A 144,179-nucleotide genomic window follows, 5' to 3' on the forward strand; every position below is an offset into this window, starting at 1 on the left:
CTAATAGAGTGCTGCTATGGTATCAAGCTAATTGACATGTTTTTCTTCAAGGGAGTTCAGCCTGCAGGAAAGACTGTTAATAGGTAGTATTTAAGATGCTCTGATATTGAATTTTAGCTGCTGTAAACAAGTTAAAATACTTTGGCAGAAATTAGCCCTTTTTATGCATAAAATGTCTGATGTAGAGTCTGACTGATATGGGATTTTGAAGGCAGATATCAATATTGGGGGGCTTTAAGAAAACCATATCCGATATACAGTGGGGTCAAAAAGTATTTAGTTAGTCACTGATTGTGCAAGTTCTACTTTGAAGAATGAGAGAGGTTTTGGCCAATTTTCATCATAGGTACACTTCAACTATTGGAGACAAAATGGATACAGATCACATTGTAGGATTTTTAAAGAATTTATTTAGAAATTATGGTGGAAAATAAGAATTTGGTCACCCACAACCCAGCAAGGTTTCTGGCTCTCACAGACCTGTTCCTTCTTTAAGAAGCTCTTCTGTCCTCCACTCATTACCAGTATTATTGGCACCTGTTTGAACCTGTTATCTATATATTAAAGACGCCTATCAATAGCGTCAACAGTCACACTCCAAACTTAACCATGGCCAAGACCAAAGAGGTGTCAAAGGAAACCATGAAGAAAATTGTAGACCTTTACCAGGCTGGGAAGAGTGAATCTACAACAGGCAAGTAGCTTGGTGTAAAAGCTTGGTGATGATCCCAGCAAAAATCTCAGAACTACACGGAGGGACCTGATGAATACCTGCAGAGAGCTGGGAACAAAGTAACAAAAGCTCCCATAAGTAACACACTATCCCGAGAGGGACTTAAATCCTGCAGTGCCAGAAGTGTCACCCTGCTCAAGCCAGTACATGTCCACGCCCACTTTAAGTTTTCCGGAGAGCATATGGATGATCCAGAAGAGGATTGGGAGAATATCATGTGGTCAGAGGAAACAAAGATAGATTTTTGTTCAATTTTTTTGGTAAAAACCCAAGTCATCGTGTTTGGAGGTAGAAGAATGCAGAGTTGCTCCCAAGAACACCATACCCACTGTGAAGAATTGGGGAAGAAAAACATGCTTTGGGGCTGTTTTTCTGCAAATGGGACAGGAAAACTGATCCGTGCTGAGGGAAGAATAAACGGGGCCATGTATCGTGACATTTTAAGCCAAAACATCCTTCCATCAGTAAGAGCCTTGAAGATGAAACATGGCTGGATCTTCCAGCATGACAATGATCCCAAACACACCGCCCCGGGCAACGAAGGCGTGTCTCCGTGGTTCTCCGTTATGTTACAAAGTATTGCGTTGAACTTTTGTTATTGGCCAAATACTTATTTTCCACCATAATTTACAAATAAATTCTTTAAAAATCTTACAATGTGATTCCCTGTATTTATTTTTTTATTTTTTCCCTCTCTCATAGTTGAAGTGTACCTATGATGAAAATTACAGACCTTTCTACGTGAACTAGTTCAAAGTACAGTTCACACATTTTAAAATGAACTAGTTCAGTTCATAGTTCATAATTCCAAAAAATGAACTAGTTCATAGTTCTTTTTTTTTCATATATTGCTCAATTACACCATAGCCTACTGTAGAACCACAGACAGCAATCATTTTATCAGTTATAACTCTGAAACTGTGCGTCAGATTTCATCTTCATATCCAGTTTTGAATCCTTATCCAACCAGGGTTTACATTAGCATTGAGGGGACAGCATTTCCCCATTGTTGCTTTAACGCTTTGTTTCTGTCCATTCACTTCACACTAGTAGCAGTGAAGTATTGGGGAAGAAAAACATGCTTTGGGGCTGTTTTTCTGCAAATGGGACAGGAAAACTGATCCGTGCTGAGGGAAGAATAAACGGGGCCATGTATCGTGACATTTTAAGCCAAAACATCCTTCCATCAGTAAGAGCCTTGAAGATGAAACATGGCTGGATCTTCCAGCATGACAATGATCCCAAACACACCGCCCCGGGCAACGAAGGCGTGTCTCCGTGGTTCTCCGTTATGTTACAAAGTATTGCGTTGAACTTTTGTTATTGGCCAAATACTTATTTTCCACCATAATTTACAAATAAATTCTTTAAAAATCTTACAATGTGATTCCCTGTATTTATTTTTTTATTTTTTCCCTCTCTCATAGTTGAAGTGTACCTATGATGAAAATTACAGACCTTTCTACGTGAACTAGTTCAAAGTACAGTTCACACATTTTAAAATGAACTAGTTCAGTTCATAGTTCATAATTCCAAAAAATGAACTAGTTCATAGTTCTTTTTTTTTCATATATTGCTCAATTACACCATAGCCTACTGTAGAACCACAGACAGCAATCATTTTATCAGTTATAACTCTGAAACTGTGCGTCAGATTTCATCTTCATATCCAGTTTTGAATCCTTATCCAACCAGGGTTTACATTAGCATTGAGGGGACAGCATTTCCCCATTGTTGCTTTAACGCTTTGTTTCTGTCCATTCACTTCACACTAGTAGCAGCTGCAGCTTTCACCCCTACAGTATATTCTCAAAAACATCAGGAAAAATGTGCTGCTTGAATGGTCTTTTTTATGAGTAATTATTAAAAGAAAAATAGGAAAGTAGTCTTTAAGGTGCAAATTTTTTTTTTATTTATTTTTTTTTTATAATTTTTTCCATTTGAAATTCCATTTCAATACATACTAAAAAGGAATACTGGAATCCTGGAAAATTATACCAGGCAGGTTTAACAAACAAGTTACATGGATAGTAAAACCCTCAAGAACAGGGGTCTTCTATGTTTTCCAGACCAAGGACCCCCAAACTGATGGCGAGATGGAGCGGGGACCCCTAACTATATATATTGTATGAAATTGTGTCCTATAGTCACTCTATTACAGATGGAGTAATGTAAAGAAATTAATTTCTCCCTGGGATTATTTTTCTGATTCTGATTCCTGGTTGTTGTGAAGGAAACGGTGCCCAGCTTGAAAGAGCTCCTGTGTGTCGCTGAATGTGTGCATTGATGACTGAAAGACATCTTTTGTCTCCATTTATCTGTTTACTACAGTGTGTTGATTTCATGTTAATGTGGATTTAAAGACATTTCAATTAGTGGGGGGAAAAATTGCAGGGGGGGGAATATAAAAATATCAACTAACCATGCAGACCCTCATGCAGTACCTCTGTAGACCCCCTAGGGGTCACGGATCCCCTGTTGAAGACCTCCGCTCAAGAAGATTTTACTAACACAAACTGAGGGACCAGGCTGAGGTAGGAATTTAAGGTTACTGAAGTGCGGATTTTTTTACTGAAAGCCAGCGGGCAAACTTGTTGCCATCATCCTCACCGACCACCTGGTCATAAAACTGTTTTAAGTGATCATACTGCTGCTTTGTCGCCTCCACGGTAGCCTCCATGCTGCTATGGCTTCCACGCCGCATTTTGTTTTGATGACGCACGCGGCTGTAGGCTACGACGCTGGTAGCTGGTGTTGCCAGATTGGGTGTTTTTCCCGCTACATATTAAGGCCTGTTTACGGTGTGATTTAGCCGGGGTTTCGCCTGGAGGACTCTATAGAAATCTGGCAACCTATTGAACGGAGCTGAACTGAGAGAGCGTGCCGTTCACAGACACCAGAATGAACGAGTTCACAATAACGTTCACCAGGCAGTAATGCAGTACGTTCAGTTCACGTTCGCCCAAAATATGAACGAGTTCATGAACTTTCGTTCAATGAACGCGTTCAGGCACAACACTGTGTATATATATATATATATATAGTATGTGCGCCAGAATATAAAAATTAAACATATATATACACGGGATATGCACTGTCAAACTCAAAATTATGTTTAGACTTACTGTGACAAACCTTGTCATTTTGCATACACAGTGTAGGCAAAACGGTATTTCGTTTTGTAAAGCTCTCAAGACATTTCCATTTCTTAAAGTGCAGCAGTGATCAAATGTAAAGAGCTAAAATGCTAATATGTTCGCCAAAACTAGTGCATCTAAAACTCGTCTGCTCTCTTTAATGTGCCCTAACAGTGTGTTTCCATGAGGGTGTTAGTTGTCATTTTGTAGAACTACACAAATATGTATTTTTACAAAATCACAGCTTACCACAGAGTAAGCTGTATACATTCTCCCTCTTCATCCACCTCCATTCTTACGCTAGCAACGTGTGAGTGTTTGCGAGGAGCGGCAGTGCAGAGAGAGCTCACTAAAGCCCCATTTACACTACCCTTGAAAAACCGATCCATGCCGAGACCGATCCGAGCTCGGATCAGTTAACCAGGCCGAGCTCGGTTCTGACGACCGTTTACACATCACGCCATCTCGGTTCCTCGCCTCCTAGTGACGATCTGCGGTATTACTGCCAGTATTGAAGGAGGAAATCAAGCAGTTGGTGGCGGTAATGCACCAAAAGTTGTTTGCCAACCGCCATAAAACACAAGAAGAAGAAGACGAAGGAGGAGGGAATCAAGCAAATCAAAATGGCGGCACCCGTCACATTCAGAAAGTTATGCTTGATTATTATTGCTCTACTTCGGTGTTATTATTTAAAATGCCATTATTTAAAATGTTGCGTGAAAAAGATTTCGATTGTTGTTTATACTTGAAGAAGAAGTCGTTCTTCTTGTTCTGTTTCCGGAGGGGCATTACCGCCAACTACTGGAATGGAGTGTGAATCGGGATGTGCAGCCAGGCGGAGATGACGCGTTCTGCTCATACGCTCTTTTTATCAGAGAACCGAGCCAGGGAAAAACCGAGCCGAGCCCACCTCTGGAACTGGTCTGCAGTTATCTCGGTTCGGTTGTGTCTTGCTCGGTTCAGTTCAGTTTGCTTTTCATTTACACACGATAAGTTATCTAAATTACTGAGCTCGGACCGGTCTCGGCACGGTTTTTCAAGGGTAGTGTAAATGGGGTATATGGGGAGGAAGGGCTCAGGAAGAGAGGAACAGATGACCAGAATCAACGCCTGGCTAAAGTTTCTTTCAGCTGTTTGCAGCCAAACTAATATTGTCTATTGGCCACATTTGGCCCATGTCAATTACTGAGCCAGACGCTAAAATCATCCCCCCAATTTATCGGTCGGGCTCTAGTCTGATGCATTTATCTGGTTTTCACTATGAATGTGCAACTAAATGTTTGCAATGCCAACTTTAACTCTCCAGTCCTTTAGGTGGCAGTAATGCTAATGACGCTTGTTGTGCTGCAGCACAGTATCACACCACTTCTGGTGGTTCTGCTGTTCTTTGAGAAGACCCATTAAAGCCCATGACCATTTGCACATTTTCAGGACTAATAACAGGGTTGAAGGTCAAATAAAACATTTTTTTGCATGATAACGTCCCTTTAAAGTGGGTTTGTCTCCACTCGGATGGCAAGTGATTGCAGCTGCTGCTCCACTGTAAGGTTTACAGACGAGACACTGGACAAGAGAGTATTTAAGGCCACGTGAAGAAGGAAACCCTGAAGCCAAACATAAGCACATTTTTGTGTGGTGCAGAAAATGAAAATAAAATCATTATTCTGCTTGAGGGAAAAATTCCAACTTAGATGTTTGGTAAAATCACAAAGGCACTGTGTATAGATTCAGTTTGATAAGGAATTTTCTTTTTAAAGTGAAATTTCCTTGCTTTTTATTCCGGTCATGAAGAAATGCATATTTTTTAGTAATAAAAATACTTTATTTTTTAATAGGTACCAGAATCTTGTGTCTGGCGTCGGTAAGAAAGATTGATGTAAAGAATAACATCGAGTATAAATGAAAAAGACTAACCTTATTCTATATTGTAGTGTTAGTATTTGTGTTGCTTCAACTAATAATAATAATAATCTTTAACCAATACTGCTGCTTCAGGGAAACTCAGTCAGGTTTATTCCTCCTCCTGTCTTTCAGGTTCCCTATATTTACCAGCATCTCCCAGTAAGACATTGCGATGAGAATGTCCGATATCGTGGACACTGAAACGATGAAGGTTTCCGAGACCGCCGACTCAGTGTCACCCGCAAAAGACAACGCCACCAAGTCTGAGGTCTGCGACCGGAGCCAGAGCAGCAAGGAGGAACAAGGCAGCAACAACAAGAAGGATATTCAGGTAATGAGCTACACAGCAGCAGAATGAGATCAGCGCTGGTTGTCTGTTTCATACGTGACACGATGGAGCGCTGGTGTGAAAGCAGATGTCACTTTGAGAAAGTCTCCCAGCAGCCTGTCCGGGCGGGAGTAAGCCGAGGACACCTGACAGCCTCGGCAAACATTCTCCACTCATTTCCATGAAAACTTATCAGAATCGTCAACTCCACCCCACCGCCTGGGGGGATCTCCTGTCACCTGCGGCATTCAAGCTTCTCCCCAGTAGCTCCAGTGAGGGGGAGGAGGAAATAAAGGATTTCTGAAAATTGTAATCTGCACAACCTGAAATAATGAGTTGCCTTCACTCTTCCTCCCCTAACCGCTAAGGTCAGTTGGTGACATTCAGCGAAATGTGCCTGCCATGAATCAATCGCAAAAGATCAGAATGTAAAGGAACGATCTATTGGGGATTCAGGACAGCTGAGATCACTTTCACTTAAACTGCTAATTAATTAGGTGTATGTCACTGGAACACTGTGCATTGGGACTTCATGAAATTTGCACTTGTTAATTTGATTTCCCAAATTAAAACAGCTACTGGCTGCATTATACATTTGGAGATAAAAAAAAAAAAAATGGTGCAAAATCCCCTTTAAGTGTTTTCAAAGAATCAATATTCAGGAAAGGCAAAACAATCGTCTCTCTGGCTACAGCCTAAAAATAGGATTCAGGCCAATCTGGCCTTGTGGTTGGAGGCAGGGAGAGCGAGGGAGTCAGGCAGGCAGATAATCGGGAGCTCAAATCCTGGCTTATCTCCCAACTTCCTGCTTCTTTGTAACCCCGAGGAACAGAATGACACCAGCATGTGGGGGAGCAGCAGGAGAGAGCGCAGAAGGGGAGAAGGAAAAAAGGTGTTTGTAGTGTTATGAGAAAACCTAAACTAGGATGCTAAAAGTGGGAAACTCAATTAAATTTTATTCAGTACAGAGATATGTCTCTACTGGTTCAGGCAAAAGGGAATGCTAGAGTTTGGCTTAAGGTACAAAAAGGGTTTAAGCACAAAATCACACATTACAGAGAATTACATTTTTTCTTACAATGAAGCTACAGATATGAATGCATTTTTTATTTTTTTTATACGTGCACAAACACAAATAGGGACTCTATTAGATACTTTTTAAGGAATTGCAGTCTGGTCCAACCAATTCAGTGTTTAGGCTCTTTGTTTATCCTCCTTGGTGGTGGAGGTGTCATGCTGTGGGGAGGCTTTTCTTCAGCAGGAACTAGGAAGCAGGGAAGAGTTTATTTTTTCTTACAAAACCGTAAGAAAAACCTGTTAAACTGTGGAGGATCAGCTCTCAACATCAAACCACAGTTGGAATGAAATGGTTTGGATCCACCATGTTAATGTGTCCTAATCTAATTGTAGAATCCAATTAAAGATCTTTACCAATATGCTCTCAGTTAAATTTGTCTAACGAGATTTCGGATTCTAAGTATGCAAAGCAGGCAGAGACGTACCCTCTGAGCTGCAGCTGTAAGTGTGGCAAAAGGTGATTCAACAATGTGATTTCCTCATGTTGAGTCATATCCCAACATACAGCACACTTTCTAGATTTTTGTCCATTTCCCTTCAGCTTTACAGTTAGTTTGTGGATTTAACTTTGCCGAAACGTAAAAAAATTAATGTAAAAGCCTGTATGTGAACAGCGCAGACTTATCCGACCTCTCGCCTCACATTTCTCAGCAGCTCATGAGGTGAACCAGTTTCTGTTTCCTTGTACAGCTGCATCGGTTAAACGCCTCAGGCTTTCATAGTTGGAGAGATGCAGGAGACAGGGGAACAGGGGGGAATTTAAACAAGGAGACTGTGGTAGGAAGGCAGAGGGGTATTGGCGGTATGTGGAATGACTTTGTTGCCATCTGCCTCCAGCTCTCTTGCTCCGTCCTTTGCGGCAGGACACACGGGCCTGGGTGCGCACCCCACTTTTGCTGACTTCAGCCGTTTGCCCCCACCCTCCTCTTTTGCCATTCCTTTATCTCCTGCCGGCATTGTTCATTCCCCTCCGGCCCCACACTGCTCAATTAGCCGGTGTAGCGGTGCGCTCACAGTCCCAGCCCCCTCCCCCTGCATCCATATCACCTGATACAGAACGGGGCGCGGCAGGTCACAGGCATTGGAGATGGACGAACAGCAGCCTGTTTCAATTTTTTATAGGTGTTATTTGCCCCTCGAGCCCAGTGATGGAGAGGAGGAGGAGGGGTTGTCCTTTTGATTTTTAGAGGACAAGTGGGAGGATGGAGGCGTGTGGGTGTGTGTGTGTAAAGATGCATGTTGGGATTAGGAAGCAGAGGCCTCTCTCTACCATCCTCTCTTCTACGTGCCGCTGAGAGACCTTCTGTTTTCTCATAGACGCACACTGAGAGGCACTAGTGCATAAAGATGTGTCGCACACCAAAAGGTGGCCTGTATCACATTTCAGTGATCCTCATGTTGGGTGTTTGCTACGCATCAAAGCTAAATACAGCTGGGAACAAAACCCAAAGCCGATTCTAATGTCTCTCCCCCTAACATCTGCGTTTTTAAGTGACAGAAAGGAGCTTTTCAGTGCCACAAATCTAGCAGCAAATATGAACGCATTCTATCTCTCCTGATTTGCATTCAGCCTAGGAAAACATTAGGGAATACAATAGACACTTAGTTAAAGGTTCTCTTCAAATTAGACTAATTGAACTTTAAGATCTGCAAATAAAATGCTGTGTTTTTGAAACCAAAACGCTGCATATCGACCCAAACCCATCCTCATGGAGGCTGGTTGCATTACAGTGAAGGGGGCATATTTTCTGTACAATTTGGGGGAATTTGTTATTATTGCAATATTTCAAAGAGAATTTTAATGTTTATCTCAAATCAGTCACGTTATTTTGCACTTAATCTCTTTGTTTTAGTAGGAGGCATAAAAAGCATTAGTTCTTTCACCTGTCTAAATGTTTTAAATCACTCGACGCCTTTTTGTGGAAATCTGGGACAGTCTTGTATAATTTAGATGTTTTCCACTTCTTAAAGCAACAGCCCTCCTCTTGCATCCGAACTTTGTGTGGTTTGTGATTTTTAATGTGTGTTTTCTGTGCACTTGTCCCCCCCCTCTCTCGCGTACGGACAGCCTGTGAAGCACTCCAAGGTATGATTTTTCTTGAAGCTGCATGTTTGTAGGATGCTTCAGCCCGTCTCGTGTGCATTTGGATTGCGCTCATTCCTCCAACCCAGTTTGAAGTCGTACACCTGTTTCCTGCCGAGACGTCTCTGTGCGCTGCTGCTGATGATGTCTTTAAAAAAAAAAAAAAAGCCTTTGCACAGCTGTATCTTGAGATGCAAACAGACTAGTCTGGACGTTTCTTTGAGCTTGCCACCTTGATTTCTCTTTGACAAAAAAAAAAAACGACAGCACAAAGGTTAAATTCGGCAGTCATTCAAAAGATTTGCTAACTGAAAAGTGTGTTTTGCTTGCCGTTGTGGATCATCACTTGTCAATGAGGCACAATTTTCTGTGTGCATGGTTTCTAACTGTGCCCACCTACCTGCATCCCCCTTCCCCATTAGTCCAGTACCAGGCAAAAGCTGGTGCGAAGCCTGGCAGTGTGCGAAGAATCCTTTCCTCTCCCTTTTCCTGAGCCTTCAGCTGCACGTCAGGTAAAAATTTCCCTGAATAACTTCAGTTTCTATGTTGGAGATATGCTACTAGTAACTTTGAGGCTTTGCTAAGCATTTTTTCACCATTACAAACAGAATGCAAGTGTGAAACAGGAGCATAAATTATGATAAATAAAAGTAAAAGAGAACAAATAATTACATTGATGGATAAATAATGCAACATTTCCTTCTTTATTAATCAGTCTATTAATTAGTCTCTGCTTAGTCTTTGCCTGATTGGCTACTCATCATACCTAAAATTTCAGACTTTTCAAAGCAAGGTTTTATGGTTAATTTGTATCAATGTTTATGTTATAATTTTAAAATTTAAGAATCAGCTGGAATTTCCCAATAGGTTCAATTTTGACTTTGAAACAAAATACATTAATCCAGTAATTCATTATGGCTGCCATTTAGCTGGAATATGATAGAAATACTTCCAACTTATTAGCTAATAGCTAATTGGCTTAAATTTATAATGAGGAATCTAAATTCTTGAGTCTAATGTTGATGAAACTATTGGAATGACGGTATATCTTGAGGAACTATGGGGTTTCTTACCAACCAAACTGAAAATTAATACAAAATTGTTCCATTCATAAAACATAGGTGAGGTTGCAGTCATAAACTGCTTAAATCTGTTGCACAGATTTCATGGCACATCCTCAGTCTGAACATTCAAATCCAAATTGTAGAAATGCGTTGATTTGTATTGCTTATAGTGGTTAACTTAGTCAACCAATCTACCAGTGACTAAATCCAGTTGTTTACTTGTATCTAAGACTTAAACTGAGTGTAGCATGAGTTTGCAGCTGGCTTCTCCCACAATTAAATTGGAAGAAGAAGCCTTTTATTATATTTTAAAACGTATTAACTTGAATTATAATAACTGTGAGAACCAAAGTCTTTAATGCATCATGGTTTTTGCGATCGAAGTGCCATATTTCCTCAGTGTTTTGCATCAGCAAAACAAATTCCCCAGTGCTGCTAGAACCATTGTCAGCAGAAGATTGTTGCATTTTACAGTTTTTTTTCCTTGCCTGGTTGAGTTTGAGGGAAACTTAAAGCATATCAGTCATAACCTTTAAAAAAAGAAGAAACTAACATGGTATTTTGGACGGTAGCCTTGGAGTTGTGTGGGTTATCGCTAACTTTGAATGTGTTTTTGCCTCCGATGTGGACAGCGAAGATCAAAGTGTTCCTAGATCTTGTAATGACTGCTTTCATGAATGTTATGTAACTTATGGAAATTTCAGAGTGGGATAGCGTTAAAGTTCACACCTCCGTTACATACAGAGCCGAAACGGCAAATAGGTGCGAAGTGGGGGCGGAGCAGGCATTGGCGCATATGATATTCTATCGGCGGGACTTTCACTATCTGAAAAAGTCGATGCTGTTCGAAAACCATTACAAAGTCAAACTGCTTTTATCTATTTTTGCCTAAAATGGCATGTATATTTAGAAGTTCTTTTTTATCAAGTGGGAATGCTTATGCATTCCCACTTATTGTTTTTCTGTTTCTCTTTATTATTATTATTATTATACTTTCCGTACGTTTTTCCGTCTCTAACTAGTTCCCCATACTTCAGCCGATTTCAACAAATTTGGTATCAAAACGTTCAGCTTCTTCTGGTCCATCCTGCTGTATCTTGTGATAACTTCAGCTATTATACTTTTTTAAATATTTAGCTTTTTATGACTTTTTCTGTCCCATTGAAATACATGTAAAACTTCCAAAATTCCACTGAATCTTCAGCTACTTTGCCCTTTAACTACTTCAGCATACTTTCAGCTAGAAACACCATTCAACTTTTAAAATGTTTCCGTATCTTTCTGCTATTACTATCTATCTCAGCTTTTTGCTAACTTTTACAGTTTTGCTTCAGTGAAGATTCAAACTTTAAAAGAAATTTTAAAGATTTTCAGATTTATAATGGAAGTCTATGGACGGAATTCTTCAACTGCTAGAGTGCGTGCTCTAGCTTTTGAGCTGTTCTGGTTTTTTCCGAACAAATTGTTCTCAGTCCCTCATTTTTCACTCAGTTGAAATAAATTATACATCAAAACGTAGGGATTTTTGTCAGGATTCAGGAAATATAACCCTCATTTGTGTGGCGTTTACGGTTTTCCGACAGTTTGGCCCAGACCACGAAGAAGTCCACACTTCCTCAATAGAAATCCAATGAGAGCTCTCTGAAAATCCGAACTGAAAATTCAAAACAACAGACTTTTTCGTATCGCTCCCATTTGGGAACCGTTCGACGTAGCAACATGAGCCTTGCTAAAGTTGTTCCTCAGACCTTCCTAGCACTCACATTGAAGGAATTGTGTCGATATCTTTTATCGTTTAGCTAGGAAAAAGGGTTGTTGGGGGGGTAACAAATCTGTCCGAACACCAAAATTCGAGATTTTGACAATTATAACTTTTTTAAAATTTTTTCCCCAAACGCCTAGACGAAATATTGTGGGAAATTTATGAACATTACACCAGTTGTAGCCCCAAAGATGGCTGGGGCTCACGGGGGAAAGAATTTTTTGAATCCCTAATCGGGTTTTGGCTCACCGCTCGTTTGTTCGGAGGGAAATTTTTGGGTTTTTGGGAGAGTTTTGCTCTACCATTTTGGCTGCATTTAAATTCAATGAAAACCAAAAGGATTTCTAAAACATTTTATTTCTCCTTCCCCCCATTAAGGTTTGTAAAATGGGGCTACATCCATGAAAGCCCCCCAAAAAGGGGAGACAAAGGTACCCTCTCTTTTTTTTTTTTTTTGATTTTTTTTTTTTTAATTTTTTTTTTTGGCCCCCAATTTTTTAAAATCCCATTTACGGTTTGTTTCCCGCACTCGTTTGTTGGAGCTGATAATCCCATTCAAAAAACCCCCTGAAAATTAAGGAACGAAAGTAAGCGCCATTTTCTCTCTGTCACTGACAGCTCTTTTTAACTTTCCCCCAAAAGGGTAACCGTGCCCAGAGAGATTTTTACCTCTCCCAATTTTAAACAGCCCCTTTTTAAATCTAATGGAGGGGGGAAAACATGTTTTAACATTAGGAATGGATAAAATATGACAAATGGCCATGACCCTTCCCTTCAAAACGCAACCCGATGGACTTTCAAAATTAAAATCCGGGGGGGCCCTTTAAAAAAAAAAGCCCCCCATTAAACTAAAATTTTTTTCCAGCATATGGCCCCAAAAAAATTTTGTTTTGAACTCAAACCCCTTTTTTAAAATTAGACTCTTTTGGGGGGGTTTTTTAAAAAAAACCCCACCCGCAAATTTTAAAAAAAAAAAGCCCCCCATTGCCACTTCATTATGCCCTAAAAAAAGGGGAAAAAAGTGAATTTTTAATGATTTGGGGGAAAATTTATCAAAATATCATGCTGGGGGCCCGACCCCTTTTCTCAACACACTACTGCTAACTTTAAAAAAAAGATCCGGTGACCCTACAAATAAAACCTCTTAAAATTTAAAACTCCCCCGTAATAATTGATGCAAATGGCTCAGCCCTTAAAGCCCAAACTCTACCCGTTTGTTTTTTTTAGGCCTTCCCAGGGCCCCTTTTAAAACATACCCCCCCGGAATTTTACAATAAAAGCTCCCATTTACGCTCCCAATACAGCAAACTATTACCCCAAAAACATGGGAAAAAAAATGTTTTCATATTTAGAAAAGGGTTCTATATCAAATGAGGGGAAGGGCCCTTTCCCCTTTCAACCCCATCCCAAAAACTTTTCCAAAAAAACTAAAATTCAAAATAAAACCCCCCCCACCCCCCCCACCAACCCCCCCATTTTTTGTCCCCCCCCCTTAAAATTTCCCCCCCCCAAACCCTTCCCCCAAAACCCCTTTCCCCCCCAAAATTTTTCCCCTACCAAAGGGCCTGTTTACACCACCTTTGTGGCCCCCCCCAAATTTTTTTAATCAGGGTTTTAAACATTTTTAAATGTAATAAAGCATCTGCTAACCTTGTAACATCAGGCCCAAAAACCCGCCCCCCGGTTTTTTCCATTAACCACAGCGGGGTCGTAACAATGCAGGTTCATTTTTTTATAAATTCAATTTCCCTTTAAATGTTTAAAAGCTTTTCTTTTTACAACTTCTCTATCTTCCTTCCCCTGCTTCTCAAAAGGTCCCGTCTTGCACAAGGGGTTTTTAAAATTTTTTAATCCTTTTAAGATGACACTGGTTTTTTTTAAAGCGGGGCAACCCGACACATTTTAAAAAATTTTTTCCCAAATTTTTTTTGCCCAAGTCTTGACCCTTTCCCCCAAAAAGATTTCAAAAAATTTTTAAACTTATTTCAATTTCCACTTCCCCAACATTTTTAAATTTTCCCTCCTTAAGCACCCAAATTTTTTTTTTAACCCGATAAGATTAAATTTTTCTTTGTAATTTTCTTTTCTACTTCAGCTAATTTCATTTTCTTTTTAGCCTAGTTGTTGGGAAAATTTGGGGTTCATTTGCTCTGTTTCAGGACAAAGGAAATTTAAAATTTTCTGTTTGCTGCAAAATTTATAAGCGCCCGAAAATGTTTCCGGAAAAATAGGTTTAAACCCCCCTTCAAAAAATTTTTTTTAAAACATTTTTTTTTAAAAAAACCCTTGGGGGGAAATTATATTAAAAACCCTTTAGTGCCCCCCATTCCCCCCCCCCATTTTTAAAAAATCATGTAAAGGTTTTGGGGGGCTTTTTTTAAAAATGATTTTTTTTTTCTGGGCCCTTTTATGCCAAAGGATTTTACCCCACAAAAACTTCAGAAAGATTCAATTGTTTTCTGCAGTTTGGAAATTTTTCTGGACTTTCCCATCACATTTTTATATTTTCTTCAGGGAAATTTTTAGCTTTTTTTTTCCCCCAGCCCAAAAGCATTCCCACTTTGATGTTTCTCCGAAACAGCTTTTTCTAGTTATTATTATTATTATACTTTCCGTACGTTTTTCCGTCTCTAACTAGTTCCCCATACTTCAGCCGATTTCAACAAATTTGGTATCAAAACGTTCAGCTTTTTCTGGTCCATCCTGCTGTATCTTGTGGTAACTTCAGCTATTATACTTTTTTAAATATTTAGCTTTTCATGACTTTTTCTGTCCCATTGAAATACATTTAAAACTTCAAAAATTCCACTAAATCTTCAGCTACTTTGCCCTTTAACTACTTCAGCATACTTTCAGCTAGAAACACTATTCAACTTTTAAAATGTTTCCGTATCTTTCTGCTATTACTATTTATCTCAGCTTTTTGCTAACTTTTACAGTTTTGCTTCAGTGAAGCTTCAAACTTTTAAACAATTTTTACAAATTTTCAAATTTATAATGGAAGTCTATGGACGGAATGTTCAGCTGCTAGAGTGTGCCACTCTAGCGTTTTCAAACATTTCACTCATGCCGAACAGCTTCAACTCACTCGCTCATTTTTTACCTTATCTAGATAAATTTTACATCAAAACGTAGGGATTTTTGTCAGGATTCAGGAAATGTAACCCTCATTTGTGTGGCATTTACGATTTTCCGACAGTTTGGCCCAGACCATGAAGAAGTCCACACTTCTCCAATAGAAAGCCAATGAGAGCTCTCTGAAAATCCGAACTGAAAATTCAAAACAACAGACTTTTTCGTATCGCTCCCATTTGGGAACCATTCGACGTAGCAACATGAGCCTTGTGGAAGTTGTTCCTCAGACCTTCCTAGCACTCACATTGAAGGAAGTGTGTCGATATCTTTTATCGTTTAGCTAGGAAAAAGGTTTGTTCAGGGGTAACAAATCTGTCCGAACCCCAAAATCAAGATTTTGACAATTATACACTTTTTTACATCGTCACCACGCCTAGACCAAATATTGTAGAAATATGAAAGTTACACCAGTTGTAGTCCAAAGATGGCTGACGCTCACGGTGAAATAATTTTTTGAATACCTATTACGGTTTTGGCTCACCGCTCGTTTGTTCGGAGGGAAAGTTTTGCTTTTGAGAGCTCTGCTCTACCATGGGACTCCATGTTATTTAATGAGACCAGCAGGATTTATAAACCTTTATATTTCTCCTTCCCATTAAGGCTGTGAATGAGCTACAGCCATGAACGTTATCCCAATTGGAGACAAAGGGTAGCTCTCGCTTAGACTGAAAGAATTTTTTAGATACCATTTACGGTTTGTCTTCAGCACTCGTTTGTTCGAAGCTGCTATTCCCATTCAAAAAAGCCTGAGAGGAAAGGAACGAAAGTGATGAGCATGTCTCTCTGTCACTGACAGGCTCGTTAAGCGTTGTCAAGGTAACCGTGCTTCAAAGAGATTTTACCTCCACCACTTTAAACAGCACATTTTAATCTAATGGAGGGAGACAACACTGATTTAACATTAGGAAGTGGATACAATATGACTACTGGCCATGACCCTTCCCTTCACACGCAACCCTGATAGACTTTCAAAATAAGACTCCGGGGACCCTTCAAAATAAAAGCCCCTACATTAAACTCATATTTTTTTTCCCAGCATATGGCTCAACATTATGACCCAAACTCAATGACTTTTTTAAAATTATACTCTAGGGGGGGTTTCAAAGCACACCCCACAGCAAATTTCAAAATAAAAGCCTCCCATTTCCACTTCATCTACTGCCCTAATAACAGGGGGAAAGAGTGATTTAAGGATTGGAAAGTCATCAAGTATCACTGCTGGGTCTGACCCTTTTCTCAACACACAACCCTGCTAGACTTTCAAAATAAGACTCCATTGACCCTACAAAATAAAAGCCTCTATATTATACTCGCCTATTAATTGATGCAAATGGCTCAGCATTATGACCCAAACTCTACCAGCTTGTTTCTATTAGACTCTAGGGACCTTTTCAAAACATACCCCAGAGCAAATTTCACAATAAAAGTCTCCCATTTACGCTCTAATACAGCATCTATTCACCCAATAACATGGAAAACCAGTGATTTCATATTTGGAAATGGATTCTATATCACTGCTGGGCATGACCCTTCCCTTGAGACACATCCATGATAGACTTTCAAAATAAGACTAAAGGGAACCTACAAAATAAAAGCCTCTTTCTTACATACACTCATTCATTGTGCCGTATGGCTCGTAGCTATGACCCAAAGTCAACCAATTTCTTCAAATTACACTACCAAGGCCTGTGGACCACACACCTCAGTGCATATTTCTTAATCAGGTTCTAAGATTTATACTGTAATAAAGCATCTGCTAACCTTGTAACATGCAGCCTAAGCCTGCCAACGGTGCTTTCATTACCACAGCGGCTCGTAACATGCAGGTTCAATTTTTTTTATAAATTCAGCTCCTTAAGTGGTATTAGCCCTCTTTCTATAAGCTTCTCTCTCTGTCCTCCCTCTGCTTCTCATGGTCAGTCCTGCACATACACTATATTGCCAAAAGTATTTGCTCACCGGCCTTGACTCACATATGAGCTTAAGTGACATCCCGTTCCTAATCCATAGGGTTCAATATGACGTCGGTCCACCCTTTGCAGCTAGAACAGCTTCAACTCTTCTGGGAAGGCTGTCCACAAGGTTTAGGAGTGTGTTTATGGGAATTTTTGACCATTCTTCCAGAAGCGCATTTGTGAGGTCGCACACTGATGTTGGACGAGAAGGCCTGGCTCTCAGTCTCCGCTCTAATTCATCCCAAAGGTGTTCTATCGGGTTGAGGTCAGGACTCTGTGCAGGCCAGTCAAGTTCATCCACACCAGACTCTGTCATCCATGTCTTTATGGACCTTGCTTTGTGCACTGGTGCACAGTCATGTTGGAAGAGGAAGGGGCCAGCTCCAAACTGTTCCCACAAAGTTGGGAGCATGGAATTGTCCAAAATGTCTTGGTATGCTGAAGCATTCAGAGTTCCTTTCACTGGAACTAAGGGGCCAAGCCCAGCTCCTGAAAAACAACCTCGCACCATAATCCCCCCTCCACCAAACTTTACACTTGGCACAATGCAGTCAGACAAGTACCGTTCTCCTGGCAACCGCCAAACCCAGACCCGTCCATCAGATTGCCAGATGGAGAAGCGCGATTCGTCACTCCAGAGAACGCGTCTCCACTGCTCTAGAGTCCAGTGGCGGCGTGCTTTACACCACCGCATCCGACGCTTTGCATTGCACTTGGTGATGTATGGCTTGGATGCAGCTGCTCGACCATGGAAACCCATTCCATGAAGCTCTCTGCGCACTGTTCTTGAGCTAATCTGAAGGCCACATGAAGTTTGGAGGTCTGTAGTGATTGACTCTGCAGAAAGTTGGCGACCTCTTCGCACTATGCGCGTCAGCATCCGCTGACCCCGCTCCGTCAGTTTACGTGGCCTACCACTTCGTGGCTGAGTTGCTGTCGTTCCCAAACACTTCCATTTTCTTATAATACAGCTGACAGTTGACTGTGGAATATTTAGGAGCGAGGAAATTTCATGACTGGATTTGTTGCACAGGTGGCATCCTATCACAGTTCCACGCTGGAATTCACTGAGCTCCTGAGAGCGACCCATTCTTTCACAAATGTTTGTAAAAACAGTCTGCATGCCTAGGTGCTTGAATTTATACACCTGTGGCCATGGAAGTGATTGGAACACCTGATTCCAATAATTTGGATGAGTGAGCAAATACTTTTGGCAATATAGTGTAGGTTTGTAGATTTTTAATCCTCTAAGGATGACACTGTTTTCTTTATGCTGATCAACCGACACATTTTAAATAATTTTCCAATTGTTTTGCCAAGTCTTGACATTTCCACATATGATTTCAAAATGATAATACTTATTCAATACCATCGTCCTCAACATTTTACTTCCCATCCTTAAGCTACTGTTTTTTTCTTCAACCAGATAAGATTAGTTTTTCTTTGTAATTTTTTTTCTACTTCAGCTAATTTCATACTTTTCAGCCTATGTTGTGAACTTTGGCTTCATTCTGCTCTGTTTCTGGACAGGAATTAAGCTTTTCTGTTTGCTGCTAATTCATAACACGCCTGACATGTTTCTGGAAAGTAGGTAAACCCCCCTTCAAAATTTCTTTATAAATTTTTCTAGAAACTTGGGAGACATTATATTAAGACCCTTCTAGTGCCCACATTCAAGACATTTTTTGATATCATGTATGGTTTGGCTGTGCAGCTTTTAAGATGAGTTTGTTTCTGCCATTTTACTGCCAAATGATTCTACCCTACAAAATCTTCAGATGATTCAATTGTTTTCTGCAGTTTGAAGTTTCTGATGACTTCCCATCACATTTTCATATGTTCTTCAGGTAATTTCAGCTTTTTTCATTCAGCAAAAGCATTCCCACTTTGATGTTTCTCCGAAACAGCTTTTTCTAGTTTTTTTTAATACAAGGAATCATAAATCTCAAGGAAACACCAGAATTTCCTTGTATATTTTTTAAGCTCCAGTTACTGAACCACGAAAGGGAAAAGCTGAAAGGGGAAGTTTATAGTACCTACTATCTAAATTCAACAGACATCGAGTGAAAACAATATTATATCCAACTGATCTGCAGAGTGCAATTAGCCCAAGATCATAGCATGGTTCCGCTTTTCTGCATAAAGCTAGAAAAACTCCAGTCCCTCTCCTATGTTCCCAGATGAGCTAATTAAAGGAACATTAAAGGGAAGGAAAAGTGACTGTCCATAGGACACCTAGAGACCCGTAACAGCCCATGCCCAGTGCTGATGGAAGTCAAAGCGTCACTGTTTGGTTTCGCATTGCAGGCTTACTTTATGTCGTCAGGGTGTAGGGCAGGCTGGAGGAGTGGATTTGTGATAACAGAAAGCATCCTAAAGAGCACATTATCTTAGTAACAGCATTATGCAGTATGGTTTCTTACCATCGGATTGGTTAGGCTTCAGTTTTTGTTGTTTTTTAGGGGGCAAAAGGTCAAAATGATCAAATCAGAAGCAAACGAAAACATCTGGAGAAGCTAAATATGATGCTCAGTGAGGGCAACTAAACAGTGCTCCTTCTTGTAAGACCTGCACATTAACAAGTCAGTTTACTGAAGGAATGTAATACCTAACGCACTCTGACCCTTATTTGTTTTATTCATTTATTTGTTTTTGCCTTGGTTATTTTTTTTTTTTTTTTTGATGCAGATTAATGCAGAAGGTTTCAAAAGTCCCACGGATTGAAAAAGAACAAAAGCTAAAATATTGGGTTTCACAAAAACTTTACTTTTACTAGTTCTGGATAAAAGCTTTTATTCTAAATTCACTTCTTGCATGATTTTATATGATAAATTAAACAGGCAACTTAGACTAAACTCACACACATCGTGAGGCTTTAGATGGGATTCAGCCTAACACGCAGGGCGTCGTCATTTCTGTTGAAATGATCCATATGATTAATAAATAATAAAATCATTTTATGTTTATTTTCTACCTGTAATGTGACGTATATTAAAGTAAAAGTAAAGTTAAGTAAAATATCAGCAATTAAAAGCTTCATAGGTGATTCACTCCCTGAAACTAATATTTATTGAAGACACTTTTAGTTATATTTTTAAACTCCTGGAATTAGATGAATTAAAGTACAGCTAGTCTAGTATTTATGCAGAATTTGCTCTTTCAGTTATTGAGTTGACAGCAGAAAGGTATCCGCCAGGAGGTGGGTGAAAAGATGTTATATAAATATTATAACCTATTTACAGTGAGAATAGTTGTCGTTAATGGAGAGCACTAGTTGTTTTTTTTGTTTTGTTTTTTACATGCGACTATGTGCCATTTTCCTAATATGTCTTTAATAGGAACTTCTGTTCTAAAACGGAAGCCTTGAAGGCCAAAAAAAAAAGCTTTTGGATAAAGATATTTCCTCGCAATCTGATTGGTTTTCAGAACTTGGTCAGTAAATGCTGCCAGGTTGGACTCCTTCAAAGAAATTGCTCAAACAGATTAATAGGTTTAGGGGTGTGAAGTGATACAATAGGATACTGCAGCTCTAAATGTTTTTATACCTCTAATTTTTACTGGTTATGGATGTTTAATCTTACCCAAGGTAAGAATATTGTCCAAACATCAGCCCGTGTTAAAAGTGCTGACCGCGGATGATGAATTCATTTCAGCTCATTAAAACTACCCAGATAGACCTCTGATGCTTGATTAGCAGCCTTTGTCTGACAGCTGTGATTAAATACCCGTCTGCGGCTGCTTTATGAAAGTATAGCATCATCAAAACAAAGGGGCGTTGAGCTCCAGCAGCTCGCCGGCCGTCGCTTCACTAAATCGATGAAGCTTCTACACCGTTTCTCCAGGCGAAGTCCTCCCCCCCCCCCCTCCACCCCTACCTGCCGATCAAACATCTCCCATTACACGGCACTCTGCACAACTCCCAGCACACGCGTTTCCACACAGGTGAGTCCGCCCCATTTCAAAGCAGTCAGCACCGAGGCCCATGACCAGAGGGCGCGACAGTATTCCCGCAACAGTCTCGCCTCGTCTGCACTCACACGACGTCCTGTATTACTGCCATCAATCATGTCGGGGAAATTACAATTTCCACACGTCAGCTGCAGAGAGCTGTGGAGCGCTTTAATTGAATACTCCTTATACCCCCCCCTCTCCACTCCCGTTATCGGTCGAAACTCCTTCAGCACCAAACTAACCTAGAGGGCCAACATAACGCAATAAAGGAAGAGACGAGAAAGAAACGCATTAGTGGAGTACAAATTCAGCTCTGTGAGGACCGATTCTCTATCAATCTTCTATGATCTTCACTTCTGAACACCCTCCATTGTTCTCCGCTTTATTATACCGTTTCCTCCGTCAAGCAAGAACTAACAGAGGGCTCATAGGCTGTCCGAGTCGTCGGCGTTGCTGTCGCCTGAGAACCTGGCTGTCAGCTCCGATCCATGAACCGTAGCCGGGTGGGGGGGGGGTCTTGTGAATGCTTGCCGTACCTTTTTTGTTTCAGACTGACAGCATGCTCATTACACTCTCGCAGGACCATCATTTTCCCGCTGTTTTTCCCTTTATCTGGAGGTAAAATGGATGTCACGAAACAAACGAGGCAGCTCGCAACAGCTGCACATCAGCCTGCCGGTTTCCACGCGATGCGGAGGGTGGCATTAAGTAGCAAACATCAGCGCTTCTTGCCTTCGGGTGGGGGGGGGGGTTCTTTTTTTTTGCTTTGACGAGTGCGCACAAACTTGCTGTCACTTCCAAAGCTCTGTAAGTCTCGCACAGGCAATTAGTCAGTCACATCTCTCATTTGCATATTACATTTTCATATACGTTCGGAAAGACTTCAACTGCAGCATCTCATTATGTGCTGCGCAGCTGTTACTGGGATCAAGCTCGTGATCCTTTATTTCTCCTCCGTTATGATCTGCTCTTCTACCACTAGGTTGGTCCTTTTTTTCCCCCCCCTGGTTCATTCACTTTCTCTTTACGCCACACACACACAGAGGCTCTTAGAGGCTCTCTGATGTTAACTTTCCAGACTTGTGCTTAATCCACTTACTGTGCAGCGGGAACCCCTCCGCTTCCCTTTCAGCTTTTGTCAAAGTGCCTGAAAAGCAAATCAGATACAGCTCCAAGTTGAAAATGAGTGTGCGAGGCAGAGAGGAGCACTTCTCGAGTCAAACTAAGGCCATCTTTTTAAGAAGATTCTCCGGATTTTTTTTTTTTTGCAGTTCGTCATCTTAAGCTTACGGCTAACCCCTCATTCTGTTGGATTTTATGGAAGGAAATCTGCTGCGTTGTTTAATTTTAGGCTCAGATTCATGTATTATTCAGGTTGTTTAATAAAAACAAGCTAATCTGGAAGATTAATTGCCATAGCAATTTGGAATTCAGGGACGCAGGCGCATTATCGCTTGTTTCAGTGATAAACAGAGAGAGTTTATTAAGTGTCTTGCTGACGCTTCTCTAACACATGCCGTTGTCTAATTAACCCAGAACCGGAGGCAAGATCACGCTCTTATTGAATGCCTCCTTTTCAAATTAAGGTCTTGTCTGTCATACAAAGCAGACCTGGGGTCAACTTTTGCATTTGACACTCTTGAAAACGTTAACACCCGCTGCCCTTACTGTGGGAGTTATTTTTAGTTTATCCCGATGTTTAAATCAAAGCCATTTGCCGTACAAGCTTTCAACCAAAGAGCTGACCTTGTAAAAAGGACAACAGCGGGAATTTAATATATTTCTCCCCTCCCCAAACAGGATGGACTCCCGCCCTGTGAGAACGAAGAGCGAGGCGCGAAGGACCAAGCTGAGAAAGAAGGCGGCTGCGACAAGGTGGACAAACCAGAGAAGGTGCCAAGGAAAATGCTCTCTAGAGGTGAAGAACTAGATTCAATCCCAATTTTTTCATATTTTCATATTTTTGGTAAATTATTCCTTTAAAAATTCTACAAAATTTAGAGCCCAAAAAAGTCCTAAAAGTAATCACCCATCACAGAAGCACCATATGTCTCTAAAATAGTTGATAAACCCAACTTTAACCAGATTTGATTCGGTTCTTTCAACCTACATATTTTCTCCAACATTTAGGTCTGAGAATTGAGATTATTTTAGGAAAAGGTCAATTTTATATCTACTAAACCAATGCTCTGATTTTAGACCTCTTAGATTTCCTTCAGTCAAATGAAGAATCCACCAGCTTTTTATTTATAATCTAGAATTTTAAAGGGAGCAAGAGATTCATATGGCCTTTGGAAGAAGGGCCCACAGCATTAGACATCCTTCACCGTGCTTAGTTATTATGAGCTACCTTCCCATGTATCGACCCTTTGCTTCATGCTTAACCCATCCACAGACGAACAGGTTCATAAAAGCCCTGATCAGTTTTAAAAGGTAAAATAAACATTTGTAGATTCATTTAAAGGGACATTAAAAGTTCTACCACCAGTTATTTTGTCAAATTTAACAGCTACTGATTGTCAAGATGGTAGAATAGTCGGGTCAGCCAGTACAGTATTAATCAAGCTGAGTCTAGATGGTACCCATAAGTCATGGTAATAGAAGTATACCATGATTTTTTTTATTTTTTTATTTATTTATCACCGTCGTTAATGCATTTATTAATGAATAATTATTCAATCCTTTTTAGGACATTGTTCTGAAACTTTCCAGCGTGAGAAAGTAGGTAACCTCTGGTGTGTCTGGATCTCTCTGTCCTCTGGGAGATTCCTTGTGAAGATATGCTTTGGCTGAAGTCAGGAAAACAGTTTGGGAGCTGTTGCCATTAACGTCTCTATTATCTTTACGTCCTGGACCACCTGAGACCTCATTTATAAACATTGCTCACTTGGAAAGTGCCAGAAATATCAATGTGCTTCTCTTATCCTAGTCCAGAATTGGATCTTTGTATAAAACGACCACAGCCGCCTTTGATATCACCAGGACGAAAATGGCGGCGGTGACACCGATGTGTATGTATCCAAACGAAGCCGACGGCTTTAATGGCACTAATCACACAATCTGTGTCACTCAGGCAAATTACAGCCTTCTAATAATTATATCCTTTGCCTCGTCACCAGGGACACCCAGTCCTAAACATTTCTTTTTAGCTCGCTGTCCCCCCAGTTTGTCCAAAAGCTCTTCCTCCGTTTTAAATGATATCTCATTATGGGCTGATAATTGGCATGATTCAGTTAATTGCCAGAAGCTCAAGGTGCGAAGCAATTATATGGATTCCCACAGGCGCAGAAAGGTGTCTGGTTTCCTCTGTGGAGCAACACCGCTGATGAGGCAGCCTCCAATTATAGAACGCAGACAGACTCCCACAGACGGGAACGAGCTCTGGCGTCCCTTATCTCCCTCCGATGGGTACTATCCTTTTGTCGGCGCGTCGAGGCGTGTTCTTTCATTGGTTTCCTAAACGGCTGTTCTGACAGTGTTCTGGTCCTTGAAGCTGCCTCTCTTTGTTGGCGTCATTAATAGCCCACCTAACAGCATGATCTCCCTTCTGAGGACTTTCACCCTGAAGTTAGGCTGCACATTAACTCAATTTTAGCTAAAAACGTCTCATTAGTTGTGGAAGTGAATGCTGCAGAACATTATGAGGAAATAAATAAACCTGAGTAATGCTATAATTGAGTGACTGAATCGGTTCCTCTTTCCTGTCTCCTTAGATTCAAGTCAAGACTACACTGATTCCACTGGCATAGACCTCCATGAGTTCCTCGTCAACACGCTGAAGAGCAACCCCAGGTAAAAGCTCCAACTCGTGCAGCACCATTCTGCCCATTAAGGACTTCATCTGTTGTGTCTAATGATCCGGTCGTGAAAGCATTTAAAATCCTAATTGTCTGCAATGAAATCAGTTCACTTGTTTGGAAATGCTGCATTGACAGAGTTCCCTTGGCTATAACTTAATGTTTCGCTTTTACTTTTAACAAAGCAGCCTGGGAGCCATAAATCCAAGCTGAGTCCACTTTAAAGGACACTTTGTGCCTTATAAGCTTAACACATTTCATTCATTAAGCAAAAAAAGTTTCAATTTTAGTAGATCTCAGGTTTGAAAAACAAGATTGTGTAAGATTTAAAGCTAATGGCATATGTGAAAATTTGTTTCTATAATATGCAAACGTATGTTTCTAAATGATGAAGCAGGAATTTTACTATCAGAGAGCTTAAATGTGATGTTTGTTTACTAAATTACCATTAATTTGATTATCATTCATGCCACAAGGCAGTCATGCTCTTCTTGGTTAGGCTGTATCTCATAAATTGCAAGCAAATGTGTTCAAGTCATCATAGAATTGTAAGAAATGTTAGTTTTTTTATGTAAAATTGGCAAAACTGGAAATAAATCTGGATTCATAATTTTTTAAAGCAATTTCTAATCAAAATATATTGAATTTCTCTTTATTTTGATTTAAATATGCATTTTTCATGATCAACTGCAGGTTGTACAACCTTGAAGTGGAATGATTTAGATCAGTTAACTGTTATTTTTAAGCTGACTTCCCTGAACTGTTTTTGAACAATCAAACCCATCAGAAACGTTGGACCAGTGGTTATGTGTTGATTTTGAATTACTGTAGTTGGACGAATGCATTCTGTTTTTAAAAATGAGCGATTTTCTAGTTTTCAAAGCTCCTCAGAGGCTTCATATTTTTCTGTCCTTGCTTTCAGGGATCGAATCATGCTGCTAAAGTTGGAACAGGACATCTTGGATTTCATCAGCAATAATGAGTGAGTTTCTATAATTTGGAGAGGGGTTTGTTTTCCCAGATGGATGCTCTGGTCTAAGTAACGGATTCCAACTGCTTGTTTTTTCTAAAGAAAAACATAAATGGGGGAAAAATTAATCTGTTGGTTCTTTGGAGTTTTAGATTTAACAGAAAATTAAGAATTGGCATCTCCCCGTTCCCTAACTTTAATCTGATTTTTATTCATTTAAAAACCATTTTAATGCCTCTGGCGACTAAAACGAAGGATTTTTTTTATGTATTCACTAAATGTTAATATAAAGCTAGTTTTTAATATTTGGGCCTCCGCAGATCTCACTAAGCTGATCATGTGGAAATCAGCCAATTATGACCAACTGATCCATGCATCTTTTATTCTATTTAGTTTAAAAAGAAAACTTCTAGGAGGATTAATTTTTCTTTTTTTTTTCCAAGTTCGATAGCGATTATTTTGACATTAACCAATCCCTGATATCTGCTGCTGATATTTTTGGACAGATTCTTGTAGCCAATATTACTTTTCTTCCTCCATTTCCATGAAACATGATACAAAAATTCTCAGTTTACACAAAAATACATTATTAACAGATTAGATAAAACCTTAACAGTGAATAGCTAATGCATCTCCTTGATGTGACCTCAAGGCATGGCTGCTGAATGCTCCAGTCAATCAGCCAACGGATGCATTTATTGGCTGATAACAATATAAGGAAAATAAATGTAAATATTGACTGAACAAATGATTTGCTCGATCTCTAAGCAGCAGATTCTAAAGCTAAGCTAATGGCTACATCGAGGGCTACTTTAGGCTGTAACTGCCCTGTTTAGGTTTGGCTTCATCTTGTCACAATTCACCTGGAAGCATAAAGGGATGCACTGATTGATCAGATGGTGGCCTAAATCAACCATTTTATTTCCATTAGGGATACCCCAATACAACTTTTGCATTTCCGATGTGATACCATTATTGCATCTTTAAAGTCGTAGGGAAGTCATATTTAAATTTAAAATCATTCTAGCTTAAACATGTATATAAATGTACTCTTTATCAGACCGTATTGTCCCAACAGTTAGAAAATTTCTATTTAAAAAAAAATCCTGTCTTAAAATCTGTGGGGGTATTTTTTTTTTTTTGTCGTTATTTTACGAAAGCAAGTTAGTTATACGTCAGCATTTGCACCTAAATTGGGCCAATCATATATCAATGGTCATCTGTCAATCAATTTTTTTTTTCGGTGATAGCATCTTGATTCATATGTCGCAGCTAATATACGTAACAATTGAAATAAGAAATTAGAATAATTTACTTTCCCATTGAGTTCCGTCCCAGTGTATACGGGGATGAACGTCTTCGGCAGGCGTAGAGCTAACAGAACTGGCAGCGTTGCGAGGCAAGGGTTCAAACATGTACAGCTGTAAGCCTTCTACGCCAAACCAAGCTTCTGCCGCCATGGCGTCCTCTTCCACAACAACTTCGTTCCCACTCTTCTCCTCTTGCATGTTTCCTCTGTCCATAGCGTTCCTTGACAGTGTCGTTTCTAAGTGCTACTTGGTCCCAATGTAATTTCCTTTTGGGAACCTACTAGCACGAAGTTGTTAACTGGTTAGCAAGATTCTTCCGAGACACCGCCCACAAACCAAACTTGCTTGCAAACCTTCTGCCACAACAGTCCCGCCCCTTGACAAACGACCAATCACCTTCACTTTATTCACTCTTGTAAAGTTGCGCAACACTCAGGAGAATTCGGAAATACAACGTTTGGAACAGCTGCTTCCCTACAACTTAAAGAATTGGCCAATACAGATATTGATATGATATTAGCCAAAGTCATACCAGCTTCTATAGTTATTTTATACTGTAGAGTGTTAGGATGTCTTGATCAAGTAGGGCTGAAATTTGCAAAAAAATCTAAATTGCGAATATTTTCAACCAATGTTGCAATTCTATTGCGAGATTCTTTTGCACTAAGCACAAGCATGTCAAAGTTTTACTCCAGGGTGTCAGTCTTTCATGACTTGGAAAGTCTAATTGTCTAGAGTCTGGTTTGCAAGGCCTTTCCATTAAACTTACAGAAACAAATTCTCAGTTCTACTATAATGCATTAATCTATGTGCTAGCTGCGACCATGTCCTCCCTTCTGTGTCACAGCATATCTGCTTAATTGTATTACTGCCACCTAAAGGTCTGGAGGGAGAAATTTAGCATCTTGCTCTAGTTAAAAGAATTGCAATTAAAAATTGATTGCCTCTGTGATTTTAAAATTGCATTTTTTCTAAATTCATTGCCCAGCCCTATGATCAAGTAATATTTCCAAAACAGGGAACTCGTGTAAACTTAACCAATGAGTTACAGAAATGTTTAACAGAAGCAGAGTGTTTCTATCAGCATGAGAATATCGGAGGTATTAGATGATAGAATTCAATATTAGTGTTTTCTCTAATATCGGATCATCTTGAGCATGCAGCTTTTTTAAAATCAGAATCAAGTTTACTGCCAAGTAGGTTTGCACAAGTTTTACTTGGTGATGATTAGGGGTGTGGGAAAAAATCGTTTTGGCGATATATCGTGATATTCGGCTGCCCAATATAATATCGATCTTTCACTTCTTAGTATCGATTTTCAAAAAAAAAATAGTTACATAAAACATTGATGGGAAAATGGGCTACCTCTGCACCACCACTCTGGCAGAAAGTGCTGTGGAGCCCTTTAACTGTGCGTGCAGCACCAAATCTGTATTTGAGGCAGTCACAGTGGAAGAAAACCCCAAACAACATGGATAATAATACCTAATCAATATTTTCTGATGAAAATATACAGCACTTGCTGTTTTATCTCATCATTTGATTTTGATAGCTGGGGAAAATATGGCAATATATAGTGATACTGCAATATCGTGATAATATCGTATCGTGACCCAAGTATCGCGACATGTATCGAATCGCAACACTCATGCCAATACTCACCTCTAGTGATGATGGTGCAAACAAATTTAGTTTTGTTGACCTGACATCAAGGCTGCAGTTTAAGGAGAAGTAGAAATTCATATTTTTCTAATTGGTATAAAAAAAGAAAAGCTCGGTTTCAGTTCAAAATGGACTAATCCATCAAGGTTAAGCTTAAATTCATGTTCCTGTTTGTTTCCAAAGTAGCTTCTAGCTGCATAATTTCTTTAAAGCTAACTTTCTGTTGTTGTTTTTTTCCCCGTTTCTGCTTTAAGAAGCCAAAAGAGAAAGTTCCCTCCAATGACGTCCTACCACAGGATGCTGTTGCATCGCGTAGCAGCCTACTTTGGCATGGACCACAATGTGGACCCCAGCGGAAAATCAGTGGTGATCAACAAAACCATCAACACTAGAATGTAAGTCAATTTTTTTATTCTATTTAACATTGTTTTGGTTAGATCGCTGGTGGTCCCTGTTCTCATTAATTGCTAGTGAGTTTTTTTAGTCGCAGGCTGGTTAAAACCAGCCGGCAGGGAACTTTGCTGCTTGCTTAGCATATGTTGCTGTCAGCATCTGTAATAAATTAAGCTGCCACTAAAAACTCCTGTGAATTCACCCGCCAACAGACCCGATCAGAAATTCTCGGAGCACATCAAGGATGACAGGACGGACGATTTTCAGAAACGCTACATTCTCAAACGAGACAATGCCAGCTTTGATCGTGAAGACGGCTCGGTAGGCTTTCTTTTTTATTATTATTTTATTTTATATCTATGTATAATTTTTTTTTTCCCTCTTCTTCCCCAAGCTGTCACTTTCATTTCTGACATGTTGGGAAGAGTGAGACAATCTGGCGTCCCTGACATAGCTGCTAAGGAAGACTCTGTGTGTGTATGTGTGTGTCCTTGCCAGATCCGAATGCGTTTGAAAGCTGACAAGAGGAGCAAATCGATGGAGGAGAGGGAGGAGGAGTACCAGCGAGCCAGAGAAAGGATTTTTGCACATGATGTGAGAGCTGTTGGTGTAGGCGGAGCGGGATGGGGAGGGTGTGGGGTTTGGGGAGCTTGTTTCACAAATCTTTGTCATATCTATTCATGTGCAAATTCAGTGGATTTCTTGCCACCAATTACTAGTGCTGCCTTTATGAATTTATGCACAGAGATTCGGTCTCCGGTGGTGCAGCAGCCATTTTTATAGCTTTTATACATGTAGTATATTATTGTGATTTTTATTTTTACCTGTTTTTTAACATATTTCTTTTACCTACAGGGAGAACACTTCTTATTAGATCGAGGGTAAGTAGGAAGTTTGCATTAACCACCAATTATCTAACATGAGACGTTAATTAGAACTTAATTTTTTTTATTTAGAGCAAATTTCATCCCTTAAAGCTCTACAGATAATATTCATCTTTCATTTTATAATCATTTTTTGTCTTTTAATCTTTAACAAGTGGAGTCAGACATCATTGAATGTATTCTCTGGCAGTTTTTTCAGTGCACAGGAGGAACACGCATGCATGAGCAGTCAACAGAGGCGGCAAATGTTCAGGTAAGTCCACCCCCCCCTCCTCCCCGTCTCTTGTCGTCTGTCCTCCCTGGAGAGACTGAACCAGAAGCACAGCTCCTGTCTTAATCGTCCCACTCAGGAGAAGCATCGCTGATCTGAGGATTTGTTTCTGGAAAGCTTCTGCTGAAGGATTTAGTGCCCGTCTGGGAACAAAACTAAAAAGTTGGCCAGTTTGATTCAATTAGATATTATTCCACCAAGGAAGATCAGTCCATCTGTGCCAGATTGATTAAAATATCACTTTTTTTTTATTGTTTTATCAGGATTATATTTGACAGGTCGACACAAAATGGCTTATAATTGTGAAAAAGGAAAAGAATTTTTAAATCTTTGATAAAGATCACTTCTCCCCCTCTACTGGAGGGTCACCTGATTAGAAGAGTCTAGCCGATTGTGATCTAATCCCTGCCTGAACCCAGATGTTCTGTTAAGGCCTCAGATTTGATGGAAAGTAAAGAACGCAGATGACAACGTTTTGTAGCAAATGCCAACATGTAGAATAATGATCTCTGGTCTGATGAGAAGGCTTTTATTAATGACTAGATTTCCTTCCAGTTCACACTTGTTCACCATTTTGAGATCTGTCGTAGTAACATGGTAGAAATGAAACGGTAATGAAGATGGCGCCCCTTTTCCCCATCCAGGTTAAGAGCCGGCCATTCCGGCGCCAGCCGCCAGAGCAGCTCTGAGACGGACACGCTGCCCCGGCACGGCGAGCCCCGGCCGTGGAGCAGCACCGACAGCTCTGACAGCTCCAACCGGCTCGCCCCGCGGCCCGCCATCACCAAGGCCAGCAGCTTCAGCGGCATCTCGCCCGGGCTCGTCCGGGGAGACAGCACGGCCAGCAGCAGGAGCACCGGGAAGCTTTCTAAAACAGGCAAGAATGGAAACGCCCATAAAACGCGTTTATTTCCGATGGACGGATCGTTCAACATGTTTTAGTCGTGAGCAAAAAATAAACAGGATTCAGCAGATAGAGCTGCAGAGATCATATCAGAACAAATTATGTTAGATAAACTGGTCACCACTTCAACCTGGTAATGGAAGAGGATGGAAAAAAATGTTTGAGCAGCAGAATAAAAAGCAAAAAGCCACAATTTACTGCATTGTTTAGCAGTGGAAGCATGTTACTAAGACTTTAAGACCACTCTCCACCAGTAAATGCTTACCCCATCAGTATGATCCATCCATGCTTTTATTGGCTGAGAACAGGCGCTCTGCATCCTGGGCTTATTTCATTATCAGAGCTGCCCTGCGCGCTCCCTCACATCAATTCTCGTGATGTTTTCTTATTTTTTGCCCGAAGCCTTTTCTCGCTGAAAGGCAGCTGCTTAAAGTTGTTTACAAAGCTACTGCTTCCCTCCCATCCAGATGTGTTCTGATCTCAAACCTTTCTTTGTTTGATCGGATTTAATGCTACAGTTAGATGAGAAGAATGTGTCTCACAGATTCATAGAAGTTTCAGGGTGAATATTTTTTGCAACACTGCATCTCTCTCTTTTCTTAGTGAGGTCATCAATGGTCCATGAACAAACCAGCTGCTTAAAAAAAGAGAAAAATACTACTGAAGTCATTTGCACAAATGTTTGAAATTAATACAAAAGCTTAATTACAGAAGGAAAGCTTCATTATGGATCATCAACATTCGCCTGATGTGGCCTGAAGTCAGGATGCATTATTAGTAACATTCCTTCATTAGCGCCCACATGAAGAAGCCAGAAGCAACGTGCTAATCACCCTCAGAGTTTTGCTCATTAGATGATAGTTTTCCTTCTTTTTCAGGTTCTGAATCTTGCAGCAGCGTCGGCTCCTCCTCCAGCTCTCTGTCTCGCCCCCATCTGCCTCTCCCAATGTCGGCCTCCTCTCGCTCCATCGTCCCCGGCGCCCTCCTGTCCCACCGTGCCGTAAACAGCAGAGGCCCCGGACACCCAGAAGCTGCAAAGAGCGCCCCCTCCCAGCTGCTGCCGTCGCCCGGCGATGCGCCGAACTACTACATGCTGCCGCTAGACGCCTCAGGGATTCCACCCGGGAGCGTTCTGATCAACCCGCATACAGGTGAGGCTTGTGGGCCCCAACGAAGCAAACGGGTGCTGGCCTAGCTTTAGCTTGAGGCATTAGATGAAAGCCAAATTTCCAAATGAAAATTCATGACTGAATCTGTCAAATTAGAAGACAAAATTTACTGTGATCAGGATGCAGGAACAGATGGGCCAGATCTGTGAATATGCATCACGGCTCTGAGCGGTGCAGAGCGGTGAACTTGGGGAGGGGGGCGCAGAGCAAAGGGATCATCAGAAGCAGCCCGGTTCGGACCAACCCGGCGTGTCCCCGGATCGGTCCACAGCTCGGTCGTTTGGATTTTTTCATATATTAATATGGCTAGGATCCCTCATCTGCTGTGATTTGGTTTCAACAGGAAAGCCTTTCATGCACCCTGATGGCAGCGCAGTGATTTATAACCCGGCTGCTGGCAGGATCCCACAGCAGGGGAAAACCATGCCGCAGCCAATCATTGCAGCCTCCCAGCAGCAGCCGGCCAATCACATCCACTCACAGGTCAGTGCACATGGATGCATTTGTTTTCCACCTCTTTTTTTTACAAATATTAATCTACATTATCGTGCTTTTCTACCCGCCCTAATCCCCACTAACTCTTTGACTGTTTAACCCTGAACCGACTCTTACTGAGCTGACTAGCCTCCTTTGTCCACTTTGACATCCCGTCCCTCTGTTCATCTTTTCCCCTCTCAGCCAATCTGTCCTCCTCTTCAGCCGTCCTCTGAGCCTGTCCACAGCCCAACGGTCTCTTATCCTCCTTTTCCTTCTTCTCAGTTCCTGCCCGTCTATCCTAACCAACAATACACTGTGGTACAGAACCTCTTTCCTCCATTTTTAAAACACTTTCCATCCCCTGACAGACCTGGATCATTGAGGCTTTTACTCTGAGCACTTCTATTTCATATTAATGAAGTGGGAACAATAAAAAGTCAGAGAATTAAAATTCTAGAAGTGCTTTGAGCTCTACTTTGACCCAGGTCTTTTTGCTCTATGTGCTTTAGTTATTTATCATACCTTCTGCACATGTTGCAGTTGACATGCAGGTAAAGATCTGCTTTTTTTTCCCAATAAAATAATGTTTAGATGAACTAAATAGGGATTATTATGTAGCCAACAAGTGCAGCAAGAGTTATCTTAGGTTAAATTTGGATTATTTTTACCTTTTGCAAAAGAGAGTTCCTAATTATAAGATGTTTAACTGTGAGATAATTCTTCCTTAATAAAAGCTCAATCTTTACCGGCGGTGCCAGAGAGGTGGGAAGGAGTATCTCCTCTCCACATATGTGGATCATGCATTCATTTAACCTCATTTCTGACCTGGTTTTAGTCAAAGACGTGCCTCTGTGGCTAATTATGCTGGCGGAAGGTTCCATTAATATTTAATTCATCACCAGATGTTAGCTCTGAATAATCCATGACTGAAAACACAACTCTTCCAGCGTGTCAGAAGTGACCTGGTCTGGTTCGCCGTGGTGATCTGGATCAGTAGTTGACTTTAGAAAGGAGGGCTTTAACCCAATTAGTCCATGTTGCCTGAATTACAGCCTTGATTTGCAAGTTTTTACACGCGTTTTTCTAACGCGGCGTTGTCCCTGCAGCCTGACGTCCTCGGTGCCCAGTTTAGTCACCTGACCCTGTCGCAGCAGCCGTCCGGTGACGGCAGAGCGTCCGCTCCGGACGGCCATCACTACCCCTCCGCGTACAACCACCCATCCCCTGTGGTGCTGCAGGGAGCTCCACCGCAGCAGCTCGGCGGCTACATGGTGGCAGGGCCATCAGGGGGTCACCCAGGAGTGCTGCAGGGTCAGCACGTCCCGCTCCCGCCGCCGGGCTCCAACTACACGTATCCCGGCTCAAGCGCCGGCTCTGCAGCTTATCCTGCACTAAATCAGCCCCTGCTGCAGCAACACGCTTACATCCAACAGCCCGTGCAACAGGTAGGAGGAATCATCTCTACGACTAGTCCTCTATCCTTTAGTTGTGAAGTTAAGCCAATGTGTTAAAGTCGTCCTTTGTGTCTCCAGCAGATGCCTACATGTTACTGCTCCTCAGCCCACCACTCCCAGTGCTCCAACCATCAGCAGCAGCAGCAGTACCGGCCTCCTCTCAACCAACTGGCCTATAACTGCCCTCAGAGCCAGAACCCGCCACAGCAGCAAGGTACAAACTACACAAAACACAGCCGCACAAAGTAGTGCATCACTGTAAAGCAGCGGGAAAGCGAAGCATGTAAAAATATTTAATCCAAGTCAGACTGAACAGAAAGCATCTGGGAAAATCACCAACTGGGTTCAATAAAGTCTCATTATCTGCTGCAGTCTCAAAATGGCTCGAATTTTCCTTCTTCCAGCCTCCCTGTCAATGCTGAAAGGCAGCCCTCATCATGACGCTGCCACCATCTTGTTTTACAGCAGCTGTGATGTGTTTGGGGTAAAGCCCAGGGTTATTATAACTCCACACAGATCCATCCTGATCATTGGTGACCCTCACATGAAGACACAGCTGTCCTCTTAGCTATCAGTGTTTGCAGCTCCCCCCTCCACTTCACAATTATGCACTATTCTTTGTATCGTTCCGTTACAAGAACTTCAGTATCTTCAAGTTTGTTAAACTTAATTTTTTTCCTCCTCGATATAAAAACCCTTCTAGCTGCCAGAGTTTGATTACATCTTTGATTTAGCCGCAGGTTTCCGCTCGGCTGTCAGGATGAGTCCAAAACTACAGTCGTTCAGACGTTCAGACGTAGCTCAAAGTTGGTTCAGAGATCTGAAGGATGTTCTGATGAGAAGGAGCCGCTGCTTCCTCTGCGTCCTGCTGTTGAGAGGAAAAACATCAGCCTTGTTGGGAAGACCTCGACTGTCCGACGCTCTCGCCGCCGTTTGCTTTGTTTCTTTACAAGATAGCTGCTGTCCAACAGCTCTGCTGAAGGACAAAAAACCTTGTTGGCTTCTTTTCTCTTGCTTTAACGGCCTCAGATATATCCCTGGGAGTTATCCACCAGTTTATTCCCTTTCTTTTTTTTTTTTTTTCCTTCCTTCACCACAGGAGTCAGGATTGTTAGCTCCCATTTTGCCTCTCTCTAACCACGCGCACACGGACACACATGCCGTTGCTTAGCCGGATGGGGTTTGTGCAAACACACGTGCACATATGTCTCTGTAAGTGGCTGCGGCACTATTCTGTCATCTTCAGGGCTGCAAATGTGGCTTCCCTGCTGGGCAGCCGGGGAATAGGCAGCGGACAAATGAAGCTGACCTACAAAGGCGGAGAACTGCAATTATTTTTCAGGGAGGCAGTGAAATGATAAGGGGAAAAAAAGATCAGAAAGCTCATTTCCGCTCAGATTTTTTTTGCATGAATTAAAGAGAAAGAAATACATAATGATATGAGGGTGAAGGTGTGAGTGCACATATGATGCAGAAGTTATCAGTGGGGAATTCTCAGGCGGTTTGGCCGACGCCCGCAGAGGAGCCTGTCGCCGTTTGCACCTAATTGCATCAGTCAGTCACCACCTTCTGTCATGGACATTTCCTGCAGCACATCCGTCTTCCTTAGACTTTCCTCTAAGGTAAGAAGGAGAGGTTATTACCGGTTAGCATTGGTTAATTGAAACCGCAGCAGCTTCACTAAAAACAAACCTTCTTCCCTTGAAGGTAATAGTTTTATTTTCCTTATTTCATTCTTACAACAACAGCAGATGGTTTAGAGTCTAAACGAGCTTGGAAGATGTGATGACGGAGATTTGGGAGGCGGGATTCGGGGCCGGGACGCTGTCTGAGAGGCCTCTATGAATCTCACAGTGAACCGGTCTCTTTTTCAGCCCCCCCGCAGCACGCTTTCAGGAAACAAGTCCTCGTTACCGCGTCCGTGCCACACAGCCAGCACAAGGAAGGGAAAAAAAAGGAAAATGCTCACTGAGCTCTAAGCTTTTCAACCGAGGATGTAGAGACGCTTCTGTTGTTGCTCCTCATTACCTTGTTTTTATGAAAATATAAAGGAAATCACAAATCTGCGCTCATCTGGTGCCTGCTGGAATGGAATAATGCGAGGTGCATTTCATCTGAGGGTCATTTCATGCTTGGTTTGGGGAGTGAAGGTGGGAGGAGTGGGCGGATAAAAATAGTCCTGGCCGCTCCGGTTCCTTGTGGAGCTCTCTCATTGTCTAGTTGTACTTTTCTCCCAAAGCGCCGGGCCGTAAAGACACCTTCACAAAAGGACGGCCTCTCCTTTTGTCACCTGGATTCCTGTGTATATGGGGCACAGGAGGGGAGGAGTTTTTCTAAACGTCTTCTTTTTCTTGTCACCTTGACATTTAAGTCTTTTTTTTTTTTTTTTTTTTTTACCCTTCATGACTTTGCAGCATCTTTTGTGCATCATTGTCTTCAGCCCCGCTCCCAAATAACTTCATCTGAAGTGAAGTTTCTTCTTTTTATTCCCCATCGAGGACCGGATCCATTACTCACTCCACAGGCTCACGCTACCCCCGGCTAAATCAAATATATTGGCTTTGAGCAAACCTGTTCAGCAGAAACGGCTCCACTTCTTCCATTGTTCTCACTCTACAGTAACCTTAATGTTCCTTCGTCGGGTTTTAATATGCTAATCTCTCACTCGACGCCAACAAACACCTTAAGGGTTTTGCTGCTTCTTGTAGAAGTATTTATATTCATTGTTTCGTTTTAGTATGTGAAATTAGACACGGATTAAAGCAATGCATGGAGGAAAACATGGCTCACACAGTGGCGGTGTCATGCTGCGGGAGCGATTCATCTAAAAGGAATTTAGATAAATTAGTAATAGTAGTTTAGACATTTGAAATAATCTTGTTAAAATAGCCAGAATGTGAATAAGTTTCTGAGGGATAAATACTTTAAGGTGCTTCTCAACTAAATCACAACCAGTTTTTATTATTATTGATATTATTATTGGGTCACACTGTTGTTTTTGTCCTTTTGCCATCAGTGCACCAAGCCATGATGCCAAACCCAGCGTCCAGCTACCAGACCGTAGTGGGCGTGCAGCCAACCGCCAGCCTTGCTCTCACTGGCAACCAGCAAAGCAATATGGCCAACCAGATGCAAGGCATGATGGTCCAGTACCCTCCAATGCAGTCTTATCAGGTACTTTGATCTGCCAGCACTCCTCTACGAGAGGTTTTTAATTTTGGCTCAAATAAATTGTGTTTTTTAGTTACGAGCCGCTCAGCTCAGGCCGTCACGTTTTCAACACCAGAAATGAGCGCAGACTTCATCCTCACATAGACTTTCTGAGCTCTTATGAGATTTTGTTGTTTGTTTCTCTGCAGCAGGTTTCTGTTCCGCAGCAGACAGAAGTGTTTGTGTCCTGCCAGCCAGGGCAGGGGGCAGTGGCTGTTTCTGGCATGCAGCCCTGCTACAGCCTGCTCCCCAGAAACCAGCACACCACCATGAGGTACCCCTCCACCCTTTTATTTCTTCGTAGCCGTTTCTATTACTTATCCAATGCATTAGCTGCTTGCATGTAGAAATGCACAGCATCTTAAAGATGGAATATGTTTGGCTTTGACTCCTAAAGGCCTCAGCAAATCACAGTTATAGCCGCTGAGCTGCCTCTGTTTTGGAAGCTCTATAATAGCGGCCCGCTGTATAGATCATTATTGCTTTATTAGTTTGAGCAATTTTAATATCTTTAACGGCTGCTCCCAATGGAAAACTTATTCATCATGCTTTGTGTGAATTATTAAATTTAAGCATCCATTTGTTCTAAACTGATTTATTTTAGCATCCTATGCTTTTATCAGGATCGGATGAAACCTTCTACCTCCGTTTTAATGTTTGCTCTCCCTCAAAAACCAATTTAAAAGTGCAGAATGGTGTTTTTACAGACCCAACAAGTCTCCAGAGCAAAGATCCTCTTTGTTCGCTTTTAAGGGGGGAAAAAATGAAGTTATTAGCACTCTCCTCCTGGAGAGCCTTTCTGTGTGTAGCTGTATGATTTGTCACTGGAGAAGTTTGCAGTTTCTCTTATTCATCTATTCTTTATTTATTTTTTTGCCTTCATGGTGTGCGATAGAACTAGTTTGCAGACAGTAAAAGGTGTAATTAGTTTCTTCCTCTATGCTGCTTATCAATTTGACGGCTTCACCTGCAGAGGAACAATGCTCGCATGAGAAGAGAGGTCACTTTCTTCCCTCGCTGCCCCAGCTGTGAAACGAGGCTGCGTTTGTAGGCCAGTCAGCAAGGAGATGATTTATGCAGCAGCGTCGAAGCGGCTCTGTGTTTTTTCCCACGAGGGCCGACTGTCCACCTGCAGCCTGCTTCTTCACCAGCTGGAGACGGGTCCCTCCAGGGTGGCCGCTTGCAGAGCAGGGAGCTTATTTTCCAGATGGACTCGCATTTTAGATGTAATACTTAGCTGCAGCTCTAAGATCTCACACCTCCTGGAGATGTACCTTATGTTTAGAAAATTTCCCCCTTTAATGGATGCAAACGGTTATTGTTTTTTCCCTGATGTCCGAAACAGGAGCACACAATTTCCAAAGAAACCTGATTGGATTGTTTTGTTTATCCCTGTCTTCTTTCACAGTTCAACAGTGAGTTTCCTGCCCGCCCCCATGATCGAGCCGCTCCAGTTTCCTCAGAGCTCGTCTCCCTGCGTCTCCCAGCAACACCCAGGCCAACAGTACGCAGGTAGCTGAGCCTTCAAACCCACCCATCTACAGTAGGATCACGAAGCGAAGAGAGGAATATTCTCATCTTCTGACACGAGCCACCCTGGAGACCCCCCATCACTGCCAGCTCTCCAACACACTTTATTTCCCCCCATTTCTTTGTGTCAATAACCTGCAAACTGCATTCCTGCACAGCCACCATGCTGCATTCAGTAATGAAATAATCCCTCCCCGGCTTACTTTAGGCTTTGTTTGCGCGGCAACACATAATTAGGTTTCCTCTCTGGGTTTTTAAAATGAAAAAGAGGGGCGGCGAAGTGATGACGGGGCCCCTGGAGGGTCTGTAAGGCGAAGCGATTGGCACGAGAACCTTTTTCTTTTTTTTCCAGTGCTGGACGGAGATGAAATAGCCGAACCCATCGCCCACTGAAAATGTTCTGCTGACATCAAGTCAGTTAAAATACAGATTGCTGCAGTGAAAAGAAAAAAAAAAAGCTGCTAAAGCAACAAATTACTCCTCAGAGTGGGAGTTGCTGGCATTGCTGTAGTGAAATGCGTGATGTATAGTATAGTTGGGAAGAGTAAGTCAAAATTTAAGTTGCAGGAATAAATAAAACTTCTAAAGAAGCCCAGCAGGAATATAGATGAAACCTCCGCAGCAGATTCTTTTAATTAAAAATATGTAATTATTATATTGTCCAGAGTGCAATCATCTTTATAATCAGACGAGATGAGATCTTTGATGGATGCAGGCTCAGTCAGTTTAAGCGATGCTTCTAAACCTACATAAGAAAAGGTTTTCAGATTGCTTGTTGTTGCACATTTCTGCCACCAGGGGGAAGTGTTCTGTCAGCATGAAGCCTATGAGGTCATCTGAAGAGAATAATCACAGCTCTTCTCAATATTTAATCTGCTCCGGTTCTGTTTGTGATGAAACGGGTCACAAAAGTAAGAATCTAAATGATCTGCAGCAGTTTATAAAGAGCCAACCATTTTGTCCATTTATATACGTTTTTAGTTGTTTAATTTTTACTTTTTTTAAAACCAACATCATGTATCGATATAGAACTAGAGAGGTATCATAAACATCTACGATAATATTTATTAAAAAAAGGAAAAAAAAGATTTTAACACAATGCTTGTTTAGTTTTGCTTCTTACCCTATTTTAATTGCTATAATTTGTAGGTTTTTATGTATATTTTAGAGCTACGCTATTTTTTTCTACTTATGAAAAAAAAAGGAAAAATCTTACTGCCACCTTGTGGCTGTTTTGTGTCATGGCACTATCGCTAAATATTTCTGAACTGTTTTGTCTCTTTGGTCTAATTGCCTTTCTGAATATATATTTAAAATATATATTTTAAAATTAAAAATGGCTTAAATGTTCCGATTCACAGGCTTCTCAGTAATGACCTTTATTATTCATGTCTGATTATTCTGCAAGCACAGAGAAGGACGCCATCTTTTCCAGTCTGCCAGTAATTAGGTCAGATGAAGGTCTCACCTGCAGCGTGACCAGTAAACACTTTTAATTGGCGGCGCTGGTTATAATCTGCAGATTATGTCCCAATATCTCTCGTCTCTTTACCGTTGAGAAGAGTAATTTCATAATTCAACAGTGTGCAAGTTTACTAAATGACTTCCAGCCAGAAAGTGAGCTAAAGGTAAACACGCATTAATTAATGCGATCGTTGGAGCTCCTTTAATGTCTAATTAATTAGTCTTTAATCACGGAGGATTTTTCAGGAACTGAAACTTCCTGAAACTATTAATTCCCGAGGAGCAAACAGTCATCAGGTGTTTAGCTGAACAGATTCCAACTGATTGCTCTGATCTGTGTGGATCCAGGTTTGTTACCATCGGCGCACGGCGGAGGTATGGTGATGCTTCAGATGATGGGGCCGCTGTGCCCGCAGCCCCGGGCCCCCTCCCCCTGCCAGAGGAAGCAGTCCGGCCATAAACACTCAGGCGCCGAGCAGCAGCACGGCCGCAGGCCCCCCGAGCTCCCTCCGACTCCCGATAACACCCAGGTAACAAACCCTGCCCAGCTGGAGGCACGCATCCCTCTTAATGTCTTTCCTGAACTTCTGACAAGGTGTAATTAGCTCAGCGGCTCTGATTCCGATCCGTCAGCTGCAATTTTCCAGCCATTCCCACCGGTGGGTTTTTGCGCAGCTAAGAGAACAACATGCTGCATGTCTGCAAGTTTAAGACTGTGTCGAGAAAGCAATTTAAAAGCTAATTTATTTTGGTTGCGTGAGTGTGACAGTGATTGGAGAATTGTCGCCTTGAGCCAGACTCGGTCTCTCCCTCCGCCGTGGCGGGCAGGTTAAATGTCGCCGTAAATAGGCTGCGCAAATGAAGCCGGCGCTGCCGAAACCTGAAAATGAGGAGAAAATAGTCCTTAGCGTTGGGGTGTAATGGTACGTTAGTGGGACTAATGTGGATGTAATGGTACATTAAAGCAACCACTTGAACATCACAATGACTTTGTAAAAGTAGTTGGAGGAGTTGATTTCTTTATTTTTTTTTTCTGTTTTAATGAAAGTGTTTGTGTGTTTCTCTGCTTCCTCCCTCTGCACCGCCGGCGTGTTGTGTGTAGAGCAGCCTGCCTTCGTCTCCGGCGCTCACTCCCTCGCCCAGCATCAAGGGCCTACCATCAGGCGTCTCCCCCATCCCCATGCTGTCCCACCATCCGCAGCTCCCCACAGCTTTCATCCACACTGGACAAGGTCCGAATCAGTCGCGTCTGAACAACTTCTTCCATTTCATCCTGGGATTGTGGCTGATTTTGTTTTCGCTCTGATCTCCAGGTGAAACGCAGTACTCTCTACTGGGTCAGCCTCTGCAGTACAAGCCCTCCATCAGACCTCCGCTGCTGCACACTGCACACATGGTAACCAAACACCAGGTAAAAGCCCCCATTTTTATCAGGTTAAACTCCTTCAACTGAATTATTATAGCCTAACGGATGTTCTCCACCTTCTCAGGGTCCTCTGGGAGTTTGGCGTAGCGGTCATGGGAGGAAGTCCAGCAGAAAACCTCTCTCTTCTGACCTCAGTGTACGTTTAGTCTTTGAGATTTTAGATGGAAGGGGTTGATTTTTATCACACCGTTCATAAAGATCTGTGAAGGTTTTCTTTAACACTAGGACTCCCAGGAGTCCATCAATTTGACAGAGGACATGTTCCCAATGCAAGATCAGTGATGATGTCATCGACTTAAATGGTTCCAATGCGCCATATAAACTCATTCTTTGTATCTAGACCTTTAAACATGCTAATATATATATATCTTTAAAGGCTGTATGGTATGCCATTATTATTTATAGTCTAAGTTTGTATTAAAATAAATCTGTAAAATAAGTAAGACTTTTAATGCACAAGTTAAGTTTGAAATTACAATTTTATTTACAGAAATGGATTCTTCCGGCACATTTCATCACCTTTTTACATTCATAATAAACATATGAGCAGTTTTTTTTTGTGCATTCAGTGCTGAAGCTCCTCACAGTGTTATCTTTGCTTCGCCAAAGCACATGTGGTTGGCACGCATTCGTTTCACCACATCAAGGATGAGACCTCTGCTTGAGACGGTGACGTTCAAGCAGCTCCTGAACAAAACCGACGTGTTTATAGCTGCCATGTCTAAACTATTGTAAAAGATGGACGCTTCCTACCGACCGGTCGTCATCGTCGATCTCTCCCGCTCCACCCGCAATCGCTGCCATCAATATTTCGAAGCATTTCCAAAGCCTGTTTCGCTGTTAGATTTCTTCTGAAAGCCATTTTTCTGTATTAGCCAAAGAGTTTGTTTTCTCAGTAGAATGTTGGTTGCTAGGCAACTGTACCAAACGTCAATCAACCGCAGAAAGAATTTACAATGCCACTAATAGAGCCGTCAAAATGACAGCTGTGGGAGTTGGAGGTAAAATGAAAATATATTTTTTTTTAAACAAAGTGAAAATGAAGGAATTATAGAAACATCTCAGTTTATTACATTTCTCCTAGAAAGTGACCCACAGCATGACAGGTCCCTCACCATACAGAACAATGGGAATGTTCTCCTATGTTTCCCCCTTTTTATTATACATCAAGCAAATAAAAAGCCAGATATGCTTTCTAAACGTGTCCAGGGCTTCAATATTTCCAACCATCTTTCAGCTTTTCTGCACAAACATCTCAACAAGCAGCATCTTTTCTGACAGGAACCATGAGGCGGATTAAAAACCAGCTGCTTTGATGCCAATTTAGCAGATTTAGTGAAGTAGCATCACTTTTCTTGTTGTCAGATTATGTTTGCTGCGCTCCGGTGTGGTTGGGGGGGAGAAAAAAAAAGCATCTGTCGGTGAATGTAAGCAGAATAAATTACAGACGAGGCAGAAATCACACCTGCCGATAGAACCTGCAGCCCCGGCATTATTTTTCTGAAAGAAATGTGCTGTTTTATTACCTTTTTTGCTGAGATATCTTCTTAAATCAGGTGCCGCCGTCAACAATTCAATGCTTTTTTTTTTCCTAGTTTATCGTTTTTATAAGAATGCAACAAGGTTTTTTTTTTTTTTTTTTGCTTTTTCTCTGAGGAAACTCAGCCGGCCATCCAGCTGACAGCAGCAGTTCATCTTAAGCCTCCCCGATGGTCCAGCTCCGATCCTTCTCTTCACCCATGACAGTAGTTTTATTTACCAGCTCCGCTGCTCACAGTGCTGTTCTGTGTGTCCGCAGTGAGAAGTCAGCCCCTGGAAATGACACGTCCTCCGGCGGGGATATGCTGCACAGACTCCCACCGGATCCCGGCGGAAGCTCTGTGAAGCAAATGAATCCAGCATTCGTCTGACATCTCAACCCGAGCAGAGGCGTTCCTGGAGGACATCTGGCCGTGATACCTTTGCCAAGCACGCCACTTTAAAAACTCAGAACTAGCTCTGTATTCAAAGGGTGGGAGCGGCGTGACTCGGACAAGGCCAGCTCATAGCTGCTAGGATCTCTGAGCGCCTTGAAGGCGACATGAACCTCTGTTGCCTCAGTCTGGACCGTCTCCCAAATACTGTCCAAATCAAAGTATCCGATATTTGAGTTGTGAATGTTGACTTTTATTTTATTTTTTAGCTTTTTTTTTTCTGTTTCTCCCTGGTTGACAGGTTTGTGCAAAGAGTTCAACAAATCTACCTTTCAGTTCTAAGCCTTTCTTTTAGAGTATTTCTTAGCCAGCTCATGTCTCTTGTGATGGCAGGTATCGGAGTGTGATGACATCACAACACATCTGCTTTGTTTTTCAATTTGCCCAATTTCTAAATAAAACATTTAAGTTTATCAAACTAGTTTTTTAATCTGTTAGATACACAAGATCGCTCCCAAGTAGCAGCTGTACAATGTTTAAACACTGAATATAGAGCTACCTGATTTATTTAAAGAACCATCAAACACAGTGAATGTTGCATTTGCACTGAAGTAATCAAAGTGAAAGATTTCATTTGTATCAGACAGCCTGGATTTCTGTTTTATTATTTTTTTTTATTTTTATTTTTTTGTTAATGACCCTTCCTCCTATACCGGTTTGCACTCGCCAGGCTACTTTGTTTTATATGGTTACATTAAAATGTTTATATGCACAATTAAAATGCAAATCAAGTGTGTCACTCTTGGCTTAATTTGTGAAACAAGAGTTTTTTTCTGTTTACGGTTTTTCAAACTTGTTTTTCTGGTTTGTTTGGCTTTAATAAATGTTTGCACCACACATATTGACAGTTTTAGTCAGGTTATTTAAACATTTTTCCAAAGTTTGGGTTAAGAAAAGGTACATTTATGGGCTTTCTACCTCTGGGCATGGAAATAAATCTTCCTGCTTTGTTTATTTTGATCAATAAAGACATTAAATTAGCCTTTTTGTTGGTCGTCTAAACCCGCGGCTCAGTTTGGGGTAAACAGAGACACCTAGTGGATAAACTACCGTCCTACAGCAGTAAATGCTGGTAAACGGCACCATCTAGTGGTCGTTTGCTACTGGTACAGCACCAGTTATTCCACTTGGTTTAAAAATGAAACTAAAAGCAACAACAGTCCGAGTATTTGAGTGGTTATAGCAACGGTAAGCGTCCCTAGCGTGTGAGGGGAAAAACGCGCCAACCGCGGATTGCTGGGCTCCATGACTGCAGCCATGGCGGAGAGCCGCAGGAAGGTGGTCGTTTCCGGGGTGCCCAGCGAGCTGGAGCCGAGCAGGATGGTCGACAAGTTGACTATTCACTTTCAGACCCGCAGGAGGAGTCACGGAGGAGACGTGGAGGTCGTGGAATACCCCACGAGCATGAACGGAGTAGCCTTCGTGACTTTCGACAGAGCTGAAGGTGAATTAGCTGCTTTTATTGAGCTTTAAACTCACTCTGGGAGCGAAACGATTATTATTCTCTACAAAATAAAGGTATTTTCTGTAATTTTATGAGCTTACATTATTCTTCCTGTTTAGAGGGGAAAAGTGAAAGTATCTAAATTCCATTTTAACCCGGAACTACTGACTATAAATAAAAGCATCCTGCAGATTAAAGTTGCCGCCATATTGATAAAGTTAATTACTAATGGGGCATTCACCCAGGGCAGCAATCTAGAGGGGCGCACCAGAGGCACTTTAAGAAGTTCAGATTGTGTTCAGTTAATCTCAATTGCAAAGACTAATAGAAGTCCACCTGGAACTGTATAAAGGTATAAAATCCTTTACTTTTAGAAACGCAAAAACAGCATTTCTGATAATTTTTAGCATCTGGATTACGAAAAATTGAGTGGAGCGCAAAAATTGGTCAGACAGATGAGGCCTTTATGTTAGTCGCAGAGTGGGTAGCTCTGCTGCATTGCAGCAAGAAGGTTGTGAGGTCGATTCCCGCTCAGGGTCTTTCTGCATGGAGTTTGCATGTTCTCCATGAGCATGCGTGGGTTCTCTCCGGGTACTCCAGCTTCTTCCCTTAGTCCAAAAACATGACTGATAGGATAATCAAATTCTCCTTAGTTGTGAGTGTGTGCTTGAATGGTTGTTTGTCTCTGTGTTGTCCTGCGATGGACTGGCGACCATGCGCCTCTTGCCCGTAGACAGCTGGAGATAGGCGCCAGCATCCCTCGTGAGCCCACTTGGGATTAAGCATGTCAGAACAACACATAAGGAGCAATAGATCCATGTAGACTAGAGCTGCAACTAACAATCCATCCATCCATTATCTGACACGCTTGTCTCAAGTGGGGTCACGAGGGGTGCTGGTGCCTATCTCCAGCTGTCAATGGGCGAGAGGCAGGGTCCACCCTGGACAGGTCGCCAGTCCATCGCAGGGCAACACAGAGACAAACAGGACATACAACCATTCACACACACTCACCCCTAAGGAGAATTTAGACAAGTCAATTAACCTAACAGTCATGTTTTTGGACTGTGGGAGGAAGCCGGAGTATCCGGAGAGAACCCACGAATGCTCAGGGAGAACATGCAGAAAAACCACGGGCCAGGAATCGAACCCGAAACCTTATTGCTGCAAGGCAGCATTGCAACTAACAATTATTTTGCAAATTGATTAATCTGTCGATTATTTTTTCGAGTAATAACTGGATAACCAAAGATTCCTTAAAGAAGATCTTTTTAAAAAATGAAAACAGGTGGAGCTAAAACATATTGACTGACAAAAAAAAAATTTTTTTTATCTTAAATGCGAAATGTTTATATATTTTTTACAATCTTGCTCTGTCAGCTAGTTCAATAATCAATTAATCCAATTGTTTCATTTCTAATGTAGACATTTGCATTCTTCATGGGAAAAAACAACTTATAAGTAATCATCCCCCTTTTACTTCTTCATGTTATCGCCACAGTCTATTTTTCATGTGATTAAATCTTAAAATGGCCTGCTCTATTAGTGATTTGGAACCTCTACAGGTTCTGAACTAATTTTGTGATATAAATCATGCTTTTGTAACTGCCTGTTTCTTTCAGGTGTTTTGTTCTGTCTGATGTGCATCTCCTACACGGTAGCGCTGTATTTAACTCTATCAACTTTAAATAAACACATAAGTTTCTACGTCGCTCAATGATGCAACAGAATCAATTCTACCAGCCAACTCTGAGCCATGGATCTTTGCAGATCCTCCAGTTAGCCTCTAAAATGTATGATTGGTAGATCTTCCTTCCGGGCCGTTACCGTTTCTACTTCTGAATAACGGATTAAATGAGGCTCTGTGAGATATTCAAAGCTTCTTGTGTTGTTTTTATTAACCTAACTCTGCTGTAATCTTTGTAGCTTGCTCCCAGATCTATCTGCTGTGAGTAAATGCAATAGATTTAATCTTTTTAATGACGTTTAAACCATATTCCGCCCACTTAATGATTTTCTTATTTGTTTTACTCTGTTGCATGATCGTATTTTAGTTTCCAAACATGAGTGGAGTCAAAAAAGTGGAGATTTTAACAGATGGGTGAAAACTCTTTACAGATGCAGAGCGCGTGGCGAGAAAGGATCAGCACGTCATGATGGACGAGGAGTTTAAAGCAAACCACCGTCTCACTGTGTTTCCCTTCAGCTCAGATGTAAGCTCGGTTCATTTCAACATCAATTCCAAAACCTGATAATAGCTTTCATCTTTAACACATGAGGTCCTGATCCAGACGTCTTCTGCTGCTGCAGGTCTTTCTGTACGTCCCCAGAGCTACGGTGGACCTCTCCGTTTTCGGCAGTGACCAGGCCTCTCTGATCAAGAGTCTGCAATCAGCTCACAGATCCATCCACTTCCATGCTTCACCCGCAGGGAGCGGGGCCTCCATAGAGGGTCCCTTCTCCGCCATCCGGGCCCTCAGAGAAGACCTGCTTTCCCGGGCCGGCCGCCTCAGACCCCCATCGCAAACTGCTGATGTAAAACCCAGAGAAAGCCTGCTAGCATCTGAGAATACGCTAAGAAACTACAGAGGCACTAAAGCTAAGCAGCAAGCAGCAAATCCCAGCAGCTTCTCAGAGTCTCTGCTCCGCGCAGATGAAGCAAGACAGGTCCGAATCCTGACTTCAGGTCCGAAAGCTTCCTTCAGGCAGAAAGATCCTAATGAGAGTTTAGCCGGAGGGAGCTTCAGACGAGCAGATGGGGAGGAAATGGGAGCAGGAATGCTGTCCTCACCAGGCCTCCGACGGCTCCCTGTGGAAGGAACGTTCTCCAAACGCTTACTGGAACCGTCCAGGAACAGGAAGTCCCCTCAGAACCACCTGGAAAAAGGCTCGACTAGCTCTGCAAGCAACGCAGAGACCTCCGAGGACATTTGGGCCGACTTATACACATTTAGATACATTGAAAAATTTCACTTTCAGGAGTTAAATAAGTGCTTGAATGGTGTTGACATTTCTACTAAAGATATAGAAGGAAACGAGCTTGTGAGGATAACCCTGAGTGAGAAGCAGGCCGCAAAGAATTTCAGCTACGCCGTGGAAAACCTGGAAGCTTTTATTGAATTTTGGCGATCTAAACTCAGAGTTCACAGCATATTTTATGACAATTATAAGTTCTTTGATAAGAGGAAACTGGTTCAGATCTGCAAATCTGAGTCCTCGTCGTTCACAGGCGTTCTTTGCGTGTTTGAGGATTCATGCGTTAAAGTGGTCGGCCCCTCGGATACCAGCCACCTGTTCTGTAAGACGATGAAGGACAAGTTCAGTCATATGAATCCCAGAATAGGTCAAAGCTGGAAGTAAGTATACATAGGAAACCACAAGGGGGAGCTGTTGCTCATAATGAAAGCTTCTGCATTGATTTTAGTATAATACTGTTATAGAACAAAAGTGTCAACAAAAGATCAATTTTTTTTTTCATGAATGATTTTTTTTTTCCATTATAAATCCAGAGTTCCAACAAGCAGATGTCTTTGTTTTTAATTAATCGTCTCACCTCTTTATTACAAGAGACAGGCTTCTAATTAAAAACCAAAAGATGACAGATGCCAACCTGTCTGATGTAATCATCTCTTACCTGTGTGGCTTTAATTACATTTTCTTATTTAAATTATGTTAAATCAAAAGTGTGTGTTTTAGTGTTCAACACAAAATTTCTAGAATTGCTAACACAGAAAATACAATGGGAAAACCTTGAACTTTTTTTTTTAACATTTTGTCACATTTGATTTGCTCTAACATTGTTGTTTTTATCGAGATGCTTTATTGGATAAACACAGATTTACATAATTTTGAAGTGGAAATTCTTTTTTTTAGGAAAGTCTTCTTGGTTTGCATATATAAAAATTAAGTTTTTACTAATTTCCTTTAATAAACAGCCCTCCTATATTATATATTTAGCCCCAGTATCTCCCCAGTAGTGGGATCCTGCTGCATTTTTAACCAGATTACTGCACATTTTTAGGGAAATGCATGTTCTTTTCGGCAGCGCCTATATATAGTGGGGTTTTTCGTTGTTGTTTATTTTGTTCATGTATAACAACATATAACACTTTGTTTACCTTTTCTCATTTTCCCATAGAAACAATGAGGAAAACAGTAGAAAAGCGAAAATATTCCTTTTTTTCAATGAACAAAAAAAGGACAGAAGGACAAAAAAAAAACTTCTAGTACTGTCCCCTTTCAAACATCTTAAATGGTAAATGACCTGTACTCATAGAGCGCTTTTTTTCAAGTCTGGAGACTTGAGCAAAGTGCTTTTCACTACATTCACCCATTCTCTCACACACTGATGGTGGCAACCTACCTTGTAGCCACAGTTGCCCTGGGGCTTACTTACAGAAGCAAGGCTACTGTACACTGGCACCACTGATTACCCTGACCACCATTCATAGCAATGCGGGTGAAGTGTCTTGCCCAAGGACACAACAACACTGAAATCCGGGGCTTTAACCGTCAACCTGAAGGGTTCAAGCTATATTCTCTTTAAACCTTTACAGGGCACTCAGTGAATTACATTGAAAATCAAAATTTCAAGCCAATAGTGTTCTGGACAAGAACTTAATACCTTTGTAATATTCAAAAAATATGGATATTTTGATGGCAAAAATGTCATAAAAGGAAATGCCAACTTTCCGGAATATATTAAGGAAAATAACAAAAGTGTTTCTATAAGAAATTCATGAAAAATGCTCTGAGAGTGAAAGAAACACATTTTTTTTTTCTTGACATAACCTTTTTTTCCAAGTGAATTTACAGTAGGTAATATCTCATTCAAGGGCTCATCTAATTGATCAAATGCCAAAATAAAATGTACAGCCATGTATGGCTGGATATAGATCTTGTACTTTTAGACCTCACGGAAGGACAAGGGGGACTCCATTTGATCCCTTGCATATTCCTGGAGTATGCAAGGGATCAAAATGGGAACTTGCCCTATAAAGGATTAAGGAAAAAAAGCTGCTTTATAAATGGATATATAAACCCCAATCCTGACCAGACCAATCGATAACATACCATAATATTCTGTCTTATATGTCAAAACTTATTTGTCCTTTTTTCTGCTATAATATTTCAATATTTTTCCTTATATAGTTTACATTTACAAACATTTTGACAACACTTGAGCTTAGAATCCTACGGAAGAGGATTAGGGCCACTGGAAAAAAAAATGTTAACTGAAAAAGTCAGAATTCTGGCTTTTTTTTCTCAAAATTCTGACTTAAATCTCAGAATTCTGACAGCTAACAAACATGTTAGCATCAAGCCGCAGCCATGTCTGTTTTAGAGACTAGCTCTCTTGTTTTAATGACCTTCTGCTCCTCCATTAATGAGGGGACCCCTCGGGCACGTAAAAAGTTGCCTAAGTCCGTCATTTTCCACCAATGTGTCACTGGCCCTCTCAAACAGCTCACATCTTTGTCAGTGAAGCTGAGTGCTCCACATCTCTTCCTTCATGGTGCCCATCTACATTAAGATCCACAATTATTAAAGTCAGAATTCTGAGAAAAAAGTCAGAATTCAGACTTTTCCCATATTAAACTGAAAGAAAATTTAAAAATCAGTTAACTTTTTTTTTTTTCCAATGGCCCTAATCCTCTTCCGTAGCATCCACATCTTAACTCCATAGAAACACATATACATCTTTTTTAATGTGGAGCGTACATGTTTTTTAAAAATAAAGCTGCTTTCTGTAGCAAATTTTAAAATTTTAGTAAATTAGTAAACTAAAGTAAATAGATAAACAATAAAACCAGACTGACATTTGTACCTTTTTCCAAGGCTGAATTAGTTTGGATGGATAATCTTTAGCCAGTAGGGGGCAGTGTGAACCTCCCTACACATGGTGAATGACCCCCTCTCTCTGTGGGCACCACCTCAGCCCAGTGAAGCAGTTCTTGGAGGCTGGGTTTGGCAAAGCAGGGGGCAGATTGGAAGACAAATGATGTCAGATGGATGTCCTATTACACCCCCTTCTCTGCTTACACGCATGCAGACACAGAGCTCTGCAGCCCATCCAATGGAAGGGGTGGTTCCGCAAAGTGATGTCGTGTTGAGGATGGTTTCATTATTTCAGGGTGCGATTATTCAGATGGGTCCGCTCAGCGGCAAGGATAATTGATTCATTATGTTAAAATAAGCAATGCCGCTGTAATGAACACACACAAACACAGGCCCCCAGACAGACACTGACCGGTTACCATAGGAACCGGAGAGGGGAGGTTGCAGATCTGCTCTCGAATACAATGGAAACATCCATGAAGATGGTGAAGTAACGTCTCCAGGAGAAGAACCCTTCATCAAAGAAAAGCAGAGGAGTTCAGTTCGTCTCTCAAACGTCTCTTTTTGGACTATTTCTTTAATATTTCCTGTCATCCATTGGAGGAAGAAGAAGGGTCATCAAGCAGGAGGCTTTTATTCTCCTCCTATAATGTCCTGACACTTGCTTTTCCATCGCACCCACTTCTACCTCATTATAAATACGGTATAATTAGCTTGCAACATTCTTGAATGCATTTAGCTTGCATGACTTTCATAATGGAGGTCAAAACCACCATCAGGCCAGAAAAAAGAGGGAGGGGAGGGACTCTTAAGGATGCTTTCACTAAGGATGAGTTCTCCTGGGTATCAAACCCATAATTGGACAGTGCATGCACTCCTGAACCTTCATACCCCGGGGTCTATAGCTGTTTGATGTGAGAGTCAATTCATCCTATTTGGAAATTAGTCAACCAAAGGAAATGCATGCAAAGTAGGTCTAAATTACCTTTTTTATCAGATCATCAACTTGGATACGAAGATCCCAGGTCACACAGCCATCATCCTTTTACTTCTTTACTTTTTCCATATCGGACCAGGTGTGTTTGGGAAAGCTTTGATATAATTTCTTCTTATAGAATAAGAAAATAAAATAGAGGCAAGGACACAGCGGTGCGGTGTGTCTTAGCCATTCCTGACCTGAGTGGTACCCGTACACCCTGACCAGTGTTGTGTTCAGGCACATACATCTTAGAGGTCAGAGGTGGGACAGGGAAGCGGTAAACCTCTCCATCCTCCCTTCCACACGGTGAAGAATGAGACTGCCGGTGATGGATAACCTTCTGCAGGCAGTGTGTGCACGCACATTGGAGTCACAAATTAAGTCCTAATGATTCTCTTTACAGATCATCACCCTGCTGGGGAGGAGGAAAAGAGAAAAAGATATGCAGGCCTACACCCCCTCCTCCTTTCCTCATGCAGCTCTGCTCAGCGATAATGTTTCCATGGGTATTCCAAAGCTTTGATGGAAGACCAGAGTTTGGGAAATTGAGGGCAACAGACCAGGAAAACGGTTTATATGTGTTAGAAAAGGTGAATAGTATTTAATTTGTCTGGATATAATGGTGAAGATTCTCAGTCATCCAGGACATAGTCATTCCAAAAAAAAAAAAAACCAAACTAGCTTTACCATGCTAGCATATACGCTACTGTTGCTGAGCTAAGCTTAACAAATTAAATATCTTCTTTAAACATTTTACATATTAACATACACATATATTTATAGGCTTTGTAACAGCTGCATTTTGCTGTAACCACATTTCTGTACAGTTAGAAATAATATCTAAACAAAAACTCAGATGAATTTTAGCGAAAAACCAGAGGATCTAATACAAAGATGGCCAACTTAGCGATGTAGTTATTACTCCATAGAATTCTTTTTGAATTAAGATGTATAAAAGATAATGTGGATTTATATGTTGATGTTGAACTAAATAATTAAATGTTTTAACATAAAATTTCAATATATTTCAATACATTTTACTTACTGATTGATTAAATCTAAAAGGTGGATAACTACAATACCTACTTATAATACCTTTATATAAAACCTAGAGATTGTATGTATGTTATGTTTAAATCACATTTTAAATAATCTTTTCTATGACTTTTTTTTTTTAATCCTCACAATCTGAATATTAAAGTGTATTTTAATTTATACATGCTAGTGAACAAGTTTAGATTTTCAAACTTCAGTTCTCGCATTAGTCTTCTAATCTTATCTGGATTGTTTGTCAGGCTAGAGCTTAATACATTTAAATAAAATAATATTCCCCTTTCAAAGTTTACATCCTACAGTAACAAAGGCAGGTTTTTTGCAATTTAAAAAAATAATTTTAAACTTTTAAGTATCCATCAATCCTGAATCCTTTTTTTCTAGTGCAAACTGATAAAGTGGATTAACTTGATTGTAAAATGTCAGATTACTGAAGCATTTTTTTAAATCTATTTATGCATTTAATCTTCATTTGTCCTGCAGTATTCCACATCTTGGTGTGCTGATATTTTCCCACCTTAGGGTGTGATCTGTTTTCAGTTTTCTTGCTCAGGTTGTGGCCAAAATGTGTCACTGACCAAAAGTTTATATGCTGCACTGAAGCAAAATTATTTTTTTAATTGTTTTACTACTGTGCATCATCTCCTCTATTTCTTCCCCACATCTAAACTCCCCTCTGCTTGGTTTTGCAAGCCATTCCAGGAAGCTTCAGTATAATTATCAATCTCTAATCTGACTATATCAAGAAGTTTCAGTAAGTGCAGTGTGAAGAACATATGTGATTGCAGATTAAACCTTGACACAGTAGCCTGTTGTGCTCAAAGTACAGAAGTCCTGTATGAGCGGCACAATTTAAAGCCCACTTATTTTAGAACAGGACATAAAACGATTCTCACCTGACGCTGCTGGTTTCTGGTAGTTTCATAGCAACAACAAAAACAAAGTAAGACATTTCTTTACTGACAAACAAATAAATAGAACAATATTTGTTAACGTTAACTTCCATTCAATCCTATAAATTTTAAAACAAAGCTTAGAGACCACAAACAAATTCAACAATTTAAGCCTAGCTGAAGAGGGTTTGCTTCTAAACTCTGCTGCTGTGAAGTACTTGTAATTGAAATGTTTCGCTGAAAGGCTCACTTATGTCCGTTTCACATGCGCTTTTATTTTTGATGTCTGTTTGATAAGTGCTTTTGAAACAGATATTTTGGATGTCTGTTTCATATGTACTTTTATTTTTGATGTCTGTTTAATATGTTTTTTTTTAATATCTGTTTACCATGTGCTTTTATTTTTGATGTCTGTTTCATATGTGCTTTTATTTTTGATGTCCATGTCATATGTGCTTTTATTTTTGATGTGTGTTTAATATGTGCTTTTATTTTGGATGTCTGCTTCATATGTGTTTTTATTTTTGATGTCCATGTCATATGTGCCTTTATTTTTTATGTGTGTTTAATATGTGCTTTTGATGTATGTTTCATATGTGCTTTTATTTTTAACTTCAGTTTCACATGTGCTTTTATTTTTGATGTCCGTTAAATATGTGCTCTTATTTTTGATGTACGTTAAATATTTGCTTTTATTTTTGATGTATGTTTCATATGTGCTTTTATTTTTAACTTCAGTTTCACATGTGCTTTTATTTTTGATGTCCGTTTAATATGTGCTCTTATTTTTGATGTACGTTAAATATTTGCTTTTATTTTTGATGTATGTTTCATATGTGCTTTTATTTTTGATGTGTGTTTAATATGTGCTTTTGATGTATGTTTCATATGTGCTTTTATTTTTAACTTCAGTTTCACATGTGCTTTTATTTTTATAGTCCGTTAAATATGTGCTCTTATTTTTGATGTACGTTAAATATTTGCTTTTATTTTTGATGTATGTTTCATATGTGCTTTTATTTTTGATGTCCATGTCATATGTGCTTTTATTTTTGATGTGTGTTTAATATGTGCTTTTATTTTGGATGTCTGCTTCATATGTGTTTTTATTTTTGATGTCCATGTCATATGTGCCTTTATTTTTTATGTGTGTTTAATATGTGCTTTTGATGTATGTTTCATATGTGCTTTTATTTTTAACTTCAGTTTCACATGTGCTTTTATTTTTTATGTCCGTTTAATATGTGCTGTTATTTTTGATGTACGTTAAATATTTGCTTTTATTTTTGATGTATGTTTCATATGTGCTTTTATTTTTGACTTCTGTTTCATATGTGCTTTTATTTTTGATGTATGTTTCATATGTGCTTTTGTTTTTGATGAGTGTTCCATATGTGCTTTTATTTTTGATGTCCATTTAATATGTGCTTTTATTTTTGACGTGTTTTTCATATCTGCTTTTATTTTTTATGTCCATTTAATATGTGATTTTATTTTTTATGTGTGTTTCATATGTGCTTTTATTTTTATGTGTGTTTCATATGTGCTTTTATTTTTTGTTTTTGATTTCTGTTTCCTCTCTCTTACTCCGTGACAGGAGCCCTCTGTTACTCTTTGTTAACGGAGTACTTAGGGGTAAAGTCATATTGGTGCAGGATGGTGTACTAATACTACTGGAAACTAATTATTTGAAAACTGCTGAATTCTAACTAAGGCTTATGCTGAAATTTCTTTAATTTTTATAAATCTTTAAATGCCTTTCTAAAAGGCATTTTCAATTTACCTGGATGTCTTTTCATAAAATGTGTTTATCTGAAACATTTAAGGTAAACTGCTGTGAGGCAAATTCTTTTTCTCAGCACTAGATATAAACATTTGCTCATAAATTTTACCTTAAAACGCACTTAAAAAAAAAAGCTCAACTACCTTTTCTATCTCATGTGACCATATGTATGGAGGACCAATCCTGCCATTATTGAATATAAATACAGAAATAAATGAAGGAATTTATTGTGTAAAACCTGGGTGAATAAGTAGCTAATAATATAAATTTGTGTTTAATTAAAAGACACAACATAATAAAAACAAGATATGTATTCAACAATTGATCAATGAATAATCTAAAAGTAGAAATGCCAACTTCAGCTTTTATTTTTACTTATCACTTTGATTTTAAGCTTACTTTTATAACCCACTCATTTTTTGTTATACATTTCTCTTGAAGTCTTTTTTTCCTTCTGGGTCCTTTTCTAAGTCCTTCATTTATTTCTGTATGTATGTTTAATTTTGGCATATTTAGTGTTCCATAATTATCTTAGCTACCAAAATAGCATTCAGGGCTAAAATGAAGCGGTAGCAGACTAAAAGGAAAACTTGTTTTCAATCGTTTTTTTATGCTGCCTTGTGGGAGTGGTTCTCATCTCCCAGCTTCATTTTCTGAAAAACAAAAAGCTGATTTCCTCAAAGGAACATTTTCCAAGGGGAACCGCAGGGCAACGTATTATTTGTGGGTAGTAAGATTATTGAATGCACACACATCGTATTTTAAGGTGTCCATAGATGTGTCCAGGAGGCTCAAAAAGTCCCCAAATAGACCAGATAATTCCGATTTATGTTGAAGCACCAGTGTGTTTTAATAGTCTTACATTTTCTTATCCACCACAGGACTGGCACCAGTGGCTCCATCTTGTATTGTGTCTTTCACTCATGCTGTACTGACCATGATAGGCCTTGAGGGTGGATATGAAAAGAGCAACGTCATAAAAGGTCAGTGCTGATAAAATATCGATAGATGCAATGAATAAGCCCCCCAAAAAGAAAATTTGTCCTATCAATAAAAGCAGAAATAAAGGTTCAAGAAAACTTATTTTATAATTAAAAGATTTACATAACTATCCAACGAGGAGATTATATAAATGGATCCCTGTATAATTCATCAGTGTGAATTCCTCAGCTTCTGCCATCCACAGTCTTATCTAACATTTTCATGTTAGCCTGGGTCAAGCTGGAAAAGACGAAGGGACAGATGGAAACAGAGATCCCAACTGAATGAATGTGATTAAACTTAATCTACGGCCCACTGAGTTCTCAAAGAAGAGGCAACATGTTTGTTTATGGAAATGTAAGCTGGACACGTAAAAAAAAAAAAAAAATCTACCACATAAAGGCTTTAAAAGAAGTAATTCAATCCATGATCTTTTTATACTTTTAAAAAACTACAGACAACATACATATAACCTTCCTATGTGTTTGAATCTTTAATAATTTAACTTTATTAATCTCAAACTGCAGAAGTTCACTTTCTGCATTTAGCCCGTGCCCTTGGGGAGCAGATGGCTGCCATTGTGCGGCACCTTGGAAGCAAGGTGGAGTTAAAGGGACCCAGAGTTGCAGTCTGTAGGGGTGGTGCTTGAACTCAGAACCTCTGGATTCCAAGTGTAACGGCCCAACCACTAGGCCTCCACTCCCAATAATATTTGATTCTCAGGAGCTTCATGCTTGTTTGCACATTCCTATACTGTACACGACTTGCAGAGTATAAATTGGTTAGCCATCTAGCTTTGCACATGTTGATGTCATGATGGGTTTAAGTGATCTGACCCACATGCAGAGAACCACTTAGAGACCAAGGGAAAAAGTTTAACAGGTTTATTAAATGTAGATGAATAACAGAAGTTGGACCTGGAACTCAGTGGACTGGTGAACTGGAACAGGAAAATCTGAAGGGGAGATCACAGTGATCAGTTCAGGGACTGTAGGAAATTTGACTGAGGCTTGAATATTTCTGGAGTGGGACTCACGTTTGAGGGAGCTCTTGTCAATCCTTGAATCCAGCTTGTGGGGGTTAATCCAGAGAAGAGGGAACTCGTTGGAGGGAGGACAGATAGACAAGCGTTGGACCCAGAGGAGTAAAGGAGCGGACTGTCACTTGGATTTCCGATGAGGACTTGAACGGATCATGTGGAGGTTTTGCCCTGCTCAGTGTATTCTCAGTTAATCCTTCCAGGGGGAGAAGGTCCAGGTATCCAGTTACTCAGGAAGGCTTCCTGCCGAAGAGCAAAGACAAAAACTTGATAAGACTCAGAGAAACAAAGCTTAGGTTAGACTCTTCTAATCTCAGCTTGGCTAGAGTACCCCAAACTGGCAAACACTCTGGCGTCAAGGTCTTCTTCTTCTTCTTGTAGAATTTATTGGCGGTTGGCAAACAACTATATGGTGCATTACCGCCACCAACCAGTCAGGAGTGTGGAACAGGATAAACATGCTCAAACTATATTCTTTTCGCTAAACCTGTTACCAGTAAATAATGAAACATAATTCTATCACTTAAATCGTAAGTGCTTCTCCTTAAAATATTTATTAGACAATACTGCTCTTTTTCCTTTTCAAGACTCCTGGCGTCCAGGTAGTGACAGCCCACTGCTCAAATACTCCTCCAGTAATGATCCAACGAGCCGCAGCTGTGCAGGGAGGCCCAACGAGGACAGAGCACCACCTGGTGGTGGAGGGAGAAAAAAAACAACCCACCCAAACTGGATTCCTAACTTGACTGTGGAGGAACTCTGGGCGCTCCTTGTTGCAGAATTTTTAAATTCAGCCTCACAGGTTTGTTTTTTTTAAACTGAATGGCTAGTTTATTGTCAAACCATTTGAGTCCTGCAGTGCTTCAGTGTTCCCTCACGAACTCCTACATGATTTCTGTATGTACTCTTGGAGTAATTCTCTTAGTAAACGTTTAAACAGAGTTTATGGATAAAGTATATCTCAAAGACAAACACAAGAAGCACTGTGCAACATGAATCACATTTAAGTTTTTCATGGTAAGAGGAAACGCAAAAAACAAAACAAAAAACAGTAGAATTGTGACTTGAAGCCTGGTAGAGCAAAACAACTTTCAGTTGGTTTTTGAAAACCTCCACTTTCACCAGATTTGTAGTGGTAGGCAACTCTTCTGGGAGGGTTCACCACTGTTAAATGCTTTACTCCATTTGTGGATGATGGCTCTGACTGTGGTTCGCTGGAGACCCAAAGCCTTTAAAATTGTAACCCTTTGATGTCAGTGACTCTGTTTCTCATCTTTTCTTTAAATTCTGTATAAGGAGGCATTGTGTTGTGCCTTTTAAATGTATTTTATTTAAAATGAAAATTTATATTTTCACACATATATATATATATATATATATATATATATAGATGAGGCTAACTCATTTATATATTAATAATTTGAAAACAGGGACTCCTGCATGAAAGATCACACTACTTTATAATTAAAGGTTTGCGGTAGAGACGCATCTGGAAAAGTGCGGCACATACAAAAAAGAAATCCGATTTTTAAAAACTCCTTTATACATTTTAATTTGCATGAAATAAAACATACTCCTGGACTACCAAATACATTTTAGAATGCAAAGTGGTGTAGATACCTTGGAGGGACCCCCGACAACCATGGCAACTGTGATCAGTAAGGCAAAAAAAGCAAGATTCAATGACTAAAATAAGTGTTGGTGTCTGAGGCAAGCCATAAATTCCTATTTGGCACTCAATTCTTCAATATAAGAAAAAAATAATGAATAGATTAAAAAAAGATGGCGTACCTGAAGGTCAAAATGTTAACAAAACAGGAATTAAATTCAAGGTGCGTTATCAGACCTGTCAGCCGGCTCACTTTGAAATACTGAGTTTACAAAAAATAGTGTAGTACAAACTTAAACTGGTACCAGCAACACATGGATCCTTGTTTCTCTCTCTAATAAGCCCTGACATGATAATATTACAACGAGGCAATATGATCTTAAAACTCTTTCCATCTAACTACCATAGAAGCGAAACAGTTGCCTGCTCATTTCATTCACCTGTCTAGCTCTGCCCTGTTTCTCATCATTGCTCATCTGATCCACCTACTCCTGCTTCTATTTAAACTCCTTTGTCCCCTTCGTCAGTGCCAAATTATCCTTGAGCTTTTAGAGTAGGGAGTTTTTGAGCGTTACTTATGTTTGCCTAATCCTGACCTTTTTCTGTATTCAGACTTTTGAGCCTGCCTGCCTCTGTCTGATCTGTTTGCCTGGGCTGTCTCTGGACTCCTGTTGGATTCTTCTGTGGACTGAACCTGGATCTGCGTCTTTACTGTGGATTATCCTGCCTTTCTTTGTCTGCTCAGGTCTGATCTCCTGTCAGTTCTGCAGCCGTCTAGGCTTCTGTGTCCGGAACTCTATTGCAGTGTCCCCTGCGTCTTTTCAGCCGCCCGGCTGGAATCTTCCTCATTCGCTGGGCACAGACTGAACTGTCAAACCAGGTTTACTCACGCGTTCATAATCATCCCCCGTCAGATTATCGTGGTCACTTTCTTGTGTTTCTCTCCTTTAGCCGTTCCTGTGACAGACGCCCTAGCCACTGCTTCTGCAGATCCGTCCATGCAATAAACGATTTTTTAAAGTTATTCCATTGTCTGTCTTCACTGAATTCTGAGTTCTACTCTCTTAGGCTACGTTCACACTGCAGCCTGAAGTGACCCAAATCCAATCTTTTTGCCCATATGCGACCTGGATCTGATCTTTTCATGGCATTCTTAACAACGATCCGATTTCTTCAAATTCGACCCAGGCCAATTGGCAATGTGGTCCTGAATCCCATAGGAATCTGATCTTTTCAAATGCTACCCGAGTCTGAATTGCAAGGTCGCATTCACCCGACCTGAACGTCATTAATAACCGACAAAGGTCACTATTCTGGGTCTTGCTACGCAGAGGCCGCAAGAAAAACAACAACCATAGCAGATGATGATGCTGAGAGCAGTATTTATGTTTAACCATATTGAAAAGATTGAGTTTTTATGGTTGGGAAAGATTGCTAGATGCGCAGCGGCACTACCATCCATGTTTACTTCCGGAAAAAAAGAGCACGCTGGCCTGTGACGTCATTGCATCCTCTACTGCACGTGCGGGACACTTCACACAGGAGATCACATACAAGTCTCATATATTTGGAAATACGAATGGCAACGCCAAAAATCTGTTTTCACAAAAAAAATCGGAATTGAGCATCAAGGCCTACAGTGTGAACATTGCCTTAGCCTCGAAGGTTGCCATTGTTCCACAAATGCTTGCAAATGTACACAGCTGTTCATGGATATATTTGATTGCTCACACACGGATGCTCATTTTCATTTGCACTTGTAAAACAGAGACATATCAAAAATGCATATCAGATATGCTCCATCCTTTTTTCATTTAAAATACATTTGGTTTGATGCTCCTTGGGTTCAAAAACCCCAGAATGGAGTCATATTTCCAAACCTTTTCTTGAGTTTTAGTTGTTTTTCATGCGTTATTGTTGATATGAGCTGCCAGACATTTTTACTTGACATCAAAATTCACGCAACCTTCATTTGTATACGCACGCAAAACATTAGCTGTTGCATGGTTTCTACACAAGGTTTCAGAACTCTCTTAATCCCATTATAAATTAACAAAGGTGAATTGGATAGTGCTTAATGAAATTTCTCTTAGGGTCTTTTTAGGAACTTGTGTCAAAAACTGCAACAAAAGTTAGCAAATCTGGAATAAAATGAGTTATGCTATGTAGAAAACCCATTGTGCTTCACAGAAGTTTAAAGAGAGTTTTATCTTGATATATTTTTAGGATGTCTGCATGGAAGAAAAACATTTCATAATTTGTATTATAGTCAGGGTTTTGGTTCTGTTTAATTTTTCTTTTTCAGTTTTAATTGGTTTCATTTCCATTTTACGTTACTCTAGTTGTTTTTGGTTATATTTTTTGAGTTCTTATGTATTTCTTGTTTACCCTGTGTTGCCTCCTTGTGTCAGTCTCCTTCCCCTTGTTCCCTTCTAGATGCTTCCATCCACACCTGTTCCTTGTCAGCTCATTAGTCCAGTCTTTGTTCTCTCTCCCATATATACTCTCCCTGTGCAGCTTCTCAGTGCTGGTTTCTCGTCATTTCTTGATTCTTTTGTGTGTTTTCCCTGACATCTTCTAGTTTTTGGTTTTCTGTATTGTTATTTTTGGATTTTTGCCTCAGTTGCCACGTTTTTATCAAATCTGCAAGAACCCATCTCTGCTTCCTCATTTCTACATTTGGGTCTTCCATAAACTTCCACCAAACCCTGACAATTCTATATACATTTTATTTGTAGTTCATGCTAACAAATGTGATAATGGATAAAAAGCAAACGAAGCCTGGAGTGAAATACTTTATTAACTTTAGGACATTATTTGGAATGACGCGACATGGAAAAGTTGTGAAGCGACCATAATGACAATTGCAACAATAAACAAGTAGTCTGACGAATTAGAGTAACTGCTTGCATTTGTTTGAGGAACCCCATACATTCAACTACAGAGTTGGAAAATAAGTTAACACAGGAATGCATTTAACATAATTTTTCTGGGGGATTCTTTCCCCATTCGATTAGGAATCTTAATGCACTACTGAAAAAAGCCAGTGGTTTAGGATTACCAGGAGCAAAAAATATTATTTTAAGCTCAGGAATTCTTTGTGGTCCCTGTTATCTTTCAGTTGTGTGTTTACATTCTGTACTAGATGCAGTATAACTGCAGAGGTTTTAAACTGAATAAAGTGTTGGCCTAGTGGTTAGAGCAGTGTGCTTGTGCTCTGAGAAGGTTGCAAGCATCTGGATCGATCCCCACAACCTGCAATCTGGGTTCTCTTTCAACATTCGTTTCGGTATCTCACTATGGGACACGCCCCCCAGCGCTGTCTCCAGAAGCACTATAACATTACGCCAGCCCTGACTGGCTCACAGAGGTGACGTCTGCTACTGGGGAGGGACTTATCCCCAGTATAGAAACAGACGTCACGCTGGTGATCCTCAGTCTAAAACCTCTTCTCGCTCCCAGAAGCTTACTCGGACGGCTAATACAGCAAGTATTGAGCTAGCATAACTGTTCACAGAGCGAGCTAACAACTCGGTCAACGAACGCTACTCAGTACAGTATTCGGCTGTTCCGAGTTCCCTTTCCACTGCTGGCCTGTCACCAAACAGCAGCAGCGGCAACTAGTCACCAAACTAGCTGCTTTCTAATCTTCGGAGCTTACGAGGCAGCTTGAACTTGTTCTCGCCATGGACAAGGGCAAGCCACCTGCTAGAGCTTGCACATGCGGCAGCCTTATAGCTGGGGCAGACACCCACCCTGTCTGCGCTTCGTGCCTGGGGCTGCAACATGCCCGGGACGGAATAACGTCGCCAGCTAGCTGTGAGCACTGTGCTCGGCTCTCCCTCAAATCTCGTCGGCGCAGGCTAGCGCGCCAAGCTAGCCTGTCGGAGGTGGACCCTGTGATGGAGGTAGCCAACCCCCCACCACCAGTGCTCACTGTCACCGAAGAGGGAGAGCCCCTATTCACCGGACCCAGTTGGGCGGACCAGCTCGACGCTGTCGCGCCACTAACTGACCCGGAGGAAGATGAGGCCGCCCTCCCGGATCTTTGCGACCCTGCGGGCGCAGAATCCGACTCGGAGGTGGAATCCGTTAGCCTCGGGTCTGACGACTACGAGCAGGACTGCGGGCCTTTCATCATCCCACTGGCTGCAAAGCCAGTGGAGGTGGGTGACACTCGCAGCGGCTCCCCAAACCCGTCTGCGATGGACCTACACGATGTCTGTAGAAGAGCGGCTGTAAAGCTAGGCATTGAATGGCCTGAGACCTTCACGGAGACCACCACATCCCGGTATGAAGGGAAAAGGCTCCCCAAGGCCAAATCTTCCACCAGGCAGCTCCTGCCGGTTTTTCCGGAGTGCATTGAAGAAGCGACCCGGTCCTGGTCCAAACCTCTCACCGCTAAGAACCCCGTCCTGGGAGGGTCAGCGCTGGATTGGGTTGGCATGGAGGACAGCGGCTTCTCACATTTACCTCCTGTGGAACCGCTGCTTGCTTCTCACCTGCACCCATCACAGAAACCTGCAGTGGCAGCGGCAGGACCCGCTTTCCCTTTCAAAGCAGATTCCTTTCAATCCGCTCTGAATGATAAGAGCTACAAGGCGGTGGCTGCATCGGTGAAGGCGCTTAACGCTTCATCTCTCCTTCTCGCTTACCAAGCAGAGCTACAGGAGCAGATGACGGGGGCACCGAGCGAAAGTCTGTGGGAAGAAGTGTGCGTGGTGACAGACCTATGCCTTCGCCTCCACAGAAGCGCTGTCTAGGCCTCCGGAAGAGCCATGGCCCTGATGGTCACCCAAGAGAGGGCCAGGTGGCTCAACCTGTCCAGCCTGTCACAGAGAGAGAAAAACCATCTCCTCGACACACCGGTGGACCCGAAGGGATTGTTCGGTCCTACCGTTGCGGCCATGCAAAAGCGCTGTGAGGAGAAAAAGAGAGAAGGCGAAGCATGAGGCCACAAGGTGGAGCCCTCGCTCCACGTTTGGCACAACCGGCCGCTATCTCTGCAAAAGAGGAAGCGGATTCAGGGCAGCCGCGGATGAACACCACAGCTGTGCTGCAGCTCCCTCAGCTAGTACCGCCAAGAGCTCGGTCAGGAACACACCTTGGCCCACTAGCCGGCAAAAGCCAGCTGTGGCGAGCGTGCGGGGCATCGGACTGGGTAATAAAGACTGTGTCCAGAGGATACAGGCTCCAGTTTGCCGCAGCCCCACCCCGTTTCAGGGGCATAGTACAATCTCATGCTCGGGGGGAACATGCACACATCTTGCAGGAGGAGATAATTTCCCTGCAGAACAAAAACGGAATCCGGCTGCTTTCCCAGGAGGAAAGCGAGGAGGGATTTTACTCCAGGTACTTCCTCGTCCCGAAAAAGGACAGGGGCCTGCGACCTATATTGGATCTGCGAGCTCTGAACACATATCTGAGAAAGTATACGTTCAGGATGCTGACCCAAGCAGCTCTGATACGGTTTGTTCGCCACGGAGACTGGTTTATCTCCGTCGATTTAAAAGACGCGTACTTTCACATCCCTATATACCCTCCTCACAGGAAATATCTCAGGTTTGCATTTCAGGGAAAGATGAACGAGTATCTCGTACTTCCCTTTGGCCTGTCGCTCAGCCCACGGGTGTTTGTAAAATGCACAGAGGCTGCAGTCGCTCCTCTGAGGGAGAAAGGCGTACGCCTGGCAACTTATATAGACGACTGGCTTATTGCAGCTCAGTCCCCAGCGGAGCTCATGACGCACACAGAGATGCTTACGTCTCATCTGGCGGCTCTAGGTTTCTCGATAAACCGGGAAAAGAGCATTCTAACCCCGGTGCAAACAATCACTTTTATTGGTCTGTCCTTGAACTCCAACGAGTTCAGAGCGCGCCTTTCGGTGGAAAGAGAGGAAGCCTTTCGGGCTTGTCTGGCACTCTTTTGCAGAGGCGCGCATGTGAAACTCAGGCTCTGCCACAGACTGTTGGGTCTGATGGTGTCAGCGCTGGCCGTCATCCAGTTAGGCCTTTTGCATATGCGCCCTTTTCAACGCTGGGTTGCGTCCCTTCGGCTGAACCCGGTCCGACACGCTCACCGCAAGGTGATGATTTCTCCAACATGCGCACGAGCTTTGAGCCCGTGGAAAAGCCCCACATTTCTCAATACCGGGGTTATCATGGGAACCATCCAAACAAGGAAGGCTGGGGTGCCACGCACGAGGGCAGGATGGTGAATGGCACATGGAGCTCTCTGACACAGACAGCTCACATAAATTGTCTGGAGCTTCTGGCCGTGATGCTGGCACTAAGACACTTTCTGCCCTTCATCAGAGGGCACCATGTTTTAGTGAGGACAGACAATACAACGGTGGTCGCTTACATCAACAGACAGGGTGGTCTGCGCTCTCATCAGTTACACACGCTGGCACACAGACTGATAGTCTGGATCAGCTCACGCCTGCTGTCACTAAGAGCGATCCATGTACCAGGAGTCATGAACAGGGGCGCAGACTTGCTATCAAGAGGCAATCCCCGCTACAGGGAGTGGAAACTCCACAGCGAGGTTGTAGCTCAAATTTGGGAGAGATACGGCCATGCGGAGGTTGACCTCTTTGCATCAGAGGAGAATGCTCACTGTCCAAGGTTTTTTTCCCTGACCAGAGAAGATGCTCCCCTGGGACTGGATGCACTGGCACACAAGTGGCCACAGGCTCTACTGTATGCCTTTCCCCCACTGGAGCTCATTACTCCTACACTCGCCAGAGTACGGGCGGGGAAACATGTACTCATTCTTATAGCACCCGTTGGGCGGGGAAACACTGGCTAGCAGAGATCTTCCAGTCACTGTACACTCAAAAAAAGCAAACTGGGTGTCTGTTACCTTATCTTATGTCTAACATGTAGCTTCTACTATATAAAATCATGTTTTGTGGTTGAACAGTTTTAAATCATGTAGATTTAGCATAAAATGCAACAACTTAAATTTTACTTGAATAATTTATGTTAAAACAACCTAATTCTAATGGGTTAAGATTGCAAATCAATAACACTCCAAAGCAGTAGGTGGCAGTAATGAGCACATTCCCCTCTCTTGAAGGCCACGGTCAAAGGTGAGTGAGTCCCCGACTCTGGCTGGCAGAAGGAGTAGACATTTTGAAAAGAAATTTCAAGTGTGGAAGAAGGTAAGTTTAATCTTTTATCATCCATCGAACAGAAAACAATACGGCAGCAGACATGTTATAGACAGTTAGTTATTGTCCTCTTTTGTATTTTGGATTATTTATTTGTTACTGGGCGTTTTATTAGAGTGCATTAATATATCACACTGTCGCCATGCTCATAGCTAACTAAGCTTACAAGCTAGCATCCTGAGGTCGACGGCATGGTTGACAACGCGTGCGGATTCATTTACAAAATGAGCTAAGAGCTGATGCAGGCATGGCTGGTGGGGGATAATTGCCTGCGTTTGGTGAATGTAGCTGCAGCTAAAAGGCTCCAGTCACATAGGCTACATTAATAATAATAGTGGTGATGAATTTCCCCCCAATCCGAATCTTGGCTTCACGTGGAGTCCGCAGAAAGCTCGGCACTTAACAGTCATTAGCTCTAAGTTTGGAAACTACCACGGCATCTCGGCACCTTGGCGGGGTTTCTATGTCAACTCCACGTAGCATTAGCTCATCCAGCTACTAACATCAACACAGTAGTTCTTCGCACTATGGAGCTTTCCACAGTCAGATTTTATTCACTTTGTTGACGAGGGAACAAATGTGTGCTACCATAAATGTACTGTTGTGCTGTAGCCCAGCTAGGAAAGCAAATCGTTACCATATTTCAAATGAAAAAGCATTTTCAGAAATGCTTTTTCATTTTAAGAATGTGGCTGCATTGTTTGACTCATAAATGAAATTAGTAATCAATCATCCTGTTTGCATTTTAAATTTCTTCTTTAATGCTTCTCATCATTTTACTTAATTAAAATAAAAAAGAAAAATACATTTGAGATTTATTTTTTGAAAATGTACCCCAGAAAATACATACCAAAAATAAAATTGAAATGTAAATTTTGAAAATGAAAAAGTATTTTCAGAAATGCTTTTTCATTTTAGGAATGTGATTGCATTGTTTGCCTCATAAATTAAATTAGTAATTAATCATCCTATTTCCATCTTGAATAAATGCACAGCACTATTTAACTTTGATTGAAATATGTACAGTGTGATTTATATCAGCCAACAAAATGTGGGCTAGCCTTGGAAATAACTTGTAAGCTGATTTAGGATTTGGTGGTAGATGACAATTGTTAAACTAGTCGGTCATTTCAATGCTATGATAGTTAAATTTACTTTTGTGTACCCTTTCTGTTTAAGCTAACTGCTGAATTTAAGAGGATTACAACCATCAGTTTGCTGTCAAAGTTCTTCTCCCAGCTGGATGCTCATTCTTCAAACTTGATGAGGGGGTTTGGCAAGAAAGAAATTTTTTCTGTGAAGAACACAGATTGTGGGAGCAGTGAAGCTGCAGTGATGGAGACGACATTTGGAATATTTGTCATTCGCAAGGAAGGTGCAGAGCCAGGTGATGGACCGGAAGATGTAGGTATAGTTCTGGATGGGCTCGGAAACGTGCCACTTGCTGTGGTCATGTTGTTTGCGCTTGTATATGCGCTTAACCTCAGCTACCCGCCAGAGCTCAGATACACCTTTGAAGCTTTGCAGAAGATCATCGTGGAGCTTGATGGAAACATACTCTCAAAAAAAACTCAAACACTGAAAACTCTACTTGCGTGTTAGTCACCCTCAATAGAGTAAACTACAGGTTTGGAGTTACTCTAATGGGAAGGCATTTGAAGCCATTTGAGTAGTTACTGAACTGAAAGCTGTGTTTGTGTTTTAATACATCCTGTTGCTATTTTGGGTTTACAAAATAGAATGTTTTGAAATGTTTCTTTATGCAAAGGTAAGGTTTTAAAACAAATTGTTATTTTCTAAAGAAAACTATTTTGATATGGATGCATTATGCTGTATTTTGGTTGTTCTCAAATATTGGTCTTTGCACTCAGTTGACAGGACCACTTTCTGCGTATAACTTTGTAAAGGGCTTTGCTGAAAGCTCTAAATATAGACACCTAATGACAGGGGGCTCCAATTTCCTAACTCAGGAGTTACAACTTTTGTTTGTCTATCTGTTGTAGTTTTTTTACAGACATGATGTTGGACACTGTTTCAGGCTGTATTGTTTGTTGTATTTTCACAACGTAGTCATTTTTAAAGTAAAGTGATTTCAACAAATCCAATTTAGTTCATGTTTTTCTTTTCCAAACTTGACACCAGCTGGGGGTATATAGGCTGACATGTACATTTTAAATAGCTGAATATGTATACGTTAAAAATGATTTATTTTGTGAATAATTACTTATGTTCATTTTCATATGATAAAGTTAATCTCTTACCTAACTTTGTTTTGTGGGCTCAGCACAATAAATTCATGTACTGTACTATTTTGAAAAGTAGTTGTAACTACCCTATTAAATTATGTACCTAATAATCCTATCATACAAGTTTAAATGGCTTAAGAAAATTATGTTAGTATGTTACATTTACCTATATTTATCTAGTTGGACTGACCCCTGGTAATTAAGTAATAGTAATGCAAATACAACACGTTGACCCAACATATTTACCCTTTGTTCACTTAACAAAATTGCTTCTCGCTAAATTAATGCATTTTATTTAGGTGGAAATTATTTCCATAATTTTATTACGTTCTGGGAACAAGTTTTTTTTTTGAGTGTACGGCGAGCCATGGCGGCTTCCTCTTCGCAGAGATCTGCTGACGCAGGCTCGTGGAGAGATATTTCATCCTCATCCAGAACGTTTAGCTCTTTGGGCCTGGCCTGTGAGAGGGTGAATCTGACTGCCAATGGGCTCCCTTCGAACGTCATTAAAACTATTCAGAGTGCAAGAGCTGTTTCCACGAACAGCGCATATGAAGGTAAATGGCGTGCATTTGAAAGCTGGTGCACAAAAACCATGGTGAGCGCCATGCAGAGCCCTGTGCCACTCATCCTGACATTCCTGCAGGAGCTGCTGGATAAAGGCTTGGCATTTTCCACTGTGAAGGTGTACCTTGCCGCTATCTCAGCTTGCCATATTGGTTTTGGTGACAAAACAGTAGGGCAGCACCCATTGGTGTGCCAGTTTATGAAGGGCGCCCGACGACTCCACCCAGTGTCAAGGAGCTTAACTCCCCCATGGGACCTACCGGTGGTACTTGAGGCCCTATCATGTGCACCGTTCGAACCATTGCATCAGGCTGAGCTTAAAATACTGTCGTTTAAGACGGCTCTGTTAATTGCTCTGGTCTCTGCTAAGCGTGTGAGCGACCTCCACGCGCTTTCAGTGAATCCGTCCTGTATGCAGTTCTTCAGTGGGGACTCTAAGTAGGTACTAAAACCTAACCCTGCGTTTATACCAAAGGTTATTAACCCCGCTCTGTCATGCCGCCCCCTTGAGTTGGTGGCTTTCTACCCTCCACCATTTGCCTCTCAGGAGCATGAGCGACTCCACTCACTCTGCCCAGTACGAGCTCTGAGGGTGTATGTGGAGAAAACGGCTGGTTTCCGCAAATCGGATCAGCTGTTTGTATCATGGTCCCCGCCACATAAAGGGAAGCCCCTCACTAAACAACGTCTCTCACATTGGATAGTGGGGGCTATTATCATGGCCTATGAGGTTAAGGGCCTCCCACCCCCTGTAGGCCTGCGAGCTCATTCCACTCGTGGGATGGCATCATCCTGGGCAATGTTTCAGGGTACACCTTTGGAGGACATTTGTGGGGCTGCCAGTTGGGCAACTCCTCACACCTTCACTAGGTTCTATAGGTTGGATGTTACTACACCCTCACTGGCCCACGCGGTTCTGGGTGTAGGATCTTCACCTTTATAAGTTATAAGGTCCTCGAGTAAGCTTATCTGGCAATACGGGAGTTACAACATCCCATAGTGAGATACCGAAACGAATGTTGAAAGAGAACTTTGGGTTAAGGAGTTAACCCCGGTTCTCTGAAATATGAGTGAGGTATCTCACCAGATCACCCTCCTTGCCTAGAGCGAGGAAGAGGTGTGCTTACGAGACTGAGGATAACCAGCGTGACGTCTGTTTCTATACTGGGGATAAGTCCCTCCCCAGTAGCAGACGTCACCTCTGTGAGCCAGTCAGGGCTGGCGTAATGTTATAGTGCTTCTGGAGACAGCGCTGGGGGGCGTGTCCCATAGTGAGATACCTCACTCATGTTTCAGAGAACCGGGGTTAACTCCTTAACCCAAAGTTCCTGAGCAAAGACCCTTAACCCCTCACTGCTCCCCGGGCACTGCACAGTGGCAGCCGACTGCTCCCCAAAGGGATAGGTTAAAATGCAGAGAGTTAATTTCTCCATTGTGAGATCAATAAAGTTCTATTTCAGCCTTTTGACTTATAAGATAGTGGACTTTACTGATGTGGTGACATCTACTGTCAAAATTGATGAACTGCATATCAATTTAAAGCCTGTTATCTCCTGTCTCCCATCATTGTCACAAAGTACCAAAGTGGATCCTTCTGTTTACATTTTGCTTATACACATGAGCTATATAAATTAGCTTTGAATCCTCATTGGATCATTGGATTATAAAAGGGAGCCCTGCAGACAAACTATAAAGGATGTAATTTGTAAATACACCAATTTAAGTAAAACTACATATTCAAGCCATGATAGGCTGTCTAACTTTATCTAATGTCCTAATCTATGTAGGATTCAAAATGCAACAAGCTTTGAATATTAAATGTATGTATGTTTGACAAAAATATTTTTATTTTCAATGCATTAAAAATATTTTTAGCAAATGCATGTATAAAAATGGTATTTAACACCATCTTACCAGTGAATTTGTGCATCTTGCTTTCATTCAAAAACTACTTAGACTAAATGTCTCCTCATCTCAATCCATTAAAAAACCCAAACTCCCAAGAGGCAGACCGCATTCATGCTACCTAACCTTAAACAGAGAGAAAGCACACTGATTTGATTAGGCCTACTCTAGTCTTTAACGTCTCCTGGAAATGTCAGCAAAATCATCAAAGCGTCCTTCTGCTTTATAAAGCCAACATCAAAGGCATTCTCAGCATACTGCGCCCTCCATATTATTGGCTCACGGCTAAAACCTCTACATCTGCACAACATTATTAGTTCTATGGGGCTGTTAAAAGTGGAGACAGACTGAACACAGCAGAGACAAGTGACATTTCCCCCTCATAGCTCTACCCGGAGCCCACCAACTGCTGCCTTTGCAAATATACATCGGATGTGCTCTCTGTGATATCACCCCCTTATGCAAGAGATTCCTGTTTGTTTAGATCTCCACCCCTCATCTGGAATTACATGTTTGGTTTTTCCTCTGTGTAAAAAATGCATGAGTTGTTTACATACAAGTGCACGTTGTGTTTTCTTTATTTGTACAACACTTTGCAAACCATTTACTATGTTGATGTTTACAGCTATGCACTGCATAGAAAGCTCTAGAATACATTGAAGATTGATTTTGTTCCCAAAGGGATGAAAATAATAGCTCAAAACACCTCTCAAAACAAAGAATAATAAAGGATTTATTCATATAATTTGTGTTTTTAGGAGTGGTTCAGCTAACAAATATTTATCTCGGTATAACATTTACATAAGATTCAAACATCAATGCAGCTGCAGACCAATGGGCTCAGAGCAGCTATAATTTTTTAGGCTTATCAGTGCGTTCCTAAATGCCACATTATGCCATCAATCGGGCTGGACCAAAAATGGGTCATGCAACAAAATAATGACCTGAAGCACTCTTGCAGAAAATCCAAAGAATGGAGGTGGAAAAAAGACGATTCACATCCGTCACTGACCGAGTGAGAGCGCAGGCCTGAATACGGCATTGAAGTGACGTGCCTGCAGCTGAAAATGGCCACTTCGTCCCAAATGCTGCTGCAGCTTTGCTCCACTGGCCGAGTTCTGCAAACAAAGCAAAGAAAACCTAACAAAACCTCCCTAATATACACTACAGCTTAAATACAAAACTAAAAAATGATGCAAGCATCAAAATGCACGTCTAGAAATCCTTTAAACTTTTTTTTTTCTTATTTTTGTATTTCTCTATGATAATCTTTCAGCTTCTTTTAACGGATGTGTCAGCTGAGATCAATATGATAGTTTGGTTTGTAAATGATATGATGCTAAACAACGTAGTGTCCTCCTTTCTAATCTTGGTTTTATGTCTTGCATACACCTCCGCCACACACGTTCCGTTCACAGCAGGCTGCACGGTCCTCAAGGCGCCTCAGCAGATCAAAGAAATCTGTGCCAGAACCCCTACCTCGAGCAAACCTCCAAGTCCCACCAACAGCATCCACATGGATGAAAGTAAACCCACAACAAATCCTTTTTTAACAGATAGAAAGCCTCAGAAAGGATTTCCAGCAATAGTTTGTGAAGCATTCCACAAATCCTGCTGCATATTCTCTTGTCCAACGTCCCTTGCAACATTAGCAAAATTGGAGAGTTTTGCATATTCAGAGAAAGACAATCACCCTTTCGGATGTCAACAAAATAACACCTCCTTTTACACCCATCCTCCCCCTCAGCACCCACATTATCCTTATTTGGACTGCCTCACAATTTGACAGTCCTCACTTGACCCTGACACTGTGAGCTGCCGATTTCCAGCTGACAGTAAAGAGGCTTGGATGTCCTGAGGAGACTAAGCAGTGGATAAGCTCCGTATATCTGCTGAGTGTCACCATAGTAATGGAGAAAAGGTTTCTTAAGCTTAAAAAAAGCTTTGAAGCAACTTATCATCACAGACCCATCTAGGGACATTAAAGGCCTTCTTAGGTTCCTGGTTCCATGCCTCATGAGGTCTGCAAGGATTGCTGAAGTTGTTTTATCTAACCTTTATTGATTGGGCTTATATATATAAAACACCAAAAAACTTGTGTTTGTTGAGCCTTAACCTGATTTGGTGGTTTGGCTAGAAAAAGCCCATTTCCCTCAATTGTTACATTTTTTATCAAATGGAAAGTCAGCAAATGATTGATGGTTAAGCATTTAACTGCCCCTCTGAGCTATCGACTTTCTACATAGCATCCTGGTTTCCCACCCTCTACATATAATCACAGATCTGACCATACATATATTGGATAACAGATCAGTGGTTGCTAAAAGATTAGCTTGTTGTCATCTACAACTACTGTTTTTCCAGTGTTAAGTCCTGTTTTTTTTCTGGACATTGTTATGGTCTCTGCTTTTGCTGTGATTAAGTGTATGTCCTCTCTTTCATCTTCTTGGAAATGAAAACAAACTCAGAGCTTATCTTCTTTATTTTCTTCATAGATAAAGTCACTTATGGAGCATGGTTACCGTTATCTTCTCCAATATGGAATGTTTTCGTGGAACAGTGCTTTCTTTTTTCCATTTCTGTATCTACTTTGGTCTTCTTATACGCCCACTCTGCCCCTTGCAAAATGCCATTTATGCTGAGTATGATTCTGCTGGAGGTTTTCTCCTGTTTAAAGATGCTGTCGCTGCATGAAAAGCTTGTTACTGTCGAGGCAATGATGCAATACAAGCGAATGCCTAATGTCACAACATACTCATCCAGGAGGAGCCAATTCTACAGAATCAATGACTCAATGCAATCAGTTGTGTTTCCTTAGACAGAAAACCTTTAAGCTGGTGAAGACTTGCAGTCATCCAGGTAATAGTCGTTCCAAAAAAAACAAAAAAAACAAAAACAATCCAGTGGACTTTTTTTCCAAGTTTGAAGATGTTTCGCTTCCCATCCAGGAAGCTTTTCAATTCAAATAGTCAAAAATAGTGTTGAGTTCGAGGCTTTATACAGTAGCCTAACAAAGCCTTGTGTTTGCTTAGGAAACATGCAAATTGAAACAGACAAACAGGAATGGGTGTCGTTTGGCTTCTTTAGTCTGTATGCAATGCCCAATACCATTGGCATGTTTTCTAAGAAAAAACAAGGCTTTGTTGGGCAACTGTAAAAAACGACGAACTCAGCTCTATTTCTGACATCTTGAATTGAAAAAGCTTCCTAGATGGGAAACGAAACATCTTCAAACTTGGAAACAAAGTCCAGTGGATAGTTTTTTAACTTTTTGGGAACACCTTTAAGCAATTTGTCTTGATGATGTGGCTTGAAATGACAGGTTTTGTGAATTGGTGCTTTAAAAATAAAACTGAATTGAATAATTTTTTTTTAACATTCATGCACCAAAATGTAAGGTGGGCTCTGATGATATGTAGAGGGTGAATTGCTTGTCATGAAAGAAGCTTCTTGCCAAAAAGATGAGGAAGCAGCCAATTTGTGGTCTTGTGGTTAAAGACAAAGGTTTGTTAACAAGCCTTTTGACCACCTTTCCACTCTTCCAGCTTTGGATAAAAGTAGGTATCACTCCCAATTAAAGTACACAGGTTGAACTCTATTTTTGCTATGGATTGGATCTATAGCAACACCCCTAAATCCACCTAGGTTTACTAGGAATGCTGGCAAAAACATCCATCAATCCAAATGACTAAGCGGTGGATCTATTTCAAAACCTGTATATCCTCATCCTGTGGTGAATATATGAGAATGCAATCTACCATCAAATAGTCACATGTAGTCTGACAAGTCTCCCTGCTGCCTAGAACAAAGGTGGTTTTACATTGTTTCTGCATCAGCAGGAATCCACTACTTTATTTACCCCAAAAACAAATCATTGGACAGTTTTGATAAATTAAATCTAGTCTGGACAGCATTTGGCAGAATTTGTCCTATCTTGATTTTTTTTTTTTTACCATGGACAGAGAGGGAACAACATACATGATCAGGAGAATTAAAATATAATGGTAAGCAGCTGTGCTGCTGCCATCAACACCTTTGTTTATAGATGTTGGAGATTTGCCTGTTTTTTCCAGTGTAATCCTGTTTCTCTGACTGTGACTGGCTTGATGTGCTCTCTTCATCCTCTGACATGGTAGCCGGCTCAGAGCTCGTCTGCCTGGCAGTGTATCCTGGACCGGGACGCCTTTTACAGCTGCTTTTTGTGTCTCTGCTTCTGTCTCCTTGAACCCCAGTCGGCCTCGGCAGATGGCCGCTCACACTGAGGATGGTTCTTCTGGAGGTTTTTTCCTGTTAAAAGGGAGTTTTTCCTCTCCACTGTCGCTATAAGCATGCTTAGTGTGAGGGATTGCATTTGAGTCAAAAGTTGATGCAACCAACTGGTTTTCCTTAGATAGAAAACTTTAAATTAATTTCATTGTATGATCTGGTTAACTGTTAAGTGCCTTGAGATGACATGTGTTGTGAATTGCCGCAATATAAATAAACTGCATTGAAATTGAATAACAAGGCCTATGGAGGTGTTGTGAGCAGAGCTGTATACTAGAGTAAAAGCATGGATGGTAAACATCTCTAGGTCTGATTGAGAACAAAGAACATGTGGAAGTGTAGAGGCTTGTGTGTTTAACCTCTAATTCTACCTCTACTTTCTGCTTGAAAGATACCCACCTTCAATTTGTACATAATTGTCACTTACAGAGGAAAAAATAACACAACAGTCATTCCGCCAAACATGTAATCACTAAGCAGCGATTTAGTACACAGAGTAATGTAGCAGCTACATGACAATGAAAAACATTTCTAGTACCTCTATTTCTGAAACAGTGAAAAGACAGGTCTACTATAGATTAGTTTTCATGTAAGTGTTACACTCATAAAAGTCACTTTTAATTGTTCAATAACATATTATGCATCAGCAAAGAAGTTTTATGTTGGCTGTAAACATTGCAGAGGTAGGCTTATTTACTTAAGAGGGCTTTCTAAGATCCCTAAATCTATATAATTTGGTTATGGTTTAACTGTAAATATAGTGTTTCTCTATTCTTCTTTCTGACAGTAGGGTTTTCAGTTGGTATAAATCAGGATTATATGGTGCAGGTAAGAATTGTGAGCAGAGCGAGGTCAACACCAAAGTAGATCCCTAAAGCAAAAAACAAAACCATATTTGACAAAAGTCACTGTTTATCCCAACACAACTTCTTTATGATAAATTATGTAAACTGAAATATGTTAAGCTTATCCAGTCAAAGATATTATTCAGTTCAATTCAGTTTAGTTATATAGCACATATTCATAACACTTGTCATCTCAAGACACTTTACAGGGATAATTCAACAAGTCATTAATTCAAATTGATTCAAAGTTTTCTGTCTAAGGAAAACCAGTTGATTGCAATGATTCATTGACTCAAAGGCAATCCCTCACACCAAGCATGCTTGTGGTGACAGTGGACAGGAAAAACTTATCAGATTTTAAAGTATGGCAGTTGAGGTTATATATTACAATAACCTGTAACTCTGGAGGTAAACAGTGAAAAATACATATCACAGGTGTATATGGTTCAGCAGGGAAAACAACACATATATTTATATATAAGTGTTTTTTTCCTCCAAGCTCAGGTCCTCTGCCAGAGGACCTGAGCTTGAGGGTTCTGCGCAGTATCTTTGCTGTTCCTAGAACTGCCCTTTTCTGGACCGAGATCTCTGATGTATTTCCAGGGATCTGCTGGAACTAATGTTGAAGTTTGGGGGTCACTGCCCCGAGTGCCCCAATGACCACGGGTATCACTGATGCCTTGACCTTCCAGGTTTTCTCCAGCTCTTCTCTGAGCCCCTGGTATTTCTTTAGATTCTCATGCTCCTTTTTCCTGATGTTTCAGTCACTTGGTATTGCTATGTCAACCACAACAGCCTCTTTGCACAGTCTGCACCTGGGGTCTTGTCTGGTGTAGTAGATCTGGGCCTCTATTGCAATACTCATACTCCTGGGTTTGGGTGAGCAGAGATGGGTATCTGGAGTCAACAAGTCATCTCTTTGTCATGTATTTGTTCTACCCAACCAGTGCTACCTAACCAGTGCAGATTGGACTCACCTGGTCAGAACAAATACATGACATAGAGATGACTTGACGACTCCAGATCCCCAATCTCTGGGGGTGAGTGGTTCCTTTATCTCCAGCTCTGGTCCTCCACCAAAGACTTGCGATCTTGCCTGTTATTGTAGATCTGGGCCTCTGTTGCTCTGATGCTCAAGGCCGACTCTTAAGCTGCCAATGATCAGTGCTTCTGTGCGGTCCTTCAGCCCCGCCCCCTCTCTGGCCATTGATAGGATCTTCCTCCCATGATGGTTCCTCTAATTCCTTAATTTCCGGCTTTTGGCACATTCACTAAGTGCTTCATCACTCGAGGCAACTTTCCTGGTGTATTCTTGGAGCTTGTTACATCTTCCTTGGTCCCTCTGACGCTCACTAGGCCTTTGCCTCCTTTTTGCGCTTAGTGTATAGTCTGTGGAAACTGATTTTGGGGTGGAATCCACCACTTGTTAGAAGCTTTCCTGTTTTAACATCAGTGGCCTGAATTTCCTCCTTAGTCCAACTTATTATCCCAGCAGGTTGTTTGATTACTGGCAAGGCATAGCTGTTGATAGCCTGGACCTGGCTCTTACGATTGAGCCAGACAGGTAGTGTAGGGGATATGTACAGTATATTTGTCTCTGTATGGACTTGTTTTAATGACAGTGTGGGGACTTTAATATACGTTTAAATAGTCACGTCATGGGGACCTATGTCCTTCTGGGGACCAAAATCGTGGTCCTCATATGGTAAAGTCATTTTCTGTGAGCTGGGTTTAGGTTCAGGACTAAGGTGTGAATTGAGTTCAGGTAAGGGTTAGGGTTCGGTATATGTTGGTGATAGTTAGGGTCGGGGTTAGGACATGTTAAATGAATGCAAGCCAATGAAATGTCTCCATAAGTCACAAAAACAAGAATGAATGCAAAAGTGTGTTTTGCAGGGCTTTGATCTGCCTTTGTGCTGTTTTTAAAGTAGAAATAAAATCTTATGCCATGGTAAATTGAGCTGTTATGGTTAAATTACATCTGCTGACTAATAGAGATTTAGTATTACAAAAGACAATGTCCTTGGAGTAACAATTACTGATGCACATTTAAATCACAACAAGTCAAACACTGATTATCTAAAAAAAAAAAGGTGAGACTTGTCCAATCAATGCATGACTAATATCCTTAAGCTCCTTAAAAACATGATGTGCCCTTCAGAGATTTTGCACACTGCTTTCCTAGTCTGTGTAGAGCAGAGGCTTGAATAATAACGCTGCTTCTGGCTGTCATCTGCCACTTACATATAGGTCCGGTACAAAGTGAACACATATATGGGCCAGAGAGATGGCCTGGTTGGTGACTATATATAGCCAGAGTTCTAGAATGGTTTCTTTTCAAATGTTTTTTTTTTCTTCCTAAAAGTGTCTTTTCTTTAACATATTAACCCCAACTCGCCTTATTACTGCACAAGATCTAATTAGTTCTCCCTCAGGTGCTTTTATCAATGTATAGTTGCTATTTGTTTCTAACAGACAAAGCTGTAGAGATCAAAATCTTCAGGTATGTCTTTGTATATTCGGTATTAATGTTCTTTTTTTGAATAAGAAGAATTACATTTCCTCCTAATGGGGTTTGAATTGAATGTCCCTCAAGAAAATTGGGAACACAGAACCCTGCTTATGCATTTAGTAATAAAATTAGGAGCGTAGCCTGATTAGCAGCTGAGAACTTTCAATAGAGCATCCCGAGGGCACATCATGTCATCTTATAGCCGTGTTAAATCCCGTCTGAACTTCACAGCCATGTCAACGTTGCAATCTCTCAATGGTGATTAACATTTAATGCCTTATAATGAGACTGATATTGCTGCTGCATTATCTTTTCATTTAGTATTTGAGAACTGGGGGCAGACATCCATCTCTGCCACACACACAGAGTCTAATTTGTCATTACAAGGATGGATAGTCTGGCAGCATCACTGGCTGTTTCCTAGCTGTCACCTTCATCTCTGCCTCACAAATCCTAACACATGCCACGCCATCTCATGCAATTGGAGTCATGGGAACGGCTGTGGTGGGTCTTGCACAATAAAATAAGCCACATCCTCACACATCAGCAGCACATTTCCGAAGATCTTAAGAAATGAAAGAAAGATTGGTTTGTAGACAAGATGGCAGCAGTTAAGAGATTCCTTTAGACAGAAACCAGTTGGTAAAATGATCAGTTACCCATCTTCTTTAAGAGGAAAAACTATGTGTTAAATGTGCCATGGAGACAAATCTAAAAGGTGGATTTTATTGGAATCTTTCCTACTAATGAGAGTTTGCAGAATATGTGCCTGCCACTAAGAAAGGAAGCATTTGTTCCGGATATCCACAGAAACCATAGCTCCTTGGTTGTTCACGGAAATCCACGAAACAAAATTTATTTTATAGAATAAGAGAGAATTCTATACAGATCTCTGTCAAGTAGAACAGATTCTGCTAATGACTGTTGGACTTATGAGTTTCCAGATGTTACCTTCTTCAATAAAACTCTGTGTACACTCGATATGTTATTGTTATGATGAGGTAAAACTTTATCAAACCTCGGAACATACAGAAAAGCAGCCCTCCTGAGGCCTTCGTTTCAGTCTCCTGGGACAAAGAGCTTTTCCAGACATGTGTCAAGGCATGTCCAGCGTATAGCGTGCCCAGGCCAGGGCTTAATCCGGACAATAGAGGCTACTGTTGCCGCAACGGTAATCCTTTGTGAGACCACAAGGTACTCTGGGTGTTTCAATAGAAACCACAGGTAAGGTAAACAGTAGGTGAGATCAATAAGAGCTACTGGAAACCTCATTTGATTGTAGATTCTCAGTTTGAATTAGAGATGACGATGGAGAAACAGAAGTGCAAGGCCAGTTCAGGGAAAAACTAATGATGTATGTGTTTGTGCTCCTGTTTTAGAATAAGAGTGGGGACCAGTTTCAGTTTTTTGCCTTTGTAGTGAGTCTGTTTGTGCTTAATGCAATGCAGCTAAACCATTTCCGTTATTAAGTAGGACTAATCTCTGGGTGGGTGAGATCTGAAGCATTGCGTCTGACTAGGGAAAATAAAAAGGGAGACCTCATGTGCGTGCCAGCTGACCCGATTGCCTTTATCCCTCCTGGCGTGGTGATTTTTTTTTGCCCCCCTTTCTGTGTGAATTTTTTTTTTTTTTTTACTATTTGACTCAAATCTGCATTGAATTGGATGCATATTTGTGTTTTATATTCATTATTGCAGACTTTTTCCACCCAGGTCTTTTTTTTTTTTCTTTTTTTTCCGGAGGAGAATGATCGCTATGTGAAGGTGTTCCGCCCTCAAAAGCAGGGTCAGCATTTAAATTACTCCGTTCATACTGCTCTGTTGTCTCGCGCTGTCATTTCTGTGAGCAACACTTGGTTTGACCAATGGGATGAGGATATTCTGGATCGTTACATATATTTTGTCCACTCATTGTTCACAACGCAGGTCAGGGCCCAAGTTTACCCTGAGTTTGTTATCTAACGTTCCCTTGTTCTTCATTTTCCATTAGCTTTTTACTGACTATTCATTTGCTCTCAGAGTAATACGGGACAAAGTGCGTTCCTTTTCCACTAAATATGGGACAGGAACGATTCTGTTTCCCAAGGCACGGTTGACCACCCTGCGTCTGACCCTCTTCAGATCCCCAGATCTGGGAGACTGTAAAGTTAAAGAACATTAACCAAGTCCATTTTAAGAACCTAAGCAAGAAAAGGTGTTGTTGGACATCCAAGGTGTTATCTTAGTTCAGAAGGTGTCAGAGGAAATTGCAATCCATGAAACGTTCTGTTTAACATAACAATTATTCTTCCAGTGTTTCTAGTAAAAAAATACCAAATGTCTATTGGCCAGCTGGTTTTGCAGACCATCTCTTATCTTTGCCTCAAAACCTCTAGCTTACATATATTTGTCATTATGAATCTGTAACTGCCTTGTTTGGCAGCTCAGGGGCGTATACCATCATGTCCTTTACATTAAACATTACTTGGTAGGTTGTTTTTTACACCTTTTAGATTTAAAGTTTAATTGTGTCCTTGGAGTTCCAACACCAAACCCTTCAACAGTGAAAAACGGTGTGTACCTGGTCACATCTCTTCTGCTTTAACTGTTAGCAGTAGATTAAGGAATGCCGAAAAAAACAAATGTAGATAGTTACCATTGTTTCTAGTGGTTTCCTTTACTAGTTTCCCTGTGAAACATTGGCTACGTTCACACTGCAGGCCTTGATGCTCAATTCCGATTTATTTGTGTAATCCAATTATTTTATGTTGCCGTTCATATTTCCTAATATATGCGACTTGTATGTGATCTCCTCTGTGAACTCTAGTCATACAATGCTAGTGTCCCGCATGCGCAGTTGAGAACGCAATGACGTCACAGGCCAATGTGCTCTATGTTTCCGGAAGTAAACATGGCACATCTAGCTGTCTTTTCCAACCATCATCATCTGCCATTGTTGTTATTTTTCTTGCAGCTTCTGCGTAGCAAGACACATAATAATGACCTTTGTCGGGTATTAATCCGACGTTCCGGTCGGATGAATCCGACCTGGCCGTTCACACACAGGTCGCATTTGAAAAGATCAGATTCGTATCGGATTCAGGACCACATAGCCAAGTGGCCTTGGTCGGATTGGAAATAATCGGATCTGTGTCGTTCAGACAGCCATGAAAAGATCAGATCCAGGCCGCATTTGGGCAAAAAAATCAGATTTGGGTCACTTCAGGCTGCGGTGTGAATGTAGCCATTGGTGCTTTGATGTGCAGTTGAAAATAAGGTAATGCTTCTGCTCCAGAGTGCTACAAGTTAACTAACATCAGCTAGCATTTTTGTGCATGCATGTGCATGAGTATTTGAATAAAAATGGTTAAACTCAACAAAGAGATTTATTTCAGCTGAATAATTTGATGAACTCAAATTTCCCTTCGTTGTGTCACACGTCTGACAGATATAATTATTTCCCCGTCAAGTGTTTATGCTAATGAAGACATAATTTCATGCACCATTAACCCATGAGCTTGAACACAGAAAAAAAAAAAAAACACTCAGAACTCAAACTTCCCTGAAGGAGCAGGTCATCCCTGGAATGATTCATCCTCCAAACTATGAGACACACAAACTGAGCACATTCACTGCCTCATTACATCAGTGTGTGTATCCATGCCTGATCAGACATAATGACTGAAGGGAGACTCTCGACAGATTTCCTCGACTGTCTGTGTGGATATGAGTGTGAGACGTGCCCCAGCCGCCCTTCACCACACTCAGCAGAGGATATTAAGCTAATTGCTTATTAAAAGAAGGTGTCATGTGTTAGTTAGCCAAAAAAATGGGGGTGGAAAGGTATTGAAAGATTGTCAGGACTCGTTTGGAAGTTCCAGCAAGTTACCAAAGCTTTACAGTAATTCCAGCAAGAATCGACCACAGGAGCGTCAGAAACTCCAGTTGGGCAATCTACCTGTCAGAAAATGAACCCTTTAGGCTCCAGTGCTTCATACTTTCTTTTTTACATGATGTAATATTTAGTGATAGCAGATGACTCACAGCCTTTTGGCCCAAATGTGAACTCTCATAAAAAATTCAACCAAAAATTATGGGAGAGCTGAAAAAGTAATAAACTGGGGTTAGACTAGAAAAAGCAGAGATTTGTTGGGGCAGTTTTTCTGTACATAAGGGTTAGATTTTCTCTCTGGGCGACTTCAAGGACGCGTTAGTTATTTTGGCTCACTTTGAAATGAATATTAAGAAATTATTGTAAAGTTGACAGTCTACGTTACAACCAATCCAGGAGAGGGTCGGACGCAATGCTTCAGGTCTCACCCACCCAGAGATTAGTCCTAACTGTCAGGGCTCCAGTCTGTGTATTTGTTCTTTTGTGTGTGTCTCCCTTCCTCCAACAGGAGGCGCCTGGTTCTGGTCTGCCTCCTCACACACCTGCTGATGGTTACCTCGTTAACGGAGTGCTCTTAAGCTGCTGATTGCCACTACCTCGACGCCAGAGTGTTTGCCAGTTTTGGGTACTCTAGCCAAGCTGAGTTTTTGCTGACTAAGACTGAGTTCTTGTCAACCTAAGTTTAAACTTTGTTTTTTGACTTTGCCTCTCGGCAGGAAGTCATCCTGCAAACTGGATCTTTCGGACCTTCACTCCCTGGAAGGATATACTGAGCCTCAAACTGAGCTGGGGATTCAAACTGGAGGTTTCGATCCAGTTTCCCAGAGAGGACATTGAGTTTACACAGTGAGCAAGGGAATTATCTCCACTACGAACCGTTCAAGTACCGCAGGAAATCTAAGTCGCAGTCAGTTTCTCCGTTCACCTACAACTGACCGTGTTCTTGGTAAACCCTGTTCCGCCCTCCACCTAATCAGACTAACACTGGAATTCAGCACACCGATTGGAGTCAAAGATTCTACAACTTCTCTGAAACGTGAGTCAACAACCAGATCCTCTTCTCCAAATCCACAAATTAAATTTCCCACTGAGCCTGAACTAATCGCTGTGTCTTCCCCTCACCTTCTAGTACCGGCTGAGCAGAGTTCAGAGCAACACTGCACCGTGCATTATCTCTTCAATAAAACCTGTTAAACCTTTTCCCCTGGTTTCTCTGAATTGGTTTCTCTGCATGTGGGTCCGAGCTTTAGATAAAACCATGACACTCACTCCATCACAGAAATGGTTTCGTTGCATTGCATTTAGTACAAACTGACTTAAAAACTACCAAAATGTCCTTTCTTTGTAAAAATGTCCTCACTACTGAAAAATAATAAACTCAGGTTAGAATAGAAAAATCTGAGTTTTGTTAGGGCAGTTTTTACTGTACATAAGGGTTACCAAGAGACAAACTAAAAGCAGTTTTTACTCAGGAAGAGCAGCACACACCAGATGAAGGACCTCCAGTCAGACACAACCAAATCAGCTGCATGAAAAGTGCTCAGATTGGGATGAGAAAAGAATAAAAATAACGTCACACATCATCCTGCAACATCAAACTCTGCATGTAGATGCCTTTCTTCTGCAGTGATAGAGAGGCTGGTGAAAGTTGAGAAGCCTATTTATGGCTTTAAATGCTTGCTCCATTCCATGCAATTTCAATAAAATACATTTTGCGGTTGATAAGCAACAAATAATAATAGAGACACCCACCTGAAATGTTTTTATTTGCTCCAAATGTGCGCAGCAAGGTAATTAAAATGTAAAACTAAATGGATTTCCACTGTTTAATCTTCACATAATTAAGAGTATTGATGTATTGCCTTTTCTTTAATTAGCATTCTCAGCTATAAGATCTAAACAAACAAAGGGTTGAAGATTAATAACAGCAGACACGGTTAAATTATGTTTTACTCCACCAGGATGTCAACACAAATAAACATGCAGTATGCTTAGTAGGCTTATCTCTTATTTCCGTCTTCTGTTAAAACAATGGCGGTCGTGATTGAGTAAGCACTTCTCTCACCTGTTATAAATAATCTGTAATTAATTCTGTAGTAATTCTTAATGAAGTAACACTATAGTTTCAATGTAATTATCCCCCCCAGCTTACTCTTTACTACCTGATACCAGGAGGATTCCGGGTTAGGCTCATGCGCCATGTCTCCTGTGGTTTGTGAGAAGCTCTCTGGGCTTTCGTCGGAATGGATTTACCGTTCTGATGCAATCATTTCCAGGAGTGTGTGGGCGTCATCACTGTTTGCCAAATCGTGATTTAACACCGTTCCAATAAATTACAACAAGTGAGCAGTGAGGAAGATAATTTGACCCAGGTTTGAGGTGAGGTTGGTTTTTACCAGCAGGTCAGGAGTGCTGGAGGTGTGTGGCGGGTGAAGGTCAGTGGGTCAGGCCCGTCTCTACCCCCACAGGCACGACGCTGCCCAGCAGTTATCTCATGTCTGTGTGTATCCAATCAGCCCAGCGTTGACATTTACTACTGGGGCAAACATAGCTCAAGTTATCTTGTTTTACTTTAATACAGGTCTCCTCCATGTTAAGTCACCACGACAGAAAAATTAAGGGCACAGTCTGGAGAGTTTAGGGAGAAAATGTAGTAGATGTCAGAGTGACTTACAGCAACAACCACAACACTAGTGGCAATATGAGGAAATTTGTTGATAGCATCTCCTCCATACCCTAAACACACACATTTTTACAGCTTAATCTTCTGTGGTAGTGCTAATATAAGTTCTTAAATATCTTTTTTGACCTCTTTGGGTTATCTTGGCTTCAGTGCTGAGCTGCTCTCCAGCTAACAGCAGCAGGGGGTCTCTGTCTGCAACTGTTCCAGCTTTAGGACAAGGAGATGTTATTTCACACCAGCTGAGCTGCGACTTGACCATATGTGTGGTGATGAGGTTGTGTAAAAAAATCTGCATTTTTACTATAATACATTTTTGCAGTGCAAATTATTAAAATGGAAGAGATAAAACTAAATCCTAAATAAATAGATTATACCTCAGTACAAACATCTGGTTTTTGCCAGAGTCCAGTAGAAAAAAATTTAAAATGTACATTAAGATGATTCTTTATGAGACAAATAATGTTTGGGGATTTTTTACAAACCTAATTCCCCAGCAAAAACCCATTTTTGCTGAATCTTATTCTGTATTAGGGTGTTTTTTGCTTTTTTTTCTCTCAGAAACCTCTGAGAACCTTAAAAAGTCAGCTGTATGAAATCATGGACATTTAAAATAGGGGGATCTGAGCCTTTGGGGGTAACTATATATGAATGCATCCATTGTCAGGCATTATTTGCACACACAAAATGTAGATAAGCCTGTCTTACTTCCTTTCCTTAGCTCTACCTGTTAGGTGGTGTTGATTTGTTTGAGAAGTTACCTATTGAAGTGGGTAGCACTTCTTGCAGCAAGAAGGTTCCGGGTTCGATTCCCGGCCAAGGTTCTTTCTGCATAAAGTTTGCATGTTCTCCCTATGTATGTATGGGTTCTCTCAGGGTACTCTGGCTTCCTTCCACAGTCCAAAAACATAACTGTTAGGTTAATTGGCTTTTCTAAATTCTCCTTATGTGTCATGATTGGGTTTCTGAGAGTAAAGCCCAAGATGCAGAACACACACGGAGAACGCTGGTAAAAGTCCAAAGAGTTTATTTAAAGACACAAGCACATAGAAATAAACAGGAACAGTTCAGTCCGGGGGCTGGTTCACTGGGGTCTGTGCAGGGAACGGGGGATGGCTGGTTAACTGAGATTATGAGGGGCTAAGCCTCTAGCTGTGTGCTTAGCAAGGCTAGCTAGGATCTGAGCTTCCAGCTCAACACAGAGAACAACAGGGGATAATCCACAAGGGAACCTCTGGGGAAACTCCTCAAAGAAGTCATCAGGTTTCATCCACGTGGGAATCTTCGGGTCGGCTCACCAGGGCAGATTAGCAGGTTAGGCTTTCCAAGAGCTTCTGGCTTGGGACTGGTTTCCTGTGACGCAGCTCTCCCAGAGCTGCAGGCCAGAGACAGGGTTCCAGTGAGGGTGCTCTCCCTGAGCTTCACAAGGAGACTGGTGGTTAAGCTCATCCAGAGCTTCACAAGGAGACAGGTGGTTAAGCTCATCCAGAGCTTCACAAGGAGACAGGAGGTTGAGCTCATCCAGAACTTCACGAGGAGGCAGGATTCCTGTGTGGCACAGATAAAGGAAAGATTAGAATCTGACCTCAACCTAGGAACAACCAAGACTCAGTCTATAGCAGAAGGTTCAGGAAGCTAACCAACTAAGATCAACACTGCGGCGTGGAATCAAGGTTTGAAGGCAGCTTAAATACTGTGGTCCTCCTGATGAGTAGATCAGCCACAGGTGTGTGGGAGGCTCAGCTCAGGAGGACCCACGGCGCACTCTGCTGGAGGCAGAGGGTAATCTCCAGAACCTTAACAGTGACTCCAGCCCTAAAGAAAAGACAAAGAGAGCAGAAGAGGATCCTCAGCGCCCTCTGGTGGGCAAGCCTGAGGATCCCAACAGAGCCCCCCCCTCAAGGGCGGATTCCAGACGCCCCCTGAAAAAAAAAGTCCAAAAAACAAACAAAAAACAACCCACCCAGGGCGGGCGGAGGGGGCACTAGGGCGAGGAGGGCCAGAAACAACAAAAAACAAAGTCCAGAAAACGAAAAACAACCCACCCAGGGCGGGCGGAGGGGGCACTAGGGCGAGGAGGGCCAGAACCAACAGAAAAAAAGGTCCAACAAACAAAAAACAACCCACCCAGGGTGGGCGAAGGGGGAAACAGGCCAGGAGGGCAGAAAACTAAAACAGAGTCCAGAACAAAAAACCATCCACTTATGGTGGACAAAAACAAAAGAAAACCCAAAAGATTTTTTGGGCAAAGTCTCTGGTGGCCGGCCGAGGGACAGGGGAGCCCGCCGATTGCGGCTCCCGATCAGGAACAGGGGAGCCCGCCGATTGCGGCTCCCGATCAGGAACATGAGAACCCACCGACTGTGGATCCGCCTCAGGAGCAGGGGAGGCCACCGACTGTGGCTCTGTCTCGGGAACAAGGGAAACCACCCATGGAGGCTCATGTTCAGTCTCTGAAGTGGGTTGAAAAGTCTGTAAAGGGCTCTTGGCGGTTTGTGGTCCCTGTAGAGAGGCTCTTGGAGGCCTATCTCCATCAACTCCAAATTCTGAAGTCCTTCTAACCTTTAGCTTAAGGGTCTCTAGACGGCACAGGGCAGGCTCAGGGGTCTCTGGACGGCACAGAGCAGGCTCAGGAGTCTCTGGATGACACAGAGCTGACTTAGGGGTCTCTAGACGGCACAAAGCTGACCCAGGGGTCTCTAGACGGCACAGAGCTGGCTTAAGGCGACGCCTATTCTTACGCCGAGAGGTCTTTGGAGCTAGGCTAACTGGTTTATTGATAGGATCAGACGCTAAGTTAACCGGTTGAGAAATAATAATTCCAGAGTGGATTACAGGATCAGAAGCTAAAAAAGCAGGCAAGGAGTCAGGTTTTAAATTAACTGGGTCAATAACTGGTTCAGGATCTGGATCTGGCTGGCGTGTAACAGAAAGTGGTGGCTCGAAAGGGAAGATGTCTTCTCTATCTCCATAGAAAAACTCCCATAGATCATCCTCATGGATGTAGGGATCTCGATAAACGGGCGAGGGAACAGGTTTAGATACCACGGTGACGGGTGCAAATGTATGATCAGGCTGGCAGGGAACTCTAACAGTTTGACGTGAAATAGGTGGGCCAATCTTGAGTCCTTTAACGGATGGAGTTAAATGATGGTCTAGAATATGAGAACTGAGACTAACCCGGCGCGGAGAGGAACAGAAACTGGTTTGTGATGCTAAGTCTAATCCAATGGCTAATTCAATGAGGTCCTCTAGGGTAGCTGGCTCGACGTAAAATGAAAGCTCTTTTCTGATGGAATTATTTAAAGCCATGAGATAAGCGGACTTGAGCGCAGACTCGTTCCACCCGGAAACGGCTGCTCTAACCTGGAACTCGATAGAAAACTCGGCGACGGACCTATTACCCTGTTTCATATTCAGAAGCTCACCAGAAACTGAACACTTAGTGACCTTACTAAAGGCTTTTTCAAACTCCAGGATGAAATTCTGATATGTACAGTCTTTTCTAGTTTTTAGCGGAAATCTTGACTCCGCCCATTCAAGGGCTTCACCAGACAAAAAAGAAACAACAAAAGCAATCTTATCCTTATCATTAGGAAAACTAGAAGTATGAAAACCAAGTAATAACTGACACTGAAATAAAAATCCCTTGAGCTTACGTGGGTTGCCAGAAAATCTCTCAGGCAGAGGAGGACCAGGTGACGAAAACGACGGGTAGAGTTCAGACCAGAAAGGAGGGGTATCATCTTGACTAGGAGATGACGTCACCACCGGTGAACCAGGAAACGGAAGTGGATTCGGGGCAGGGCGAGCCGCTGACGTGGCGTAATCATTGTAGAAGTGGCTAGCGAATGTTTGATTTAACAGTAACTCATGGACGGTTTGCGAGTGATCATGTGTCTGAGCGTCCTGTTTCTCAGTCCAACGACGGAGGTGATCTGCTGGGCTTTGTGTTTGGCCGCAGTGTTCTGTCATGATTGGGTTTCTGAGAGTAAAGCCCAAGATGCAGAACACACACGGAGAACGCTGGTAAAAGTCCAAAGAGTTTATTTAAAGACACAAGCACATAGAAATAAACAGGAACAGTTCAGTCCGGGGGCTGGTTCACTGGGGTCTGTGCAGGGAACAGGGGATGGCTGGTTAACTGAGATCATGAGGGGCTAAGCCTCTAGCTGTGTGCTTAGCAAGGCTAGCTAGGATCTGAGCTTCCAGCTCAACACAGAGAACAACAGGGGATAATCCACAAGGGAACCTCTGGGGAAACTCCTCAAAGAAGTCATCAGGTTTCATCCACTTGGGAATCTTCGGGTCGGCTCACCAGGGCAGATTAGCAGGTTAGGCTTTCCAAGAGCTTCTGGCTTGGGACTGGTTTCCTGTGACGCAGCTCTCCCAGAGCTGCAGGCCAGAGACAGGGTTCCAGTGAGGGTGCTCTCCCTGAGCTTCACAAGGAGACTGGTGGTTAAGCTCATCCAGAGCTTCACAAGGAGACAGGTGGTTAAGCTCATCCAGAGCTTCACAAGGAGACAGGAGGTTAAGCTCATCCAGAGCTTAACGAGGAGGCAGGATTCCTGTGTGGCACAGATAAAGGAAAGATTAGAATCTGACCTCAACCTAGGAACAACCAAGACTCAGTCTATAGCAGAAGGTTCAGGAAGCTAACCAACTAAGATCAACACTGCGGCGTGGAATCAAGGTTTGAAGGCAGCTTAAATACTGTGGTCCTCCTGATGAGTAGATCAGCCACAGGTGTGTGGGAGGCTCAGCTCAGGAGGACCCACGGCGCACTCTGCTGGAGGCAGAGGGTAATCTCCAGAACCTTAACAGTGACTCCAGCCCTAAAGAAAAGACAAAAAGAGCAGAAGAGGATCCTCAGCACCCTCTGGTTGGCAAGCCTGAGGATCCCAACATTATGTGATTGTTGTTTGTCTCTTTTGCCCTGCGATGGACTGGCGATCTGTGCAGGGTTTACCCCGCCTCTCGCCCGCTTTGGATAAGCATGACAGAAAATTAAGGGATGGATGGATGGGCTTTAATGCTCATAGTTTTTTATCACTATAACCACATGTAACAGAAGGCAGACTGCCCCCAAGGAAATGTATGAAATCTGCTGGACTTTGACAGTTGCATGTGACCAAAAACAGGTGGTACCCTCATTTCTATTTTAGGAGTACAGTATATGGACAAACGTCTGCGTCAGCCAACTCCATTAACAACGGGACCTAGTTTGTTTGACCTTATGTCCTCTGCTTTGCATTTTGCAGTTGGTTTATACCATCAAGTGTCAGGTTTGGTAGCAGCTGCATGAAATAAAATAAGAATGAATGAAAATATGTTTGTACTTAACTGTTATGATGGACTTTTTAGTCAGTGGATGCTGGATTTATCTATTTAAAAAAAAAGGTTTTTCATTCTAAGCAGGTAAATATATCTGCAATAATCTAACTATGACTGAATTCTAATGAGGTCAGATGCATATGGAATGGAGACAGCAGCCAAGAAGCACAGATACAGAGAGTAAAATCCCCCCTCTTCCACACCCCTTCCCTTGTCCCTTCTCTCCTGGCAGCGTTGTGGCCCGGAGGCAAAGCTCCCACACAACAGACGGGACTCCCACTTCACAGCCTGCAGGGTGGAGCTGTCTCACTGCAAAAACTGCTGCCAGGAACACGGAGAGTCAAATCACTGTCGCAGAGGGGAGTGCCGATGCAGAACGCTGCTGTTTTCCCATTTCTGTGGAAATTAGCGACGGTTTTGTGTTTAGGAAACAATAGCCTGAAGGCAGGGGGATCAGCAGGGTTGCTCTTCACACTTGGGAAAAGACAATGAAATGTGAGCGTGGTGCATTCAATCTCATGTGGAAATCTAGGTTTAGGACAGTGTTTTTCTTTACCTAAGTGTCCTCTCTGGCTATGTTACAATTAATACATGTTTTTACTCACAGATATTGAGGGAAATCCTCCATAGAGACGCCCACTGGAAAATGAATAACGCCTTAGAGGGTTCACTGGGTTTGTAGAGTATTTCTAGTAGAAAGCAACTGAACTGTTTTCTTGTTGGTTATTTTTTATATAACAAAGAAAATATTTTAAGTTACTTTTTCTATTCTTAAAAATATAAATTCACTTTAGGTCAGAAATTAAAATGTCATTGAATATTCAATCGTACACTATTGTAGGGCTTTCCATCACTTTATTTGAGCTAAATACAAGCATTTAAAGAAATGAAAATGAAAACCCTCTTTCCACCTTCAATTTAACATATTTACTGTATATTTCAATCGATTACAGTTATGCATTGGTGTGCACACTCTTTAACTAGTTAACGTCTGTCTTCCTTAGAAAGAGACATCCCTTGGACATGTTTACGTCCTAATGTTTACGTTTGTGAAGTTTGGACAGAACTCTGACTCCACAGGGATGTTTTCATGTAGCTCTGATGATAGTCATAATAAAAGTACAATTAAAAGGATGGCGCCACATGCAGCTCATAAGGAAAATAGGTCTGACACCTGGAAAAAGAGATTTTGTTTTTATCTTCGAATAATTAAGCTGTATTTACCATCTGGATCAGTTTTCATATTACCTCTTACAATGAGCTCTTTATGCATGTATCATTTCCAAATTGTTCATGGTGTTTAAAAGTTTACCGTGACAGAGTGGGTTAATGATAGGAGTTCTAATCTTTTTCATTTCCCTACAGATGCTAATGAGCTTGTTTCTTAATTTGCTCTTGAGTTTCTTTTGCTTGGGGCATAATGGGTTGTTTATCTTTAAAGAAATCTATGTTAACATGTTGTTAAATAGAATCTATTGAAGGGGTTTAAGGGTGGCATAATGGTTTAAGGAGGGAAATTTTAGCTTTTGTTGTGAAAAGTTGTTAAATCTGTGTAATTTGTGACTGAAGACATTTTTTTTATAACGCATTGTAAAATGATGTGGCTTTTTTCCCCCTTAATAACTGAAATTTGATTTTTGAAAATTTCTGTTGTCATTCATATTTTTACTTGCAGTCTTAAGGCCAATTTATGCTTCTGACACATAGCCTCTGCAACCTTCAAATCTGTCTCTATGCACGACCACGTCCCCCGCACTGAGGCTCTGCAACTGTTGTCACGCACCTCAAAAAAATCCTGACTACATGTCGGACGGTCGCAAACCTGTGCAGACCTCAAGCAGAAGTGCACAGACTAAAACCAGCTGCGATTGGTCCATGCCTTTCCAGCTGTCTGTGTGGTCATCCTTCTCGATTTGGTGCCGGGCGCGCCATTTTCAAAACCGAGGAACAACTACAATGGACAACTATGACGAAAGGTTAATCTGTCTTTTTGCCAACTCCATTAACAGAAGCATTGTTGTTTTGAAAAATAAACACTCCTGCCGGCGCCGCCGAAGTTCTTGTGACCATCCGCCGAAGTTCTGGCAAGTTCTCGAATAGGCTCCCCCTTGCACTTTGCCAGGAAACTGCTGTGCAGCCTTAGAAATTCCAGATCGACAATGCAGAAGCATACCAGCAAAACTGGTTGGCGACCAGACCCAAGCAAAATTTGATGTGTGCGGTTGCAGAAGTATAATCTGCCTGTTACGCTTATCTAGGACCTAGTTGTGGGGGAACAGTCTCAGCAGAGACTCTGAGATTTTCTTCTCTCCAGAAACCTTCTCCAGCTCTGCCGGACAAAGCCAGAGGCACTCCTAGGAATGCCAAAAGATATAGTCCCTGCATCATATGCTGGGTCGTCCTCTGTGCCTCCTTGCGGTGAGACATGTCTAAAAGGCCTTTCTGAGAGAGCCATCCAGGTGGCATCCAAAACAAAGGATGTCTGAGCCATCTCATCTGACTCCTCATGATGTGGAGGAGAAGCGGCCCTCCTCTGAGCCTCTCCCGGATAAGCAAGCTCCTCATCCTATCTTTAGGGTAGTATCTAGCTACTCTGCAGAGAAACTCATTTTAGCCACTTATATCTGGGATCTCAAAATTCCCCAAGGTACCTGAACTCCTCCATTTGAGGCAGGAACTTTCTTTAAACCTGAGCCAGCAGAAGCATTTACATAAAGCAAGGACAGAAACACTAGACACCCTCCGGTCCTTGGCTGTGCTTAGAAATGCACAAGAAATCCATAAAGGTTATGGAAAGGACCTCTGACTGTGGTCAGAACTGATGGAGTCCAAAACGCACCCGGAACAGGTTCGACATAATGCTGGCAATATGGACCGACTCTGTACACCTGGAGTGTCCACCCCAGAGGGAACCACAAGGGACACCAACGAATGGCTTCTCCAGGTCAAGAAAACACACGTGGACCCGTTAGGCAAATCCCCAATGGAGGTATGCCAGTTGTTTTATCTTTTATTATAATGCCTCAAATAAAAGACATTTATAAAACTAAGTAGATCATTTTGGCTACTTCCTTTTGTCAGAGTGATTCTATTTAAGGGATTTCTACTCGTCAGGCCTAAATGTGGCATAGATGTGGAATATCTGAAAATGTTCATTTGTTGTTTTCATTAGCAGTAGGTAACGATCATCACAATGAAATAAAATGTTAATAGATTTGATTTATATGACAGATTAATGTTACTTCTTAATGGGAAAACTAAAACAGAGAGCATTTTTACTATATTTTAACTAGTGTTGCACTGATACCGATCGGGGCCCCGCCCGATACTGCACTAAAATGGTGGTATCGGTATCGGTGAGTACAAACAAATAGGGCACTGATACCATTTTGAGAGCCATAAGTTTATTCAACTGCTTTCACCTATTCCAGGTAGGCAATAAAAAGTTCTACTGGATTCACTTTGTATTATTCTTTTTCCTGCTTCACAAAGGTAGGCAGCAGCTTGACAAAGCCATGATGGCAATTATTTTACGTCCAAGTAGTATGCAGTTCTTCATATATACACACACACATCAATTTCAAACAGATGGTATCAATATCGGCCATACTACAGGTATCGCATATCGGTATCGGGGTCAAAAAATTGCATCGGCACAACACTAATTTTAACACAACTGAAGTGCCTCTGTATGGAGCAGGATGAGTGCCACAATGCAATAAATAAATAACTTATGAAATGGGTATCTAAATATGTCATTAATTCCTTAACACTGAAAATAAATTCAGAAATTATTGCTTCTGCATATGTAGTTTTGCCTCTAAGAAGTTAATGAGAGAAGTGACCTAGCTTTATTCAGTGGGCAAGGCCTACTTTAATTCTACTAAAATCTCAGGCAGCTCCCACTGTACTAGCATGCTCATTATAAATATTTCAGACCAAAGAAGGAATATAGAGGCTGAAGTTGCTCACGCAATGTCCTGAAGATAGAATGCAAAACATTTATGATGTTATGTCTTCCATTTCCCGCTATAATATTTAGAATTGTCCCAATCTGATATAAACCATTGGATTTTATTGGCCAATATCTGAAATCTCTGATATTTTCATGCTGATAGAAACACTCAGCTTCTGTTACAGTTTTTTTGGATTGCTTAAGCACGATTTTCAAAACAGGGCCCGTGTTTTCAAAACACTACACACAATTAGCACAACCACACACTCAATTAGCAAAACACTACAGATCTTTTGCATAAATAAACACTCTTGTAAAAACTATACACTTCTGTTTAAAAACCACGCTTTGTTACCATATGAAACACACACGTTTCACATTACTATACTCTGTTTGCACGAGTTACACTCTGCTGTGATAAATCTAAAACACTTTTAGCACTTCTACTTCCCTAAGATTAGAGTTGGCTACCATCAACAAAGTACAAATATAATGTAAATTCACCAAACACTACACAAGACCAATGTTGCAGACTGAAGAAACTCATTTATTTCTCAAAACGCCCAAAATGTTGACATGGAGATTCATAATACTGTAACAAAATGTCACTTTACGTATTGTACTGTAAGTTTACTGTAAAAAACAAAACAAAAACTAGACATTGTCTCTTCACCTAGCTGGATCTGGGCAGAGAATTTCATCAACATAGCAGGCAATGTTGTAATTAGCAAGACACATTGGAAAGAAACGTCTTGAATCACGAATCCATCCTTGCATTGCTGCTACCTCGATCTGGTCACAGGCCTCCTCCATGGCTTGGATGAGGGGTACCTCAGCCTGGAGACGGAGATCATATACCTTTCATCGCCATGCAGAGAAAGACTCGTCTATAGGGTTGAGAAATGGAGAGTATGGTGGAAGATATAGGATGGTGAAATGTGGATATTGCTGAAACCAGTTCTGAACCAGGGCAGAGCGGTGGAAAAACACATTGTCCCAGACAACAATGTATTGCATATGATCGATTTGGTTTGCTGCTGTTATGTTGTGCAATTGGTCCAAGAATGTAAGTATGAGTGCTGTGTTGTAAGGGCCCATATGGGCATGGCGGAGGAGGACCCCATTCTGTGTAATGGCTGCACAGAGTGTTATATTACCCCCACGTTGCCCTGGGACATTGAGTATACTGTAGCTCTGTGGTCCCCTCCTTCGTGTTTTCATCAGGTTGAACCCAGCCTCATCTATGTAAATGAACTCATGCTGGATCTCCTCTCCATCCATTTGTAAAACTCTCTGAAGAACAGTGTCAGGCAAAATTGTGTTCAGTGTAGATCTAGTATACATATTACAGTATGCAAGATCACAATGCTTAGGTGAATACATACCTCTGCATAATCATGCCGCAGTCATTTCACCCTTTCAGAATTGCGCTCGAAAGGCACTCGATAAATTTTCTTCATTTGAAAATGTTTTTTTATTACAGTTTTTTCTGAATGCTTAAGCGCTAATCGTGATTCTTGTAGCACAATTTCTAAAACTATTAATACGTATAGCAAAACCACTCACTGAGTTTGCAAAACTAAAAGCACAAACACTGCATTGCACTCAGTTTGCAATTTTGTAACACACATTTTGCAAAACTGTAGGCACAATTCACTGCACAACACTCTATTACCAAATTTCCAACACACTCCTAGTAAAATTATACACATGTATGGCTATCATTAACACTATTTTGCCAACTGTCTGGCACACTTTCACATGTGAAAACTGTTTTAGATAATTAGTTCAGTTTGCAATCAGCCTAAGCACTATAAATAATAATAATTGATAATGACACCATCTTTCAAAATAGGCAATAAGCATTTCTTCATGAAGTCGTGTACTTGCACGCCACAGAATAAGAATGAAACAAATTTACAGAGTTCCTTTGGAGAGAAACACAGAACATGTAAAGCAACTGTGATATGACTATGTGCAGGTAAGCTATAGTGTCAATGGTTCTGAATTTGGAAGTGCATACTGTAGTGCTGTGCATGGGCCTGATGTGATGCATTTGTTTTGTCTTGTCCAGAGAGTGATGGAACTAGAAGCAGATGCCATGGGACATGAGCTACTTTTTGTAGATGAAGCTGGTTTTAACCTCAGTAAAACCAGGAGACGTGACAGAAACATTATTGGACATAACCAATACATAACAAAACCATGTGTGCAGCTATAAGCCAAAAGGGTGTTGTTCACCATCATGCAACCATAGACCCATACAGGTCTGCACACATTATTGCATTCCTGGACACCTTACATGACATGCTCACTGTTCAGAGACCAGAGCATACCCAATATGTCATCATATGGGACAATGTTAATTTCCATAGGGCTGCTTTGGTCCGCAACTGGTTTACAGACCACCCATTCTTCATGGCACTCAACCTGCCTCCATACTCTCCATTCTTAAATCCCATTGAGGAGTTCTTCTCTGCCTGGCGCTGGAAAGTGTACGACCGTCATCCTCATCAACAGGTAGCCCTTTTACAGGCAATGGAGGAGGCATGTGGAGATATTGACCAGGCATCATGTCAGGCCTGCATACGGCATTCAAGGAGATATTTTCCCCGGTGCCTTGGACTGGAGGATATCGCATGCGATGTGGACGAAATTTTGTGGCCGGACCCAGAAAGACGACATGATGTAGGCTGATTGTTTTTTTTGTTTTTTTGTGAAATTACTATTTTGTGTTCTGACTTTGTCTTGGTTTTGATGAGTGTGAATAAACAGCAATACTTGAAATTTGGAACCGTATATGTTTACATGACACTATGACAAAAGTATGACCTCAAATTGACATCTGTACACAGAGAAAGGGAAAGCCAGATGTGTTTTGTATTCATACCATCAGTGTGTAGTTGGCACATTGTGTGCTTAGTAGATGATGGCTTGTGTTTACTGTTTGATACGAAAACACCATTTTTACAAAGGTGTGAAGAGTTAATCTAGCTGTGTTCGCTTTTGCAAGAGAACTGCAATGTTTTGATAATTGGGTGAAAGGTTTTCTTATTTGTGTGTAGTTTTGCAAAAATAGCCAATAGTTACAAAAAATGTGCTTAAGCAATCAGAAAAAACTGTAAAACCGACGTGGTTATTGACAATGTTAGCTTGGAGCTGATTGAGGGTTATAGCATTGTTGGCCAAAACCATGTTTACTATCTCCCTCTCTTGCTGTTCTGTGAACATAGGAGGCCTTCCCCCTCGTCGTTTCTGACCCTCAATCCTATGTAGAAAAAAAACAGTAAACAATAGTACAGTAATTTCACAGGAAAAGGTAACAGAAGTGCTGATAGTGCATAGAATACAGTACTGTAAGCAGTTGCTGAAACCGTGCAGATGTTTTTGAAATGATATTTTTACAATACCTATTTTCCAGTCGAAATGTGCTTATCACACTTGCCACTGTGTATCGGCTTAGATTTGGCTGTACTCTCAGTCCAGCCTCCCTCATCGTCAGGCCGTGGTTGACAACGTGGTCAACCAGTGTTGCGGGGATCTCATTTGTCAGATTCGTTCCTCTTTGAGCACGTTCTTTTCTTCCTCTACCTCCAGCATGGCCTCCATCTCTTCCTCTTCTGTTGATTCCTCTTCCTCCCCTTCCTCCTTGTCCTTCTCCTCCTCCTTGTCGTCGTCCTCCTCCTTGTCCTCCTCCTTCTCCTCCACCTCGTCTTACTATTTCTCTGACTCTTTCCATTGTGCCTGAAGACCGATGAACTCACCTGCTGCTTTTTATATTGCTTATACGCCTGATTGGTGTGTCTACAATTAAGCAAACAAGTGTTTGCACACCAGATGACTATGTTGAATCAATTGGTTGGAAGGTGCAGTAATTTGACATTCAGTGCTTTGGTATTGCAAGGAAGTGACTTCATAATAGATTTTTGTGTGTAATGTATGTTAAGTGTGTTTAGTGTTTTGCAAATCCCTGTGTGTTTAGTTTTGCAACAAGTGTGAGGTTGACAATGTGCTTATAGTTGTGCAAATAAGGGCTGATGTTTTGCTTCTTGAGTGTAAGGTTTTGCTAATTGTGTACTACTTTTAACTTTAGTGTGTAAGCAATCCAAAAAAACTGTAAAAGGTTCTGTAACTCATTGGTTAATTTTACATGGGACAGTTGTTTTCATACCTTTTTATTGTTGACTTTTGTTCCCTGTTTTAGTAATATTACTTGATCGAGACAGGTCTAACATTGGACAGTATAAAATAAGTAATAAAAATAAAAAAGGCTAAATTCTGAGATTAAAGTCAGAATCTGAGAAAAAAGTCAGAATTCTGAGACTAAAGAGCAAAAAAGTCAGAATTCTGGGATTAGGGTCAGAATTCTGAGATTATAGTCAGAATCTGAGATTAAAGTCAGAATCTGAGAAAAAAGTCAGAATTCTGAGACTAAAGAGCAAAAAAGGTCAGAATTCTGAGATTAAAGTCAGAATTCTGGGATTAGGGTCAGAATTCTGAGATTAAAGTCAGAATTCTGGGATTAGGGTCAGAATTCTGAGATTAAAGTCAGAATCTGACATTAAAGTCGGTATCTGAGAAAAAAAAGTCTGAATTCTGAGATTAAAGTCAGAATTCTGAGAAAAAGTCAGAATTCCGATATTAAAGTCAGAATCTGAGATTAAAGTCAGAAACTGAGAAAAAAAAGTCAGAATTCTGACTTTTTTCACATTATACTGAAATAAAATTTTAAAATTTGTTAACTTTTTTTTTCAGGTGCCCTTATCCTCTTCCATATAGAGGGATTATTTGTTTATCAACACGGCAGATGCGCGCGCATCTTGACTGCAAAAAGTGCCGGGTCCTTTAAAGCGTCTGGTCGAATGTTGTGATTATACGCGGTTATTTAGCTGTTGCGATCTGCTAACTAGCGATGTTGTCAGCGTTCTACAACAGTTTATCACCTAGTGATAAAATAAGTTATGCTGCTAAATTAACACTAGTTAATGGAATACGTCTTAATGACCCATACGCGTTACATGCCGGTGAGCGGATAAATGACGAGAAAAAATGGCCCAAAAATTCAGTGGCCGGACATTCATTCCCACCTGTGCAAAGTGCAATAGGCATTTCCATTACGAATGTGCAAAAGTAAAAAGAAAGGCTAAAGAATGGTATTGTGATCAGCGCGAAAAACAGAAAAACTAGAAAAAATGCACTCTGAAAAATAGAGTTGTAACTGTACCTGTGCTTACCATTCAAAGTATGCACTAAGGTTCTCAGTGTGCATCTTATGACAAGATTGTTTAATATTGTTATTTTTATTATTGGTTACATGCACAAGAATAAATATATTTCAATGTTTCCTTGACTCTTGAATACTATTAATATTTACACAGGGTGTACACAGGTATCAGCTGATTGAATTGTATTCTTTTCAATGGCAAAACACAAAGTAAAATATCTGCATATTTCAGTTAAGATTTTGAAATATATCATACAACAGAGGAATGAGGAAAAATCTCAATATTCAAAAGCAAACTGGATACAACACACATTTTGAACCAAAACTGCTGCAAAATTTTTTAAACCACAGCTTTTGAATGTTCAATGAGCTTATGCAGTGAAAATACTTAGGCAATCATTAAAAAAAAAAAATAATAATATTCAATGACATTTAAACCTCAATTCATAGATGTTAACAACATTAAGGCCTTAATTTTGGCACAATTCAATTAAGGGCTTTTAATTTATTTTCTAGGGACTATGCATTTGCAAATGTTTGTCAATGCTGCACAAACAATTACAATGTCATCTAACAGGTCCACCTGTGATAAAGGAATAACAGTAGTAAGAATTCGGAAAGTTTTCCATCTCCCTATTATTCTTTCAATGTGTATTCTAACATTGGACAAACGCCTCAATGTTTCCACCTCTTGAGCAGACAACTGCTTTTTACCTTTGGTAAAGTGAGGGATCCTCAGGGTAGCACCACGCAAGGCAAGCTCATCTCTAATGGTAAAACCACGATCTGCTAGTATCTCATCATTTACTTGTAGAAGGTCATAAAATCCAGACTCGGCTGAAAGTTGTTTATCAGAAACACGCCCACCCCAACCTGCAGACAGAAATGTAATTGCTCCTGCAGGTGACATGCCAACCAAATACTTAACCGTGTTATGGCTCTTATAATTTGAATATGTTTGGGCTCTGGCTGTTAAATTTGTTGGTCTGTTAATAAAAAATTTCTGTGCAGTCAATAATGCACCTGCAACGCTGGTATTTAGGTTTGAAACATTTTGGCATATTCTTTAAAATAGCATGCTTACTTGGCCACTTGATTAAAGGTTTCAAAATCTGAGACATAATAGGCAGCCAACTTCTTAAGACTTTAGAGATGTCACATTCGTTAACATTAAATCTGAATGCAATATCCTTGTTGGTGAGTCCTAATCTGAGTTTCATGAGTACAGCCAAAAGATGATCCTCTAGGGTCAGAGAGCCACGGATGACCTCAACACTGTCCTTAATCGTCTGCAGGACCCCATTAAAGAGGGCACTGGTTAGACCTGTGAAAAACAGCACCTGTGCTGCTTTACACTTCAGTGACGCAAAAGAGAACTGTGCAGTCCCGAGCATTTCTTTTAATTGTTCATTCTCTGTTTTCAGTTTGTTGATGTCCTCACGCAGGTTATCACACTCTGTATGAAGTTGGCTGTACTTCAGCTGGAGGTCATCATGGACAGTCTTTTGGACCATACCTTCTGAAAAATAAATACAAATTTTACATTCTTATCTTTACAAAAAACAAATGGTTACATTCTGGGTGATAAGTCACACTGTGGGCAAATACCTGTTCGCAACAAATATGAACATTACTAACTGATTAATCCCCCTAGTACGGAAGAGGATAAGGGCCACTGGAAAAAAAAAAAAGTTAACTGTTTTTGTTTATTTTATTTCAGTATAGTATGGGAAAAAAGTCAGAATTCTGACTTTGTTCCCATGTTAAACTGAAATAAATTTTTAAAATCAGTTTACTTTTTTTTTTTTTCAGTGGCCCTAAACCTCTTCCGTACACTAGTGACCTTTCTATTCTGCAATAATTAATATGTTAACATTTAGGAACACACAGATCTACGTCCCTTTATAAAAATCCAAATGAGTTTGCAGGCCGTCTTGGTCAGGTTAGTAATAAGGTTTCATACCATTATATAGATCAGCACCAGCCTCTATTCCACACTCAGTTGGAGAGATGGAAGAGGGTGTACACTGATGTCCATCTTCTGGACACCTGCTGGGGGTTGCATCCCTTCTTCTTTTTCTCTTATATCTGAAACACACAGGAGGGAACAATCTCCTGAATTCAAATCCATACAAATCACATGCTCAGTCATCCCAACTCTCCATATGAGATGTCTAATAAAAACTACATGCTCTGACCTTTAACCCGGGTAACCTATATAGCTACAATATATCAATATTTTTTCTTTGCACTTCCAGTCATACTATGTGGAGTCATGCTTGTAATCAGACAACAATCAAGCACACAGATGTGATACTTTCCGCTCTAGTTTTCAAACACCGTCTTTGCCGGGCTGGATTGAGTATGGAAAGATAGACGGGACAAAGTCTGGGATGTCGTCTGATGCCTCTCCTGTACAAATAATGAATTGAAGCAATCATCATCATCATCAACCTTTATTACAGACACTAGTCAATCAATTGAAAAGACAGCACACACAGAGAAGTTTAGACCAGACAACGTGATGATGTTAATGATAAAACTTATGGCTGACCCGATGAGTTGCAACTTGATAAGACTGAATCAAGGTTCATTAGCTTGTATGCTAGTTATAGTCCAATGTGTTTTGTACGATTCATTAATCCCGTTTATATATGTAATACTTAATAATTGTATGTAAAACCATTGTTTGTAAAACCAGCGATGCCGTTTAGCTTTTTTATAGATAAGACTTACCTGATATAAAGTGATCGCTGCAGATTGATGCATTTTTAATCATCTGCTCGTTCCAATCGCTTCTTCTGATGGCTTGCAACCAAAGACGTCTCTTGTTTGCCTTGAAAGGGGTGCGAGTTGATGGGATTCGATAAAACTTGCGCGTTTTATTGTTTTTATCAAAACGGTTCGTGCAACCGACAGCACAACGAGACATGTTAGCGGCTCTTTCTGCAGGCGACATGCGCATTGGTGCCGGAAGTGACGTAGAGTGACGTTGCATGATAATCCCTCTATCCCTTCCAAACACTTGTTACATCAGGATGTATATTAGTTAAGTTGTGAGTCTCCAGTGATCCAAATGGGGGCGCCCTCCCAGTGGATTGCAGTATGGAGGAGGAGGAGGAAGAGAAGAAGCGCTGCCATTGGCTCCCGCCTCCATATAAAAGCAGCTAAATGGCTTTTACCGGCACAGAACAGGCGGAGACAGCAGAGGAGCAGGACGCCTCGCTAACTGGGAATCAGCTACGTCCCAACAGTCAGGACTGGACTCGTGTTTTTGTACTGGTCGCTCAATGAAGGACAGACGGTCGTGTCAGAAGTCCTCTCTGAAATCCGCCATGGACCCCAGTCAGAGTGTAAAGTGTAAAATCGTGGTGGTGGGGGACAGCCAGTGCGGGAAGACCGCGCTGCTTCACGTGTTCGCCAAGGATTGCTTCCCTGAGGTGAGACATTTAACGCACCATTAAAACACAACTTCTTTAACTAAAATGTAAAAGCCCAGCAGACGCCCTCTCATCACTGCGTGTTCCTTCCCTCCCCTCCAGAGCTATGTCCCCACGGTGTTTGAAAACTACACAGCCAGTTTTGAGATCGACACGCAGAGGATCGAGCTGAGCTTGTGGGACACCTCAGGTAACCATCATCAGCTTCTCTATGAACAGGGGCGGAGCTAGATGGGGGGCCAGGGGTGACCCGTAGCCAATTATTTGACACCCCTACCATTTCCCCCCCTCTTATACAGATAGTGGCAGCATCAATATTCTAAAATGGAATATTCAAAACATTTTCATTGGCAACAAAAACACTTTGGTTAATTTTGGACATCAATATACTAACATTAAAATGATAAATATGGAATTTATCCACTCTTCTGAACTAGATTTTGTTTTATTTGAGGTAAAGACAAAAGGACGAGTCTCTGCAAGTCATCTAGGAGTTTTTTCAGTGAAATCATAGATAAATAACTATTTTAATAAAAACTTATTAAATCAATGTATGTAGATAATAGTTCTTGTAATATCAATTTTATGAAGAATGATTATTGATAAAAGTAGGCAAGTAATGACAATGGAAAAGATGTTTGAAAGTTTTTAATCCAGTATACCTTTTATTTGGAAAGCACGGATGTTTACGGGGTTTTTTTTTATCAGCAAAAGACTGTCGGAAAGTGTAGTTTGTCTTTATTTAGAAAAAATGGATATGCACAATTTTCCTGTTGGAACAGTTTGGATTGACCCTGGCCACCCTTTTAAGAACGTTCTGGTTACGCCCCTGTCTGTGATGTTTTGTCTTTGAGGACATGTCCTAACATGAACACCTTGCGTGGATTAATGGGATGCTGGCTTGTTTTAAGGAGGCATAGATTGATATCTTAGTAAAACAGGATTTTAATCTCTTTTTTTGGGGCAACTTTAATGCCCACTGCTGGCCAGCTGGCTGAATGAAGGCCTTGCATTCTATTTGCATGTCAGAAAAATAAAATACTTTAGCTATTTAGTCATCTTGTTATTCTGGAAAGCACACTTTTAGGCCATCCTCCTTCTCTTAACTCCCTGCTGAAAGCAGATGACAGGTTGCCACAGCTGAAATGTATTTAATCATCTTTTCCATTCTTCCCTGGGCATCTGCCATTACTTTTCATGTGGGGAAAATACAGCATTCAAATCCGGGAACTGAATTAAATTAACCTTTTTACAAAACTAAATGTGATTAAACTGTAGGTGACCTTTCTGGTGTTGGAATGCATGTGCAGATTACCCAACTTTTCTTCATTTTTATGTTTTAAAATCACTAAACTTAGTTGGACTATGATATGAATTCTGAGATTTATAAAATATTTGTAGCCAGGAAAGGAGCCTCCAAATGGAAGATAATGTTACATATAGAATGTATCCTAAGCTTCATTAAAACCAACTAAGATCAGGTTGCTAGACTGATAATTGAACTCAAGGTTAATTAGAGGAAATGTATTTCCTAGCGAATCAACTGATCATCCATAAGTTGAATTTGACATTCGAAGGCCTGGTTGGTTTCTGAGTGCAGCCATCCATCGATAAACAGCTGGGTTTATAGTTTTGATTAAACCTCACTACACATGATTAAATACCATGCTTTAATAAAAATTGGCTGATATTTTCCCCCAATATTAAGTTTTATTTAAAAGAAATAAGGAGCCATTAGTAATTCCGCTTTTACTGTATTGCAGCTGAGATAATCAAAGTAAATGCACCATGTGAGCTGCTATTTTTTATAGAATGCTTTACATAAATGCCACTTAAGTCTTTGAAAACAATGACCTGCATGGGTTTTCTTTTGTTTTCCATTGCAGAAGTATCCAAATTGTTAAACCTTGGCTTTTTTTTTTTTTTTTTTTTACATATGCTCCATGCAGCCAAAAGAAAAAAATTAAACGGTTATTTCTCCTTGGGGCGTAAGGGGATTTTAAGCAAAATAGTTTGTTTCTAACATTTATTAGGTTTAACAAAAAAGTGCATCAGAAAACTGGTAACTTAGTGATTCTGCCTGATTTTTAAGTGAATAATCGTGAGTTGAAAACAAAAAGAAATTGTGCCACTGTGGTGTTTTAGACAAAAATGTAAACTTGTATGACAACAAGGCTTTCAGTAGTTTTTGGGACCTCTGCACCTTGATGCCTAACTGCTCCATGCCTCATCTGGAGTTTTCTGTTTGCACAGCGTCAGATTGGAGGCCTCCTATCCTTACCTTTGTCCTGTGTGAAAACATCTGCGACTGCTTAAAGCGGATGAACCTTCTGGAAGATTCCCAGCTGAGCTAAATCATAAACTTTAACAAAACAAAAATGCTGAACTGCCCTCAAATTCATACATCTGGTGAACACACTCTGGAAATTCCTCCCACACTTCCCTTTTTCCGTCTTTTTTTTCTTCTTACAGGACGGTTGCACAACAACCACCCCCCATCATTCCAGTTGAACTTTGTTTGCCGTCTAAAAAACAGTGGCTGTGTCCCAACTTTGTGTGTTTTAAGCATGTAGACAAAACGCTCTTTGCATTGATCAATGCCCGGGCAGGGAAAATGGGCAGAGTGGGGAGGTGTGATAGAGGGCGTATGTTGAAGGCGTGCAAGCATTTGGTCTGCGTGGGAGTGATGGGCGGGAACAAGCCAGCAGCCAGCTGTTGCCTGGAATTCCAAAGAATTTCTCCAACTTTTTTTGCGAATCCAGCTTGAAATGTTTTCATTTCCTGGAAAGGGGCAAAACTGAAGATAAGTCGAACCGAAAGAGTCTGTAGTGTTTGTCTCAAAAGCTATAGCATCATCTTAGAGTAGCTTTTGCTTTTGTTTTTTTACTTTATTGGAGACAAAAACATGAAACGCCTGTTTCATGTTGGACCACACATCAGCAGATCCAGCTTGTGTGAACCGTTGGAACTAAAAGGGCGAAGAGATGAGAAACGTCCAGAACAAGAGTTCTGTTTTATTACACCGTTGGCCGGCTGCCCCGAGCCATTTCTTTCTCTCTGCTTCATAAAAACAGAAAGGAGTGAAAGAGGAGGAAGGGGGGATATGCTTCCTATTAGATCAGTAGGTTTTAGATGGAGCAGGATGCCCCCACCCTGCCCCCAACATTCAGTCCTAACCCCCACCCAACACCTAGAAACACTTCCAGTGACCGATGGATGGAGCTTTCAGCTTGACTGGTCCCTTTGTAGAGACAAGCATGGTCCACAGCCAATCCAATCGATCTCTTATCTCCTGAGGTGCTCTGGGAAGAGAGGATGGGGGGTGGGTTTGTTCTAAGCAGGGCCCTGATCAGGCTCTCTGACAAAGACCAGCACGCAGGCATGAGGACAGTCGTATAAACACACCTCCACGCGGGGAGGTGGTCTTTGTTCCGAGTGGCTTAATGAGTCGCCTGGAGTGTGTTTTAGTGAAGGTGTTTGAAAGAGGAGGGTGATGGGTGTAATTTGGGTCATTAAGGTAAATTCCTGCCAGTTTCACAGCCTTATATTTGCAAACCACCCCCACCTTGCCCCAACCCAAACCTCCTCCTTGTTTAACACACACCCACCCAGCTTGTCTGAGCTAGCTTTTGCTTTCCACTCCCAAGTTGAGGTCTGCCAGGGCCTCGGCGGAGGCTTTGAAGCTTCTCGTTTCTTTCACCGGCAGAGGAAGCGGTTTATATTGTCTTTTGATCTGTCTGCCGGTGTGTCTGAGCAAGCAAAGGTGTTTGTCTGGGAGTCAAAAAGGATAAAATAGACGATGAGAGTAAATTGGACTGCATGCCTTAGGCTGGAGTGTAGTTTGTGAGGTAAGAATGATCAAAGGTAGCATCTCGGAGCATTCAATCACTCTCTCACAGGGCGGCAATTGACCTTAATTCCTCAGTGTTTTTATAAGAAATTTTCTACAAAAAACCCCCCCAAAACTTGAACCTGGGAACCATTTGAAAATCAGGAAAGCTGCAGGTGGTTACAATTACAGTTGGTGATGCACAAATCAAACGGCTGTCCATCAAAACATTTTTCCCCCGTATCCTTTCAAGAGGTTTAACAAAAGGAAGGTCAGAGTAAAAGACGCCAATCTGAATGTTCAAGTAAAAGTTTGAGCTGCGATGTTTGGATATTCAATATCTTTCCTTATATTAGTGCCTATTTGCTATCAAAAAGCGACAAATGGATGAGGAAAGCAGTTTTTGTCAGTTAGAAAAGACAAATGTATCAGTTTTGCTCAATAGTTTTTTATTAACCTGGTCACTCTAGTTTTCTTAAAGCTTAGAATGAACTTGAGTATGTCCTAATAGCCTTCCTGTTATCCCCTGAAAGTCTTGCTCTCACTTTTAGCTTGACTTAACTGTTATAGGTACAAAAAAACCCTTACTTGACCTGAAGTGGCTAAATTGGAGTCTTTACTCTGTAACCATGAAGACGTCCAGGTGTGTTTGATGTTCTGCTGTACCTGGAGTCTTGTGGAAAGTTCTCAATCGTTTCAGATTAATAAACCAACCAGTCAGTAGTTTGTTGGTTAGATGAAGCTGGTACTAGTCACCAGTTGTTTTTGTTGCATCTCTAATGCGTTTGGGGGGCACTTTCTCAAGCTAGCTGGTGGCTTGACTGCTGTCCCATTTGTAGAGTGTTTACTTTTAGAACGGCTGCTTGTTGCATCTGGCAACAACTGAATCGGCAGTTTACAGCCTGAGGTGCCTAAACCAAATGAAGTACTTTTTTAGAAGGTGTTAGCATTGTCCCTATATCCAAGTCTGAGGAGATCTGGTAGGTACCCCCTAAAATGTGACTATTACTAAACTAGTAGGGCAAAATGCTACCTTTCATCCATTAACTTGATTTGCTTAAACTTACAAATGCAAGTTACTAAAACTAGTGCTGGTTTCCCCCTTTTTACCCCCATTCTGGGCATCTACCAGTTTGAATTGAAATGTGACGTATTGTTTATATACTAATATTAATATGTTGTATTTAACATCCTAATCTAAGGCTATAGAGGTTTAATCTAAACTGGTTTCTTTTTAAATTCTTCAAATTAAGTATTTGTTGCTGCAAACCACAATATAAACTCGTTAATCATTTCTTAATGAGTTTATATGCTAGTGAGAGTAGTTCCATGTAGCTAAAAATTAGGCTTTCAAATTGAAATGCTCTGAAACGACGCTGTCAGCACTTTGGAATGAAGGAACCCTATTTAGACATCTATTTTCAAAGGAGTCCCTTCCATAAATACAAGGCAGAGGCTTCTAGAGCGCGGTGCATCTGTTGGTTGGACGGCTTGGTGCGGGCCTTTTTTGCCCAAGTTAAGCTCCTCGACTGCTCGCTTGCCCTGCCAACTCCATTCCTCTGGCCTCTACGAATTGGAGCCGCATGTCTGGCATTCCTCAGACTAAAGGTTTCTACATCCTCCTTTACAAAGACCCCTATTGTACCCAGCAGGCCCTGATCCTCAGCCAGTGAAAGAGGAGCGCCGTGGATCACTAAAACCCCACCTTGTTTCCAGGGGGGGGAAATTGAATCACGGTGGAATCTAGCGGGCCACTGATGGGATGGAGATAGTGTGTCAGCTGAAACACAGGGACCCAGTGAGAGAGATTACACTTCCTGTCTAATGTCATGGAAATATTCTATGTGATGTTTCACCTGACATTAATATCTGTGTGTTGGGAGCCGTGTGTCCTACCAGTACAGTGAAAAAGAGGACTGCCATTTTTCCTCTTCATGAATGTGCAAACAGCCATTCCTAAACCTTATTTATAGTTTACCATGATGCATGTAAACAAAAGGGTCAGAACAGGCCAATGTGCAAAATACATGTAAAATAAAGTGTGTATAATGCATGCTAGTGGCAGAATCATGTTGAAGAGACAGAAAGTGGTCAGTTTGTTGGGTTATTTTGGAAGAAGCATGGAATAAAATTGATGAAATGTCACAAAATGTCAAAAAATAATTAAGGGGTATAGAAAACGATGCAGGGCATTGAGTTAAATAAACATTGGTGATGGTTTAACTTCATAAAAGCTGCTTAAATTATCTCTAGAAATGTGCTGCACTTTTATCCCCAAACCTTTTGTTTTGATACGTGCCTCCTTCTAACGTTAACACTCTGACATGATCTGTGAAACAGCCTCACGTATTCGATCCGTACCTTTTCATATACTGAAAACCACAAGGGTTGCCTTTATGACTGCAGATGTCTTAGTAACCACAGCAACCACAGAAGGTATTGGCTGAGGTTGCTCTGGTTGTGCTTCTTGTCCTTGGCATGTTTGCCTTTGTGCTTGACTGCAGCTATAAGTCTGTCGCAGTTTGTTTCTCCAGGTGCCCTGCAGGGCTCCACGCCTTCTCCTACTGTCAGTTCTGCACAGCTATGTGAGCTATGTGCTAAAACAGCAGACCTGCTGCCAGACTTCCAGACTGTCGGATGCATCTGGCTTATTTCACATCTGTACCAGGAGATAAAGTAAAAATTTCCTGCGCCTTTGCTTTTGTAATCTGAAAGTAAATTCCTCAGCATGGGGGGGATAAAAACCTACTTGGATGTTTAGAAGGTGACGTAAATCTTGGGGTATAATTGTTACATAAATACACCCCATTTCTTTCACCTTTTCATTTAAATTCCTTGAATAAGATGGAGCCTCTTGTCCCACCCACCGTGGAAAACAATCATGGAAAACTCCATAATGAGGACCACAGTGGAAGTTTGGTCACCTAACATCTGGTTTCTCTTGTGCGGCTGTGCACAACAGGATCACTTTGTTGTGTGAATATGTTTCTGGGGGGGGGGGGGGGGTCCTCATCACCCGTCTAGATTTAGAGACCCTGTGGGAGGACAATTACAGGAGCTAATTACGCCACGGCCACCAGGTTTCAGTGCGTGTCAGCTGTGGGTTTGCCTCTTATCTTATCCATCGCTGCATACATTCACACCCCCCCCCATTCTTCTAATGTCGTCCTTTAGGTAAAAAGGTTTATTAATATTTTGACAGCTAACATCCCGGTCTATTCACAGAAATGTATGCAGACTTATTACAGCTTGCTCTACACCAGACTGCTGTAATATGGAAGTCCTCTTTGCAGTTTGATGAAAAATATTGAAAACGTTCTATAATGTCAACTGATTTACAAAGCTTACCCTTTCAGTAAAAGGTCTTCTTTTCACTGCTTTGTTCAAGGCTGAGAGCGGAGTGAGGAAAGAAAAGATTCAGTTGGCTTGTTTGTAATGTTATGATGGCTGCTAAAGATACGATGGTCTTTTTGCTCAGGTTTTCCAAAGGACATTTATTAAGAAAAGTTGCAAACAAGAGCCTTATAAGATTTAGCTTTGTATTAAATTGACTTATTAGATTCCCTTTTCTTTAAAAAATGATGTAGACGATAACAGAAAATGCCAACATTTTTATTTTGTTTTGCAAGATGCCATCATCCTCAAACATCTAGAACATTGAACAGCAACTAGTGGGGTGGGGGGATAAAGTACAGATGATGTTTCCAATAAATGTTTCTCAAACATGGAAGCAGCTAAAAGTCTTTAAAAATAGGTGCCTGTTGTCTTCCATAAAGCAGTCGAAACCCATTTAGCCTTATTAGCAAAAGCTAAACTGTTAGCTTAGTTAGCTTAGCTTAGTAGCTTAGGTTTTTTGTTTTACAAAACTGTCTTTTCAAACTGTCAAAGTCTTTAGGAACTAACATATTTTATAATCCTGCACCCAATTTTGAATTTGTCTGCTTAAACTGTTATTTTCATCACCCCCATTGTTCACGGTTAGCTTTGTTCAAAAGCTAGTTTTTGTGGACTGCTTTATATCTAATAGAATGATTAAACTGCCCATCAGTTATGGCTTCTTTCTGTTTAACTTAAAAGCCTGCATGGTGGATGTAGTGCTAGCTATTATGAAAGTATGTTAGCATTTGCTAGCTTTAAGGTTGGCTTTGGAAAAAAATAAATGTGGTCATTTGACATTTTGTTAATTTCCCCCATTTTTGGACTCTGAAATGTTAATCTCTGCCATGTTAAAATGGTTTAAGTAACCATTTGTTTAAAAATAAAAAATTTGTGCATTTAGAGATATTAATTCATTTCAGTTTAATTCATTTCAGTTTATTTCTATAGCGCCAATTCACACCACAGTTCATCTCAAGGCTCTTTACAGTTCAACCAGATCATACAGTGAAATTGATTCAAAGTTTTCTATCTAAGGAAAACCAGTTGATTGCATCAACTCATTGACTCGGAGGCAATCTCTCACACTAAGCATGCTTGTAGCGACAGTGTAGAGGAAAAACTCCATTGTAACAGGAAGAAACCTCCAGCAGAACCAGGCTCAGTGTGAGCGGCCATCTGCTGAGGCTGACTGGGGTTCAAGGAGACTGAAGCAGAGATACAAAAAGCAACTGGAAATAGACAAGCACTGAGCCAGCTCCCATATCAGAGGATGAAGAGAGCACAGTCAGTCAGAGAAACAGGACTACACTGGAAAAAAACAGGCTGATCTCCAACAATATTATGATTATGTTTGCATAACATTGAGTAATAACAATCATGACTATAAAGCCTTTCATTTGTCAAAAAAAGTGCTGATAAAGATGGTATTATAAATGTTTTAAATTGACACTGTTACCGTTGTGATTTTTCTTTTCTCCAAGGTAGTACCAAATATTAGCAGAGCTTTGAGAAGTTGGTCTCTGGCCTCACACCTCATGGCCTGAGCCTTGAAGCTTTGTTTGAAATGCTGTTATCTACTGCATTCAAAGTATGTAGAAGTTTGTTTGAGTATGAGATGGAGCATTCCTGCCTTTTTCCTCTCCGCAATATTTAGGGAGGACATCCCAGGGGAATCTTCAATTACCAAAAACAAAATTCCCTGGATTCTTGGCAGCTTGTTCCCTGTGGTCATATCTTCCCCATCATGTGATCCTGACCCACCTGAACTTCACGCCACATATCCCCCCCTCCCCTCCAGAGATCTTTGAGTCTACCAGAGAGATGGGCGTCTCCATACATATGGTTTTAATTTAAGAAAAAAATGTCTTCACTCTAAAGTTCTCAGTTTCTCTACCTCTTTTTTTTTTTTTAGTTATCCTGTACTCAGCACATTTTTCAACTAATGCACTATTTGTGTTATTCCTTGTTGCTATGGATTATAACTGAACTGCATTTATCAATGTTCCAAGCAGAGATTTGGCCTTGCTTATGTACTCATTAGACCTGAGGTTCTTCTCTAGATCTGGTTAAAACCTTTAGATGTTGAAAGGTCACATCTAAAAAAAAAAAAGTAGTTCTCAGTTTTTAAATGCAACTAGTTGAATTTGTGCTGTCGAATAAAAAAAGATGTTTTTCTAAGTTTCATGTCTGTCGTTTTAAGGATCTCCGTACTACGACAACGTGAGGCCCCTGTCCTACCCAGACTCGGACGCTGTCCTCATCTGTTTTGACATCAGCCGTCCTGAAACCCTTGACAGTGTATTAAAAAAGGTATGTGGCTGCTTGCCAATTTCAGCCATGATAAAATTATTTTTGTATGGTTGTAATAAAACTCTCTTATCCAATTTGGTTTAAAAATACTTGAATCTAAGCTGGGCAGAGAGAGGGAAAAGTGAGGTTTCTTGGTTTGAACATTTGAAACTTTTAAGTGGCATAGAATGATCTCACTGCTTTTAGGAGCAAAGCTCAGCTGCTAAAATACTGACTTAGTTTGGTTGTATTTGGATTGTACTTTTATTTTTTATCATTAGACTCAAGTGAAAAATAATAGGTATTAATTGGTTGTTATGGAAACCCTAATAACTTTTTAGTAGAAGAATCAAACAAGCTAATTTTGCATGGTTAGCTAGTGAGGCTATTTGCTGGGCTAGCCAGAAGAAAGACGCACAGTCATTAATCGACATAATGCACCTACACAGCTGAATTTTTATTTTATTTTTTACACACATGGGCAAATGTCAGCTGATGGGCATTGTGCAGCAACAGGTGGGGCAGGGGAGGAATAAGTTGTCCACAAGCTGTAGTAAAAAAAACTGATTATCATCATATTCTTTTTTTAAGTGATCCACTGCAAAAAAGGATAAATATGAAATTTTTCAAGTTTTTATGTTTTATTTTAATGGTCAAAGTAGATCTCATGACAGTCTATCCTCAAATGTTTCTTAAACAGACGACTCACATGAGTTTGTTTAGTGGTGAACAGCTGATGTCCGTCCTGCAGACTGACTACCATGTGGATGAATCCAGTCGTATGAGGTGGTGACTGGGCTTTTTCTGCATTCCCAATAGAATCCTTTAAAGCCAGTGTAAAGCCAGTCACATTTTTCTACAATTAACATTTAATGACAAAACTGAGATGCCGTTTGATGCTTCCAAGTCATCTATTCACTTCCACTGACTGCCAGCTCATTTTGAATAATTGAGGTCACACGCCGAGGTCCGCCAGTGTTCCACGTCTTGTTTATTTGGCTTAAAGTAAGAATGTGGAATGTAATCCCCCCCCCCTGAGGGGACGAAAACCGCAAAGCAAAACCTCAGTTCTCAGTGCTGGTTGAGGGCAGCTATGCTGGAGGTCTGAATATGCAGATAGACTATTTGTTAACTAATCATTAAATGTTTTTTTTTTAAAGGATAAACTGCAGTAAATTCTGCAAAAACCTCAAGTTTCAACAAACATTTAGGCATTTAGTGAGGCGATAATAGGCGCCGTGTAAAATAGCTTCCTCTTTTCGTGGTAATGAACTTGATCCTCTGACCCGCTGGCCAGTCGGCTCACAGGCACATTAGCCGTGGTGAAATCCCATTGATCAGAGCATTTATTGTTCAGGAGGAAACAGGATTATTTGTAGCTCCGTTCCATGGTTCAAAGCTTGTGGGGCTCAGGAAATGCCAGCGTTAACCTTTGTACTGAAAACCAGGTGACTGCAGGGCTGGAACTCGAGGATTTTCAAGATGTTATTAAAAAAGGCTTTTTTTTTTTGTTTTTTTTGTTTTTGTTTTGTTTTTTATCATTTGAAGCTTAATAATTTTTTGTATAGATCAACCAATATTTTCTTTTTTAAAGGATTCCTTTTATTTTGATGTCTGTTCAACCAATCCTTTATATATGCTGCCCTTCTTTTGGGAGAGATTCTTCAAGCCAATATTATTCTTCCATTTAAATATAAAATGTCTCAATTTAAATGTAAAGATTTGTTAATGAATCCATCTAAAGCGTTTTAATAATGGATCGCAGATGGAGGGAGCGATCTAAATGGCAGCCAACTGTACTAATGTAGGGTTTATCGATTAAACTGTTTATTTTTCCGATTAATAATCACTGGCACAGATCCCCAAAAATAATTTTATACAGAACTTAAAACTGGGTCAAGATAAAACTTAGCCAGTTGAGGAATTTTGCTTAGAGCAGATTGATTGGCAAGTTCCATTTAATGAACGTTAAATGTTATATTTTTACAATTTTGGCATATTTACTGTTCTGTTTGGGTTCTTCTTACAGGTAATCGGCTGTTTAATAACCATGAATTGATCACTAAATGATTTGATATATTACTGAATCGGTGAATGTATGCTGCTCTAGAACAGTTCATCTGTAGTTTGTAGAAAGTGGCTTTAGAAAAAAATTATTATTCAAATAATGCGGTGATCTCGGGGGAAGTAAGTTCGCCTTGATAATAAAGTATTTGTCTTCCACAGTGGAAAGGAGAGATCCAGGAGTTTTGTCCCAACACCAAGATGCTGTTAGTCGGATGCAAGTCGGACCTGCGCACTGATCTTGGCACGCTTGTAGAGCTGTCTAACCATCGACAAGCGCCAGTTTCCTATGACCAGGTATTCAGCCATTTTCATTTTTTTTTTTAAAGTGTATAAATATTGCTTCTAATTAAAGCAAATTATTGAAGTACTTGGTTTTAAGACTTGTGATTACAACATTTATATTACTTTTGCCTATATTTATATTACTTTTGCTTATGCACTATTTTTGCCCGCCACATATCACTTTACTTGGATTTTCACTTTATTTGGATTTAGTTTTTACATATGCGTAGATATACCTACAGATATATATACAGAAGAGCTATATGTGTATATATTTTATCTCTTTTTATTCTTATTTTTTATTTATTATATTGTATAGTTGGATGTGTGTAAATATTGTATAAAATTGTAACTGGAGTGTGTAACAAAAGTAATTTCCCTCTGGGATTATTAAAGTATTTCTGATTGCTAATGAGTGTTTTGCATCAATTTTCCTGTGAATCTGACCTAAGCGTTTACTCTCCAGGGCTCCAATATGGCCAAACAGATCTCGGCGCCTTACATCGAGTGCTCGGCTCAGCAGTCGGAAAACAGCGTCAGGGACATTTTCCACGTGGCCACGCTGGCCTGCATCAACAAGAACAGCAAAAATGTCAAACGTAGCAAGACGACGCGCGCTAACAAGAGGATTTCGCACATGCCCAGTCGGCCTGACCTGGCAGCCGTCTCCACGGATCTCCGGAAGGACAAAGCCAAAAGTTGCTCTGTGATGTGACTTGTTAGACTGAGAGGGGGGGTACTGGACTTAAGAGAACGAGTTTGGCGCGTAATGCAAGCAGGGAGCTGCAAAGCCCTGACCTGCATGCTTAAAAAAAACACCAACCCTTTGTTGTCTGGAAAAGGGGTTTTCATAAGCTTCAATTCATGTGTGTTACTGGAATATTCAGCACCAACGAGAACTCGTTGAGTAATTGCGTCCTAGTAGATGTGCAACCCCCCCCCCCTCTATCACCAGTCCCAACAGAGGAGGAAGCTATCAGTCAGCTGGCTATCAGTGCTGGGAGGAGACCTGCTTCCTCTGAGGACAAGGCGGATGCAGCCAAGGCTTTCCTCTCCAACAGGAAATGAGCAGAAGGAGTGATGTCATTAAGAGATGATCACACGTAGAGGGTTTTTAAACATCTTTTGAATCGGAGGGGAAGCCGGCTATGGCAGAGGGGCGGTGGGATATGAAGGTTAAAAAAAAGGCTTGAAGAGGGCTTTCACAGCAAACTCGTCACTGTGGTTTGGATTTACTGCTATCTCTGCTCCTGTGACTGTTGGTGTGGGCAGAGGAGTCCCTTTGTTTCTGATAATGTTGTTGGTAAAATGTGAAGTTTTTTGGTGTGCAACTGCGTCTTTTGTTTTACTCCGATTCTGTTGGTTTTCATCCTCCCTCTACCGCTAGTTTCAATCTGTTGCCTCAACAAACGGCTTCAGATCTTAAACCTTTGATTTAAGCGTATAAATCATAGGTTGATCACAATGTAGCAAGAGAAAAAGTATTATGTAAAGTTTTCTTTAATTAAATTTCCCCACCTCATCTTTATTTTTTAGCATGAGTGCAGAGGTTGTTTGGGTTCAAAACTTAAATCTTTGTATTTCCTTGAAGAAAGTTGATGCTGATGGTTTCAAAATCTGAATAACTATAAATGGAATCTAAAACTAGATTCCAAATAAAAGTCAAGTGGGTTTTATTCCAAATTCAGAGACGGTAATGTTACGCTAAAGGCCAAAATGGAGGTAGAGGTTACAGTAAATGTTTTAACCTTTGCAAATTTACTCCAAAGAGAGAGAAACTGGAGACTGTTTACAAACTGTAAAATCCTTTAAGTCCATTAGCCATTAAGTTAATATACTTTAAACTACTCGCTAGCTTGTCAATGTCAGCAATTCATGTTTGTATGCAAGAGGGAGCCCCTTAAATAACGCAAAGTAATGGCTACTGTCTGCAGCCAACAGCTGAGTCTGTCCAGAGGGCTAGCAGTTTGCTAGCATTTCATCAGTTAGCCTTCACCTTTTTCTTTTAGGTATTAGCTTAACAATAATGATACAAATTTATATTGTGCGTTTACATGTAAACCCAAAACTTAAGCATCCAAATAGTTTTTTTTCTTCTCTAAACTTTTATTGTGATGGATTAAGCAACTATGACCTAAAATGTTGGCAAGTTAAAAATTCATTTTGTCAAACACTGAGCTGATTAGTTTAATTTTCAGCATTGTTTACATTTTCTAGATTGACACGGTTAATTTTTATTACCGCTTATTCTGGAGTTGTGGAAGTTTCCATGCGTTTCCCAACATTCATCAATTTATTGTTTTTCTTTCGATTTTTGTGTTTTGCTTTGTTTTTTTCTCCCTTGATCATTATTCAAAAGTAATTGCATTTTGTGTAGCAGGAGTAGGGGGGCTAGACTGTTTCCAAATAGTAAAACTATTAGCCTTTTAAATAAGCTAGTTAGCTCGTTCATTAGCAGGAAGTCAATTTCAGGTTTTCCTTAAGTTTGTAGATTTTCTGAAGGGAAAACATGAAATGACATGATGCAAACGAACGGTTAATTAAACATCACTTTGGCCTTTCTTGCGTTGTCTTTTACATGGGAATGATTCAAATGATTAGATGATCTGTTTTGTCTGGAGGGTCTGAAATATTTGCCTATTGATGTTTGAGTTGAATTCTGTCTGCAGGTGGTTTTTTTAAAATATGCCTCAGATGAAAACGGTTTGGGGGGGAAATGTATTCTTAAAATGACAAGTGGGGGGGTAATAAGGTTTGGACAATAATGCAACTGTTTTGTTCTTAAATGTCATTGTTACAGTCATTGATGCACTTTTTCTAATGGAGCGTAATGGCGTACAAAGCCTTTCCATATCAGTACTGTCTCATTTGGCAGAACTGTGCCCAGACTCATCCTCATGTTTTGATCTGTCCTGTCTCTGTAAACCCAACTCTTCTTGAATGTCGTCACCTTCAAAATGTCTTTGCCAATGTTGTTGCCACAGTATTTATTGAATTATATATTTTTCCTTTAGAATAAATAGAATGAATAAAATGAACTTGGGTCTGTTTATTCCGTTTATGGACTTAAAATGTGTATAGTTTTCTTTCATGTCAGTATCATAATGATTAAAAACTATGACTCTTTTCTTTTAAAGGCATACATGCTATACTTAAAGCATGCCCAATAAAAATGGGCTTTGTCGAGACACCAGTATTGTATAACAATAAAATAAATGACCACACCTAGTTGGAAGTAGCTGAATTGCCGAGGCCCCTAGGGTGCTATACAGGATGAGGTAAAATCAGATTGATGGTAAAGTCGGCTGCCTTAAATCTTACTATTTCTCATGTTTCTTTTGGTACTAACTTCTTTTAAAAAATGACATGTATATAAATGCAGGACTGATTATAATATCTAACTCGTTCTGTTTTAAAAGCCCATTTCTAAGTAGTATAGGTCTTATGGTGCAGCGTCCTTTTAAGTCGTTAAAGCTCCTGGGTACTGCCTGAAAATCCTTGTCTCATGGTGTCTGGCACAGGGATTTTGGAAGTTCTTGGATCATGGACGGTTGGCTGTGGGGCCTTCATAGGTTGGCTTTGTTGTGTGAAACCTATCGTTGAGTATGTCTTGATCGGATTTAAGTCTGGACTTAAATCCAGACCATTCTAACACACGTATAGTAACATTTATGTCCATTTACTGTAGCTCTTCGCTGTATGCTGTTTTGTAATGTGAGGATGATTTTTGAACACCGTTTTCTACCACATCTGACTTTAGGCCAAAAAGCTACATTTCAACGTCATGCGCCTCAGGGTAGTGTTATCTTCATGTTTACTATACTCCCTGTAGGACAGGAGTCTTCAATGTTTTGCAGGCCAAGGACCCCCAAACTGATGGCGAGATGTCGATGAAATTGTGTTCTGTCAAACTGGTCCTATAGTCACTCTATTACAGATGGAATAATGTAACAAAAGTAATTTCTCTCTGGGATTATTAAAGCATTTCTGATTCCTCGTTGATGGGCCAGGTGTGAATGAAACGGTTCCCAGCTCTAAAAAGCTCCTGTGTGTCGCTGAATGTGTGCATTGATGACTGAAAGACATCTTCTGCCTCCATTTATCTTTTTACTACAGTGTGTTGAATTCATGTTAATGTGTTTTTGAAGACAGAATTGTAGGGGGGAATATAAAATCAAGTAAAACTTTCGCGACCCCCATGCAGTACCTCCGTGGACCCCTTAGGGGTTGCAGACCCCCTGTTGAAGACCTGCGCTGTAGGGCTTTCCTCAAACTGGAATTCATATTTCTTGAGAAAAGTACCAGTCGTATTCAGCTCATCTGTCCATAGTTTTGATACTGAAAGTAACTAGTTTATATATATATATAGTATTTATTTAAAGCAGGACTGTGTAATTTTTAGCTACTAGGGGTTTTAGACCAAGAGCTTCCAGATTTTGCACCCCTGAAAGCAACTAGCGACAGTAAACTGTCACAAAATCAAACTGTCTCCCTTCGTGTTTTGGAAATTGACTGCCGACCACTTTGCACCAGCAGACTGAGTGTAGTATTAATATAGAGGGGTGAATGTGACCTTGTCTTTACAAGTAACTCCATTACTTCTCAGAGAACCAAAATTACGCCTGCTGCTCTAAAGTGGTGCTCTGGGTCACACGACTCTTTCAGTGAGGGATCCGACCTTTTCAACTAACTGCTACGTTAAAGCAGCCCGAACAAAACATTGTTATTCACCAAAGGCTGGTTACTGACCAGAAAAATCATTATATATCTCATTTTAAGCTGATATTTGGGCCAAAAGTTGCACAAAGTAACTTTAATAATTTGAAGTAGCTCTTAAAAGTGGCCAGACTGTAATTTACTTAAATCTATGAGAGAAGTCGATCTATTGTACGTTACAAGCTACCAAATGTACTAAAGTACTTTTTTACTTTACTCATCAGTCAAACATCTTCAGACCGTTTCATTTAAAAAGAAATAGCTGAACTGGAGTCATTTACTGTTATGACATGGTGGTAAAAAGCAGGTTCTTCTTGGAACAACAAAAGTTCTCTGTGAGTCGGACTGAATAGTCTTGTCTGGTTATAATGCTTAGGTATCACTAGGAGCAGACTGCCTTTAAGGGGCATGGTACATTCCTGGGGTCTACCGAGCATGGAAACTACTTTTCCTCACACATCAATCCTATAAATCACTCAGTGACTTCATCACTTGCATAAGGACTGAGACATATTTGCTTGTCAGTTTCAGGAAAACCGGTCTGTCAGGTGAAAAATAAATGTCAGCGATAAAAGACGCACAACTGTTCACCCTATGTCCGCATGCATGAAAGAGATTTCTGGATAATGTGCATTAGATGGATTCAAGTCAAGCTTTAGAAGTTCTCAGCTTTTAAAGATCCAATACCAAAGAACTGGCCATATGAAGTCTGCTTAAATTTGTTTTGCCTCCAGAATAATTCCTATACGATACTTGTTGAGATAAGAAACAGCAGAAAAGAAGGCCATTAGCTTAGAACTGTTGAAAGGTAATAAAGAATACTTTTCGGCACTATATAGTATTCTTCAGGGTGAAGTAGAAACATCTGGCAAAAGGGCCTCATTTGAGGGATCTTCACCTCACACCTCCAAAAGCGTTTTCCTTATGTTCTGAGGTATGTTGAGGATAAGTGGCATTGACTATAGTGCTGAACTAAGGACACAGGTGGTAGAAGGAACACCTTGTGGGTCTCCTTAAGTTGGTAACATATATGTTGTAAATGATGGTAGAAAGTAACAAATTACATTTACTTGATTTTTTGACTATCTTTACCTGAGTAATTCTTTGGAGGGGGTACTTATGACTTTCACTCCTCTACATTTCAAATTAAAAAATTATACTTTCTACACAACTACATTTCGAAGAAGCTGCTAGGTCCTTGTTCCTTTTGGCTCAGCTTAGCTTTGTAATCCGCTGTTGCGGTTTTTCTTTCAACATGCAAGATAACAGCCATTAGGACTGGATTTGGACTCCACTGTTTTAGAGATTTGCATGACATTCCACAGACGTGAGAAACTCAGGGCAGATATTATTTATGGCTCAGAAATGTCATTAAGGCATTACTTGTTGCCATGTGGCCGAGTTGTTCAGCAGTATGAGTTCTGAAATCACATTTGAGGTTTCTTTCTGGTAATGGATTCAACCTTTAACTGCTATTCCATAGTGAAAGTGTGAGGAGAATCAATATAGTCCTGTTTTCTTTTTGGTTTGTTTTAAAATAACAAATAATAATCACAATGCATGACCTTCATTTTTTTGTGGCATTTTTATGCCACAGGTGGTGCAGAATTGGTAGCAGGTGGTTCTACGCACAAATACATCAGGTTGTTTCGGAAAATTCCAAGGTTCTTTAAAATTACTACATTTTATACTGACTACAAAATCATACAGACATTTACTGATATTAGAAAATTGAATACGTATTTCTGAATACTTAAGTACTGTTAAATGCATGTAGCAGTATTTTCAGAAGTGAGAAGTTCAATACTTTAACTTGAGTAGATGTTTGACAGAGCCGTAGCTGTTAGTTGAGTAAGATATGACTATGAGTATCAAAACTTTTACTGGAGTACTACGTTTGAGTACTTTGTCCACCACAGGTTATAAATGAGGAGCCTGAATACTCTTGTGAAGCAGAGTTCATTCCCAAAGCAGACATTTTGTTGGTACTTACCAAGCTCCCCAATGCCAGGGAGCAAGAAATACATCTTGGGACAGGATAGGTCTAGAGATGCTTGGGCTCTGGATGTAGTGGAGCTGTAACGGCTGACATGACAACTACCTTGAGTTCTGAGTGTCCATCCATCCATCTTCTTCCGCTTATCCAAGGACCCACAGGCGAACCCAGGCCAGCCGAGAAACATAGTCCCTCCAGCTTGCCCTGGGTCTCCCCCTGGTCCTCCTCCTGGTGGACCAGGTGGACGTGGAGGAGCAGCGGCTCTACTCTGAGTCCTCCCCGGATGACTGAGCTCCTCACCCTATCTCTAAGGGAGAGCCCAGACACACTATGGGGAAAACTCATTTCAGCCGCTTGTATCTGGGATCTCGTTCTTTCGGTCATGACCCAAAGCTCACGACCATAGATGAGGGTAGGAAGGTAGATCAACCGGTAAATCGAGAGCTTTGCTTTTTGGCTCAGCTCTCTCTTAACCACCACAGACCGGTACAGGGCCCGCTTCACAGCAGATGCTGCACCAATCCGCCTATCGATCCCCCGCTCCATCTCCTCCTCATTCATGAACAAGACCCCAAGATACTAAAACTCCTCCACTAGGGGCAGTACATCCTCCCCAACCCGGAGAAGGCACTCTACCCTTTTCCGGCTCTGGGGTTCTGAGTGTGTTTTAGATATTTAAGGATATTTTAGGATCAACCATTAAAGGCTTTTGGGGGAATGCAATTGAAAAAGATGCAGCTAGATTAATAGAATCAGGCTGGCTGTAGTGCTGCACAGTGAGGAAGACTCTTAGGACCTGTAAGTGGTAAAACAGCAGTCTAGTGTTCAAGGGTTTTGTAGGGATCACTGAGTTTTTTAAGGACCAAAAAACGTATTTAAATTCTCAACAAAAGGTTGGGTTCATTCCAAGTGTGTTGGGCCCTTCCCAATTGATCTGCTGTATGTGGAGTTTGTGGATCTCACATATTATTATGAAGAAAAGGGGATTTTTGCTTGTTTTAGATGAAGTCATTCTTTTGGTATCTTCAGTGGTCTGCAGCAGCTAAGCCAAGTGGAAAGTGTAGGAGAGTCAAATTATGATTCTCGTCTGGGGATAGGTTTACTACACTTACCAGGTCAGGACTCAGTCTCTGCCTCAAGATTACAAGCATGTTGGTGTATTCACAGCTGATGCACATTACATATCTTATGGAGAAGAAAGAGAACAGCTCTTGATTTGTCCATCTACAGTACTTTCCATTTCTCATACCTGAGCATTTAAATAATTATCCCGGACTTGAAAAGTCGTGATCTTGTAGGCTTCTAAGTTTCTTTGTTTTCTCTGTTTTAGTTCATCTTACTACTTACTCATGTTCTTAGTTGTAAGTCTTTGTTATCTAATAAATATTGCTTCACTCCACCCCTCTGCCTTTGTGTCACCTGTACTTAGGTCTGAATACAAACAAAGCATGGCAGGGCAGCTGAAATAACTCCTCTGAAGAGTGGCTGGTCTAGGGCTTAGAGAAAGTTTGCAGAAGATCAGAGGTGCTCAGTCGCACTGAATAGAAAGCTGCTTAGGTGGATCTGGCATCTTATAAAAGATGCCTTCTATAGGCCCCTCAAGTTGGAGTTGAACTATACAAATTCTGCTGGGATTCGGTTTCCAAATGTTCATTTGGGAAATTTCCCCAGGACACTGAAATGTTGTTTATGATAGAATTAAAATTTTCAAGATACATTTTTTATTGATTTCAACAGAGCTATTTTATACCTAGCCTATTTGTTTAACTCTAACTTTCCAGAAACGGTGTTATCATTTGCATTTACACTTTAACTTTTATGTTTTTTGTGACCCTTGCAAAAAGAAATAGCCGTCCACCAGCAAAAGTCTTTAGTCTGGCCCTGATTTTATTAGCCTTTAACTTGATCCAGATACTGTAATAAGTAAGGAATGCTCCTAAAACACAGTGCTTGAGCACTGCTCTAATCCCACAAACTCCCCATGGGTGGACCGGGCTGGCAGAAAATCCACATATATCAACTCCGCAGTCCACCCTGTCTTGTTCTGTATATGTCCCGTAACTCCTCATTTTGCTCAGACATTTCGTATACATTTGAGAGGGGGTAAAATGAGCTAATGTTCAGTCTGCAGATGTGTTGTGGGTAATTTCAACTGCTCTCCTAAGGTTGTCCTTTAATGCATTGCAGGTGTTTGGTGTGTTTCTCTACAGCAGAGGCAGCAGGGCTTTTTGGGTGACAGCGTTGGAAGGTTAATTGACTCTGTCAAAAAGATATTTTGCTAGAATTGCTGCGTTGCCATTTCGCACACCTCTCTGATGGCAATGTATGTTCTAATGCTGCTCAACTTTTTTATATATGGATGGTATAAGCTGGTTATCAAGTAAAAAGTCACGATGAAAGCTCTTTCTTTTGTCACAACAGACATTTGCACAAGATGTAATTAGGTCCCCCCCTCATTGCTCATTGTTGTCAGCCTTCAAAAAAAGGATAGGCCTCATTAACCTTCGACCTCCAAAACCTAATTAGCTCACATCCAGAGTCAGTAACCTCGGATTCACTGCCAAACTAATTATAGATTTCTTTCTCTTTTTTAGAGCTAGCAGTTGAAGCCTGCTTGTTTGAGCCATGGTATTCATGGCAATATACCTCAAAGATGTGGTGTATCAGACATTTCTGGTATGATAGCATCAGTGCAGTAAAGCAGTTTACTTTGACAGTAATTATATGTAATGAGCTAATTTTTTTAAGAACCTAGTTTGCAGTGCAGTTATTTTTTTGCTTTGTTTGTTGCAGTAATCACCCATGAATGTGTACATGCGGTGCTCAGATATGCATACACATGACAACCAACAACCGTTAGCCACTTAACCTTCAATCAGAGGAAGATTGGCTTGTGGCTTCATCAAGTTGTATGTCAAACGTGCATTTACAGCAAAACTGGATTTTTTATGCAATCAGGAAATTTCTTCTTTCTGTAAATAACAGGCGAAGGGTTTGAATTTAAAGTGGAAACTTGCAGGTGAACCTAATCAAAAGCCAAAGAGGAGAAAAATCCACACCCAACTTGTGCTTGAGTTGTAGCCATACATGGACAAATGAAATGTTTGCTTCTTAAAAAGTTGAATTAGTTTATTTGTTTCAGATATAAGAAATAAAGAGCAATGTAGTGATGCTATTTTTTTATTACTGGTAATAATTCAACTGTGCATGACAACCTTGTCTTTCCATTTCTGACCACAGAGAGAGAGAGTCGTTTAGCTCTAATAGGAAACATCACCTACAAAATTATTATTTTATTTACCTGTTCATCCAAAGCCTTGAAGTTGACAAAGAAGCTAAAAATGCTAGCATAAGCTAGCAGATGTCTTCTTCCAGGTCTTTAAAATGTAGCTATTGGTGTATTGTCCAAATTAAAATATAAAACTGGATCTAGTGAGGGTTACAAATCATCTGACTCCCCCATGCATATACTGTCATGGTCTTGGAGCTGATGACTGGCTTGGTTGTTAATTTCATTCACCTGTCTGTCCCTGCCCAGTTTCACTGCTCATCTGATCCACCTGCTACTACCTCTATTTAAGGTGCTTGCATCCAGTTACCATGGCCAGATTATCTTCTCCAGTCAGTGATGAGAGTGTTTTTGGCGTTCTTTAGTGTTTCTGAATACCTGATCCTGACCTATTCTGTCTGTTCCCATCTAAAGGGTTTGCCTGAACTGTCTTTGGGCTCCTGGACCTCTAGTACTAGTAGTTGGCTAACTGTTAGTTAGTTATCTATATGCTAGTTAGCTTACCAGGGTCAGATTTGTATAAATAACAAAATCAGTCTTTGCTACCTATCTAAAAACATTCATAGCAGTAAAAAGGAAACATTATGATTTTCTTTTTATGAAAGTTTTTAAAACTATATATCTTTCTTTCCCTAAACCTATAAATCTTGGAGATGATATGCTAACTGCAAGCACTGTTGCTACTAACATAACCTCTCCCTTTTTTTTTTTTTACATTACGATCTAGTTTTTTCTTAACTTTAAAAAAAAAATCCTTATCTGAATGTATATACAGGTTTTATCTCTCCTGTATAAAGTATAATGTCATACCAATTTTGCTTTATAAAATGGTTATCCATCTGTTTTCAACTTGCAATAACTGTTCTGTGTAAAAAGCTTGTAAAGTTAAGTTAGAGCTGCATAATATCACTTAAAATGTTCTTCTATTAACATTTTATCTCAACTCTACAGGAACTGTTCCCCTCAGATCTCCAAACTGAGGTTCAACTTTGACTTCTGTTTACTTTGACAGTTCAGACATACTCTAAACAACCACCCGAGCTGTGAATCTCTGCAGCGCCTCCAGACCAGAGGCCTCTTTCCCCGATTCTTTCATGAGTTGTTTTCCTGTATGCTTTAATGGAGTGACCTCCGCGGGACGTTAAAAGCTGTGAAAATTGTTTATTTTTCAAACCTGGGGAAGCACTGTTTTACTGCCATAGCAATCATCTGCCCGATGAATTCATAAGCGTCACATGCTGCATAGTTTCGGTGTTGTTTAATTTAAACCTGAAGCGCAAAAACAGGATGATGCAGTTATGACTCAGACATGTGCACAGAGGTGACATTTCTGGGTGAGAAATGTGACAAGAAGCCACTCCCATCTGGGACTTGGGAAAAGGTTGAGTTTCATTGTGCTGAAGGCTTTGGCAGCTCATTCCCATAATACAAAGATAATTTAAGGAGAATCTAGTCATTATATTCTTTTGTTTTCACCTGCCTGCCTTAATCTGACAAGTAACAAACTGCATGCTTTAGAGCCTAGAGTCGGCCTGCAAGGTTCACCACTAAAATCACAATGTTGGTCATTTTGAAGGCTTATTTAATTGTGCAAAGACTTTCTCCAAACATCATTTTAAACCATTCCCCACCTATACTGTTTTGATAAATAGTTTTAATATTAAGCCAAATATTTTTTTTCACCACTCTCCACTGCAAAACAGAATCTATCTCCCAATCTGTCAGCAGTAACAGACTTAGAGACGGGGAGCATTATCAGTCACCATCTTTCCAGGTCCACAAAGTCCCTTTTTTCATCTTGTTTAAGAAATTAAATTTTTTAGATGAACAGTTGTGGCAGAAGCAGTCACTCCAGATAGCCTGAATGACAATCAATCAACAGCATATTGCTTTTTATGTGTGTAATCCACTCTCCAATATTGGACAGGGTGAAGTTGAGGTTGAGGTGGAGTTGAGTTCAGCTCAATGAATCAGAAGATTCTCACACGATATGTTTTAGGGAATCTAAATATACCCTCCTTCCTTCCTTCCCCCAGTCTTCCTGCATGACCAGCTGAGACGGACATACACTGGGAGTGTAAGATCAATAGATCCAAGCTGGTTGTTCATTGTTTTTTTCTCTATCCTCCTGCCTAAGGCAATCAGTCATGCTCTGCTGTAATATACAGACGGACTCAATGTGAAACAATGGGGATTATTTCCCTCTTTGGAAAAAAACTGTGTCGGACTGAGAGCGAATGTCTTGAGAAAAGAAGATAAGGAGAAGATCGTGTTCCCTGTGGCTCTGAGACCTGCAGACGGCTTGGGTTTAATGACAAGCTCTTCGCTCATTGTGTGGATCCTAGCACAAAAGACACTTCATCTTAAAACATGGACAAAACACAGTTAAGAAAGAGTGGAGAATATTTTTGTTTTCTTTTTTTTTATTGAGATACAGCGTTCAGCTCAGAGTGGCATGGCCGAGGGGCCCAAAGAGGTAAAAAATGTCAATATTTACGTTTTGATTCTAAAAGAAATTTCATCAAAGAAAAAGTAAAATTGATTTTTTTATTAAAAAAACGACGCACAAAATAGAGGTCATACCTTAAAGTAGTAGGGAAGTCATATTTAAATGTCAAATCATTCCGGCCTAAAAATGTAATAAATGTAATCTTTATCAGACGATATTGTCCCAAAAGTTAGAAAATTTCTATTTTTATAAAAATCCTGTCTTAGAATCTGTTTTTTTTCCCGTTATCTTATACAAGCCAGTTAGTTATACGTCAGCCTGAACACCTAAATTCGGCCAATCATATATCAACGGTCATCTGTCAATCTAATTTTTTTGGAACATAGCATCTTGATTCATATGTCGCAGCTGATATACGCAACGGTTGAAATAGGAAATAAGAATAATTTCCTTTCCCACTGAGTTCTGTCCCAGTGTTCAGGGGGATGGACGTCAGGGTCTTCAGCAGGCGTAGAGCTAACAGAACTGACAGCGTTGCGAGGCAAGGGCTCAAACATGTACGGCTGTAAGCCTTCTACACCAAACCAAGCTTCTGCCGCCCTGGCGTCCTCTTCCACAACATCTTCATCCCCGCTTTCGTCCTCTAAATAAAAAATGTACGACGGAGGAGAATCATCCACAAAACTCTCCTCCTCTTGCATGTTTCCGCTGTCCGTAGCGTTCCTTGACAGTGTCGTTGCTAAGTGCTACTTGGTCCCAATGTAATTTCCCATTGGGAACCTACTAGCACTAAGTTGCTAACGGCTAAGTTGCGAGACACCGACCACAACCAAACATGCTTGCAAACTTTCTACCACAACAATCCCGCCCCCTTGATAAAGGACTGATCACATTCACTTTATTCACTCGTCTAAAGTTGGGCACTAAGTTCGGGAGAATTCGGAAATGCAACGGTTGGAACAGCCGCTTCCCTACGACTTTAAAGGTATAGAGGATGATCTTTTATTTTCGGGTGGATAATTTAAATAAGTGGTCCTCCTATTGTCAAACCTTTTGGTGATATGTTTACGGAAGGCCATCCTACATGCTTGCCCAATGAGCTATCTGTGCGCATGCGCACTTTCAGACACATATCTGTGGTGAGCCACGGTTTCAGAGAGCCATTGAAGCTCACCTTTCTCATCGAGGTTCTTTAAAAATGGCCGAGAGAAGAGAAAAAGTGTCTACGAAGTTTATGAGAAGAAAAGCAAGGCCTCAGAAGAGGCAGATATATCCCAGAATTCTTTGCACGGAGAGCTCTTCTCGCAAAGCATTATGGGATTTGATTTCACAGTGGCTCGCTGTGGCCATAGGCTGTCCCTACCAGACAGCAGCAACTGATAACAAAGATTTCCCAGGCACTGTGTAGTGGAGGACAAGATACATGACCAATGGGGAGGAAAAAGCATTGATCATCTGTCCGAACGGTCAGATAACTGAGTTTGCAATAAAGTCCACTACATAGTCCCCACTCTATAAGTGATTGATGGTTTTAGGGGTAAGGGCGGACGTGCAGACACAGTAAGCTTGGATAAGCTATGAGAACAGCAACTTTTTAAATAGAGCATGGAGTGAGGAGTTTAATAGGCTCTGCAATACTTTTAAATTCAGATTTTGTAATAATGCCGCATTTTGTGGGTTTCAATCGTGTGGTTTTTGATGATTCATAATTTCAGATGGAGCAAATTGCCAATGACGGCAGGTGTTGCAGAAAGCCAATATTATATAGTTTTAGAATCAGTTTCTAAACAAATAAAGATGTTGGGTGTGATCTGTAACCCATAAAAATATTTTTTTATACAGAAACTCAAGATTTTTGGACCATTAAACCCAGAGATATTGCAAATAATGGTCCTTTATCCTTCTTCCCCAAACTGCAGATTAAATCTTATAGGCATATAATTTTTATATCTGGTGTTTGCTAAAGTGATTGGTTCATATATTTATATATTAGACAGAAGTTGACTGTTGGAGCCCGGTATCCCTACTTAACGCTTCCCATATAGCTAGGGCAGCCTAAAAATATATTAGACCTACAGTAGCTAACAATCATTACCTAATGAATATGCATTTAACAACAACTTTGTTTAAAAAAGGGTTACTTATCTCTGATAAAGAAGTCGCTGGAGATAAAGCATTAGCAGACTCCACTCCTCCTGATCACAGGCAGGTTTAAAAATTCAAATTTTTCAGGATGTTTTTTCTTTTTTCCCCCCAGATTTCTACCTTTTTCACTATTTGCACTCATATAACAACTTTTAATTGCACAAAATGAGCACTTGGCAGATCCAAACCTACTTTACTTTCTGCTCTCCATCTATCTGACGACATTTGAACCCTACTGGTCATTCTTAGTCGAATCGATTTATCCTCATTTTCATTTGTCATAATATTCAATTCCCCATTGTTTTGTTTTACATCTTTAAGAGGTTCTTTGATTTGTGCAGCAAATTAGAAGGAAGGACCAACCCAGAAAACCATTCATACAACAGCCACCCATAAATCTTACTCAGGTCGTAGAACTATATCCTTATCTAAAATACACTAACAGAATGTTGTTCTTATAAAACTTTAATATCAGGACCAAATCTGGTTTCCTAAGTCTTTCAAATTGATTTTTCTGCTCCACTGCCAACAAGCTTCCGTGATCCCTGTTATTGCTGCATCTTTGCAGATTTTCTGCAGATTTTTCTCTGGATCATAGCTAATCTTTCAGAGACTTTTCTATGTTGCTTTGGATGCCAAGACAAGATGGGTCCCGTGGTGCATCTTTCATAATGAGAAAATATGGCATCATTAGAGCTGTTTGCAAGTAGGAGCAGCTGAGTACACCAACCCAATGTGTGAAATAACACTGTAAATCCTTACAAACGCTGTAGATCTACGGCGGGCTAATAGGGGTTAATAAAGGCAAGGGCAAACACAGACATGGGCCAGTTTATTTGCTTTTATTTTACATTATTTTTCACCCCTTATGTACCTAATTTGATCTATTTGTACTTTTAACAACTTCTTGATCTTGGATTGTTGTTTTCTTTTTATAGTGACGATGCTTTTTCACCACAGACCTCAGTGTATTTTATTAGGATTTGATGACATAGAATAACATAGATTAGAGCATTATGTGGAAAATTTCAAAAGATGCATTCTTAGGTTTTCAAACACTCAACCAAAAGCGAAGCAAGGTGGCAGGAGCATCACGGTGTGCTGCGATGGACCAGTACTGATGTTTCCCTGTCAACTGTACTGCTCAATTGCGTAATGTGTGAAAAAAAAAAAAACTACAGAACATTAAGTTCCCCTCAAACATCAAATGGATGCTTATATCTCAGTGATCCCCAACACACTTCAAAAGCTGGTTTTGCAATGGAGAAGTTTGTCTATACCACCAAGTATGGAAACATTGAAGTTGTCTAAAAGTCAAAATCTGAAAACTGGAAACTTTTAAAAGAGATCTGGGATTTTCCAGGCAGAAAGTTCTTTTTTCTTCCTTTCATCTAGCAGTTATTGAAACTTCTGGAATCTGAATATCAATGAGAGATTTTCAAACAACTCTAAACATCTTGCATGCTTTTTCATACAAGACTTTAAAATAACTTAAGCTGTTATGCCTTATAATGTGTTAATATACAGCATTTTGGGGTAATTTACTGCTTGGCTCTTTCCACTGCACTGTTCAGGCGCTCAGCTCATATTTCAAATAAACCCTAAACGTGTTGGTTCAGTGCCTTAGTCTATCGGGTATTGTGTTTGGAGCAGGACTGTGAGAACAAAAAAAAAAAAAAAAAAAAGCAAAAAACCTTTTCATTGGGCTCCTTGGTGGAATTTTTCTGTGGTGAAAGTTCCTGACTCATGTTTTAATGGGTGCGGAGTTAGCCAACGAGATAAACAGCACCAGATATTTTGCTTTGGTTTCTGGCATGACTGAAGCTTAAACCTCAAAAATAAACTTTTATTATCCGACTCCTTTGAATTCTCTATTTTCTTTACATTTGGGGAAATTAGATTCCTTTATTTATTTTTCATCATTTTCACCCTCTGGTTCGCCATATGGTCTGTCCTGACTGCAGGCCACGTCCAGACCCCCCGACACACCAACATCTCTCCTCGCTTTTCCTGCTTGCTCCCAGCTTTTCTCTTGCTGGTTTGGGGGCCTAATGTTGACTGATTTAGCACATGTTTTAACATGTCAGGAGGGCCCTGGTCGTCTGCTTGAGAAAAACATCTGCTTAATAGCAAACACATTGTGTAACGATCTTCAGGAAACACGGATGAGTTCATTCTCCTGGTCCGTCAAAACTAAATAGGCTTGTCAGTTATCCTCCAACAGATGTGGCTCGAACCAAAATATTGATATTAAAGTTTTTACTTCCTGGTTGTGCATAAATCTAATACTCACTATCATAAAGATTGTTTTTATACAACTAAATTGACTTGTTTGACTTTGCAGTGAGCTAAAGCAAAATCTGACAAAAGCTGTGTGTGAAAGAAATCGATAATTGTTTGAAGTTTTTCTTTATTTGTTGTGTTCAATCAGGTATATGCTTTAAGCGTACTTTTAGATACACTTGCCTTTTCAATCTGAGAAGTATGAATCTGATTAAGTGTTTAGAGAATTTGGTTTTATACGGGGTAAAATGAGAGCTCTAGTTGGAGCTGCAGTCTCCACATGAGAATTAGAAATGCATTTGTTGACACAGACATTTAGCCAAATCTACAAAAACAACACAACAAAGCAAACTTGTAAATTTTGTTGGGCTCCTTACACATACCGTGGGAATGAGCTTCAATAAACTAGGCACACTGGGAAGAATTTAAGAATTAAGAAAAACACAGTTGCTTTCAGGTCAATTCCCTCTTTTTAAGAGTCTTAGTAATAGTTTCACTAAAATGTTGTTCTGTTTATTTAGCCCAGAAACAATTGATAATTGGTTTTCCTCATATATTCCAAAGCAGTGAATGCACCATCTGGAAAGGTGCAGGTACTGCCTTGATTAAGGTGATGAGTTTCACCTGTGAAGAAGGCGAGAGGCTGCAGACAAGCTTCAAAAAAACTTCTAAACCAGTTCTCAAAATGAGCTCACAACCCTGATAAAGTAGGTATAGCATTTGTAATCCCAGATTTAAACATTATGAGGAATGAAAGAATACAGGTGAATTAATGGCTATCTTAATGGCTTTAGAATGGATTGAAAAGAAAGGTAGGTTTTAATTTGTTCAGATTCAAGTAGTGCATTAATAAGTATTCTAGAATTTAATTCAGAATCAAGGCAAGATATTATATTAGATTTTTTTCACTCAATTTTTAGGAGAAATGCTGGTTCTGTTGTTAAATTAGTCTGGATTCCTGCTCACATTGGTGTTATGGGTAATGAGTTAGTGATTGTTTTGCTAAGAGTGCTGTAAAAAAGGATGTTGATTTAAACATTAACATAAGTAAAAATGAGTTAAAGAATATTAATAAAATGTATTTCAAGAAGAAATGGCAAGAACAGTGGGATAAAGGAGGTAATGCTAGATTTTATTATAGTATTAAAAAAAAAAGGTTGGAGAATAAAGAAAATGTAATAGAATTAAAAAAAGAAGATATTATATCTAGGATAAGATTCAGACATAAAGGATTAAATAGTACTCTTAAAATAATGAATAAGCATAATACAGGGTGTTGTATTTGTGGAAAATTAGAAACTGTCCAACATTTTTTTAGAATATAATAAATCTACTCAGGAAAGAGAGATGTTGCGTAGAGAGTTAGGCAGGAATAAAAGTAAACTTGATATAAGGGAATTGTTTCAAAAGTCATCTGGGGATGTAGTTTTTGGGTATATTTTTAGTTTTCTAAGAAGAACGGGTATTTTAGGGAGAATATAATAGATTGTCTGATCCATACTCCATTCTGGAAGGTGGTGGTAATGCACCTATAAGTTGTTTGCCAACCACCATTAAAAAATAGAAGAAGAAGAGCGTTGGCTGGAGCTGTTCAGAGAAGAATGCTATAATGAAGACTATTGCTTTAACATGCAGGTGAGGAAACCATGGCCCAATCCGAAACCAGCCCCTAATCACAATCCCTAAACACTAACTCTCAATTTGCACATTTCTGCGGAGGGTCCACCACATTTAGGGTCGTCCCAAACCACGTGGTGGGTAGGGCAATGTAACGTTCAGCCGTTAAAAAGCGAGTCTGCACCAGTGATCGCTCGCTGGAATTTGGCAGTAGGTGTAATGACGAACTCAATTCGTTCCACAGGTTTGCTGCAGCTTTTTCACACTGACCAAAAATCACAAATTAGAAAAAAAAAAATAATAATAATAAATTCCAAACGGGAATGTCCTCTTTGAAATAGTTGTGTTTGACCGCGTACATTTAGTTTAAAGGTAGAGGAAAATGTTTGATGTCATGTCAACCAGACCGACAGCCATGCACTGTGTTGCCATAGAAGCGACTGCTCTTTCCGTTGGAGAGAAGAAGGCGTCCCTTTCACGTTTTTACCCCCCACCTTCAATCAAGGTGTCTCCACAGCTGCGAGTGTGACTTCATTGGGAGTGACACTCGATAGTTAAAGGTTAGTGTTTAGGGGGCGGGCTCAGGATTGGGCCGACAACATTGTTTTCTATTGACTGCCAAATGAATCCCAGGGGTCCCTGCTTCCTGTCTGCTAATTAAAACAGAAAATGTAACTGATAGCTGACTTATCCTGCTTGTAATACAATTAATACACCAATTCTGTCCCATATTTGTTGCCATACCTCTTAGCAAATTGTTTCGTAACACAAATTTAACCATTTTATCAGCTTTTTCCTCATGCTAATTAAATTCTATAAGGATTTTGGATTACTTTCTGCTCCAACTGATAGTGGTTGGGATCCATGTTTTAGCTTTTCCAATCTGGTTTATGGACCCAGATCAAAGTAAAAAAAACCAGATATTAGATTTGCTTCATTAGAGCCTCACAACCAAATTTCCTTACATGAAGCTATAGCAGAAAAATCCTCAAGTTGGTAAACTAAACCATATTATATAAAAAAAAATGAATGTTCAATGACATCTTTGTTTTATACCAAATTCATCTGATTGTATTTAGAAATATGAAAACATCCACAATACAAGATAATAAAGAAGCCAAGCAACCAGCACAGAGGACATGCAGAGCTGGAATCAACCCAGGGCAAGTACACCTCCTTTGTTTATACCACTAGTTAGGATTTCTATAATAAAAAGACTGTATATTAAGGATAAAATGGAACGTAACATCATAAGCTAAATTCATACGTTTGCAAAGAACAAAAGAAAGGAGATTGTGTACCTCCTTTTGTTCTCTGTAAATAGACCATATTGATTGGTGATCAATAACTGGCCGGAGACAGCTTAAGGTGTGGGGGGGGCATCTTTTTGGTGACACTCCAGGATTGTTTTGTGAATAAGATTGAATTAAAACCTTCCATAGATAAATGTAAATTGAAATGCCCAGACTAAGTCATGAACATGGGGCAATAATCTTCGTGTAAAGGCAGCAATAAAAGGAAGAAGACTCAAAGTGATACAATGGTGCAAAGTCTAAACTATAAAAAATAACTTTTGGCAAAAGCAGTGTTTGCAAAACCGAAAAAAATAAAGCAATGCATGCAGGCTGCAGTTGAAGCTGCTAGCTTATAGCTCAAAGAAATGGTTTGATGCAACCAGGCAGTGCATCATATAATACTATATGTATAATTACTCGAGTTGTGTTGCAGTTAAGGTGGTATTCCTTCTCAGTAAATATTTCAACTTTGAGATTGGATGAGATAACTTCTAACTTAGTAGCAGACATTGGTGTTAGATTATGTCTAATGCTTTCTTATATAACTATTAATTTACCATAAAGGCTTTACCAATCAACATCTAAAAATATACTGCATAATAAATGAATAAACCGTAAAATAGTATCTTACTGCACAGCAGGTATCAAGTCAAAGCTATGATTTGCATAGCGTGCATAAAGATGCCATTTTTACAGGTTTTTAAGAGGTCAAATATTGGATATTTTTCACAATATATCTCCATTTCTTGGTGTATTATGACCTTGAATGCGGCAGACATGTTCCATTAGAGCTTTTTTGTTGAAATCTGTTTCCTTCCAGTAATTTTTTCCATTTTCTGATACCGTCAACACAGAATTTACAGCATACTGGAAAGGCTTAGACAAAACAAAATGCCTATGTTGAAAAAGCAGGCATGGCTTAATGAGCTGAATTATTGAAGATAATTAATTGTCTATTCCTCCCAATGAACAGTTGGTGTTACTGTTGGCCTCTAGCACTTCCTTAAACCCTCACATATAGTCTGATACTTGAACAAAAGTCTCTCCCTGCAGCGTTCATAGTATGAGGAGTTATCCTTTTACCTGAATTTGCTGAGGGGTGGTTGTAAACCAAATGAGATTTAAGAAAACTAAACTAAAAGTTGGGTAAAAACTGGATGGGATTATTGAAAACTTTGGCTTTCAAGAAAAATGCAAAACAGGAAATTTTTTAAGAGCAACTTGGAATCAGAAAGGTGTATAAAGTGCAATTAATGTTCTTGGTAAGGGGCCAGCACCTTTTTAAGTCCATTAATCTGTTTTATCTGTTTATTTTTTAACCTGCTCCATAAATAAACTATATAAATATCATTTATAGAGCTGCAAAACCTACAAAGCCAGTGGCCATTTTAAAGCATTGAAAGGATTAGTGGAATTAATTGCCTTATTTTCCTTATATACGTACTAAAATCCCAAACAGGAAAGTTTATACTCCCAGTTTCTTGTAAACCCATAAATCTGATGCTGAAGCAGCATCACGGGAGTATTTACCAATGTCCTAAAATTCATATGGGCATCTAAGCCAGTAATTCCCAACCTTTTTTGACTTGTGTTTCCCTTTGGGCTTTTCCTACCATGAGTACCACTCTCAGGCAAAAGCACTGATGATTGTCCATAAGTGGAAGGTAAAATAACTGGTTATAAAATAAAAAAATATTTTATTTTTCAGCTTGAGCATTTAATTCTTTGGCTTGTTATTCTTTCCAACTCAAATAAAAAAACAACATAAATATGTTGCCCGGAATCTAGTAAGAAATCAAAATAAATACAAGATAAAATCATACTATAAATCTGACTTTGTAAACCTCTGAGTAACTCCCCTCTAATCACATTTGAACATGAAGGATTGGGAACAAAATACCAAACAAAAAATTATAGTGAGACTGACTCCATTTGTTTTTATTTTTTCTTCATTCAACACACCTGACACTGCATGAAAAGTGGGATTTTCGTCAATATACGGCACTGTAGATTGTCGTGGAACTTCAGGTTAGCGGCAGTTTACGGCAATTTGCAGGCCTTGCCGTAAACTCCCGTAAATTGTCAGAAATTGACGTGGAATTTCTTAGGCAGTGTTCCCCCCATGCCTCCCCCCCATGGAATTCTAGGGGAGGCTTTAACATGTAAATGAACATGCTGTGAGCTATACAAATGCAAACCAGGGTTGCAGGGGGAGTTTTACCCCCCCTGCAACCCTGGGTAAGAAAATCTCTGATACAAAGAGATCAGGTATAGCCTCTTACATTTTAGCTTGAATTGATTTATTTAATTAAAGTATAGAGACCAAAACAGATCTTTAGCTGACAGAGCAATACATTTAGAGCAGTAATTATTTTTTTTTAAATTTGCATTTAAGATAAAAAATAAAATGTTGTCTGTCAATATGCTCAATTCACAATTACTTAAGTGGAAAAGTTTCAAGAAATGATTCTGAGATGATTCACTTTATAACATGGCGCATTATCCTGTTGGAAGTAGCCATCAGAAGATTGGTACACTGTGGTCATAAGGTCATAGGTCAGCATGCTAAATTGGTTTTAAGTGGCCCAAAGTGTGGCAATAAATATCCTCCAAATAGATGGTAGAAATAGATCAGGCCCAGTATAGCCTAATTATAGACTCTTACATTTTAGCTTGAATTGATTTATTTAATTAAAGTACGCTAGATTACTGTGTATGCAAATGTTATGTAAAAGAAAATACACAAAATAATTTACTTCAAAAATCAGTTTTAATCAGAATCAGTTGGCTGTAATGGTAAATTTTTTTTTTAGATTTCCACTTTTTTTTTTTTTTTGTTATTGAATATATAAGAAAACAATAACAATCTCAAACAACAAGTCAATAACAAATATTTCAATACAAGAAGAAATATCACAACTCCTGCTTTTGAAAAATAAAATTAAATGCACAGGCTGGAACAAAGTATAAAATAAAATAAAATAAAAATAAATAAATAAAATAATAATAGGGTTTAAAGTAAATTAATCAGAGGGGACTACCAACTGAAATTCTTCAATTAACTCAAACAATTTAATTGCATTTAAATTCTGCATCTTTCTCAGACATCTTTTGAAAAGGGAAAGTTCATTTTTGAGAGCAGAGATTGAGAGGGAGCATTTTGCATAGCGACATTTATGGATATAATACTTTGTTACAATTATTAGAATATTGATTAAAAATTCCAAATTTTTTTTCTTTAATGGATAAACCGAATTGAATGTTTTGCCAGGAAATAAAATCTAAATTTATTGTTTTAGAAGACAGAAAGGTTCGAAGTTGATCCCATAAGTTTAATACTTCTTTACATTCATAAAAAAGATGTTTAGTTGTTTCCAATTGAGTTGTACAAAAGCCACAATTCTCAACATTAAACTTAAATCTCTCTCTTAAAAACTCATTTGAAGGATATATGTTATTTATTATTTTAAATTGTAATTCTTTATATTTAGGAGGAATTGGGAATTTCAAATAATTTGTCCTAATTTTGACTATCATAGATTTCTTAAAATTTTGTAAGAGAGCTGTGCTTTTTGTTCTTCCTGGGTACATATTATTTATAGAATATTGATTCAAAAACTTGTTGCATTTATTATCTCTAATGTCCACCTGCTCAAATTCAATCTTATGGAGACAAACAATTGCAATTGCAAACAATTTATAGGTGCATTACCGCCACCTTCCACAATGGAGCGACGCGAGCTCTTCTCGCGAGTCCTTCCGTATAACAATGACGTCGTATGTGATTGGAGGAGCCTGATGAGCCTTCGGCCCCATCGTCCAATCACGTGTGAGCTTTTGTGCACTACGACTTCTCGCGAGACCAGCATTTTAGCAGACATGTTTGTGTTACTACACTTAGAAGAACTTCATCTCCATTTACCGTGTTTGTATTTTGTTGTTACGTGAACAATGGCTGCACGACGTCTCGCGTTCAACTCGCCTCCAACTGCTCTTAGTCCACAACTTTCGGCCAGCCCGCAGACTGACGAGAAGAAACTGCTGATTGCTATCAGCGGACTGTCTCGTCAGCTTGCCCAACATACTGCCGACATGAATGAACGCCTCACTCAGCTGGAGAATTCGATGCGCTCCAGGTTGTAGTCCATAGAGGACGAGATGGCGGCTCTGCAGTCGAGCAACTTTGCAGGATATACGAACTCGAGGAAGAGAAGACGGGTGAACAACGCCACGCTAGCGGTAAATATATGTTCGATTACTGGTAGCTATGCTAAAAGCAGCCTAGCTTAGCTAGGCAAGCTAAAGACAACCTAGCCTAGCTAGGTAAGCTAAAAGCAGCCTAGCCTAAAGCTTTATTAAAGTGTATTTTTTGTGATTCACAGGAAGCAATATGCCGTCTTAACAACTCGGAAACTAATTGCAGGCGCTATGAACCGGAGCAGGGGTAAGGTTTAAAGAATATGCGGTAAAAGGACATGGATACGGATGGATACCGACCATAGCTGTACTTTTTTTTTGTTTTTCACAGACTACAGTCGCCTCACAATGAGGCGGTGACCTCCTATTTGCTCGGATTTGCACGATGTTGATAAAGACGACATTGTGTGTAAGTGACTTGTTTTAATGTTTTCTCCTTCCTTGTTACTGTGACTTGCGTTTGATTTTTTTTTTTTATTCATACCACTCTCATTTAATTGTTTTCCAGCTGCCTGTAAGACGTATTATGAGACGGTATGCAGGAGCTTCAGATACACGCTGCTAGCCAGCACGCTGCGTGCGGAGGCCGCCAGGCTATCTGCTCGGAGTCGGGCCAGAAGAAAGAGAGTAAGACTTTATTTGGTGACTATTTTTCAGGTGCATTGATAGATGTGTTGTGTCCATATGCAGTGCGCTGATTCATTGTTTTTTTTTTCAGCTGCTGAAGGCGAGGCAGAGTGTGCTATCAGATGAGGAAGTGGAACTCTGTAAGTCCGCCACCGTCGACCTCATGTCCGACGAAGAAGATGGCGTCGTCGGCGGTGTCTCTGGATGGATTGTACGGTCGCCGCCATTTCGTAGGCCGGATCTCACTGAACTCTGTGTTAAGCTGCAGTCCCGGTTAGAAGCGATGCCGAAGTACAGGGCCACGCACAGTAGGCGTCTGCACATCGGACCTGCCTCGGAGGGAATGCTGCCTGTTACCTCCAACCCCGAGGAAGCAAACGGACCGTTCACGGAGTTGTAATTTTTAGATACGCATGTGTTTGGATACGCGTTGTATATAGTTGGGTGTGTTTTAATAAAGCTCTTTCTTTGCATAAACAGCTTCCTGGCAAATCTTCATTTCCTGTATAAATTCATTCATGTCCTTGATGGTAGCATAATAATTGTGTAGTAGTGTAGGATAACATAAATACACAGCATATGAATGAATAAATATATATATGAATAAATATATATGTAAATATATATATATATATATATATGCCAACCAATCACGAGCAACTTTACTTGTTTAAAAGGAAGTGGTTCCGTCCAATACTCAGTAAGAAAATTAAAGCCTGGCGTGGCCACGTGTGGTTTTGCTGCCAATCACGAGCGATTTCACTTGTTTGAGAATAGTGGTTTCAGCCAATACTGAGAAGGTTATTCAAGCCAGACCTGGCCAGCCGCGCGGGTTTGCTGCATTCATATGCTAATTAGGGCCATTAGTACAGCTGATCGCTCTCCACATACGTCAGAGTCCGTTTCCGACAATTTGTGGCACGACAAACGCGGACAAGCACGGGTTGCAAATTGTCGGAAACTGACGAAAATCAGGCAGATCTGCGGGAGTTTACGGGGGTTTACGGGGACGAAAATCTCACTTTTCATGCAGTGTGAGCTTGCATTGTTCAGGTGAGGGGAAACAGCTGATCCCACGCTGTTCTCTATATCCAATCTGTTCCTCTGCTTAAGTTTGATGTCTGTAAAAACTGATGGTGAACTCAAACATCTAAGAATAACTTACTTTTTGGTTAAAAATGGTTTGTTTTATTTATTTATAATTTTTTAGTGGGGTCCTTAGAAAGTAGAAGATCTGGCCCTATTTTATATAAGAAATTAAATATTTTCACCTACCCCTTGCAATGCACTTGTGGACCACTAGGGGGTTGAGTACCAACAATTAGGAATTACTGATTTAAGCCATGAAGTAGCTCTGTGGTTGCCTTAATAAGCGCTAGCCTATATATTCAAACGGTACAGGTAGTTAGGAAGGCGCTAGGGCGAGGAACATGAAACATAACTGACTCAATGAGAAACAGCAGCCTCAGTGGTCTAAATGTTTTAATTGTACTAAATGCTGCACATTGAAAAACATCGAAAGGCAATGCTTTATGCAGAGCTGAACTGTCATAGATCTGTCAATATTAGAAATTAACCATTATCTTCTGTTTACAGGCATTGTTTTATGCCTTGTTTCTATAGAATAGAATGGAATAGAAAATCGCTTTATTGTCCCACAATGGGGAAAGTCTGGTGTCGACAGCAGCAAAAAGATTATTGAAAAAAATGGTCACACAAATGTGAACCTTTGAAAAAAATGTATAAGAATAATATAATAGTAAAGCGTTAAACAGAGATAAACAATAAAATACTGTACTGAAAAGTGTTTTAATGATATAAAACTGTGCACCTGGAGATAAAATAACCAATATATAGCTATGGACATTTTTACAGTAATGGATATTTGAAAAATAGCAGCAACATCAGAGATGTGCAAAATGACAACAGCATGTTATTTGACTTACTGAGGTAGAAACTGCAAAATCAACATGACTGTAAAAACTTATTGAAGTTGTTGGGAACAGTGATGGTTATAAAGTCTTCCAGCTGCTGGGAGGAAGGATCTGTGATAATGCTCCTTGGTGCATTTAGGGTGCAGCAGTCTGTCACTAAAGGAGCTCTCCAGTTCTGCAACAGCTTCATGCATGGGGTGGAAGACATTATCCAACAGAGATGTTAATTTAATCAGGATCCTTTTGTTTCTTACCTCCTGTACTGAGTCCAGAGGGCATCCAGTCACAGAGCTGGCCTTCCTGATCAGCTTATCCAGCTGCTTTCTCTCAGCTAAAGATAAGCCACTGCTCCAACAGACAGCTCCATAAAACATGGCTGATGCCACAACAGAGTCATAGAAGGTCTTTAGGAGTGCTCCCCTGCACTCCTAAAGACTGTAGTCTTCTATGCAGGAAGAGTCTGCTCTGACCTTTCTTACACTGGAAAAAAAAATCGAAATGTAGATAAGTCATTTTTTCTGAAAATAAGTGAATTGCACTGACTTATTTCAAGTGCCTTTTTTCTAAATATCTAATTTTAAGAGTAAAATACTAATTCCATTGGCAAATGATCTCATTTACCTACTCAAATTAAGGGTAATACACTTAATTTAAGAACTTTTTACATATTTTAAGATAATTTTTCCAGTGCAGAGCCTCAGTGCTGTGAGTCCAGTCCAGTTTGTTATTCAGATGAACACCTAGGTACTTATAAGAGTCTACTATCTCATTGTCCACTGTCTCAAAGCTATTTATATTTTTGAACTATATTTTTTCTACTATATTTGGTGGAAAGAATTGTGCTATATAAGTTTTTGTTTACTATTCATACTTCTACAGACGTTTTTTTACAGAAATTGTGTAAAATATAATATATATATACGTGTGTGTGTTGTGCTTCTATTATTGAATATTAAGGAGGAAAATGGGATTTTTGAATCAAAAAGGTGATTTATTTAGCCAATTATATGGTTTTCACATTTTGGAAGATTTTGGAATATTAATGAAAACACAGAGAGCAAAAAATGATTGCACCCCTATGACTATATGATTTTGATATGAGGATGGCAGCACCGTGAAGCTTAAAATGTGGTGCAAAATGTCTTTCCTTCACAGATGCTTAGCCATGTTTCATTGATCAGCTGTGAATAGTCAGATGTTAAAATTAGAGAATGCAAATTTGGCACAGCGGGGCCAAATTGTGTTGCATGACTCACCTCCTCCTTCCCCTCATCTGACCATCTTTTAACAGCAGTTTCTCCTCCAGGCTTTACCCTCATTAACCTCAGTCATCACTGCTTCCTGTCAGCCGGCCCCAGACTTGGCTCGGACACTCCCTCTCGGGTCACAGCTAATCCAAATTCCACCCAATCTCTGTGAAATCCACACAGTTTTATTGCTTAGTTAACTTGCAGCAACTCAATGAGCAGAATGCCGCACGAGTGAAACTAGAGCACCACAATAAAATCCCTTGTGTGCGTGGAGGAGACACAAAGAGCCTCCTGCTGAGTGTTTACTTCACCGATAACAAAAGCAGCACCCAGGAGTCCCACCTGCCCTGATTAGCATGAATCAGCTCAGGATGAGTCTGACACCCTCCTACTAACCCCCCAACTGTGGCATTGATGTTGGCCAAAGATGCTTATCAGTTACATCCATAGCTGTTCATTTGTTGGCTTAATTTGCATAGAATTCAATTAAATGATAGCACTTTTTGCATGTATGTTTTCAGTTAAGAAAGCAAGATTTCTCTGCAGCCTTTTGTTTTTCAGGTTTTTATAGAATTATAAATGTAGAACAGTATGGAAGCATATTTTTTTATTTATTTGTGTTACTTATTCTATTTTAGAAGCCTAAATGTGGTCATTTTTTATCGTAGTTTGTATCAATCCATCTACCTACACACCCTTCTATTTATTCATTTTTATTTAAATTTAACAGTATATTCACTCATATTTTTTTTTTACTTTTATGCATTTTTTTACATAATACCTTTAAAATGGCTAAAACTAGAGTCTAGTGCATGTTTTTGGGGTTAATGATGGATGACCATAAACGTCCCAGCAATGTCTCCTTCAATGCATGTTTT

General features: G+C 40.5%; 3 protein-coding genes and 2 pseudogenes across 8 annotated transcripts; all 5 read left to right on the forward strand.

Moving 5' to 3' along the window:
• The first annotated feature begins 5,893 nt into the window (after positions 1-5,893).
• On the forward strand, positions 5,894-44,760 carry LOC119796971 (R3H domain-containing protein 1-like). 6 transcript variants are annotated; one of them, XM_038305770.1, is made up of 25 exons: positions 5,894-6,103; positions 9,246-9,263; positions 9,683-9,772; positions 22,928-23,045; positions 24,841-24,919; positions 25,847-25,906; positions 29,121-29,261; positions 29,472-29,580; positions 29,758-29,853; positions 30,115-30,140; positions 30,343-30,396; positions 31,059-31,291; positions 32,197-32,469; positions 32,831-32,970; positions 33,166-33,282; positions 34,071-34,409; positions 34,497-34,632; positions 37,435-37,592; positions 37,778-37,902; positions 39,037-39,140; positions 40,971-41,152; positions 41,725-41,854; positions 41,936-42,033; positions 42,113-42,184; positions 43,847-44,760. In XM_038305770.1, exons 1-25 carry the CDS (start codon positions 5,945-5,947, stop codon positions 43,847-43,849), a joined length of 3,060 nt encoding a protein of 1,019 aa, XP_038161698.1. In that variant the 5' UTR covers positions 5,894-5,944; the 3' UTR covers positions 43,850-44,760. The 6 variants fall into 6 exon arrangements, 5 of the variants coding, with proteins under 5 accessions (XP_038161698.1, XP_038161699.1, XP_038161700.1 ...); XM_038305771.1 differs by having other exon boundaries at positions 34,500-34,632; XM_038305772.1 differs by having other exon boundaries at positions 29,124-29,261.
• Positions 44,761-44,998: 238 nt separating this feature from the next.
• Positions 44,999-49,290, forward strand: LOC119796972. Its single transcript, XM_038305776.1, has 3 exons — positions 44,999-45,465; positions 47,584-47,678; positions 47,776-49,290. Exons 1-3 carry the CDS (start codon positions 45,267-45,269, stop codon positions 48,823-48,825), a joined length of 1,344 nt encoding a protein of 447 aa, XP_038161704.1. The 5' UTR covers positions 44,999-45,266; the 3' UTR covers positions 48,826-49,290.
• Positions 49,291-64,588: 15,298 nt separating this feature from the next.
• On the forward strand, positions 64,589-66,527 carry LOC119796979 (annotated as a pseudogene).
• Positions 66,528-69,420: 2,893 nt separating this feature from the next.
• LOC119796980 lies at positions 69,421-70,570 on the forward strand (annotated as a pseudogene).
• Positions 70,571-103,383: 32,813 nt separating this feature from the next.
• Positions 103,384-118,541, forward strand: rnd3a (Rho family GTPase 3a). The gene is made up of 5 exons (XM_038305788.1): positions 103,384-103,658; positions 103,761-103,848; positions 113,066-113,175; positions 115,381-115,515; positions 115,970-118,541. Exons 1-5 carry the CDS (start codon positions 103,509-103,511, stop codon positions 116,216-116,218), a joined length of 732 nt encoding a protein of 243 aa, XP_038161716.1. The 5' UTR covers positions 103,384-103,508; the 3' UTR covers positions 116,219-118,541.
• Positions 118,542-144,179: the final 25,638 nt, after the last annotated feature.

The sequence above is a fragment of the Cyprinodon tularosa genome, unplaced genomic scaffold (assembly GCF_016077235.1).
Source record: "Cyprinodon tularosa strain WSP-4 unplaced genomic scaffold, ASM1607723v1 ctg564, whole genome shotgun sequence".
NCBI classification, from domain to species: domain Eukaryota; kingdom Metazoa; phylum Chordata; class Actinopteri; order Cyprinodontiformes; family Cyprinodontidae; genus Cyprinodon; species Cyprinodon tularosa.

Bases quoted from the DNA above. Each gene is read 5' to 3' on its own strand.
- LOC119796971 (XM_038305770.1), top strand. From the start codon at position 5,945: ATGAGAATGTCCGATATCGTGGACACTGAAACGATGAAGGTTTCCGAG. The intron at 24,920-25,846 runs GTAAAAGCTCCA...CCTTGCTTTCAG, and splicing joins ACGCTGAAGAGCAACCCCAG to GGATCGAATCATGCTGCTAA. The intron at 29,581-29,757 runs GTAGGCTTTCTT...TGTCCTTGCCAG, and splicing joins TTGATCGTGAAGACGGCTCG to ATCCGAATGCGTTTGAAAGC.
- LOC119796972 (XM_038305776.1), top strand. From the start codon at position 45,267: ATGACTGCAGCCATGGCGGAGAGCCGCAGGAAGGTGGTCGTTTCCGGG. The intron at 45,466-47,583 runs GTGAATTAGCTG...AACTCTTTACAG, and splicing joins GACTTTCGACAGAGCTGAAG to ATGCAGAGCGCGTGGCGAGA. The intron at 47,679-47,775 runs GTAAGCTCGGTT...CTGCTGCTGCAG, and splicing joins TGTTTCCCTTCAGCTCAGAT to GTCTTTCTGTACGTCCCCAG.
- rnd3a (XM_038305788.1), top strand. From the start codon at position 103,509: ATGAAGGACAGACGGTCGTGTCAGAAGTCCTCTCTGAAATCCGCCATG. The intron at 113,176-115,380 runs GTATGTGGCTGC...TGTCTTCCACAG, and splicing joins TTGACAGTGTATTAAAAAAG to TGGAAAGGAGAGATCCAGGA. The intron at 115,516-115,969 runs GTATTCAGCCAT...TTTACTCTCCAG, and splicing joins CGCCAGTTTCCTATGACCAG to GGCTCCAATATGGCCAAACA.